We start from the raw sequence: 143,026 nt of genomic DNA, 5'->3' as shown, positions 1-143,026 counted from the left end.
ATTAGCCATAAATAATAATAATAGTTAAAAATTATAACGTATTAAAAAAAAATACTAAGAGTATTAAAAATATATTATATAAAAAAATATAAAAAAGTATAAAAAATTATACATATATAAAAAATAACATTATAATTTAATGTCATATTTTTTTAAGTAATTATTTATCTAAAAGTAATTTTAACTAATATTATCTAAACAATATTTATTTTATCAAAATCAATTTTAGTAAAGAGTTATCAAACATAAATAATATTAACACAAACTTATTTCTATCTAAAATCAATTCTATAAAATTATTTTTATTCAAATTCTAATTTGACAAATCACAATCCAAACGCACTTTATAATTATGTGTACGTTAAATATTAGTCTAGATCAGTTTAGATTATATGGTAACTATCCAAGTCCATTACTTGACGGAAATTATATGATTAGTTTAAATTATGCTCACTATAAACCCCATTAGTTGACGGAAATTATTTGTTGTGGAATTTTGGTAAATAGATTCTGATACCTTTTCAATTTTCATATAAAAAAAATGATCCAATACCCCTACCCCTTGGGCCGTTGCTTCGGCGCATAAAGTAAAAATTATTCGGCTTCGTACACAAGATAATTATTCACATAAAAATAATTTTATCTAAAAATAATAATTAAAAATTATTAGATAATTTAATATATTTTATTAAATTTATTAATATAATATATTTTTATTTGTGTGTGTGAAAACTAAAGTTTTGTATTAATAGGATGAGACTGATTTTTTTAATTTTTTATTTAAGATGATAAAATATAATTTTTTATTACATATTTTATAGATAGAATTAAAAAAAATATATAAAAAATTAAGAATTAAAATTTTTAATTTATATCCACAATTAAAAAAATTAAAAAAATCTATTTTTTCGAAGAAAAAGGGATCAATATTCACATTTTGTATATATATTATTGTTCATGCTGCATGTATTCAATGCTTTACATTATTGGTTGAAAAAGAGGGTGGTAGTACAAGATAAGCTAATAATAAGAACCATAATTATAAGTATGACGCCATTATTTTTCAATCTATATATAATTAAGGAAAAGTCTAAGGACCAACAAGTTTGTTAAATTTTAGTCAGTATGTAATTAACAAACTAAAAATGAATAATCTACACCATTGACATGAAATCTCATGCCATTATTGATGATTATTTAATGATTACAAATCATAAAAATTACTGGCTCTAGCACTTAAATATATGACTAATGGACATTATATATTTCATTGAAACTATATGGTGGCATCATCAACATTGGTGGCATCTACAAACACAATTTGAAAAGGAACATTATTATTAGTCAAAACCAAACGCCTTCCATCTTCATCATCGTACCTTCCAACATCAAAGCAAGTAGCACCACTTATATTGGGACAAAACACAAGCTTGTAACTCAAATCATCATGTCTCTCAATGATAAACCTACCATTGATCAATTTCTTGCCCTCATGATCCCCAACACCAACAATACCAATCCAATCTCTTGGGAATTCGCCATCTCCGGCAACCACCACCCACTTTGAAGATTCCGCACACTCGGGCCTCTCTTCAAATGATATGTCTAGTGACGTGGTGTCTGTGAAGATGATACCAGGATCGTAAATTCCACAGACATGCCATTTATAACTTCAGAATAATCTTGCAAGACAGTGACTGGACACGTGAAGTTTCCGGTCCTTCCAAGCCTAACTCCTCCGCCCGCCGCGCCAAAGATAGCTGGTTTGATATAGAGACTTTGCCCTGGGAAAATAGGGTTTCCATTTGAATCTACCACTTGTTCAACTGCAGCGTAAGAGAAGGATGGTTGAATGTAGGTGATTAGAGCAAAGAGAAAAGAAAGAGTTATGAGTAATGTTGGCTTCATGATTTATATATCAAGAAGAAAGCTTTGTTATATTTATTTGTGTTCATGCACTTAAGGTCTTAACCTCTATTTATAGAGTAACAAGAGTTACATGTTTGAGAGTACCTAGTGTGCGTGTGAATCTAAAACATCGGATGCATGCATGGAAAAATAGTATATATTTCTTTTTCCCAAATTGACACTCAAGTTCAAAATTTTAAAAGATTTTTTATTATGTTAAAATAAATATGTACACATTGGTCACTATTTGAATCTTTTGTATTAGCATCAAACTTTTGGGATGGATTTTTATGGGTTAATAATATATGAATATTGATGTTACTGACGAGATTAACGACAAATAATATTCGACAATAAAAATAGAAAAAATCTAGAAAATCAGTAACTTTATTAAATTTTGGTCAACATATAATCATTAAAAGAAAAATGAGTAATTCTATATCATTAAATAAAATTTTACACCATTAAAAATATTATTAATGACTATTTAATAACTATAAATTACAAAAGTTACTGGCTCCTAGCACTTCTCGTATTATCACTAATGCAAAAAATTCTAGTACGAAGGATAATTTTGTCTCATTTGTTTTAGCTCATTTAGGATTGAAATAGTATACTTTTAAATTTTGATATAAGACTTGGTTAAAACACTTCTTCATACAAAATTATTATTATTATTATTATTATTATTATTATTATTATTATTATTATTATTAGTAGTAGTAGTAGTACTAGTAGGAGTAGTAGTAGTAGTAGGTATTTCATTTGATATATATTGTGTTTTTATGTAAGAAAATAATACTTGTAAATAGAAATACTATATGATGATAAATAGAAAGGGTGATGATAGGTAACCAAAAATAATTATAATATAGAAATGTCACATAAAAATTTTTATTCTCTTGATAAGCAAGTAATATATACTTTTTTATTAAGTATCTTCTTTATCACCTACTATTTTACTACATGTTTGGAGTCATTAATGTTCTTTCTAAAATTAATTTCAGTTTTTCCCAAATCAAATCTCTAACATCTCTCAATCACATTATTATCCATTAAAATATAATAATTTTCTGCAAAAATTATAAAAATTAAATTAAAAATTTTAAACAACTTCTACTATACAACTTATATTTTACATATAGACTACAAGAAAAAAGGCCTATGGCCACGCTTTTTTTTGCTACGCTTTAAAAGCGTGGCCAAAAGTGGTCAATGGCCACGCTTTTATGTGGGTGGCGATTGATTAGAGATTTGGCCACGTTTTTTCTTGCTACACTTAAAAAGCGTGGCGAAAAGGGTCTATAGCTATGATTTTTTGAGGGTGGCAATTGATTCGAGATTTGGCCACGCTTTTTGTTGTTACGCTTAAAAAGCGTAGCCATAGAGAGAAACAGATACACTTTTAAAGCGTGGCGACAACATTTTGTTATAGTGACATTTTAAAAGCGTAGCCATTTCCTACAACTCTTTTGGCACGCTTCAAAAGCGTAGCCAAAAAGATTGAAAAAAAAAATTTTGAACAGGATATAATTACTTGATTACATTGCACACCATCTTTCAAAATCTCTTTCTCCTTAGAATCCTGAAACTCTTCAAACCTTTTTTATTCAAGGAAGGCCCTTCCAAAGAAACCTAAACTCTTCCAAAGACCCCAGGGCAGTGCTCGGCAACCCCAGCAATCCGAAGAACATCATCGGGGCTCCCTGTTCCAGAACTCTAACCTTACCCCTTTTTAATTAACAAACCCTAACCTAACACCTACCACACGGGCCCCCTTTCCCCTCACAACAGCGCCGCATCCCCGCTCCCCCTTTTCCCCTCTCCAGCGCACACAACACAATACACACACGCACCACCTCACCCACGTGGAAGAGGAGAGCTCGAGGAAGGAGACGCCGCCTTGCTGCCAGCTCCGTCGCGCCCAGCCCGCCGCCGCTGTCGAGTCAAACCCGAGAGAGAGTGTGCGACGATGAGAGAGGAGGAGCCGTCACCAAACGCGTCGCCGCCGCTGGAGGAGCTTCACGCTTTTCCGTCGCCGAGGAGGGGAAAGAGGAGCTGCTCCTGTCGCGTCAGTCACTATCGTGATTCCTGGTTGCTGATAAGGGATCCGCGAGAACCGTTGCCGTCGCGGAGGAGGGGGACACGCGAGAGAGAGCTGTCACGGTGGTAGCCATCGTCGCTGTTGAGTACATGTTCATGCTTTTTCAGTAAATCTTCGATCATCATTTAATCATTTATTTTGAATATTACAATAAATCTGTGCTTTTAATTGTTATTACTCTTCTCCAATTGAAAGGAACCGATGGAAGGAGAGAAAAGCAGGTACCGTCAAGTTCCGGAAGAACAAGGTTACTCGCAAGGTTTGGCTTCTCATCTGAACAAAATTCATTTGTGCTTCTTTGTTTGTGTTGTTTATTCTCTGATTCATTTGTTTATTATTTTCGAGTTTAACTCTATTTATTCAGCTTTTCGGTTTTCGCTGTTTAAATCCACTTGCTTTTTTTGGATTGAGACATATAAATTAACTCCTTTTTGATGTTGCTTGTTGTAGAGTTATCTTCTGCTGCAGCAGATTCCATTCATTCAGTCTTATGCTAGAGATGTCAACCAAGTTATCCACATTTTTTGTCAGTATTTTCGTTGGGTTATGCAACTTATTTGTCTCGTTTTGTTGTTATTGGATTTAATACTTTGTATGGTTTATTGTGGATCTTCCAAATAATACTTTGTTTAGATTAGAAGCTTAGTTGTGCATTATTTCTCACTTGATTTGCTCTTTTTTTGTTGAATCGCCTAATCCTCTTAATGTGTTCTTATGTGCCCTAATCTGACTGTTATTTACTAAAAGAGTACCAGATTCAATTTTTGGGAATATACCTTTCTATTACCTAGCTATTAGTTGCTGCATGTGAAACCAATCAGTGGTTGCAATATCTTTTGGGTTTTACTATTCTGTCACTGAAAAATCAGGGTTTCAAAGAACTTGTTTATTGTGAATGAATGGAATAATAAAATGGTGCAAGAACAATGAAAAGTTCTTTGTTTATTTATAGAAATGGTTGGGACTTGGGAGGGAGTGATATTTCTTATGGCTGATTTTGCCTAGGCACAAATTTAGTCATAGCTTTAATATCATTAACCTTTTAGATTTTCATTTCACTATGTTGCTGCGGCTTATGGATTGTGTTTGTTTTTGTGAGTACATACATATCACATATGCTTGATTATAAACAGGTGCTGGTGGGAAGAATATGCTAGTGCACCCTGTTTAGTTTGAAGTTAGAATTTATAATCCTTTGATATCTCTAGTTCTCTAATGAAAGTCTTGTAACTTGGCTTGATTTGCTTGCAGATTTCCATGTTTGTATGATCATATCTTTGCTGAGAATTTTAAGATTATGGGTAGAGTTAGAGGAAAGGGTAAAAAGCTAAATGTTAATCATGAAGATGCTGGAAGTGGTGAGGATGAAAAGCTTCCCACACAAAAGAGAAGAGGAAGGCCACAAAAACCTCTTAAAGATGAATTTGATGACGAAGAAGTTGAAAAAGTAGAGTGCTTACGTGTTTACGTGTTTTGAAATGTAGCTAATTTCTTTGGCACAATCCGGCCAACCAATAACACAAGATCTTCTTTCTAGTGGTGGTGAGTTTTTGTACTTCTAGATTTGTTTGCCGTTGTTTGGTTTGAATATATATTTTTTTTAGTAGTTGAAGACTTCATAATGGCTATAAGTATTTTCTAACTTTTAGTATTATTGTGGTAATTGATATCTTAATGTTTATTTAGGGAAAGTGCTTACTATTTGGTTTTGTTTATCCAGAAGAAAAGGCATAAAGAAAAAGTTGATTCAAATGGTAATTTATTCCCACTATTACTGAATATGGGCATTTGTATTCCTTTGGTTTCTATATTCCTTCTTTCGTCTTGAAAATCCAGTTTCAGTAGTTAGCAATAATGCAGGTAGTTCTCCATTGCAACCATCACCATCTTCAAGTAGTTAATTCTCTTCGAAGTCAACAAGAAAGGTAACAATATTGTTACTGTTTCATGGAATACTTTTAACCAATTAATTCACACAAAAAGGTTTGAATTTCCTCTGTGCATTAATTAACGTTTGGTTTCTTTTTCAGGGGATGCACAGTTGTATTGTAAGCCTCACTTTAAGGTACAATCAATGTATTTTTCCCTCCTTTTTCAGTTAGAAAGGTAAATCAATTTTCTTTCTGTTTGATGTATGTTCTGTTAATTTCTCTCTCTCTCTCTCTCTCTCTCTCTCTCTCTCTTAAACTATGAGCAGAAAATGTCAAAGTTTTGGTCAGAAGACAGTGAATTTACCTCTGTTCAGGGAGGTCTCCATTTTCTCACTTGTAGTGTTACTATTTTCTGTGGCATTTGCGATTTTCTGGGCTGCTACTACAGCAATCATATTCATGGATTGGCCAAGATATTCTTGTAAGTTCTAGATACTAGTACCTGCAAAATGGGTCTTTCTATTATCATTGCTGTTTCTGAATTCTTTTAAATGGCTAGCAATTCTAATATCTGTCTCGTAAGGGTAACTTATTATATCTTGGAGGCAACAGATGTCTGCCACGTGGCTTAAAAACTAATCTTCACTGTGTGGATGTTAAGGATTCTACAACCAATCTTGAAAGATATTCCCTTATATTCCTTTCTTTAAACTCAACTTAGCCACTATAATAAGTCTTTATAGTGTTCATTATTTCCTCTGTAGTAAGTACAATTACTCTCTGCTGCTACAAGGACAATAACACAGCCATGGCAGCTTCAGTTTCAACCATAGGAGCTGTCAAAGGAACTCTAATCAAGTATGAATATGATCTGTTACCTTTCATGTAGTTAGCTATAGCTTCTTTCCTATTCATAGTGTGCAATTTTTATGTGAAATTCAGATTACTGTTTTTCATTATGATTTGATTTTTGATTTCATGTGTGCAAATCCTTTTTCTCTCTTGTCGTATTTGCTTTGATCATTGTGAACATTTCTAAACTTGTCATATAAGGGAGAGGGCCTACCGAACTAGATATATTTGTTTAGGATGATCTTAACCAGTAACCGGTGGTGAGTGATTCTAATATGAAATATCATTTTGATTGTTTGATCTACTAAATGAATGTAGCAACAATGCAACAATGTGTTTAGGACTTGGGAGTATGACAGTGTTGTAACAAGTTATTAAGTAGGTGAATCATTGATATTTTAGCTTAAAAAATTGAGATGTCTAGTTATGTAATATTCATAAACATCTGTGTGGAAGTCACTAAATCTTGAAGATATCAATGAATCTCTCCGTGATTTGTAATTTCATTTAAACATCTTTATTATATTCATTGAGACATCTCCTTGTGTGGTTGAATGGCAGTCTTGATATTCTTGAATTTCTCTTCATGTATCATTTCTTACTGAGAATGTTCTGATGCAGTGGCCGGTGTATATCTCGCTGAGAGGCTTAACACTGTTCTGAGGATGAACTGGAAAAGCTTCTCTAGTCAAAACTATTTTGATCCAAATGTATTATTCATGTCAGTTCTTTGGTCGGGTCCCCTTCTCGTCATTGCTATGATAATTCTGGTTAGTATTTTTCATCACGTAACTCATTTAAATGATGGTCCTCAATACATTGAACTGAAGTATCTTGTCTCTCTGGCAGATCAACACACTCTTCTCCTTGTGTTACTTGATTGTTAGGTGGAAAAGTAACTCTTAAATAACAAGAGAATAATGTAATTTTACATTGCAGGCAAGTTTGAATGGTTTTGGAGCTGTGGCTTCATCAGTTCCCAGTTCATCAGTTTGCTTTGCAAGCAGCTTGAAGAAGGTTCGTCAAGAATCTCCAGCAGCAGCAAGGTTTCCACTGGAAGCTTTAAGATTGTGGCGATCGATGAGGACAAGCAGACAGATAAGGACAGATGGAAAGGGTTGGCCTATGATATCTCAAATGACCAGCAAGATATCACAAGAGGGAAGGGTATTTTGTAGTTTTTAAAGGAAGTAGATAATGTAATAGTTGTTGGAGTTGTAATACATGTATTACAAATTCATGGGTAGCTATTCTCACTTTGATTTTTTGTTAGAGCTTGTCATGTGATCAACCACTATATTTAGTGTACAAGTTTATGAAGGTTTTATATTGTTAATAGTAATTAAAATTGTTATGAAGGTTTTATATTGTCTAAATTTTACATTATCTATTAATTCGGTTAGATTTTATTATGAAGATTTAAAAAAACCAATTGAACTTGAACAAACCTATCGCCACGCTTTAAAAGCGTCGCTATTCCGTACAGGAGACATTTTTCGCTACGCTTTTAAAGCGTAGCCATATCTCTAGTTATTGGCACGCTTTTAAAGCGTAGCCATATCTCTAGCTACTGGCACGCTTTTAAAGCGTAGCTATATCTCTTGCTATTGTCACGCTTTAAAAGTGTAGCCATATGTCTTGCTATTGGCACGCTTTTAAAGCGTAGCCATATCTTGATATTGGCACGCTTTAAAAGCGTAGCCATATTTCACACATATGGCCACGCTTTTAAAGCGTGACGATCTTCAAAAGCGTGGCAAAAAAAAAAGCGTGGCGATAGGTCACCAAAAGCGTGGCGATAGAGCAACCGGCACCCTTGCAGTTGTGACCCTTTCAAAAGCGTGCCGGTAGCTCAAAAAGCGTGGCGAAAAGCTATCGCTACGCTTTTTTGTACTTTTCGCCACGCTTTAAAAGCGTAGCAAAAAGCTTGTTTTCTTGTAGTCCCAAATCAAATCTCTAACATCTCTCAATCACATTATTATCCATTAAAATATAATAATTTTCTGCAAAAATTATAAAAATTAAATTAAAAATTTTAAACAACTTCTACTATACAACTTATATTTTACATATAGACTATTAAAAAATAAAACATAAAATATAAACAAAAATTAAAAAATAAATTTTTAAAAATAATTATTAATTCGTTATATTAAAATCAATAAATAAGCATACATATGAATATTAAATAAAAATATTAAAATAATTAAAATCATGACCTATTAGTGCACATATATATGAGATAATTTAAAAAATACAATAAGACGTATAATTTAAAAATTGATAATATTAATTATAAAAATTTATTAATCATAGACATCATATAGGTATGAAATTATGAATATTATGAGTACAAATTATGGATGTTATTAACATGAAATAATTGATGTTATGTGTATGAATCTATGGATGTTATGAATAAATTTATCAATTGAATAAATTAATTTAAGAATTTGATATTTTTTTTTAAATTCAATTATGATAAAATTTAAAAACATCTGTGTTAATTTTATAGTTACTTATACAATAACTAGAAAATGATATATGTATGGATATAATATCTAATAAACATGAATTTAATTTATAGATGTTAGTTGTATGTAATTATGGATGTTATATGTATGAACTTAGTTAGTATAATATAATTATAAATGCATATAAAAACACACAAAAAATTAAAATAGTTTATTATCATACCTCATCAAAACTAGTGTAGTTTTTGATATTCTCGAAAATTGATTGACCGATAATAATCTCGTCGGGTGAGTCCATCTGTTATTCAAATTCTTCAACATTTTCTACCATAGGTACCGTATTAAGGTCGAATTCAAATGTCATACTATTTGTAATGATAAAGATGATTTCTTATACAATTTCTTGACCTATTCTAATTGTGCTTGCAATGGTATTAGAGTTGTGAATTTTGAATGAAAATAATTGAATTAATGGAAACAAAATCATACTAAGGTAGCAGATTTTGTATTTTTTCATTGAATGATGATAAATGACTTAACAAAAATAAAAAATTAATTACAATAAAAAACGATAATGATAATAATAATAAAATAAAAAAGCATGTATGATAATAATTAATTACAATTATTGAATTTATGCGATATTATCGTATTTTTATTAGACAAAAGAATAAAGCAAGAATTAATTATAATGATAAGTCATAACCGTTATTAATTATTATTATTAATCTTTATATATAAAATATATATATAAGTAATATTAGAAAAAAAAATTAAAATTACTTTATTTAATTTAAAATATTTATAATTTAATATATATAATATCTAAAATTATATATTTATTATATTTAATATTATGTATTTATTTTAAAAATAATTAATAAATATAAAATAAAATAGCTTTAAAATAATTTCAGCTGATTTTTATTATCTTATATATATATATATATAGGACTTATTAGTAAGAATGTTTAATAGGTTCATCTAATCCGTTTAGTTCCACTCGTTTGAGTTCAACTTATTTAAGAAAAGTTTATCGAATTAAATGAGTTAGTATTTTTTTTTTTTTGTTTAAGTAGATATTTTTAATAAAAAAATAAAAAATAATTTGTAAACAAAAATATAAAATTTGAATCAAATGTTTTGTCTTTTTAATATCTTATTATTATTAGATTAAGTCTTGGAATATTTTAGTAGAATTTGATATATTTAGGTTGAATTGTTATTGAAAATATTAAAAAATAGAAAAAAGATAGAGAAAATTTTAATCAGGTTAAACAAACCAACTCCTTTAATTATAGGTTAACCAGTTCAAGCTTGTTAAGGTCTCGTTTTCACAAGTCTATTTTTGGAGCAAAATATCCACCTAGCTAGTTCAAGTAGTTAAATAGTAGAGTTCGACGAACTTAGCCCATTTGACATCCTACTTATTGGTTCCTATGCATACTTTCACTGTCAAGCTAGCCTAACAAATTAAGGGTTTATTCTTGTCTTATTATACGAATTAAGAAACGCGCTGTTAAGAATGAATATTATTTTTGGTAACTTAAAAGAAAATAAACAAAAGTTAAGAGAGAGAAAAAAACAAGAAACTGCTTAAGAAAGGTAGTTCCGTTAAATATTATTCTCAAATTCCTTTTAAGGCAATGGAAGTTCCACTTGGAGATAAAGGATCTTCATTGTAGTCTTTGCCATATATTTGCATCTCTCAAGATCCACCGAAGATCAGCACGCCATTTCCAAGACATGATATCTCAGATTTTTAACACCAAAGGATCAATAAACCCAGAGCAATCTTGTAAATTATTGACAATAGTAAAAGCCTCCACACAATCTGTCTCACATATAACGTCTCTTTGTCTCGAGTCCCATACTAAAAGAAAGCATCTCCAAATAGCAAACAACTCTCCTTGTAAAATGCTACGACTCTCAATTGTTCCCAGACAGCCTCGTTGCCACCTTCCCTTCCAATCTCTGCTAACACAAGCAAAACCAACTCGAGCACCACTGCCAGGATAGCTAGCATCACAATTAATCTTAAAGGTACCCACTGAGGGGGGAATCCAAGAGTCACTAATAGTTGAGGGGATAGACAGTCGTTGCAACTCAAAAATATTTCGGAGCTCCTTTTTCAAGGACAAAGCCATACCAATCACCTTAAGCTTGTCTGTGGTCCAATGCTCGTGATGATGAAAGATCTCGTTGTTCCTCGAACGCCAAATCCAGTAGAGACCATAAAAGAATCTAAATGAGCACTGTAAGAACCAACTCATCAAATCCACTGGTTGATCGGAGATCCCTAAAGCTTGCCAAACAAGTTGGACTTTTGGAAAATCTCAAATACAATGTAATACCGATTTCTGACTTGAGAAACATTGTGGATAGCTATCCGTGTGCGAAATGCCCCTCCTAAAACAAAATGCAGCAGTAGGAATAGCCTCCCGAAGACATAGCCAGGCCAAAAGTTTGTGCTTTTCTGGAACATGTTGACGCCAAAGCCAAAGCCAATTACCCTTATCCTCCCAACTAAACATCTTCTTACTGAGCCACAAATAACCACTATGAGCATCATAAACCTTTGAAGCTGCACCAGTCCACACCAACCGACCTCTGAACCAGCTTGAACATCTGGGTTGTAAGAGTTAATGTTGCTCTGCAGAGACTGATTCAGAGGAGAATAGATATTTTCAAGGTTCCACTGTCCAGATGACCAAAAGTCTAAGATCCTGAGATCCGAATCAGAAATGTGAACATAATCCATCTCCTGACACAGTCGCCCCTCTCTTCTCCATTTAGAAAACCAAAAGTTCTGTTCCAAATCCCCAATGCACCAAATAAAACCTTCCTTCAGGATATCCCAAACTCGACATATACTCTTCCAAACATAAGATCCCCTTTCTCGAGACTGAATAAGACAATCATCCTTAGAAGAATGGTATTTCTCCGTCAACAGTTGAACCCATAGCTTATCGGGATGGTGAAAAAGTTGCCAAACTAGTTTTCCAAGAAGAGCAATATTGGCACAAAAAGGATCTCTAATTTTCAGACCTCCAAACTTCTTAGGGGTAGCCAACACTTTCCAGTTAACTAGATTCAAGCCTCTACCATCAGCTTGACCCTTCCATAGAAAGTTTCGCATCATGGATTCTATCTTATTAGTTACCCCTTTAGGGAAGAGAGATACTTGCATGCGATAAGTAGGAATCGCAGTCACTACCGAGTTGAGCAAACAGAGTCTACCTGCCTTATTAAGCAATCTCCCTTTCGAGCTGGCTAGCCTTCCCCGAATATTGTCCAGAACATCGTTGAAAGTTGTGCGTGTCACCCGAGAGTGATTAAGATTCACCCCTAAATACTTGCCCAAGTTCTGGACGAATCTGATGGAGGAGACTCCAGTGAAAATCTCTTTCCTTGTCGCTGAAACATTCCTAGAGCATAATGCTTTAGATTTCTCCACATTAACCTTCATCCCAGAGCTTCTGCAGAAATTTTCCAAAGCTACCATTACAGTTTGAACTTGCTGTTTTTTAGCTTTATAGAAAAGAAACAAATCATCGGCAAACATCAAATGAGAAATTCTAGGACCCATCTAGAAACCGCAACCGGCTTCCACAAGCCCTTATCAACTTGCTGATGGATAGAACAAGACAATCTCTCCATACACAACACAAACAGATACGGTGATATAGGATCTCCTTGCCTAAGACCCCTGCTTGGAGTGAAGCTATTTAATCTATCCCCATTCCAGAGGATAGACAGTGAGGAAGTAGTGACACAACGCATAATCAGATTAACTGTTGGAGGAGAAAAGCCAAAACTCACCAGGGTTTGTTTCAAAAATCCCCAATCCACTCTATCGTACGCTTTCTCCAGATTAATCTTAAAGGCCAGGGTGCCTTTCTTTGACTTTGTCTTCTTCATGAAATGGAGAACCTCTTGTGCTACAATGATGTTGTCTGGGGTTCCTCTTCCCGGGATAAACCCTCCTTGAAAGGGCCCAATAATCTATTTGAGATGGGGACGAAGTCTATTGACCAGGACCTTCGTTATAACTTTGTAAACCACATTACAGAGACTAATTAGTCGAAAATCCTTCATGGAAACTGGGTTTTCTACCTTCGGAATAAGAACCACAAGAGTTTCCATCATCCTTGGATCCATATCCAAACCAGAGAATGCATGACGAATCATAGTCCAAACATCAAAACCAACAATCTCCCAGTATTCTTTAAAGAATAAAGCTTGAAACCCATCAGGGCCCGGCACCTTAAAAAAATGTATACTGAAAACGGCCGACTTAACTTCTTCCAGAGTAACTGGCGCTGTAAGGCTACAACAGGCTTCATCATTTAGGGAAGGTAGCGGCACATCACCAAGACAACCTAAGTCTACATCCTCCGACTGGCAGAATAGGCATTTATAAAAGGATTCAGCTTCCCTTCTAAGGATATCCAGGTTCATTTCTCATACCCCATCTTGAAGAAAAAGACCATGAATCTTATTATGCTTTCTTCGCACAAGAGTCTGGACATGAAAGAATTTGGTATTTCTATCCCCAAATTTTACCCACTACTCTCTGGATTTTTGAAACCATAGAAGTTCCTCCTGCACAAGCGTGTTATTAAATTCCTCAATTAGTTATTTTTCTTTTTGCCGCATAGACAAATCTTCTATTACTTCAAGTTACTTCTGAAGGAAATTAATCTGTCTCTCCAATTTGCATTTCCTAACGAAAATGTTGCCGAACACTTTAGAATTAAACTCCAAAGAGTTCTTCTACACTTCGGAAAGCTTGCCATGCATCTCTTTGTAGCCAGTCTGCCATGACTGATTCACAATATCTCTGTACTCCGGATGAGTTGCCCAAGCCGCAATAAACCGAAAAGGTCTATTCTTTTTCGATTGGGGACGACCTGCACAGCACACTAGGATAGGACAATGATCAGACTGAAGCCTATTTAAAATTTCTGCGTAAGTCTCTGGAAAGAGAGATAGCCAGCCACTATTGATACAAACCCGGTCAAGTTTTTTTGCCACCTCAACACTATTTTAACCCTTCTGTACCAAGAAAACCATCTTCCAATAGTCTTCAAGTCAAACAGATTATTATCCCCTAGAGATGCAGCAAGCCGATCTGCATGACGACTCGAGAAGAGGCAACCCTTAGATTCATGAGAGAATAGTACTTCATTAAAATCACCAAGAACAATCCATAGCCCGCAGAAAGACGAAGACTGAGTAAAAAGATAATCCCATAGCAGAACTCTAGTATTAAATTGAGGACTGCCATAGATACCACTGCACCTCCAAATCACATTATTTACCTGAACCTCAACTGTAACACACTGATCGAAAGCATCAACCCATTTGTAGTGAACACCCTGCATTGCAGAAAGGAACCAGATACCCCCCTTATGTCCTGACGACTCCACTATACCAATAGGGTGATAACCAAGTCTTTTCAGAACAGTTTCAAGTGTTGAAAAGGACAATGAGTTTCAACCACAATAAAAATTACAGGTTTAAATTTTCTAACCAGCTCTTTACAATTCACCCGAGCTAACTTATTAGAAGCACCCCTAATATTCCAAGCTATTATATTTAAACTATACATAATATAAAATATAAAATTATAAAACAAGCAAATCAAAGTGCTTCACCAACCTCAAACCGAGGCTTGCCCAGTAGAAGTGACTCCCGTGACCTTCAGGTTTTCCGGATCTCCATGGAATATCTCCTTATTCCCGCCTACCGACGCAATAACAGCCGGCAACGCGCCTTCCTTCTCCAATGGAACCGCCACGGCAACATCCTCCTTCACAGTTGCAGGAAGACATGACGATGCTTCCACCACCGTGCCTCCATTCTTCTCAACTGGCGAGCTCTATAGGGAACCCGGCCTTGGTCGTTTCCGGAGAGAGGACCCGCAAGGCACTTGCGTGTGTCGGGTTGAGGAGATCAACGTCTCACCAACACGAGAAGCGCTGTGTCCAACCTTGACTCGTGACCCGACCCTGGCGCGATAAGAGCTGGATCCATTCGTGTGAGAGAAGTGGATGGTGGGCCTGATTACCTACCCGAATCGGTTCTATATTGAGTGCCTCTTTGGACCTTGTTAGATTGCTTCTGGCCCAGCTTGGTTTTACCTTTCCTCACAACTTGCTCCCAGCCTGGTTCATCATGCATGCAAGCCTCCTCAACATTATTTCCTTCCAAATTATTAGCCTCTAAATGCTCTTGCAAACTCGGTGTAGGATTCTCGCCAGTAACGCCACCTACCACATCAGGTTTTACTTCATTTGAATTGTGAATTTTGGTCTCAGGATGTGGCATTGCCTCTGTACCGTCCCGTGGCTTGGTGGCATCGGAATCAGCACTCTTTCCTTCCCTAGAGTCTCTACCCAAGCATTGTGTCATATCGTGACCATAACGTGCACAAGAGTTACAAATTAAATTTAAACTTTCATACTCTACTATATGAGTTACGCCTTCCACAATGATATGCTTGATCACTGGCAGTCCTAAATTTATTTGAACACATACTCGGGCATATCGTCCTCTCTCAGCCAACTTAGTGGCTAAATCCACTTTGATGGGAACTCCTATTGCAGAAGCAATACGCATCATGGCCTGTTCCTCGTAGCACCAGATTGGGAGCCCCGAAATCTGAACCCATACAAGTGTAGACCCGAAGGATTTCTCACATGGCTGAAAATCTATATCCCACAGTTTTACAGCAACATAGTGTCCCTCAATCAACCACGGGCCACCAAGCATGACCTTCTCACGATCTTCACCTGCATCGAATTTTACCATGAAGTACCCAAATCCCACATCAAGCAGATCAAAGCCACCAGATGCGCCAAACCATCCGAAACTTATGTGAAAGAGCTGTGTAACTATAATTTTTATCAAGAACCTTTATCACCAAAGCTTCTCGATAAGGCTCTGCCAAACAAAGCTTGGCTTCTTCAGTTCGCCCTGCTTGCCCACCACTGTCGCTATACTATCGCCAGATAGAGATCCTGCAAGTGCAAAGGCTTTCGATTTCTCTGGTCCAATGACTCTATCTCTAAAGGAGATTTTTGTAGACTTTGAAAAACCCTCCCGTGAAAAACCCTCCTTGGCACCGAATGCACCCTCACCCACACTCTCCCCTTATCTCTTCCGACGGCATGGCCGCCATCCTCACTGTGTTTTGCCCTCAAACACTCGTTCCCACTCTCTTCTTCTCTCTGAGTACGGAGTACGTACTCTTTCTCTGCTAGGGTTTCTTCACAATTATATTTATTATACTGAGAATATTATGCCATAACATACACGTACTCTATGTAGAAAAATGTAGGATTCAGCAACTTTATTAAATTATGGCCAGCATGTAATTAGCAAAAAAAAAGTAAGCAACCTCACACCATTAAAAACATCATTAATAACTATTTAATGACTACAAATTACAAAAATTACTGCGCCTACCACTTTTCTATATATATCATCATAAGAGGAGTTGTTAAAGTTATTAATAAAAAATTATTATAGAAAATTATATAAAATTTATTTTTTAATATAATTATTGTGTATCTATTAAAATAAAATATTTAAAATTTTTTAGGAATAATAATCTTAATTTGTGTTCTAATTAAAGATATATATTTGCTAAACTCTATTTTTGTTTTTGTTGCAAATTAAGTGTCATTTTTAATTTCAAGAAGCTATTAATTAATTTTTACTTACATTTTCCGTTTTAAGATAAGTATCTCTGTTTAATTTTGCATAAGTATTAAGACAATTATTAGATCATATTGAAAGTTTTAAGCAATCAAAACTCAAAAGAGAAAAAACTAAAACTTTCTCTAATACTATCTCTTTCTTCATAAATTATTTTATCTCCTAGAATTCTCTTTCTATTTAGTATCTACATAATTTTTTAATGAACCTAAAAAGCAAAGTGATACTAATATGAAACAGGAGGAGGTACGAGCAAGAGCAAGTGAGCAACTAAGCTCACAATTTAGTAATTAAATAAGTTTATCAATTACATGTCCTAATGTCACATGTTAATGTTACCAAATAAAAAAATATAAATATATAAAATTTAAATTTTTAATATATTTATTGCTTATTTTATTAAAGTAAAAAAGTTTAAAATTTTTACTAATAGTTAAATTTAATGTATTTTAAAGCTCTATGTATTTGAACTTAAAAAATTTAATTATAGAACATTTTAAACTTTTTGAATTTTAAAATATTCTATCAAAACACACAATTTTGTTTTTTTGGTAATACACTTTAATGTTATTTGACTTTATATTTTTGAAAGCTGGGCCGAAGCCCAAAGTTGCTCAGTGTAAGAGAAATATTGAGATTCCTATGGCTTACGAATATTGGGCCAAACATGACTGGACTCATTGAGCCCAATTCTCGGTCCGAGTTGACAGTTGAAACTGAAACTCAACTCACTTGACCCAAAAAAAAAAAAAAAGAAACTGAAACTCAACTCAACTCGCTCTCTCAGTCCCTTACTCTCACTAGTCGCTCCAGAATCCATAGACATTAGACAATGCTGGGTTTACGAAAAACAAATTCCAAGTCTTGTTTGCTACGCCTTCAAAGGCTTGTTGCACTTTTGAATCCCATAATTTCTTATAATTTGGCTTTTTCTTCTTCAAATTATTGTACCCATGATAGTCGCATAGGTGTTCATAAAACGGTGAACAGAACTCAACTCTTGAATTCTATTAGGAACCTCAAAAACGTTGATTCTGCTTTCAATTTGTTTCGCAAAATGGTTTCAATGAATCCTTTACCATCTGAGAAGGACTTCAACTTGCTGTTTGGTTTCATTGTGAGGATGAAGGATTACACAACTGCAATTTCTTTGATTAAGCACATGTGCTCATTAGGTGTTTGTGTTAATGTCTGTACTCTCAATATTGTTATCAATTGTCTATGCCGTTTGGAGAACACGGCATTTGGTTTCTCTGTGATGGGGATGATGTTCAAAATTGGTTTGGAGCCTACAATGGTGACACTTAACACCATTGTTAATGGACTTTGTGTTGAAGGGAATGTGGATAGTGCTATATGGTTGGTCGAGCACATGGAAAGCATTGGTTATCAACCCAATGGTGTCACCTTTGGAGCAATTATTAATGGTTTGTGTAAGATTGGAGACACAAATGCTGCAGTTGAGTGGTTGAAGAAGATGAATGAAAGGGATTGCAAGCCGAATGTTGTTGTTTACAACACAATTTTGGATGGTCTATGCAAGGATAGGTTGCTATCTCATGCTTTGAGATTGTTCTCTGAAATGACCAACAATGGTATTCGGCCTACCGTTATCACTTATAATTGCTTGATTCATGGCTTGTGTAACTTCGGTAGATGGAAAGAGGCTGCTTCTTTACTGAATGAGATGATGCAGGGGGGAATTATGCCGGATGTGCACACTTTTACAATCTTGGTGGATGCTTTTTGCAAGGAGGGCATGATTTTGGGGGCGAAAAGTGTGCTAAGTTTCATGCTGCAGATGGGAGAGGAGCCTAATGTTGTTACCTATAACTCTTTGATTGATGGATATTGTTTGCAAAGTCAAATGGAGGAGGCTATCAAATTATTTGATTTGATGGTTCATAAGAACTGCTTGCCAACCATTGTGACTTATAACTCTTTAATCCATGGATGGTGCAAAGTTAAAGACATCGATAAGGCCATGTGTCTCTTAGGAGAAATGGTTAACAAAGGATTACATCCAGGTGTTGTAACTTGGACCACTCTTATAGGTGGGTTTTGCAAAGCAGGTAAACCACTAGCTGCAAAGGAATTGTTTCTTGCAATGAACAAACATGGACAAGTTCCCAATCTCCAGACCTGTGCTGTTATATTGGATGGCCTATTCAATTGTCATTTCCATTCTGAAGCATTTTTGTTGTTTAAGGCAATGGAGCACAGTAATCTGGATCTTGATATTGCAATTTACAATATCATGCTTGACGGATTGTGCAAAGGTGGAAAATTCAATGATGCACGGAAGCTTCTTTCTTGTGTTCTAGCTAAAGGGATGAAAATTGATGCGTATACTTATAACATAATGATTAGAGGTCTATGCAAAGAAGGATTGTTGGATGATGCTGAAGACTTGCTCATGAAAATGGAAGAGAATGGTTGCCCACCTAATAGATGTTCTTATAATGTATTTGTCCAAGGGTTGCTGCAAAGATATGACATTTCAAGGTCAAGAAAATACCTTCAAAGAATGAAAAACAAGGGCTTTCCCTTAGATGCTACCACTGTAGAATTGCTTATCTGCACCTTCTCAGCTAATAAAGGAGACAATGCATTGCAAGAGTTGCTGCAGAACTGAAGATTGTATTTAATCTCTCTTGTCATTGTTTAATAGGACCAAGGTATTCCTGCTGCCCCAAATGGTTGGAGTCTTCCTTGAACATGTTGTGGGTTCAATATCCGAAAACATTCAAAATCGGATGATTGAAAGTAATGAGTGGAAATTAAAGAGGAAGAGCAAGACTGAATAGTGTGCATCTAAGAAATTCCATCCTGAATTAAGATAAAGGTAGTGGGTTGGTAAATGGTAATGCATCCAAAGAGTTCAGAGAAGCAGGCATGTTTTGCTATGACATTATCAATGGCTACAAGAGGCTGTGTTTCTATAACCTGAAAAATTCCTATATGCAGGTATGTGTCAAAGCACCTAGACTAGAAACATATTCGATTTGATTAAGAATAATTCAATTTAGGTTGTGATTACAGCTTGGCAGATATCTCATTGTTTTCCTAGGCATCATGAGTATGTATTTAATGTGGAACAGAAGCATTGTGATGCCTAAAATATTGATTGATGTGTTGCTGATAGTACAATGGTGGTTTTCCTTGTTTTCAGATTGCCACAACAGAGCAAGAATCTCCTTTTGCAGAAGGCTGGCTGTGTGCTATAGCATTCAACCATTGTTTTTTTTTAGACATAATTTACCGAGCAATATAAACCATATGAACATTGGTTTGAATGGTGAAATTTGACTTCAAATTCCAACATTCTTTTGTCTTATGATCACAGATCACCAGATTAAGAATCTCCCTATACAGAAGGTTGGCTTTGTTCTTGTACGAGCAAAAAATTGACACTGTATATATGTTATATTTAGATTTAATCTGATTCAAGAGTAGAGAGTGAACAAGTGATATTTATCATAGATTCATAGATCATGTTATTCTCAGCAAAATATGTGCAATATTCCAGGTTATGTAAACATGGAATAATTATTTTATTCTAATTCATGCTATTTTATGTCACTTTTAAAATACCCCTCATATTTAAATTAAACTGAATATTTCTAGATATATTTTTATGGGAACTTAATTGACAAATTTTGTAAACATTCAAACTTAGATTTCACATCTATCTATTCTTTTATCTTTTTATCTTTTATTTCTTTTATTATATATAAAGGGGATATGTGCAATTTAGTGTTAAAATTGTTTTCTTAAAATGTTTATTATATAATTCATAAAAAATAATTATTTTTAAGATTTGAACCCAAGATTTTTTAGTTAAATTATAAATTATTTATTATCTCGATTAAAATATAATTATTTATTATCTCAATTAATTTAATCTTTATTATTTTTATACACAAGTAAAAGTAAAATGTTTTTATTCATCTATTTTTTTCATAATATTAATGAATGATAATATATTTAAATTTACATATGCATTTGTTTTTATTTTTACAATATTTAATTTTAATACACTGATAATGTAAAAGAATTTTACATATGCATTCAATTACTTATCGTCATATAAAAAAAGGTTTAATTATTCTTATGGTTCCTATAGTTTTGCGAAATTTTCAATTAGATCCTTATACTTTTTTTTTTTAATTAGATCCTTCTTAGCAATAATTCGCTTAATTTTATAGGAACCTACCTAAAAAAAAATTGGTGTAGGGACCCAAATAAAAGAAAAAAAAAAGTGTAGGGACCCAATTAAAAAAAATTGGTGCAAGGACTCAATTAAAAGGAAAAAAATTACAGAGACCTAATTAAAAATTTTGCGAAACTATGAAGACCAACAGAATAATTAAACCTAAAAAATGATATTTTACCATCATTGTGTAAATGATCATTTAAACAAATGAACGCAATTAAATGACTGAGTATCAAAATTAAATACTATATTTTTAAATCGTGCACTATCAATATATTAAAATTAAATACTATTATCTTTTATTAAACTTTTTATTATCTTGAATGAACAATTAGAAGTTTTGTAATAATAAAAAACAGATATGCAATAATATAATTAAATTTTTATTATTTATACTTTTTTGCTTAGACCCATAACTATATATTTATGAATATTCTATTTTTTAATTTTTTTTCACAATAATAACTTAATTAAATTTGTAATAAAATCATTTTAGCGTGTGTAATTACATATATTATTTTGAATAATTACTTATATAATTTACGGGCCTGCTACACATACAAGCAAAAAAGGTCTACAAGCGTTACAAGTTGGCTCAGTCCGATAACACTACACGCGCACTCATTCCCTTTGAATAGAGCGTCAATGTCACGCGCATCACTCAACCGTTACGCATCGCAAAAAGCGCTCGTTATGATGCACTCTTCCACTTCTCCTTCGAAGAAAACACAAACCGTCAACCTTCGAGCAACATTCCAAACTGAAGAGATAGAACTCGTCGCGAAGATTAGCAGAAATCATCAACAGAAAATAGAACTCTCCATCAACAATTTTCAGAAAAAACGAAGAAATATTACTCAAGGTACGTTACTATTTTAGTCATCTTGTAGATTTTTCACATTTCAAAAATGAAGAACTAGGTTTTACTGTTCTTCTACGTTCTTCTAGGTTTTACTGTTGTTCTTGTTCTATCTCTCATTTTACTGTTTTTAATATTCTTCTTGTTCTACGTTTTACTGTTCTTCTTGGTTCTAGATTTTACTGTTCTTCTTAGTTGTTCTAGGTTTTACTGTTCTTCTTGTTCTAGTTCTTCTCGTAACTGATTTTTAGGAGTATATTGCATAATTTGTTGGGTTTATATGGCATAATTTGTTGAGTGTAAATTTCTGAACTGATATAGTGTAATATAATCAACTGTTGTAACTATTCTATTGCTTGTCCTTGTAATATTGCTTGTCCTTGGGTGTATATGGCATAATTTAGTGGGTATATATGGAGTAATTTGTTAGGTGTATATGGCATAATTTGTTAGGTATAAATTTCTGAACTGATATACTGTAATAGTCAGCAGTTGCAACTGTTCTTATATTTGCTTGTCCATGGGTGTAAATTGCTTGACCTTGTATATTAATGCATGTTTGAGTGATATCTGACTGATATATATGGGTGTATCTGAATCATATCTATGGGTGTATCTTACTAATATCTATGGGTGTATCTGACTCATACCTATGGGTGTATATTACTGATATCTATGAGTGTATTTTTCATTTCAGAAAAAATGGCAGCGAGAAACCAAGCTAGAAAAAATGTAAGAACAAATATATATCTTAGATGAAATCAATTTTATATAATAGAAATATATCTGACTATAATTTTGTTTTGTTTACAGCAAACCAAAGACCTTAAGTGTGCAATACATTTATTAAGTGAGAAATTCAGAAACATGAGTGAGGAGAAGAAAATGATTGTGAGGGATTTGGGATTTGGTGGCTTGATGCACATCCCGCCATTAAGGGTGCATCACCAAGTATTAAGGGAGTTGGCTAACAACTTCAAATTAGGGGAGAACAGACTGGAAACCGGATGCGGTTCTTTTAAAATAAGTCCAAAAAGAATAGGTGATGTGCTTGGCATCAACGCATCATGTAACTCGCTAAAAATTATAGGTGTATATTAACTGATGCTTGGGTGTATTTAAGTTTATGCTTGGGTGTATTTGAACTGATTTTCATACTATGTTGTTTTTCTTTTTGTAGGAGATCTATTTTCTCAGAAAGTCAATTATAAGAAACTTTCTGAGGATGATAAAGAAATTTTTAGAAGATTCCAGGGTAAGACCCTCAAAATCTTACAGATGAGATGATGGATATTGGCGTTGGTAATGAACAGGATCGCCTAATGTTTAAGAGGATTTTCATCCTCTATATACAGATGGCATTCCTTTTACCAACGACAATAAACAAAATCTCACATGTGCACCTGGCCCCAATTTTTGAGATGGACACCATAACAGAGCGAAACTGAGGAGGGCATGTTTTGAGTTTTATCATCAAGGGCATAACCGATTACAAGGAGAAAAAGAAAAAGGCAATTGATAGCTGCCTCTTTACCCTGATGATAATTTACTTTCATCTTTCTAAAAATAAAGACAAGAAGAGGGCAGAAAGACCTCCAAAATCCTGGATTGCGAACTGGAGTAAGGAGCAGTTGGTCGAAAGAATGAGAGCGGAAATAGAGGAAAATATGGTAAGTAAACATAATATGTTGGGTGTATTTTATTTACCTGAATACTGCTAACTAAAATTTCTAATGTTTCAGGGGGTTGTAAAGATGGCGGAAACAAGAGAGAAAATGAAAAAAATAGAGAAAAAAGAAAAAAAACAAGAAATAAAAAAAAAACAAAAAAGGGAAGGCAAGTTCAATATCGTCTTCGGAGACAGAAACAACTGATAGTGACAGTTCTACCTCTGAGTCTGAGACTCAAGAAGACTCAGAGGATTCACCAAGAAAGCAACCCAGCAAAAAAGGAAAAAAGTAAGTACCATACTTGGGTGTATTTTCTTTATCAAGTTGGGTGTATTTGTTGACCCATTTGGGTGTATTTTATTTATCAAGTTGGGTGTATGTTGTTTATTAAGTTGGGTGTATTTTTTTTATTGTGTTAGATGTATATTGTGCATTCATTTGGGTGTATCTTGTGCATTCATTTGGGTGTATTTTATATATTTAATGTTTATTAAATAATAATTGTTTGCCTTCCAGAATGGACTCCAAAAAAAGAAAGAAGAGTCAAGAGGATTCTGATTCAGAATCTGAATCAACTGATGAGTAATGTTCTGAAATTATTATCCTTTCTTTTGGCTTTATTATCAAGATTTCATGTATTAACAGAAGTGTCTCTTATTAACTTATAGAAGCGAAGAATCATCACAGGTGAAGAAACAAAAAAAAAAAGAAAAAGACACAAAGAACACCAAAAAAGTAAGCACTTCTTTGGATAATATTTTGTGATAAAATTAATTTTTTATTTCTAATTCATACTTGTTTTTTCCACCCAGAACACAATCCAAAAATAAAAAGGTTGTTGTTGAGCATTCATCTCCTGAAGAAGATCAATCCTATCATGGATACAGTACTTTGTAAGCTATATTACTGTCTATCATCATGATTATATTTGTTAACATGTTATTTTATGAATGTACTGATAGATCTGAAATAGAAAGTGAAGATCTAGATGAATTGTTAAGGGAAAACAATGAAAATTCTGCTGCACAGGGGTATGTCTTGTTGGGGTGTATATTTCAGATTTTAGCGTGTTTTATTTGCTAATAATTGTTTCTTGTTTCGCAGGGAGAAGGAAGCTGACCTGCGATCGACGGAAGGTCACTATGTCTCCTCTGAAACGTAAGAATATTTATTTGATAAAATCTTGTTATCATGATTTAACTGTATGATATTTTGTCTGAATAACATGAATTCTGTTTAGAATACCGGACGTAAACTTTGAAGTGATGATCCTTCCTCTCAATGACACACAGAACAAAGTAGCGTAAACAGACCGGCAGAGAGCATGTAATTTCTCTTTCAAATAACCGTTACTTTTGTTCTTTTATTACCTTCTACTTCTAATTCTGTATATATTTTTTTTAGAAAAAAGCCATTTATTGTTTTATTCGAGAAAAAAAAGGCAGGAAAAAAAAGCAAAAACTGCAAGTATGCATGTCTTTCTTTTGAATTGTTCGGGTGTATTTTTTACTTTCTTTGGATGTATTTTAGGTTAAGTCTGGTTGAAGAGTCAGCTAGTGAGCCGGCTGATTCGAATATGATGGTTGTGAGGAAAGATACACCGTCCGAAGGGCTTGTAATGTGAGTTTTTCAAGAATATTTTAACCTTATAACCTTTTTATTTTCAAAGGCATTGTTAACCTTTCATTTTTCTTCTTATTTAGAGTTCCGATTCAAGTTTGTCTACCAGTGTCCCAAACAACCACTGTGCCGAAATTTGAAGAAATACCTGAGACAGAATATGAACCAACCACTCTGCTACAAATTAAAGGAACTACAAAAACGTAAGAAATAGCATTGGGTGTATATTTGTTTAAAGTTTGGGTGTATATTGGGTTACAGTTTGGGTGTATATTGGGTTACAGTTTGGGTGTATATTGCCCCTGAATAGTTTTTTTTACGTCATGATTAATTTTATGTGTCGTGCAGCACTTCTGAACCCCCCCAAGAACTTGAAGAAAGCACACCCACACTTCCCCCAGCTCCATCTAAAATGTAAGTTCATTAGAGTAAAATCAATGTTTTGGTTATCATCCGTATATTCTTATTGTTATAATATGTTATACATGATCACGCAGTAATCCAGCCCCAGAAGACGCTGCTGCGTTGATGATGATGGCACGGACAGCATCGTACGTTCCTAAAAAAGATCTGTTGCCATCATTCAGCCTTGACTTCACTGATTCCAGCCAAGAAGAAACAACAACACAGGAGGGGGCGTCAACGCAAGATGAACACGTGGCAAAAACTCCAGAAACCCCAAAACTGCTAGAACAATTAGAGGATCTGGTACATAAAATTGCAAGTGGTGGGGTGACAAAAGAAGGAAAAAGTCCGCAGATTCCAAAGGATAGTGGGGTAGAGAGTTTCGAGAAGTTTGAAACTCCTGTCAGGCCGAATTTAAATACTACTGACATGAAACAAAAATGCTACCACTGGGCTATACGAGTGAAATCCTACTCAAATGGGCGAACTGATGAGTTTGACGACATCTGCAGACTCCAAGCCCAAGATATATACACTCTATCAAAATTCCACCTTGCATCACTTGCGCCTAAAACGCATATAGAAGCTGAGGTAATATCACAACAACATTAATTTTTTTATCATCAAAATTAACTACAATCCTGATTGATGTAAAATTGATTTTGGTATCTTTTTCTAGATTGTCTCTGCCATGTGCTTCATCGTAAACCAACAAAATATTCAAAGGTTTCAAGAAGAAGTATACTGTCTCTCCCCTGATATTGTGGTAAGGGTTGCTTCAACGAATTTTGGGTGTATTTTCTGCATTCATTAGGATGTATTGTTTTTCTTACATTGCGTGTATTCTGTTTATTCATTTGGGTGTATTTTATGTGTTCAATTGGGTGTGAGTTGTTTATTCGTTTGGGTGTATTTTTTGGATTCATTTGGTTGTTCTCAATTTTTGCAGAATATGGTCCTTGCAAATCATCCAGAGGGGGTATTCTTACAGCCTAAAAACAATAAGCCATTCAGGGTGGAAGACTACCCAATGTTCATACCCTTCTTGGACCTTCAAAAATTAAAATCGCATCGTTATGTGAGTTTTCATTTCTAAAACTACTTATTACCATTTTTTACTTATGTGCCAAATAAACTAAAACAGTGTTCAATCTGAACATATTTCAGATATTTACACCTATTTACCATTCACATCATTGGTGGTTATGGATCGCTGATACAAGAAAGAAGAAATTTTATATAGTCGACCCATTACACAACAAATCTCCTTCTGATGCGAGAACTGTGCTGAATACATTTGTCGTAAGTTAGTTCTGTGTTCTGTATATATATATATATATATATATATATATAGTTGGGTGTATTTCTGTTTAATATAAGGGGTAACTATTAACTCCTTTGGGTGTATCCTTTTATTGAAATGATTCATTTATTACTGATTTGTTTTGTGTTTTAAGGGATACATAATATCACGAATTAAAGTATATGCTGGGGGGCACCTCTGAAATCAAAGGACAAGGACAGGGAAATTGTAGCATCATACCTTCACATCTCGGGCCAAAAGACAAAGTATATATCTTTCACTCTGAAAATTAAACTTTCCTATATGTAATTTATAATTTATTTTTCTGTTTTCAGCTATGACTGTGCTATCTACATAATGAAGTGGCTTGAGATATTTGAGCCCGCAAACATTAAGAGGCAAAAGTATGAGTGGGACAATTGGACTCAGGTAAATATGTTTAAAACTAAATAACTCTGTATTACATTACTCAATTAACATGGTTGATTAAACAGAATATTCTTTTTTACTGTAGGATGAGGTGGACCACTTTAGAGTAGAATATGCTTCCCAGATTCTATTTCATGACATGAATCTAGACAAACATGAAGCCATTAGGGGAAGTAATGCAATCAGACTGTCCAAGCCATCCTCGTTGTTATTGAGTCCATATTATCAGATAGATTCTCAGGATGTTGACACAGCTTAATGTAAATGTTATATAGTCTTGTAACAAATAGAAGACATGTTGTAAATATTTGACAATTATAATGCAGTTTATTGTGAAATTTCTTTCAATAATTAAACTCTGTGTGCTGTATTCAAAATGTATGAATTACAGGTACTATAATATGAAGGAAAACATCAAATCAAATATACACCCATAACCTGCCATTTTTTACACCCAAAGAAAGTTGAATATACACCCTGAAATCTATCCCCCCTGATGCTTTGTGCCTAAAACCCTGAACCCTAAACACTTAAAACCTAAACCCTTACCCCCTAACCTGTAAACCCTAAAACCCTAAACCCTAATACCTAAAACCCTTAAACCATTGTAAAAAAAAACAAACAGTATTTTATAAGAAAAAAACAAGATTCTGAAGTATATATATGTATCTCTATGTAAAATGTGAATCACAATAAAATTCACAAAAATACACCCAAAAGAACAGTAATTTTACACCCATATTCTGTAACTATACATCCAAAGAGTTGTCCCCTGCTGTTGGTACCCTGAACTGATAATTCATAACATGTCCTTGATATTGGCTGGAATTTGAATGCACCATTGATGCAACATCAAACAGGTTTATCTGAATATAACAAACTCACATATTAGCTAAACTATTAACGAGAAAAATAAACTCAATCACCACAAATTTAAAGAACATCACTTTTACCTCGCTTAAAACTTTTATTTTCTTCTTCTTTGTGGCATTTGCAATCTGTTTGTCCAACTTTGAACCTAACCTATTTTTTGGACGTCCTTTTGTTCGAATCCTTGGGGGGATTTAAAGCTCGTTAACGGATTCCAAGTTGGCGTCTTCGTGAGATAAAGAAGATGTGCCCTTTCTTTTGGCTTTCAATGATTCCATCTCAGCCATGACGTTATCGTACGCACGATGCAGAATTGCAGTCAGCTCCTCCGATTCGGATGCAAATTCGCAAATATTTTGCAAACGAAAAACCAATTGGTCAAACCTCTTGCTTCTTGGCTCCAACAGTGGCTCGTCGTGGCTGCTCTTGATGTGTGTGTGTCGCATCTTTACCTTCTTGCTCCATCGTTCCAGTATATATCTAGGTGACACTTGGCTTACTTGTTCAAAGCTTAACACGCTTAGTGCGTGGCGACATAGTATCCCTCTCGACTCGAATAATAAGCATTGGCATTTAACTCGGCTGCAACTGAGTCGTAAGTAACCATAAACTTGTTGAATATTGAGCTGGAAACTTCTCCAACCTCATATATTGAATAGCCTAGAGCAGAATTTGTTAATCTAGTGATGCAATTCACCTTTCCTCTGAATTGCGCTTGGACTTCCCTAAACTTTTGATGAGTGTACATATCTTGAAACTGAGCTTCAATGGAGGATTTGGTTGCACACAGTATGATCGTATGAAAATCTGCAACATCTGATTCTCTCTCTGCTTGCTCCCTACTTCGAGGCAATTATCGTATTATTTGACGAATTGAATAAGCGAGCTGTTTTGGGTAATAAACTTGTTAAAAAATGAATGCATGCTCTCGCTCATTTGTGTGCTTCTCATCCCTACCCAGAAGTGGTGATCCAAATAGATTGGAACCCATATATGACGGTCTGCATAGAGATCTGCATAATACACCCAAACACACACTATAAATACACCCGATAAAAATTAAATTTACACCTCTGCTGCAGATTTTAACCCAACACTACCTGAAAGCCACTTGTTATCCACAAGACCAAAATTTAGCAGAAAATCATTCCAATTCCTATCAAATAAGTCTTTGCTATGAGAGTTCCAAACAACTTGGCTCATTTGTTGTTCAATATCTGCATGTCCCTTGTACCCGTTTAATTTGCTTGGAATCTTCTTCATGATGTGCCAAATACACCAACGGTGAATTGTTGTTGGCATAGAGGCCTCTAAAGCCCTTTTCATTGATGCGCATTGATTAGTGAAAAACCCTTTCGGAGCATTTTCTCCCATGCAACGAAGCCAACATTGAAATAACCATTTGAATGATTCAATTTCTTCGTTTTTCATCAAAGAGCATCCGAGAAGTGTTGACTCTCCGTGGTGATTCACCCCAACAAAAAAACCACAAACCAAATTATATCTGAAACAAATTACCATAGTGCAGAATGAAAAATCATTAGGTACACCTAACAAAATGCTTTGTATACACCCAAAAAACAGCCAATATACACCTCTCCTGCGGATTCATAAAAATACATTAATTTAGCATCATAAAACAGGGACAGTTTGTTACCTGTTTGTATTGTAGGTGGTGTCAAATGAAATAACATCTTCGAAATACTCAAAGGCAGCTCTACTTCTTGCATCGGCCCAAAAAGCAAACTTAATCGATTGATCCTCCTCGAGTTCAAGCTCAAAAAAGAAATTCTGATTCTTCTCTTTCATTCTTAACAAATATTTTCCGAATTCCTTTGCATCTTCTTGTTCGGAAACATTCCGCACTTCCCTGGTAATGTAATTCCTCACATCCTTTTCAATAAAATTTAACTCGCGGTGACCCCCGGCAGCCACAACAAATGATTGGTAAGTTTTGCTTGGTCTGATACCAGCCTCCTCGTTATTCTCTATTGTACGACGAATGGACATGCTTAGTTCCCTGTGCTGTTTGAGCATCTTTGCTTTACTTGGACAGCAAGGGTGTGAATGATCTAGTACAACCATTGAAATGATCCAAGCACCAACATCCTTCAATGTGTGTATATAAATTCTTGCAGGACAGTTTAAACCGGCTGTCGGATTCGTCTTCTCGGTCAAAGATATTTTAAATTTTCATTTTTCCTCTCTGCTACATGTAATCAATTGATTCTTAATCTCGTTTCCCTTTCTATTTGTGCTCCGAACTCTTGTAGAAAAACCTGCAACCTTGGCGTAGTTCCTGTAAAAATTTTCAGCATCTTCAAGGGTGGTAAAGGTCATTCCAACCTTCGGAACAAACTGGTCATCAACAACAGAGAGAGGCTGCAGAATACACCATGTCAAAAACTATAAATACACCCAATCATTGCTAATATAATACACCCGAACGGCACCAACTCAACAAAAATGACAATAAAAGCCATAAGCTGTAAATACACAGGCTGCAGAATACACCATGACAAAAACTAAAAACACATCCAATCATGTCTGATATAATACACCCGAACGACAACAACTCAGCTAAAATAACAGAAAAAGCCATAAACTGTAAATACACCCACAATCCCGAAAAAATACACCCAAAAAAGTTTTGATCTACACCCGAGCGTCTGCTATAAATTCCAGATAATCAATTAATACTAATACATTACATTCAATCCACATATTTATGTTGATGCGTTAGTCTCACAGTCAATGTTCACGAATTATTCAGCTACACAATGCTATACAAATTACTGCAACAAAATTCAGAGTAATCGTATGTAAATTAAACCTCAAGAACTTTGTTAGATTCAAATTCATAATCCACTTCGCCCTGATTCAGCTGAGAATCTGAGGTTGAATCATTCATTATTTTCAAAACGAGTTCAAACTTTGATTTCAGAAAACAAAAATCGATAGAAAATGAAGCTGGAGTTACAAAGAGAGAAGAACGAGAAGAAGAAGAACGAGAAGAAGAACGGAGAAAGAAACAAATCTAGAAATAAATAGAATGAAAAAGGAAACAAATCTTTTAAATTTGGTAGTTATATATACGCGGGATCTTTATATAACGTGTATATTGGACGTAGACCTTACAGTACGTTTTGCGAGTTTATTTGTTAATGAACTTGTAAAGCTTGCATGCATAAAAAAATGAATACATGAATATTGAATCGCATGTATAAAAATAATTTCATTCTACACATAATTACACGTTTTTTTTCATTTGTACAAATTTATTAAAAAAATGATGTTTTGATAAATACGACTATACGAGTGGCAATATTTTTTTTGGTTAAAACTCAAGTAAAGTCGACTTCACGTGAAGTTGATACATGAGAGCCATTGTATAAGTTGACTGATTTGACTAAATTTTCATTCAACAACTCTTAAATACCAACTTTTCGTGAAATATCTATTTTTTTTCTATTAATTAAACAAAAGATGTACAGAAGCTAACCGAGTCAACTTAGTGTGTGTTTGGAATGTGGTTGGTCAAACTGGAGTTTGAATAAAAGTGATTTTATAGAATTGATTTTGGATAGAAGTAAGTTTGTGTCAACATGATTTATGTTTGGCAATTCTTTACCAAAATTGATTTTGATAAAATAAATTTTGTTTGGATAATATTAGTTAAAATCACTTTTAGATAAATAATTACTTAAAAGGATATGACATTAAATTATAATATTATTTTTTTATACATGTTTAATTTTTTTTATATTTTTTTATATATTTTTTATATAGTATATTTTTAATACTCTTAGTACTCTTTTTTAGTACATTATAATTTTTAACTATTATTATTATTATCTAATGGGATCAATAAATTCTATTATAAAAAGATAATAATAAATATAATACACAAAAATTATAACTATAAAAATATATAATGTCAAATAAAAAAATTAATAAAATAATAAAAAAGAATTCATATAGAGAAGAATAATAAGAATTCTATAAATAATGCAATAATATGTATAAAGGATAAAGTTGGTAAAAGAAAAATAAATATTGAAGGTATTGGTCAAAAGCACGTTAGTGCAACGGAGAAGTTAGAAATTATTGCTTCTTGTAAACGGTGTTTAGGAACAAAAGCACTTCTGCATTTGTAGAGAAGAAAATTAGCCAAACAAAAAAGTGAAGCTTTCGATAAACTCTAACGTACTTTTTTCCTTCAAACGTGGTTACCAAACACACCCTTAATTTGTTGCCAGTACCCACCACACTCTGGATCACTGCGAAGTTCCGAAGAACAAGTGCTTCATCTTTATCTTTATCAATCATAACTTAGTAGCATTTTTAATCCCAAACATTCAGGATTCTCAATGATGTCAATGCTGTCTTGGATTCATTTTCATTTGAGGTGAGATGTTTCGAGGAAGAACATGTGCTTCTCTGCGTTTCTTACGCTATCACCATCTTCAACAGATTCAAGTTGGTATCTTTAACCCTAAACCCTCCTTTCTTCTTCACTCTCATCCATATTGTTCCACCATTGAGATTGAGGCAATGAAACACAAATCATACCGTGTAAGTTGCATTAGGAATCTGAAAAACGTTGATTCTGCTTTGCGTTTCTTTAACAGAATGGTTTCCATGAACTGTTTGCCATGTATGAGCGACTTTACCTTATTGTTTAGCTCTATTGTTAAGATGAAGCATTACACAGTTACCATTTCTTTAATCAAATACTTGTTCTCCTTAGGAGTCAAATCTGATATCTTTATTCTCAATATTGTTGTCAATTGTTTGTGCCACTTGAACCACACGGCCTTTGGGTTCTCTGTGGTGGGGATGATGTTCAAAATCGGTGTGGAGCCCGATCTGCGCACGTTTAACACCATTGTTAATGGCCTTTGTATTGAAGGCAATGTGGATCATGCTATGTGGTTAGCTGACCACATGGATAACATGGGGTATCAACCCAACAGCCACACGTTTGGACCAATCTTACTTGGATTGTGCAAGAAAGGCAACACGCCTGCTGCTATTGAGATTCTAAGGAAGATGGAAGCAAGAAATTTCATACCACGAGTTTTCGTTTACAACATAGTTTTGGATGCCCTTTGTAAGGATGGGCTAGTAGATGAGGCTTTGAGTCTGTTCTTGGAAATGACGACAAAAGGTATACAACCCGATACTATCACTTACAATTGTTTAATCCAAGGACTTTGTACTTTCAGCAGATGGCAAGAGGCTGCATCTTTTCTGAGTGAGAGGAAGCTAAAGGGCATTATGCCGGATATGCATACTTTTAATATTTTAATGGATGCTCTTTATAAAGAAGGAAAGATTTCAAGTGCTAGAGCTGTACTTGGTCAAATGGTTCGAGTGGGAGAGGAGCCTGATGTTGTCACCTATAACTCAATAATTGCTAGTTATTGTTCCCAAAATCAAATGGAGAAGGCCATGGAAGTATTTGATTTGATGGTTCACAAAGGATGCCAGCTTGACTCTAACACTTACACTTCATTAATACATGGGTGGTGCAAGATCAAAAGCATTAATAAGGCTATTTATCTCTTGAATGAAATGATCAATAAAGGATTAAATCTAGATGTTGCGACTTGGACTGCTCTTATTGATGGATTTTGCAAAGTGGGGAAACCGTTACTTGCTAAAGAATTGTTTCTTACAATGCACGAATTTGGCCAGCATCCTAATCTACAGACATGTGGAACTATATTGGATGGCCTATTTAGATGTCATTTGTTTTCTGATGCAATATCATTATTTAGAGAAATGGAGAACAATTTGGATCTTAATATTGTAATTTACTGTATTGTGCTCGATGGGATGTGCCATGCTGGAAAACTAGATGATGCACGAGAACTCTTCTCTTCTCTGCCAGGAAAAGGCTTAAAACCTAATGACTATGTTTATACAATAATGATCAAAGGTCTATGTAATGAAGGACTTTTGCTTGATGCTGAAGAGTTACTGATGAATATGGAAGAGGTTGGCTGCGTACCAAATTCGTGCACATATAATGTCTTTGTCCAAGGATTACTGCGAAGAAACGATGTTCCGAGGTCAATAAAATATCTTCAGATTATGAGAGACAAAGGTTTTACAGGAGATGCTACCACCACAGAATTGCTTTTAGATTACTTTTCTGCCCACAAAGGAGATAATGCTTTTCAAGAATTTGTGCAGAAAATTGTTTGAATATAACCTCCTGTTTCATTCTTTGAATTGAGGGTTTGATGTTTTAGCTGTTGTGTGGCATATATTCAATATTACTCGGTTGTCGAATTTTGAGGCTTTAGATTGGGATAATTTTGTCTCAACTTGCTGAAGCCTTTGAAATTGATCCTTCCATGCTGTTCTTTGTTTTCAAATTTCCCACAGCAGAGCGAGAATCTCCTACTTGAGAAGGTTATGCTTTGTGTTATTCCAGTCATCTAGTTCCTTTTAAGTTTTATTCATGTGGATTTTTACTGAGCAAGGTAAAACATAGGATATCATGGTTTGTGACCATTGAATTGGAATTGTTTCTTGATTGCTGTTATGTGTTTTATAGTGGACACAGTGGAGCAAGAGCCACCCTTTTGGAGAAGGTTGGCCTATTCTTCATATACCAACCAAAGCTCAATAGTCAATACTGAATACCCCCTTTTTATTTATTTTTTTAAATAAAACCATGTCCCAAAGATCTTGTTATCAAGAAAATTTGTACAATAAAATAATTCTTATACTACAATCAGAATTAGTCTTTTGGAAAGTTCAAATAATCCAATATATATGGTTTCACCAAATTTTGAAACAATAACAAATACCAATCAATAATAACATTTCCGTCTATGTATGTTGAATGACCAAAAGCTTTGTATACAATAATGAATTAAAACTATGAACATAACCTTATATATAACTGAAAATAACCTATTCTATTGTTGTGCACTTTTATAACATTTGTGTCCTATATTTTCCACAGCAACATTGTTTTTTTCCCCTAAAAAAAATTACATTCTTCTTTACCAAATTACTCTCCAATTAATAATATATTTGGCACACCACAGTGAAAGGGATTCACAGCATTATTAGTTTACCAAAACTATTGAAGAAACTCACCCAAACCTATATAGTTGATTTCAGGTTCAAACTTTGGAGAACATTCTTGTATCAGCAATAGGTGAAAATGGATTCAGCACTACACTTGTGATTCATTGGTAGGTTCATCTTCAAATAGCACCCATACCTTGCTTATTTTAGTCTCTAGTGTCCATGAAAAATGAGTAGTAGGTGGTGACAAATTTATCTCAATTTTCTCTTCCTTCTTTTCCCTTTCTGGTGATGATCCTTTGAATTGGTTTGAAATCTGAGGTGGGTTTGAGATTCCCATTCTTCTTGATAAAGAGACATGTGACTGTGAAGCCAAAGGTTGAACTTTTGGACTACCATATTGATCCAATGCAATTATATGATCCATGCTGATTAATTGGACAAACGGATAATCCAAACTTTTGTTTCTAACAATTTTCTTGCAACTTGCATAGAGATCATGGAGCCTTTGGCTCTGCAATGAAGCTTTCTTCAGAATCTCACATGCCAGTCCTCTTGCCGATGGTGTTAGATCAAAGAGCATGTTGACAAGTGCTGCGATCCCCTCAGAGAATGTCACATAAACTTGGAAGCTTTCCCTCAAGGTGTTGCTCATGGCAACTTGAGCAACAAGGCTATGATCTGACCCCAACATATCATTTGATGAGAATTCCAAAACCTTATCAATGAGAACTTGGCATTTTGGCAATGTTCTGAATACCATGTCAATGGATTTCTCATCATAGCTCCTAAACTCTAACCCTTTTGAAACAATTGCTGGTTCAAGCTTCCCCGCTTGGTTGATTAGCCAACTCATCCTTTCTTCAATGTAAGAAGCATATTTTTGTAGGAATCCAAGTGAACGATCATAACCATTCTTTGTGAAACATGGCCTTGTACTGATTTGTAAATGGCCAGAAACATGTGCCTTGCATAATTCCTTTTCAAATGACCTGTTTCCGCCTCGGAGGAGGCGGTGGATCAGGACAAGGGTCTTGAGGGCAACAAGGCTGTCCTTGGTTTTGGCAAGGCGGCAAGAGATCCTCTCGGCAAGAAAGGGGATGGAATTCGGAGAGTTTGAGACAAGGAAGAGGATCTCATGCATGTATTTGTCATCAATGGTGCCATTGTCATGACCGGTGGCACGCAGAACTGCTATATTTATGCTTGTAAAGCCATTATATTGGTGATGGTTCATCAAGGCCTTACCAATAGATGCATGATCTTTCATAGAGCCAATAGCCAATTTGAGCTTGCCTTGTATATCTACTACACCCATATTCTTCTTAGCTTCTCGTTGAATCAAAAAAGAATGAAGAACTTCAATTATGATTAGAAGAAGCTAAGACTAATATGGAATAATTTGGTGTGTGTAGAGGACTAGAGGTAAGAAGTTGAAAGAGTATAAACATATAAAGGTGAGTAGGGAGAAGAGTGAGAAAAATAAAAGTGAGGTCCTTAAAATATTGGGGTGTAATTATAAATCATAGAATCAAATCTTTCATTTTTTATATACTGAGAATTGTAATGTGGACAAGAACATTCATCATGTAGAATAGTAAATTGGATTTATATATATATTCTTGTGATGGATTAGCAGTCTACGCACCCAACAGCACTGCAATATGTCCTATAGGGGAAAAAAGGCAATAACCTACATGCAAAGTCAACGAGTACATAATCAACAAGCTTCCTTTTCTTTTGGTCCTTTTAAAGTGACTGAATTGCAAGATCAATGAAAATGCAAAAGATTTTGTTTTGTATAGTAAGCCTCTTGTTTTAGCCATGATCTAATTACCAGAATGAATGGAGGAGAATGATGTAATTTTAACTAGTATTCATTTTAGACTTATCTTCTTAAATTTTTAAAGAATAAACCACATTCCATCATATGGTAATAAAGTAATTAGTCTTGTGATAAAAATACTTTTCTACCTCTTATCTGCATATCTTCTTATTTAACAAATTTACCACAAAAAGGGTCACATAAATATTTTCTATTAGGAAGATAACATACAACACAATTTACCTGGGGGCTAGGATTTAATTTTCATTTTTATCTTTGATGTTATGCACATGAGAATATTTGTTTTTGTTTTTCAGTTTTTCGGTTTTTCTTTTCCTCTTGAAGTCTTATTGTTCCTTTTCTAGTTATTGCCTAACTTTCCTATTAAAGGTTATTTTATCTTTCACCAGCTTTACCTCACTCTTTTTTAGGAACTTTCTGTTTTCTACTAGAATTGAAGTAGCAAATATTTAGATAAGCTTGAAGTAAACCAAAGGTCAAAAAGCACTAAGGGATAATCAAATTAAAGGATAGTCATCAAGGTTACCATTTATTAAAGGTGTTATTGATTGATACACATCAATATCATAACCAACATGGAATAATAAAGTTTGCCTTAGAAGGCTTTTCAAGGTTAATTAAGACTTTTTATGTCATTCTAAGAGAGTCAACGGTGGGAGGAAAAAAAAGTGGAAGGTGAGAAAGAACCTCATTCCACAAGCATATGATTCTTTGTAGCATCTAACTCTCTTGCCATTCACAAAAATACAAAATAATTTGACTTTGTCTAATCTTTCTTCTCCTCCACAGGTTCTATATATATATAAACTTTGATTTTGGTGGGGAAGTTGAAGCCCCACCCACTGCCACAGAGATCCAAAGACAAAAAAGTGTTGTATGTTGTTGCTATATTCTATTCTACCAATAATAAACCAAGATGTTTCTACACCAAGGTAATGCATATAGAAAATAGATTTTTTTACATAAATTCTTGTATTTCATGTTCACATCCACTTCATTATTTTTAGATTTTAGTATGACTTATATTTTAATACATATGCTTTTTTTTAATATTGGATTGCAATAAGCGTCTATAAATCTTTTTTTTTTAATTCATAGAATAAGAAAAAAGTTGCCTTATACCATTTATATTTGAACACGTCATTTTTGTACATTATGATTTATTCATGCATTTGCTACATGTGTAATACAATAATTCGTGTTAGATTATAAAAAGTTGATGGAATAACTTTTCTTATAGTATGTAAGCATCTAGGATTTTTCACTGTTTGTTATGTTGGGTGGGGGGGATTATAAACAAAATAACAACTTTTTTTTTAGATTATAAAAAATTGATGACTTTTTTATAGTTCCCTGTTGATGAATCCTGTTGGTTGAAGATGACAAATGAAAATAAAGCACTACCAAATTAAAAGTAAGGTTGTAAAGGAGTAGTCTAAACTCTAGACTCTAAACTGGGCATAAAAAGGTAACTTTTTAGTGCAAGAGAACTATAGTTTTTGTTGCAACCTTGCACAAAGAGTATGCCTTGTTATGGTAGTACAAAAGGGGGAAAACAAGGTAGTATAAAGATATACAAAATTAGAATAGCAAAAGAGAAAAAAAAAAGCATAGTTTACTCGAAATAATTTAAATTGAAACTATTTCTTAATTACTTTCCCTTAGGTATCAAACAATTTAAAAATTTATAATTAAGTCCTTATATAAGATAAAAATTTATAATTATATCTTTATTAATGGGTAGTTGTACGGTGACTTTAAGAAACCATGACTTGCACTCTACAAGAATATTAGTTTTAGCTATTAAAGATTGTTGCAATGGGCTAAGTAATCGGAATATCGTTCAAGAAGCGAATGCTTGTATAGATAGATTGGCATGAGAAAGACATGAGTTTCAGTTGGGATGTCTTTTTTTTTTTTTCTATTCTCTCTATATATTTCTTTAAGTTTTCATGCAGACTTCGTTGGAACTGTTTTCTCTAGAATAATATTTGTCTAGTTTTCTTTCTTTTTAGGCTTTATGCCCCAATATGTATAAAAAAATTATTATTTTTCATAAAAAAATATAATAATTTTAAAATATGTTATAACAATATCCTACATCAGACACAAAAAAGAATGTTATTAATAGAAAAGAAATTAAAGCATCCAGTCATATGTGATGTATATGCTGTTGGCGGCTGGGAATATCCTTGGTATTCTGAAGGATGCCTAATCTAAAACAGCACTCACTATAATTGTTTTATTGTGGCATCAATTTCAAAGCTGACTATGGTTATTAGGTACTAATTCTAATGGACAAAGCTAAATAGCAAAGATTTTTCACAATGACTCCAACACAGTTCCATTATCTAATGGTCCATGTTACAATTTGCATACTTTCTTTGTGTATCTCTCTTTGACAAAGTCAAGTCAAGAAAGGAAGAATCTTCATGACCATTAACAGAGGAATTGAAAAGAAAGGATTTTCAGCCATTCAGGATTTCTGTACTCTACATGACTCTTAACATTTTTTTTTCTTTTTAAGAAAAAAAATATATCAGGGCTTAAACCAGAAGAAGAGGTCAGTCATCAGCCACTGTTTCTGGAATTTATAAACCACATGGTGGGAATTTGACCCCTGAGAAAGGTAAAAGATGCTAATTTATGGATAATAAAATAGTGAAGAGATCAAGAGAATCACACATAGAATAAAAAAGTTAAGAAAATTGTCAAATTATGTTAGATAGTTACATGTACTTAATTTAACAAGAGTTTAGATGACAAAACTGAATTTCTACTAATTGATGTCACAAAATTATTTCATGATATCAACATCCATATCATTTTCTAGAATATAAATCCTTAACTAAAAGGCCAAAATAAATAATTAAATGAGGTTTATTTCCGATGAGCTTTAATTCCATATTTGCAACAGTTACACCCTTGTTCTTTTAGAAGTTCCAAAAACCAAAAAGCTAAAAGCATTTTAATCATTTTAATAACAAAACATTATGATTGTCAAAACATAAAAAAAAGTGGTTTAAGATATAAGTGGAGTTCATGACTTCATAAACAGCAAGCACCATAGTAAAATTGGAAGACATAAATCTAGATGAGCATGGATTGTGTTTCATATCCAATGAATTGGTGCTGTATAATCATCCTATGAGTGGATTCCATTGAGTGAAGAACTATGATTATAATCATTAGTTACAAGAATAATTTGATTATTCTGATAATCATGCACTAGAAACAAATAAAAAAATAAAAAAGCAGTAAGCACATACCTTCCAGAAAAATCAAGAAATGAATAGTTAAAAATTATAATCATTGTCTATAAAATCTACAAAGATCTGCATCTTGTATATCAGGTTGCCAACTTGATGTTCACTAGAAACAACTAAAATTAAAATAATCAAATACAACCAGAAAAAAAAAAAAAAACTAAAAAAAGGGGGAAAAAAATTACAAAAGTAGCTGTCAATGTTTTAACAAGGTGTACACAGGAATGCAACATGTATTTGAGGTTGCTGTCTTGATGCTGCTTCAGGGTTCACCTTCAACATATCATACAAAACCAGTTTCATTCAACTCTACACACGGAGTCTGGTGAATAAGGCCTTACTTACAAGCAGAAATTCTGATTCCGCATTCATTTGTAACCTTGATTCTTCACTGGAGAAAAATACCTTGTTATGGGCTCAAAGAATTTCCTTCTGTAGATATATGTATCCATGACACAAACTGAGACATCTGAAAGAAAAATATAGTAAAAATTAAGGAATATATCATAACTAATTTCAATAAAACTATGAATACTATATGTTCTTCAAATTTGGTTTTCATTTGTGGTGGAAATTAAAGAGTAAAGTTCATAAACTGTCCTTTCTTCTGCACCAAGTTTACCAACCAAATTGTTGTAGAAATTAAGTAGTTTGTTTTCTATAAATTCTTGTAGTGAATGATGGGTCGAACTGTTGATCTTCATAACTGTAGTTAAATTTCAGAATAAACTCCTATTGACAATGTCCCATTTTTCTTGTGTCAAGTACCACTTAAAATAACAATGTATAACAACTTATTTTCCATTATTTAACCAAATTCCATGCATATTGGAGGTTTTCTCTATTCAACTGCATATATATACCCAAAATGTTGACTCAAATTGGTGGGTTGTATACTATGAGCAGCAGATAGAATAAATTGTACCTGCATATGGAGTGAAAATTCAGAGATTCTACTTGAGAGGCTTCATACCCTGCTCAAGCACCAAAAAGCAGACTCCAAATTACTATTTGTTAGATAAAACATGAATAAAACATGTCTTATCTGTTCATTCTATTTCTTTTTACGCTATTAACTAATTATACAAAACTTGAAGTGATGGATAAAATACAACTATTTTATTCCAGAGAAAACATAAAAAAGCATACCTTTGATGCCCGCAGTTCATTTACTTCCATTCTAAGTGAATCATCTGATAGAATTAACCGAGACAGTGCCCCAGTACTTAACCTGCAATATGTTTAATAAAAGCCAAAACAATTATAAACTTTTCACATAAATATAAAAGGTAAGTCAGTAGTTACAATAACAATATAGATATTGTCTAATAAATAAATAAATGATATCGGTTATCACAACAGTCCAGCTTAAACGAGAAATTGCTTCATGAGATGAGTGAAACTAGCCTATATTTCCTTCATTAGTTTCATATCAAATTTCAATTAGAATTGTGGGTATTCTATACATCCATCAGCTGGTAAAATATTCCATATCTCATTTGATGAAGTTTCACATGCTCAGAACATGGGAAAACAAAAATCTGACAGAAAACATGAGCCAAGTACCCAAGATATTTTGCAGCATCTGAGACGGAACCCTCAACTGCAAAAATGAGATCCAATAGAGCTTGCATTCCCTGTTGGAAAGGACACAATCAGTTTTTAAATTCTGTAAAATGCCTGGAGATAATGAAGAACAGAATGAAAAGCAAAAGACATTGGCACAAGGAGCAGAGATAAACATACCAGCAAAAACTTGGGGTTATTGGGTCCAATTTGTGGACCACAATCTGAACCTCTAATGGATGACTTGGGAGGAAGTATCTGAAGAAGCTCCCTTGGTGGCGAATAAGCTTCAAGATCCACTGTCTTCCTAACTAGCCCAACAAAAGAAATGCTATCTTATCTATCAGGAGAAAAAAAAATCTGTGTACATTGCTTGCTATTAGTTAATATATATTTTCAATCTCATCTAAGAATGTAATGGAGAAAAAAAAAAAAACCTTCTCTAGAGTCCTAGATCAACTTTGTGAAATTAAATATATTTATCCACTACTTGCTAGTTTATTTACGAAGCTAGTTATCCAGTGCTGATTCTTTTAAGTTGTACTATTAAGCTTGAGGCCAGTTAGGGTTCAATTTTCTTTAAAGAAAAAATGCTCTTGTTTTCACTGTGAAGAACAGATGCTTCCTTGAGTTGCCGTATCCACGTGTATCCATGTGTCAGACACATTTCGATCACCAACACTCCAAACACACACATACAGAGACTCCCTTGGTAAATTCAATCAATTTCATATATTTATCTAAACATGTTTTCCTACCCAATGAAACAAGCAATCAAATTCCAGAGCTTGGAACAGCAAATAAACAATAGAGCTTACGTTTGAGAGCAATACGAGCACGAAGGCGTTTCAAAGCGGAAGCGCGATTCTTGTGCTGAGAGCGATCCTCGGAAGCCTATGCAAAACAAGAACAACACCGAAATTGAGGAATAAACCAAGCAAGACGAGATTTTGATTTTATCAGAAGGGGCAAAAGGGTAAAATGACATACCTGAGCGACGATGCCGGTAGGGAGGTGCTTAAGGCGGACGGCGGTGTCGCGTTTGTTGCGGTGCTGGCCGCCGGGGCCGGAGGTCCTGAAAGTTCCCATTTCGCACTGGCGCATGAGCTCGTCGTCAGTGAGCTCAAGGTAGCGTTTGGAAACATCTTCGGTGGTGGCATCAACGGTGGTGGAGCACCACAGTCGGTTGTTGATTCTGTTTCTAGTTGCTGTTGTTAACGGTGGTAGCGGTGATTTTGATTGAGAAAATGGAAGAGAATAAGGTGTTGTTGTTAACGGCGGTAACAGTGATCGTGATTGAGAAAATGGAAGAGAATAAGAGTGTGAAGCGAAGATTTTAAGAGGAAGATGGAAAATTGGTTTGCATATGAATAATAAGATTCTGTGAGCCATTCTTATTAAGAAGAAGAAGGAGCATTGGTGTCGCTTTATCATTTATATATATGGGGTTACCAACTACCAATGTTTAACTCTTGAACTTAAATATCCTTTGTCAGTTACTGGTCCGAAAGGGCATCCCATTCTTGACATCAAATTGTTATTTAACCAACTTAGTTAGCTCCCATGCTTAAGCAAGTATTATAAATTGGCATGTGACCTATTGGAGAGCGACAAATTTGTAAATAAAAAAAATCGACTTAATAGTCAAAATCGTTTCTGAAAGATATATCAATTTTTATTTTCGTCTTCGAAAGATAAATATAATCAAAATCATCCTCAAAAGATTTAAAATTAATTACGTTAGTCCCTCCGTATATTTTGTCATTAACAATGTTAAGTTTGCTGACGTGGCAGTTAGCTTGACAACCCAATTCAAACCAGATCCAGATCATACCTGTTTCCAATCCAACCCAAACTCAGCAAGAAACAACATTCCTTCTTCCCACATTCGACAGCTTCTTCATCTTCTACCTGAAGCTCCACTACGCAGCTGTCCTGTAAGGTGTTCCATGTCGCCGTCAGTCTCTGTACGTTCCTTTACCACAATTCTGCCAGTCCTTGCCCGCAGTTCTTCTCTTTGTTCCAATTCTAGAATTCCTTTTCTCCTCCTCTACCCTCCCTTTCTATTATTCTTTTCGCCACCAACACTGAAACCCTTCTTATCTATTGAGTCCTGATTTAGATGAACATACACACTTGCTACTTTATACCCATTTCTTGTTTTTCGGAATTTCAATCCCAGAACCCCGCTCAAAGATTGAAACTTTGATATAATATATGGGGGTCTTTGTTCCTAGTCTCCCAAGAGTGGTGATAGGGTGGTTGCCACCACAGATGAAACCAAAGAAAATCATAAGAACTACAAGACCATCGTGCCTTCTAATTTGGTACCTGCGCCTCACACAAAGGAGGACATTAACAAGCAGAAACATGGTGCTGAGAATGCTGTAGGGACTGGTGTTGTTAGTAATTAAAATATTGGTTAGTTTTATGTTAAGCATTTGATTCCGATTGAGAGGTTGGCATTTTGGGAATAGGTAGCTGCCGCTTTGTGGAACACCCTCCACCCAATGATGCAGAGATCGCCGTCGCTGCGCCCTCTAACTCCTCTCTGTTCTCTTCCTCAATCATCATTGCTAGCTTCTGGTGGAATGTGGTCTCTTTCTCCACTGCAACTTGCACCGATATGCTCTGCTTGTGTCGGTCTTCCTCAGTGCTCTTCCATGGACACCGCCAAGTTGGAATAAAGACCATTACTGGAAGAACGACATCGACGAAGAGGTAGCAGCTGTTGGAACTGGCTGAGACGCATAGAAGAGAAGGAAAGTTGTTGGATCTTTGGGTTGGGGCTTTAATTTAATGCCGTTAGTGATAGAATGGACGAAGGGATTAACGTGATTAATTTTAAATCTTTCGAGGACGATTTTGATTAAATTTATCTTTTCGGGATGAAAATAGAGATCGGAGTATTTTTAGGGACGATTTTTACTATTAACTAGATTAAATTCAAGTGCAGTCGACTTCACATGAAGTTAATAACTGAGAGTCGTTAGATGATTTGACTGATTTGACTAAATTTTCATTTAATGATTTTCAACTGTCAACTTCACGTGAAGTCGACTGTACTTGAATTTATATCAAAAAAATCAAGCCATAACCTACTTAATAATTTATTTATTATATTAAGAGTAAATTGACAATTAAATTTTAAAGATTTTGACTTAGACAATAAACATATATATCCTTCTATGGATAATGTCAAACCAGATGGAATTGTCTATAGATACATGGTTATTGTTATCACATGAGTATAGAAAAAAAAATGTATTTATATAACATTTATCAACTACTTTTTATTTATCACAAATTTTATTAAAATTGGTGAAGTTTCACTTTAAAATTTATTATCTACATAACAATTTTTTATAAATAGACACATTAAACATATAAATACTACATTTAAATTTTACGTAATAAATTGATAGAAAAACATAAAATGTCTACTATTTACTATGATGATGACTAAATTGATACTTTTTTTTCAGGACTAATTAATCTAAAATTAAAATTTTCGAAAATTCAAAGATGCATTTAGTTTGCGTTTTTATTTTTTATTTTCATTTTCATTTTTTCTGTTTTTTAAATTTTATAAAAAAAAAGTAAAAATAATAGTAATAAAATCTTATTTTCTGTTGATTTTACTTTTTCTTCATAGAATTCAAGAAATAAAAATTACTAAAAATAAAAACGAAAAATAAAAATACAAACCAAATATAACTTAATTGTCATTTTATACTTGTATTAGTGATATTAAAATATTAATGTTAAAAAGTAAAAAAATTATAAATAAATTACCCCATAGTGGTAGCTGGCGCCTGGCTAGGTTCTTTCAGAGCTCCACTGCAGAACACCTTCTCTCTCTTACTTCAAACCCTTAACACCCCCCCCCCCCCCCCCCCAATTCTTCATCAGACTTTTGTTAAAAAGCTTGCAACTTTCACATAATACAACAAGATTCGTAGTATGTTTTATTCCTTTCAGCTTTTTTCTTTTCTTCTATAGACTATTTTCAGTGTTAATTTTCTATTCCGAACTAAGTTCCAATCAATTCAGTTATTCGAAAAAAAGAAGTAAATTTAGGTCAGCTGATTATGTTAAAAGGAGAGTAGTGCGTTATATCTTCTAGTATGTTCCGTTGATTGCGATGCTTTGCTACATAATGCAATGCAAACTAATGTTTAAAACCCTGATTTTGCAGAATGATGGAAGAGAAAGAGAAATTAGATAGTTACAAAGTTGGATCTTTGCCTACTGTAATATATATACCTGATTTCATCACAGATAGTGAACAAAGCTTTCTTCTTAACAATGTAACACTTCCTATTTCTTTTCTTTTCACTGTTGTGTTCATTTAGTGTTTTGGGTATTCTAAATTGGTTTTTCTGATGGTTATTAGATATATGGAGCCCCTGCATCAAAGTGGAAGTTGTTGAAGAATAGGAGGTTACAGAATTGGGGTACGATGGCCTTTTACTTTTTATATATCCAGTTTCCGTGTGCTAACTGTGTAGATTGTAAGTCAATGCAGAAACCATTTGAGTGTTTGGTTTTGCTTTTGTAGAACTGATTTTAGCTAGAATTACTTCTGACAGAATTGGTTCAGTTTAGATTTGATTTTGATGTAAAGTGATGTATATTTGGTCAGATATTTTCAAGTCTGCATGAATCAATTCTAGAAGCAAGAGTTGGTTTTGCAAACTAGTAACCAAACTTATAGTCAAAATTGTATTCGAAGTGTAGAATTGATTCTGAGTTGCACTATCAAATCCTCAAATTTTCGGAATGTTTGAATTGACAGAAAGTGAAACATGATACAAAAGAATTTAATTGAGGAACTGAACATGTTTTGTGAGTACAGTAAATCTCACTAGATCCCTTTTTTCCTTTGGGTGGGTTAAGGGGAGTCTTGTTTGTTAAGTAATTTCAAATTTTCAACATGCCCATGTCAATGATGTTTCTTTCTTGCTTCGTTCATACAGCCAATCAAATTAATAGTATTTAGAAGAACCGCAGAAATGACACGAAAAATTTCTTTCTCATTAATATTGTTCATTGGCAGGTGGCGTTGTCCATGAGAAGGGCCTTCTACCTCAACCATGTAAGTTGGAAAATCTCTCTCCTTCCACAATCCAAATCTACAGTCTGCATGATTACGCATGATGCTAGCTATTGCAACTGAAAGGTCTCGATGTTATAGAAGTTATTCTTGTCCATCTTCAATTTGATTTTAGGCCGGTTTTCTCTTGAAATAACTAGTATAGTAACTCCTGCAATGCACTTAAAGGTTTTACCACCTTTAAATATTGCTTTAACGGTCGCACACCTGAAACAGTAGGTTTATTCCTGTAGCATTTTTGATTTGATGGCAATTGCTTCAGACATTATGTTATTAGATACCTGCTGCTTCATAAGTGGATGTGGATTGAATTTGAATTCTTATGTTGTTGTCTTGCATACACTGTGAGGTCTGAATTTGTGAGGGTGGCTTTCAAATATGAGGATTGTTGAACCATTGTTATTGTTGATCTATACTGATTGGTTTTGAAACTGACCTAATCATGGAATGAGGAGAATATATCATAATACTTATGGATCTAATTTAATGAATAAAAATGTAACATTGAACTCCTTCTACCAGTCTTTCTTAAGATATTTTTGTTTTTAATATGCTTAACATTTAAGTATATCTGTATCTGTCTTGCAGTGCCTCCATGGTTAACAAATCTTACACAAAAGATATCAGAAGAATCAAGACTATTTCCGTCAGCAATCAATCATGTTCTCATCAATGAGTACTTACCTAACCAAGGCATAATGGTTTGTCCTTCACCTCTGTGCTTTCTTCTAGCCATATTCATTTGCACTTCCTGTTTGTTTCCTTCTAGCATTACTATATAGATATTGGCGGAAATGCTTAACTATGGAATTTGCAATTCCTGTTCATTAATATTTTTCAAATGTACTCCAGTTTTATTATTTTATTTTATTTTTTCAAATTCTACAGCCACATCAAGATGGTCCAGCTTACTTTCCAGTTGTAGCTATTCTTTCACTCGGATCGCCTGTCGTCATGGACTTTACACCTCATTCTAGATTTAAACTAGATCCGCAAGATGTTAATGGCAAAGATTCTGATGGAGGAGAAGATAAAAGGCTTGATGATGATTACCTCCCATTCTCTGTTCTGTTGATGCCTCGCAGTCTACTGATATTCAAGGATAAGGCATACTCAGGTTGTTATTCTCAACTGCTATGAACTATGGTTAACCCTTGAATTTGTGATATCTTCTTTTAATCTTCCTAAAATTTTAGTAACATTCACTAATTGATCATTTCAGATTATTTGCATGGTATTAAAGATTGTGCGGTACAATGCTATGATGGGGTAAGCTACCTTGATTTAACTTTATATGTACTGTTAGTGTAAAAATATTTTACATAGTAACACACACATTCAATCATGTATTGTCAAATAAGTAAAAAATAACTACTTTTCACTTTCGCTGATTGAATAATCGCCCTAAAGAAAAAAGAAAAGATGTGATACTTGTTTCATTGTATCTCATGCTTTAAATTAAACTTCGTCATTTTTAGGCTGTAAATGAAATGGAAGCTTTGAAACACAATGAATCAGATAGACCCTATTTTGGCTCAGAGGAATCAGTGGAAACAATGGGGAAGGAAGAGAGTAAGGATATATCAAGAACATCCACTAGAGTTTCATTAACTTGTAGATTGGTACCAAAAGTTCACAAGAATTTGTTTAGGTTTTGAAAATTATAATTTTAAAATTTCCATCTTTTATCCAATTGTGTTAGTAGGAGTCTCACTCCATTGTGTTACAAAATCAGGACAAGTCTTTATTAATACCCTAATCCCTTTATTAATCTACTGTATGCACATATTTTAGATGCAGATATTGAAATAAAATGACTTAGAGTTTATTAAAAGGATTTTTGCTAATGAATGCCTTTATATCACTTGTTAGGAGGTTATAATTATGAAATTTGATTCAAAATGCATTGAAAATTATAAAATACTTTTTCTATCAAACGTTTGTTGTTCCATAATCCTTAACAAAACCATTATAATGAATGGCCACTTGAAATTTACACATTGAACTTAATTTTAATATGTTGTTAGAATGAAATATCTAACTAAATAAGCTTTTGGTTTCTATGATATACCCCTTTTTTGGTGTTCTGTATAAAATATAGTTTTTATTTTAGTCTAGTAAAATTTAAAGGTGTTTTTTTCCATCATTAATTTGTTCTGTGAAATACTATATTAAATACTGATGTAGTAAGCTGAAATATATATATATTTCTTTTGTCTTTCATGGTGTTTTTTAGTTCGACAGGTTAAGGATTAATATGACAAAGACGTGTCATCAATATTTAATATATTATGTCTGTATTTAATGGTGTAAATTAAGGATTAAAAGAAAAACACTAAATTTTACATACCAAACTCAAGGAAAATTTTATAGGGACCAAAATAGAAATGGATATTTTATAGGCACTAAAAGCTTATTTATCCCTATATATTTTTATATTAGTAATAAGTAACTATAGTGTAAAATAGTTTTCATTTTAATTGTCATTCAATTGTACAATTACATTTTGAAGACTTATGAAAAACTGAAATTTAAATAAAAAGAAAGCACATTTGTTAATACAACAATACATATTGGATATAAGAAAGAAAGTCTTCCTATTAGATGGAGTCGACTAATAATACATTATTAGATATTTTGATAGAAAAATTTACAGTGATAATACATATAAACCAAATCTTCAGTGTTAACATGAAATAATTTTCTTTTTTTTTTGAAAAAAACTTACATATAACTATTTTCTATATTTAAAAATTATTAAATAATTTAATAAACTTAATTAAATCATCATCTAATGGTTGTTTTTTCTCAATCTTTAATTTCACATGAAAATAATTTGAATTTTTTTGTTTTATTTGTTGGGGTTAGGATTGGACTTTGGGGAAAAGCAGAAATTGCCACACGTGTATCAACCAACTGAAACTGACGTGTGATTTTCCGCCGAAAAAAAGACAGAACTGGTGTTTACTTTGACATGAAAGTGACACGTGGTTAGTTCTTCTTTTCACTGTTTTTCCATTCACAAGTCAAAGTCAACGGTATTATTGTTTCTTCAAAATCTACAGTTTTCTGAACAATAAAATATTAAGTATTTACTTATAACAACAAACAGTTTAATTTCTGAGTATTTTATTAAGGTGGCGTTATTCAGGTAAAATTCAAAATTTCCTTTTTTGAAAAATAATTAATACAAAATAACATTAGTGAATAGAAAATATTTAAAAAAAAAATTCTGACGTCAGTTTGAGTTGGTTATAAGCGGCTACCGCCACTATATATACCAAAATTTCTATCGTAATCCGTTTTTCCCATTTCATTGCCTCATTCATTCATTCTCTTCTTCTTACTCCAACTTCGTTTCCAGGTTTGCTTGCTCTCTGTGTTTCTTCTTCAGATTATTATTACAAATGTGACCGATTTGCCCTCTCTCTTTCACTATCTTTGCTCTGTGATTGCGCTTCTTTTGTTCTGCTTTGACGATTTCCCTTTTGTGGATTCTCACTGATTACATTTCGATTTTTTTTTCCATCGCTTGTGTCTTCACTCTTCAATGTAGCCAATTCATTCCGCACAATCTTTGATGAGATTTTGGATTTTTACCGACGTGTGTCTATTTTTTCTTTTTTTAATAATTATAATTTATTCACTGGTTTTCTCACACTAGTGTTTTTGACTTATGAGTCAAAGGTGGAGAGAAATGAAATTTTTCAATTCTTTTCTTTCGCTTCTTTGTTGTTTGATGTGAAGTTTTTTCTGGTGTTTGGAATTGGATTCAGTGGGAATTTTTTGTTTCGAAATTGTATGATTCCGAAATCTTCTTCAATCATTGTAGAAATCCTAGAACTTTGTTTCCTCTTTTATTTTTGTCCTTTTTGTTCTATGCAGACAGAAAGTAATAGAATTGGGGTTTTAAATTTAAAATACCTGCTGTTTATTTATGGATTTGGGAATGATATGCACATTCTAGTTGTTTTCATCATCGTCATCGTCATGATGCTGTAATGAAGTGCATTATTTGGAAATAATCGAAGAATGCTGTTTTGTTAGCAAGAATTTGAAGTATTTAGTAAGAGGAGGACGTATCATTAAACTATTTATTTCAAAAGCTTAAGCTAGTAAGCGGATAAACACATGAATGGTTTATATCTTTAACAGGAGGAACTGTGGGAAGAGAAGTTGGAATTCTTGGAGTCTTAATTAAAGTGGTATTGGTCAGAAGGACTTACACTGAAAGCCGGAAACTTTGTACATTGGGGATTTTCTTCTAGATTAGAATAGATATTTACAGAGAAGTTTTGTTAAGAATTGAGGTTGACAAGATTTCTGAAAGTTGTGGACTTGATCTTTTAAATTTCAGTCGATGTTTGAACTGAACCCTGTTATGTGCCAATATCCCATTTATTTTTTACTCCTATCCACATATTTAAATTACATTACTGTCCTCCAGTGCTGACATCTCTAAGTTGTTTCTGCATTCAAAACTGTTAAATGGATGAACAGAATAAAGTGGTTAATAAGAAACAGTCATAATATTTTCAAAATAAGTGAGTTGAAATGGTTGAGATACGTGAGGGCACTGTATGGACTTTATATAAGGTCATTAAAGATTGGATTATTTTTATACCTTTTTTATGGGACAAATTTGGCCTAATTGTGAATTAATTTTTTTTCGTTGACAGTCCAAAGGCAAAGTGTACCATCTGTCCACTAATCAATCAGCCTGTTTGATTTCTGTCTGTCAAATCCAATTGAGCATGTTGATTTTGATTTTATTGATTTCGGAACCTCAATAGAGATATAGGTTTGATGTCTTAAATTTTTTGTCTTATAGTTGACAAATTGTTCATGTGTAGGCAAAGCGTGTTATTGAAGAAATTGAACAAGTTTTATATGAAGAAATTGAACAAGTCTTGTATGTGGATTTTGTGATATTATTTTCAATATTCAATTAGGAGCCTCTATTGAGAATCTGAGATTGGGAGCTATCACATTGAAATATCTAGTCCTTCATCAGATTTCATGCATACGATGAAAAAGGTGGCTTGATGTTATCTTTAGTTTTTAGATTCCTTTGAGATTACATGTTGTGGATGTGGGTGTGTATCTTCGAAATTAATTTTGATGCAATTTTGGAATAGCGTTTGAGCTGCTGAGTGAGTTCCTTGATTTTTCTTTTTAACAGAATTCTGACCTTAGTGAGATTGGATCTGTATTCAACAACTTGGCTAAGCAGCTTGAGGAACCTGTTGACTTTGAGCTTCCAGATTCGTTTACCAAGAATAAACCTGTGCAGTATAGATCCATAAAGCGCAGTATCCTTTATAGATGTTGATCAAATGTTCTCAATAGCAGTGTTTGCGTTGAAAGCGGCATTTTCTGTGGACCCAGCTAACATTAAAATCTTAAGTTGTTCATAAATCACAATTTCCATACTTGTTTTGAAGTATTTTACACTTTTAAATTTGTTTTTCTGTTTATCTTTCTTTTTCTTTTGGCTGTCCTATTGCTTTAGAAAAGCTTCCTTTGTTTGTTCTTATGTATCCAATCTAAGATATATATACTTCAAAGAAGTTTAAGAGACGGTTTGATGATGGCATATTCTGTTCTTGTACTCCTTCACCTGAATCTCCGAATGTGTGTGGTATTGATTGCCACTGTGGGTAAGTATTCTTATATGGCGCCTGGGGTATGCTGTCTTTTATCATTTAATTGTAGATGCTATTACATTATGTGCAGCCATGCTCATTGTTCCTTTTGTTTTCTATCCCTATAGGGTGCTTTTATCTTGCTGTTCTTCAGCCTGTAAATGTGGGAGCTCCTGTCTCAACAAACCATTTCAGCATCGTCGGGTGAAAAAGATGAAATTAGTTCAGGTACAACTTTTGGCTCAGGATGAGAGTAAACCACGAAAGCAATACTAGAAAGATTTTGCTGTTGGAAAATAGTCTCCAAAAGATTATGGACGTTTGACAAAATGGTCCAACCATGAATTTACTCCTCAACATATGCCTTGAATTTACTCATGGTTGGATCAAAATTTGTCAAACATATGTAATGTTTTGGAGGCCATAGGAGACTTATTCTCAGATTCTTTTTTGTTTGCTAAGTCTTTTAGATACCGTTTTGATGGTTTACTCCTCAAGATTATTTTGTTGGTAATTTGCAATTTATAATTTCAGTTTCTTGCATCATTTTATCTGTTTTATTATTTTTATCGATTCTTCGTCCTCCTAATGTTTGAAATGAGTTCTGTGTTTCTTACAAATTATTCCAGGATTTTCTTTTGCTTTGGAAAATCAATTTTCTCCCCTTTATTTATCTGTGCCACTTCTCTATCATTCAATTACCTCTGCCTTATTAACTTTTTGTTCATGGATATCCCCCATATTTTTCGCACTTAACATTCTGTGTAAATATGTTGCTTGTAGACTGAGAAATGTGGCTCTGGTATTGTAGCTGCTGAAGATATTAAGCTTGGGGAGTTTGTTATAGAATATGTTGGAGAAGGTGATAAGCAATTAGTTTCGCTTGTATGCATTATAAAATTTTGAGAAAAGGTTATTGATAGTTTATTTGTTTTTTAAAAGCCACTTATAGATTACCTGTCTTATCAGTAATTGATGACAAAACATGTGAAGAAAGACTTTGGAACATGAAGCATCGTGGGGATTCAAACTTTTACTTATGTGAAATCAATCGAGATACTGTGATTGATGCCACATATAAGGGAAACAAATCTAGATATATCAATCATAGTTGCTGTCCCAATACAGAGATGCAGAAATGGTTGGCTATGAATTGTTTTGTTAGTGTTAGGTATCTGACATTTAGCAGCTAAGTTAATTACTCAGTCTAACACACTTTCTCTTCTTTCTATCTTAAGGATAGCAGATGGTGAAACCAGAATAGCCATTTTTGCTACACGAGACATTCAAAAGGGTGAACAACTCACCTACGATTACCGGTATGAGCACTTGCCTATTTATTTGATCACCCCCTTTCATATGCACTATTTCTAATATATTACTAGTAGTATACACTCCTGTGGAAAGTTTGGGTGTCTCCAGAAACCAGAATGATACTCATATCTCTATGTTAGTGATGGTGGATTCTAACAATATAGCAGGTTTGTCCAATTTGGCGCAGACCAAGAATGTCACTGCGGTGCTGTTGCCTGCAGGCGTAAGCTTGGTGTCCAACCTACAAAGCCTAAAATGTCAGTTAAATGTCAGGTGGCTTCATCTTCTCTTTAAGCACAGAACCAAACTTAAATTTCGTCATCTTTATTTTATTGCAAAACAATGCGATCTGAATCAGGGGAATAAACTCTCTCAACTTTTAATTAGCCTTGCAATGTATAGAACGTTGCTACTTCACATTTCATGATTATAGGTTTTTTCTGAAGTCATTCTTTCCTTGGTTTCTTGGTGACGCTGGAGTCATCTGATTTATGTAGCCAACTCCACTTGGTGGAATAAGATCTAGTTCTTGTATATATTTTTTCTGGCAAAGGATATGTAACTTTAGCTTACATATCCATTCAATGACTTATTGAGTATAATGAAGGATGCAAATACATTGAAGATTTCAAGGTACCACTGAAGTAAAGAGAAAAGAAAAATGTGTGTATACCCTTAAATGTATTTTCATGTTTGATGGTTGTATTTGTTATTCTTTAATTAAAATATGAAGATGCTGATTATCTTAAGAGTATAAATGTATTCGTTTAGATCAGTCTAGTTGTCTGTGGATTGTATTCCCAGAGATAGCACGTTGTGGTCAATGGGTTGGTGCTGCCACACCTCACATTTTAGAATTGTACAGCCCAATAGGCACTGGTCCCATAGACTATCGTGATCCTTCTTTTTATTGTAGAAGTACTAATGGATCCCTCATTAGGCACATGATTCCATTTTGATGCTGTGTTTACATTTATTATAGAAGTATAAATACGTTTCCATATACGCAGGTTAGTGATGCATTTACATTCAGAATAAATTTGGCTCCTTTGAAGTGCATGGTGCACTTAGAAGGTAAATACACAATCTCAACAGTTGATGAAAAACTCATCAGTTTGGGATTTCTAAATACAAACACTTACAAGATACACATACCTCACAAGAGAGTAACTACCCTTGAGTGGCTATTTCATTAAATAAAAAATTGGGGTGTGGGGAATATAACATGATAGCCACTCTTCTCAGTAAAATTGAGACGTGGTTGTTCCAAGGGAAGTTAGAAAAATGGTGCTTAAAATCAAGACCAAGGTGGACTACTTGAGAATAGATGCCTTTTCGAGCAAGAAAAAGAGTTGAGCTCTGATCCATTCCTTGTTAAACAGCTCAGATATAGGAATAAAAATAAGAAACACTAACCCACAATAGCTGAGGTGTTAAACTTTTAATGGATTAGAGAACCATTTTAGTCCTATTTGCTATTTTCTTTTAATTCTTTTCCCACTTTGAGAGCATCTAAGAATTTCTTGAAATACCTTACCTGATGTGGACCTTGTCAACATGTTTTTTTAATTTCTACTTTTTAGCTAAAATTGGTCTAAATGGATGGACTGTTCCAAAATGTTTGGAACATTAGTGAAAGGATTTTAAATTCTTGAATTTGGTTCTGAATTTCCTCAAAACTGGCTAAAATGTGTTTAGAATATATAAATCGATCAAATCTCAAAAATCTATATGAATATTGTTTTTAGAGGTCGAATGTATAGCGTTAAGGTTGATGCTCGTGCCATGGCGGTCATGGGTTCTAGTGATGAAAACAACCACCTCATCATGAGGAGTTTGTTCATTGGCACTTCCTATACCCCACCTTGTGTGTGTAAATTAGTTTAAAGGGGCTTTTATTTGCCTGCCTGAGATAAAATGACATACACATCAATTGAGTGCTTTCATCTATATTTATTTACTTCTTGATTCTATTTGGATTCTTAATATTGACAACTGATATTTAATGCTTAATGCTTTTGTTCATTTACCTTTATGTTAGCTTACTCATTTATTCTGCATCTTTGGTAATTCTTTTTGGAATGTGGGAAAGGAATGTCCATAATCCTTGTCTTGTAAAAGAGGAGTGAATTTGACAAAAGATAAAAGCTTGGAACACTTTGTTTAAATAAAACATAATGAATTAATTTAACAATCTTAGATATTTATAATCTGTATCTTTCAAATTAAATACGGTAAATGTAGATTTCACGCAGCCATAGGCTTAAAATGTAGCTGGGACAGTGGATTGATTATACCACATTTATTTATCTACATTTAGGAATATCACAAAGCTGAAATTCTTGATGAAAACATGAGCATTGCTAAATCATACAAAAAGCTTTTCATGAAATTGTTCCACAAATGATGTGGCATAACTGTAATCCAGAGAAAAATAGTTGCCAACTATCGCATGGGAACCAAGTCACACACCTGCATTAAATTTCAATTTATGCATCGATTCACGAAATCAATTTCGTGCAAACTAGCATCAGCATAAAAAATTTATGCGTTGGGAACTAATAGTGGTCAAGATGTCCACATAGTGTTTATTAACTACTTATGAGTTAATCATTGTTTAATAATCCTTTTTGGTAAATTTTCCCTGTTTCCTTTTGTCATCTTCTTCTGAACCAAACCCGATGTATCATCAAGTTTTCACTTTTCAGAGGAGTGTGTTTCTGTAGGGTGCCATCATTTCTTAAAAAGCTTCCAATATTTAAGTAATTAGTTGCTATATATATATATATATATATATATATATAACTTATTAATTAAGCTTATATCTCACTTTGAAAATAAAAAATAAACAATTGCTAGCTAGGTCAGCCTGTTGTTTATGTACTGTCATGCCCTAGATTTGAATTTTGATTCTCCTGTAGGTGGATCGTATGAAAGTACCTTTATGAGCTCTTGTTGAGTCTAAAGGTATGCCCTAACGTTTGTCGCTAAGGACGAGTTTCTTACCTAAGTTTTACCATACAAAAGTTATTTTATTTATATGTCTAGGATGGAAATTCATATACTGACCGAATCTCCATTTTGAAGAGGTATCTTTTTTTGCCAATTTAGGAAGAATAATTTGGCAATATATATATTTCCGTTATGTAATTTGAGCAACGAAATCATCACAAAATGTGTCCCCCTTACAATTACTAATTTCCCTTATGCTGTGTAATTACTAGCAGATAGGGTCTAACATAAATTAGGAACAACAAAATTAGAGATATATTAAAAATTCTAGGAAATTAAATTCATCAAATACATCACTAATTAAATAAAGATAGAATTATAGTGCAGGGAGGGTACAGCTGCTCGCTGGCGGACTGAAATTGGTGGAGCTTGTCGCCATAGCAGAAAAGGCAGAGGGAGGGCATATTTAATTAGGGAGGGGTAGGGTTTTTTTTTAATAAACATAAATTCACAAATCTTCCCTTCTTTAAAAGAAAAAACGAAAGGAATCCTGTCGCCATTCCTGCGACTGGCAACAGAGAAAGCGGTCGTTACGGCTGTGACCTGAAATCCACAACTCAACAGATTCTCATTGTGTTTTTCAGAAAATCTGCGCTGATATGGCTATTTGATAACACTGAACCGATGGGTATCTAAAATTCCTTCATGCACCAATATTACTTATAGGTAGAAACATATTTATCTAAGGTTTTCCCTTTCTAACCTCCTATAATGATCAGTAGTGTCAAAGTTCAATTTTTCCTGATCAGTAGTGGCAGGGAATAGCAGCCGCCATGGTTGCTACATGAAATCCACAATGCAACAGGATTCTCATTGTTTTAGTAAAGCTGCACTATAGCTCTGTAGTGCTGAATATAGCGCTACAGCATATAGGTAGAAACATAATTTTCTAAGTTTTTCCATTTCTTATCTCGTATAACAAGTTTCAGGGTAAACTCAAATGTAGGGCATTAAGGGAAAGTATGATTGAGTTGGGAGTTTTTATTTCTGATATTAGGTAGATTTCTAGTTCCTCCTACCCAATCCATTTTCTCGGAGAATAATCATTCCTTCATTTTGATGGAATTGTTCCGACTAGAAATGTGCTACCTAACTTTCAAGACTCTAAATTCCTTCTCATTCTTATTCATTCCATCTGATCCTCATTTCATTCAATCATACTATAAGTATAGCCTCAACAACAATCAGGTCTTATCCTATTGGCAAAGTTGGCTACATGGGTCATAATGTCGTAGTATCCTACTATGTTAAACCTTGTGTATTTCTTGAATTGCATTTGTTATGTACTACATGTGTATCAAATAGTAAGATATGCCTGGTTGACTAATGTTAACTCTCTTTTTTCAATTTTTTAAAGGTATATCAGAATGGAGGTTTGCAAATTGGTAAGCTTGTGTCTTTCTTACTCTTTATTACATTTGAGTTATATAGCATGTTTAGTTAAGCTTTTTGGAATGCCTCAAGCCATGGTTTTGTGGTTCCAGAAAACTAAACCAAACATGTTAAAATACTATTTGATTTATGCTTAAAATTAGCTGTCATATCCATTTAGTTTTCCTATTGTGCTTGAATTTCAGGCAGTTCTCAAGTTTTTGCGCAATCAAAAAGCTTAAAAGTTTGCATTGGGGAAGTTATTAGGATAAAACACCTTGAACATGTGAGGTACTAGATACTCTGCCTCTGAATTATATGCTTTTGATATTTGTGTATTTAATCAACAAGTTCACTTTATCCACATTATGTGTAGAATTCAACTTCAACTCTTATGTGTTCTTATTATGTTACAGGTTTGGGCTTATTAAATGGTTTAACAAATATTCCCGAAAACACTTGGTGAGAGAAACTTTGGTTGGGCTTTAAAAGCTTAGATCAACGTGGTGCTCATGTATCAATAAATTTTTGCAGATCCTGTTTGAAGATGGCTGTGTTGAAATTTTTGACATGTCTAAAGAAGATTGGGAACTCACTAGTTTGTGGTGCAATTACTTTTGAGTGCTGCACTACCACTTACTTCCTTGTTAGTATTTTTTCAGTATTTATCTCTGTGACACTAGTAGTGTTTCTTCCTGATTATGTGCTTGTTATGATAGATTGACGCCTTAGGCGTTGATTTTGATTACTATGCTGTTTTTTTTTATTTGTCTCCCTTGGCTACTTTTGAAGGATGTTCTTCGCATTGAGGGTGGGTTTAGTAAAGCTTATTGTGTTTGATAATTCAAAAAGATCATGTGCTTGTTTTTAGTTTTTAAAAGCAATAGGTGCTTTTAAAACACCTATGAAGATATTTTTTTAAATCTAGCTTATTCTTTTCAAGTCTAACATAATCTTATTATATATTAATGATTTTCTAGATTTATGCTTACTCTTTACATTTACTTTTATGTATATTAAAGTCATTTGAAGTTTTAAAAACAATTTTACCGAACATAATTGTTATAGAGTATGCTTACTGAAAGCTAATTTTACCAAACCCACCCTGAATGCATGCTTTGATGAGCAGTATTTTCCATTCTAGATGAGGATTCTAAGCTAACAGAATTGCGATTAATGTCATTGTTCCTGCTGTGATAATTTTCTTGTCATTGTAGGAAACAAGAAACAGGGCTATAGCTAATCCCTCTGTATTTTCATTTATTTTTATATATATAAATAGGAAAAAGCACGTGAAGGCATTGTTGTCAAACTCGCGAGTTAACTCGTAAACTCGTGAGTTTAGGTAGTGGAATCGAGTTAACTCGGACACAAACTTGTTTCTGGGTAGACTCGGGTAAACTCGCATAAACTCGGTCAAACTCACGAGTTTACGGGCGAGTCAGCGAGTTTGATTTGTTTGGTCTTTTTCGCCAAAACGGCGTCGTTTTAGGCCCAACAAAAAAAACAGGAAGAAAGGGAGCAACGTATGAACGTAACCCTAAACAGCTAAATCCCTCACTTTGCTCGCCGCACTCACTCAGTCACTCTCTTCTCCAAGCTCTCTTCGCGTTTCGTTCATCCCTTGCCGTCGTCCGTCCCTCGCCGCCGTTCGTCATTCCCCAAACAGCTCGTCACTGTCTCCCTTTCTGCCGTTCTCTCACTCTCATTCTCTCATTCTGCTCTCTACTGTTGACTCTGTTCTGCATCAAAGCTCATGGACTCGTGGAGCCTCTGCCGTCAACACGCTGCCGTCGTTCGTCGCGTCCTCTGCTGGTTCATCGTGTACTCTGCCACCATTCGTTCTTGTCTGCCTGCACAGCACAACAACGCTTGGTTCCTCAACTGAGCCTACTCCATTCAGCCATTCAGATTCAGGTATGTTTTAAAAAAAAAAATAGTTACTGAATTGCTGCATGTTGTAGATGTTATAGTTGTTACTTGTTAGTTATAGTCAATTGTTGCTTGTTACTGAATTTGAATGTCTAAAACTCTGAAATCTCAAATCTGAATTTATCAACTTTGATAGTGGATAACTTTGTAATTGTTAGTGGATAACTATATAATAACTAACTTTGCAACTATTTAGTTTAGTGGATAACTTTGCAACTGAATATGAAACTCTGTAATTTAGTGGATAATTCTAAAATAATTTCTAATCATTATTTAGAGATGGATAAAAATAAGTGGATAACTTTGCTACATCAATTATTTGGTTTGTTGATTTGTTGATTCAGGGACAAAAATACAAAATGTTTGAGAATGTTGGTTCAGGTAAGATGGTAAAGATGATGATGTTGATGCCATGGAAGATGAAAATATTAGAGGATTTCAGTTTTAGACTTTTAGTTTATTAGAACATTTAATTTTTGCTTTGTTGTTTTTTTCAATTGTATATATGAAGCTTTGATTGTGTGATGTGTTTTGTGTTGAACTAGATGCATACTTGTGAAGGATTTGAATGTGTGTTTTAGAGTATTTGTTATAATTGTAGTATTATGTAAATTTATTATGTGTTTTGATGTTGAAATTGTTGAGTTTGAATGCGTATATTTGAGTAAACATATATATTATACACGATATATATATTTTTTACAAAAAATTTATAACAGGTAAACTCGTACGAGTCTACGAGTCGAGTCTAGGTCAACTCCACGAGTTTACCTAGACTTGCGAGTTTGACAACTTTGCGTGAAGGGAATTAAGTTCATTTCAATTATTCCTTACTTATTTCTGCTAAATTCTGAAAATGAAAAGGAAATGTGTGGTGTTCCTTTGTGTGTTATTCCTTAAGCCAAATTCCTCCTAAGATTGCTATAACTGTGTTTCAGGTGTGTAGGTGAAAACTAGTGAAAATGGAGGCATTATTCTTTCATTTCATGTACATAATTCTTGGAGTTGCTAACGCTCTGAAAATTCATTCGGATAGAAAGCTTAATACCTAGACTAGATCATTGTTTCTGATTGAAGGCATTAATAAGCTGTTTTGGTTTCCATCCGGCATCCGAACAAGATGTATCTCGCCAACCTAGAAGATTGTTGTTACTACTAGAGATATTTTGTGTCTCTGCAAATCTTGATTGTACTATAAAGTGAAAATTCATCTTGTAACCTTACCTTGGATTTGCACAATTGTTGTATCAAGTTTATGATTTTTCTTTCTTTTTTGTATCCATTAGTTCTTTGATTCAAAGATCTTAAAATTTGTGATGAAATATGAGGGGGTTTCCTATAGTGAATGCAAGCAGGCTTATGTCAATAAAGAGAAGGCACATCAGTGTTGTGCTTAGCATGTATTTTTGTATTCATTTTTGTTGAATTTATGGAGATCCATTTTTAGTGTTAAATTTTGTTGTTTCCACTGCGATATTATTTGGCAAAATTTATGGATTATGAGTTGGATGTACAAAACTTGGGATAACATGTAATTTGTTGATCTTGGAATGCAAGAACAAATCCATTGATGCTTTAATAATAGTGTGAAACTAAAACAATAATTGTGACTTTTAGCGCAAATGATTTTTATGATGTTTACACATGATAGAAGTGATAATCTTTTTAAAATTTGTCGTATGTTCTTGGTTTTAAATGCGACATCCATATGTTTGAATGACAATGTCCCTTGACACAATTGTTGGCCAATGATTTGAATATGGGACCATCTTTGAATTTACATTCTAGTTGGATAATGGCACTTAAAGTTCAAATAAATTTTGAGAAATGTTAAGTGATTCATAATTTTTTTTTTTATATTTGCTTTTTACTGGAGTTAATATTAAGCAGTTCCCCATTTTTCTTTTATTACCATCGCAATTTAGACACCTTCAAAAAATGCCAAAAAATTATACCATAAACTTATGAGTATCTATCTAACCCTTGAATCATAATAATATATGGTGAATAATATTTATACCAATTTTTTTTGGAAATAGACATTAATAAGCATGTAATTGTTGTAAAATAAATAAAAGATATAAAATAGAGATGTATAAATAGAAGACTCTATTATTAATATAATTAGCTCAATAATTATTATATATATATAATAATATTATATGTTGTATTGTGTATATATATACAAAGATAAGAAAAAGTATTAAAAATAAAGAGAGAGATATTTGCATTTGATACTATCTCAATATAATAAAGATGGTCAATATTGCTATTAATATTATATGTAAAGAGTAATAGAAAATAGAATTTAAAATACTTATAAAATAAAAGAAGAGGAAGAATTGTAATAGTAATATAAGGAGAAGGGTATTTGATTGCAACATAAAAGATGATTGATTTATTTGTATGAAAAGGAAGGAAGAATAATATTTTGTTATATTGTTATTGTTGTGTACAGATGGATGCAATGCATCCCCTATTTATACACATAAAATATCACCCTTTTTCAACCTTTATTAAATACATTCTCTCTTGAGAATGTGAGCTTCACATGGAGAAATGGGCATCCACGTCCATGCTTATCACAACACTCCCCCTTGGATGACCATTTTAGGATTATTGCCTCGTTAAAACCTTACTAAAGAAAAATCCATTGGGAAAAAACCTTAGTGAAGGAAAAAGAGTACAATATCCTTTAATGATGGGGCTGCCTCATTAAAAACCTTGTCAAGAAAAACCCAATGGGAAAAAACCTGACCAAGGAAAAAAGAGTACAGTCTCCCCCTCTTGTCGACATCAGTTGATGTCTCGAAATCGACGCATCCCAATTTCATGTACCAATCTTTCAAAGGAAGATTTTGGGAGTGACTTTGTGAACAAATCTGCCAGATTGTCACTTGAGCGGATCTGTTGAACATCAATTGTCCCTTGATTTTGAAGATCATGAGTGAAGAAGAATTTGGGAGAAATATGCTTTGTTCTATCGCCTTTAATGTATCCGCCTTTAAGTTGAGCAATGCATGCTGTATTATCTTCAAACAGGACAGTTGGAGCTATCTTATGATCAATCAGTCCACATGATGACATAATATATTGAATCAGACTCCTCAGCCAAAAACACTCGCGACTAGCTTCATGAATCGCCAGTATTTCAGCATGATTAGAGGATGTTGCAGCAATTGTCTGTTTCGTGGATCTCCAAGATATAGCTGTACCACCATATGTGAACAGGTATCCTGTTTGAGATCTCCCTTTATGTGGATCAGACAAGTATCCGGCATCTGCATAGCCAACTAGTTGTGACTTGGATCCATAGGGATAAAACAATCCCATATCAACCGTTCCATGAAGATATCGAAAAATTTGTTTGATTCCACTCCAATGTCTTCTGGTTGGAGAGGAACTATACCTTGCTAATAAATTCACCGCGAATGATATGTCAGGTCGCGTATTATTAGCAAGATACATTAGCGCTCCAATGGCACTAAGATATGGTACTTCAGGACCAAGGATATCTTCATTTTCTTCTTTAGGACGGAATTGATCCTTTTTCACATCCAAAGATCTTACGATCATTGGTGTACTTAATGGATGTGACTTATCCATATAAAATCTTTTCAAGATCCTTTCTGTGTATGTTATTTGATGAATAAAGATCCCACCTTTTATATGCTCAATCTGCAAGCCGAGACAAAACTTAGTTTTTCCAAGATCTTTCATCTCAAACTCTTCTTTTAGAGTTTTTATAATTGTTGGAATCTCTTCAGGAGTCCCAATGATATTTAAATCATCAACGTACACAGCAATTATAATGAACCCAGATGCAGATTTCTTTATGAAAACACATGGGCAGATATCATCATTCTTGAATCCGTTTTTGGCCAGATACTCAGTAAGACGATTATACCACATTCGTCCAGATTGCTTTAGACCATATAAAGATCTTTGCAATTTGACTGAGTACAACCCTTGCGAATATTCATTGGATGGTTTAGATATCTTTAGTCATTCAGGGACTTTCATATAGATATCCCGATCTAATAAGCCGTACAAATAGGCTGTTACCACATCCATTAAATGCATATGCAGTTTATGATATGCAGATAAACTGACCAAATAACGTAATGTTATCGCATCCACTACGGGGGAATACGTTTCTTCGTAATCTATACCAGGCCTTTGTGAAAAACCTTGTGCCACAAGTCGGGCTTTATAGCGCACAACTTCATTTTTCTCATTTCGTTTTCTCACAAATACCCACTTATATCCAACAGGTTTTACATCTTCAGGTGTACGGACTACAGGTCCAAAGACTTCACGTTTTGCAAGTGAGTCTAATTCAGCCTTCATGGCTGCTTCCCATTTTGGCCAATCATTTCTTTGTCGACATTCTTCAACTGATCTTGGCTCAAGATCCTTACTTTTATGCATGATATCTAATGCCACATTATATGCAAATATTTCATTGACAATTGTCTTATTTCGGTCCCATTTTTCTCCTGTAAAGACATAATTTATTGAGATCTCATCATTTTCACAATTTTCAGGTACCTGAACGTCTTCTGGCGTTATATCAGAATTTTGGACAACTGCCGGTGTCTTTACTATGTCTTTTTCAACAGGAATCGTATTTACCTCTTTTCTCTTTCGAGGATTTTTATCTTTGGAACCGATAGGCCTGCCACGCTTCTGGCGTGTATTTGCTTCTGTGGCTATTTGTCCTACTGGGACGTCAATTCGAATTGAGGCATTTTCCGCTGGTATATAAGATTTGGTTATCCTCTTCGTATCAGAAAATGCATCAGGCAATTCATTTGCTATTCTTTGCAAATGTATAATCTTTTGAACTTCTAGTTCACATTGCCCTGATCGAGGATCTAAATGCATCAACGATGATGCATTCCAATTAAGTTCCTTTTCAGGAAGCTTATTCTCTCCCCCTAATGTTGGAAATTTTGATTCATCAAAATGACAATCCGCAAATCGGGCTTTAAACACATCACCAGTTTGTATCTCAAGATACCTCACTATAGATGGAGAATCATATCCAACATATATCCCCAATTTTCTTTGGGGTCCCATTTTGGTACGATTAGGTGGTGCAATGGGAACATATATCGCACACCCAAATATTCTTAAATGGGAAACATTTGGCTGCTGGCCAAAAGCTAATTGTATAGGAGAGAATTGATGATAACTTGTTGGCCTCAAACGAATAAGTGCTGCGGCATGTAAAATAGCATGCCCCCAAACCGAGGTTGGGAGATTTGTTCTCATTAGCAAGGGTCTAGCAATTAATTGGAGGCGCTTAATAAGTGATTCTGCTAACCCATTTTGTGTGTGAACATAAGCTACTGGATGTTCAACACTTATTCCATTAGCCATACAATAAGCATCAAAAGCTTGGGAAGTAAATTCACCAGCATTATCAAGACGAATTGCTTTAATTAGATTTTCTGGAAATTGTGCTTTTAATCGAATAATTTGAGCCAGTAATCTCGCAAACGCCATGTTGCGAGAAGATAATAAGCACACATGTGACCATCTCGAAGATGCATCTATCAGGACCATAAAATATCTAAAAGATCCACATGGTGGATGAATAGGTCCACATATATCACCTTGAATCCTTTCTAGGAATTCAGGAGACTCAAATCCAATCTTTACTGGTGATGGCCTTAAAATTAACTTTCCCTGAGAACATGCAGCACAACAAAATTCACTAGTTTTAAGAATCTTCTGGTTCTTTAGTGAATGTCCATGAGAGTTTTCAATAATTCTCCTCATCATGGTTGTTCCCGGATGACCCAATCGGTCGTGCCAAGTTATGAACTCATTTGAGTTAGTAAACTTCTGGTTTACAATGGCATGTGATTCAATTGCACTAATCTTGGTATAATACAACCCAGATGAAAGAGAGGGTAATTTTTCTAATATAACTTTCTTATTTGAATCATGAGTTGTGATACATAAATACTCATGATTTCCCTCATTCATCGTCTCAACATGATATCCATTTCGGCGAATATCTTTGAAACTCAACAAGTTCCTCAGAGACTTGGTAGATAATAGTGCATTATTTATTATAAATTTTGTTCCTCCAGGAAACAAAATTATAGCTCTTCCGGAGCCTTCTATCACATTGCCTGAGCCAATAATAGTATTAACATATTCCTCTTTTGGCACAAGATGGGTAAAATATATATCACTTTTGAGAATAGTGTGCGAACTTGCACTATCCGCAAGGCATACATCTTCATTACATATCCTTGCCATTCTTCAAAATAAATAATAATAAAATGAGTAGCATGCACAGTTAAATTGAATACTTGATCAGAATTATTTTTCTAAGAAATACTGTACATAAAATAATGTCATATACCAAAATTTTATTTTAAAATTTGACACATTTAATAATTTCAAAATTCATAAACATTAATATTTCATTATTTATGTACATCACATTTGAAATTTAAATACATAGAAAATAAAACTTAACTATAAGTTCTTTACATTATTTATTTACATAGATACTTCACAATCCACATATTAAACTATTCCATCATTAATCAAATGACCAATATTTCCTTCAGGATCCTCAAAGAAATCAGATACATCATAATGAGTGGTGGAGTTCTCAGCATCATTTGAAACAAAATTTGTTTCCTTTCCTTTGTCGTTCTTTTTCAAAGATGCCTGGTAAAGATCGACTAGGTGCCTTGGGGTACGACAGGTACGTGACCAATGGCCCTTTCCACCACAGCGGAAACACTTCTCCTCGGTTGATTTATTCTGCCCGATATTCCTTTCTTTGTCCCACTTCTGGTGAGATCCTCTCTTTTGAACATAATTCTTTTTCCTTCCATAATTTTTCTTGTTATTAAAAGCTTGCCATTTACCTCTTCTGGGGTAATGATTTGCCGCATTTACTTCAGGAAATGGGGCGGCGCCAGCTGGGCGCGCTTCATGATTTTTTAATAACAACTCATTGTTGCGTTCGGCAACAAGAAGGCAAGAAATTAACTCAGAATATTTTTTAAACTCTTTCTCTCGATACTGCTGCTGCAGGAGCACATTCGAGGCATGGAAGGTTGAGAAAGTTTTCTCCAACATATCATGATCAGTTATTTTTTCCCCACACAATTTCATTCGTGAGGTGATTCGAAACATTGCAGAATTATATTCATTTATAGATTTAAAATCTTGTAAACGCAAATGCGTCCATTCATACCGGGCTTGAGGAAGTATCACCGTTTTCTGATGATTGTACCTTTCTTCAAGGTCTTTCCAAAGATTTGCAGGATCTTTTAATGTGAGATATTCATTTTTCAATCCTTCGTCAAGATGACGACGGAGAAAAATCATGGCTTTAGCTTTATCCTTCTGGGATGCATTATTCTCAGCTTTAATGGTATCTCCAAGATCCATTGAATCAAGATGGATTTCAGCATCTAATATCCATGATAAATAATTGTTTCCAGATATATCAAGAGCATTGAATTCAAGATGAGAGAGCTTCGACATAATGAAAATTGTTACCTGAGTCTTCCTAAAAATTTGATCAGAGTCTCGTGCTGATAACGTGTTGTAAAATAAATAAAAGATATAAAATAGAGATGTATAAATAGAAGACTCTATTATTAATATAATTAGCTCAATAATTATTATATATATAATATTTATATGTTGTATTGTGTATATATACAAAGATAAGAAAAGTATTAAAATAAAGAGAGAGATATTTGCATTTGATACTATCTCAATATAATAAAGATGGTCAATATTGCTATTAATATTATGTAAGAGTAATAGAAAATAGAATTTAAAATACTTATAAAATAAAAGAAGAGGAAGAATTGTAATAGTAATATAAGGAGAAGGGTATTTGATTGCAACATAAAAGATGATTGATTTATTTGTATGAAAAGGAAGGAAGAATAATATTTTGTTATATTGTTATTGTTGTGTACAGATGGATGCAATGCATCCCCTATTTATACACATAAAATATCACCCTTTTTCAACCTTTATTAAATACATTCTCTCTTGAGAATGTGAGCTTCACATGGAGAAATGGGCATCCACGTCCATGCTTATCACAACAGTAATTAAAAATTCTTGTTTATTTATATTTTGAATAAATATATTATGTTAATTATCATGTATATATCTTGAATTGATATAAAATTTCCTAATGATTTATGAGGTATAATTTCAAATCCAATGGTTAGTTTTTTAAAAAATTACGTTATTTGATCCTTACTCATATATTATATATAAACTAGATTCTAATTCAAAGTTATGAATAGTATATAATCCTACCTTTACATATACACTTGAATGGAACAAATCTGATTATATAACTATGCATAAATTCAACATATTATTTCATTTCATTTGATACAAATTAAAAAAGTGAGTAGCATGCTGATGCTCATAACATATACATACGGAATAAAAGACCTCTCCCACATGTAACTTAGACGCGTATGAACCACTTTATTAACTCACACAATAACAATAACATGCCACATACATTAACATTACTTTTTCATTACAAGTTTATTTGTACACTCTATACTCTCTATAAATGGCAGCCAGCTATAATGCTCTCTCTCTCTCTCTCTCTCTCTCTCTATATATATATATATATATATATATACGCACAACCACCCCACTTCCCACTTTCTTACAATTCATCCAATTCCAAATAACATGCAAGTCAATTTGCACTGTATTATGGAGGTTTCATAGTCAAAGTACTACTTGATTAAACCCTATTAATTGATTAAATTAATTTGGTTGTCAACCCTTAATTAGTGTTCCACAATTTCATTTTTTATACTGTAAAAATAATTTACAATTATTTTCTGAATTTCAACAATTTTACTTATTTTATGAAATTTTAGTTTCTGACTTATCAGCATTATTCTAAAAATTTTGATAAATTTATACGATTGTATTGAATGCGACCTCTTATATTAGATATGTAATTTCAAAAAATTATAACGAAATAACTAATTTTCAAAATAAATTTATTATAATTAAATAATTATAGAATTATTTACTTACATCAAAACTAAACTCAATAAAATTATGCATACAAGGTAGATTCAAGTGATGGAATGGTGAACACCCTTATTACGTGTCAACTTACATGCAATCACCATGCATCCATATACACATACATATATAGCATTCATATTGACCAATGTGATTACGTAGGATTCAAGAAATTTAGAAAACAAAAGTAAACGATAAACCACTATCCAGATATTTATTGTTTTTATTTACTTTATTTTTATCCTTTTCAATCTCATCTTGATCTAATTGTGTGCTTACTTTATATATTTTCAATCATTATATATATAGCACACAAGCATATTGCAGTTTCCCCACTCTACAATGAATGTATTGTTCTGCCAGCTTTTTCCCACTAAGTAAAGTGTGTTCTTTAATTTAGTGCTACACACACACACACACATATATATAGTAGTTGTGTTGTATCATTGATTAATATGGTGTACAAAAGGCCATTGAAGTGTTTGAGGATAGTGATGGCTAATTTGGTGACAGCGTTTGTTGTGATGGGAATTATAGTGAGTGGTTTCAGAATTGGAGCAGATGGTTTGAACATGAATTACTATTTGTTTAGTTGCCCTTTTGTTGAATCTGTTGTTAAGGACATTGTCAATAGGGCATTGGAAGATGATCCTTCACTTGCTGCTCCTCTTCTTAGAATGCACTTCCATGATTGTTTCATTCAGGTTCTTAATTTCATTTCTATTTTAATTAAGTTTGTGGTAATTAATAATGATCATGTTGTTGTATGGCGAAATTACTTAGTTGAGTTTGTTGTTAAGGTCTCAGTATCATGTTCATATCATGTTCGGAGATTTTGTTTTGGAGTTTCTGTGAGTAATATATTAAGTGAGAGAGAAATACTTGCATGTTCTTAAAACATATTTAATGTGCGTTTTATTTTAAAAATATTTATAATTCTTCATTTTTTTAATGTTGAAGAATAACGTTATTGAGTTGGTAATTATAAATGCTTTTGGAATAAATATCAAATTTGTTATAAAAATTAGAAATATTGACGTATTAATATAAATCATTGTTTTTTGAAGGGTTTTTTACTGCAAAACAAACATGCTTCTTTTTTTGTGAGTGTAAGTGATCAATAAATTATATATTTAAAAAAAATCGAACATATGTTATCATTTTAATTGAGAAACTTAATATACTAACATGTTTTGATTTTCTTTGAGAATTGAATGGAATGAGTGAACAAGAACTTGAATGTTCTAAAACAATGAAAGACAGAGTGCAGAAATAAAAAAAAGTAGTGATAACTGATAAGAATAGATGTAGTTATATACATAAAGCTAAATTTACATACTTTAAAGTGGATAGAGTATCTATATATGAATTGGAATAATGCATAAAAAAAAGTGTCATTCTTATCAATTGGTATAGTAAATAAGTAACTCACTAAAAAAATGTCATGCATGTTGTATCCATTTTTCTGCCATAAAATTGAACATATATTGCAGATTATAAATATTGTAACATATATGTATGGTTGTGTGATCTGCTACTAGGGATGTGATGGATCAATTTTGATTGATTCCACAAAGGGTAACAAAGCAGAAAAGGATTCACCAGCAAATTTGAGTTTGAGAGGCTATGAAATCATAGATGACATCAAAGAAGAGCTTGAAAGACAATGCCCTGGAGTAGTTTCATGTGCTGATATTCTTGCTTTAGCTGCTAGAGATGCAGTTTTCTTTGTAAGATCAACCTATTTATATATTTTTTTATTTACCATTAATTTTATACTAATATATATTATGAATGGCACAATGAGCAGGCAGGGGGGCCAGTTTATGACATACCAAAGGGAAGAAAAGATGGAACAAGGTCCAAAATTGAGGATACCATTAATCTGCCATCTCCCAACTTCAATGCTTCTGATCTCATCAAGATGTTTGCCCAACATGGCTTTTCAGCACAAGAGATGGTGGCTCTCTCTGGTAATTAATATACATATATGTCCCTATGCTTCTATTTCTATCTATACATGCTTCTTCATGAATAATGAATATCATAATTAAGTGAAACTTCACTTTTTGACAAAGGCTTCTAAATTCATAATTTACTAGCTTTCACTATGTCATTCCTTCTGTTACAAAATATCTATATATTAAACTATTAATGCATATAATTTTCAGATAGAATAGTTGATAGAGATTATGCAACAAGGAAACATTTTTAATAATGTTTTGTGGTTTTGAATCTTCAGGGGCTCACACAATAGGAGTAGCTAGGTGTTCTTCTTTCAAGAACAGACTAACAAAAGTGGATCCAAATTTGAACTCAGAATTTGCAAACACACTGTCTAGAACATGCAGTGCCGGTGACAATGCTGAGCAGCCGTTCGATGAAACAAGGGATGATTTCGACAACTTGTACTTCGACGCTTTGGTCTCCGGCAATGGGGTTCTCACATCCGATCAAACATTGTTCACTAGTCCAAGAACTAGGAATTTTGTCAACTCTTATGCACAGAACCAAGCCTTGTTCTTCTTGGATTTCCAACAAGCCATGGTCAAAATGAGCTTGCTTGATATCAAAGAAGGTTCTAAGGGTCAAGTTAGAGATAACTGCCGCAAGATAAATTGAATTGGAGGATCTAGCTATGCCTTATTTAAAACAAATATATGATCTATGTATTTATATATCTATGGTTTGATAAATATTACATTAGCATTGATGAACATAATTGACAATTATTAACAGTTAATATAGAATTGAATAATTTCTCCAGAAATTTTGTAATTTCATTGAAATTGAATATGTTACATACTTTTGAATAGTACATTGTTCCACCGAGATTGGTATCGACTGTATGGATACTCGGCTTATGTAGGTTATGCCTCCTTAAAAAACCCCTATGAACAAAACCCCTGGAGTTTGGGAAAAAATCCAATAGAGGAAAAAGAGTACATCAACCATGCATAATTTAAGAAATAATGAAAAATGAGCTCAACAATTTTTATAACCTCATACAACTAATCTCTAGAATAAAGAACACTCTTGGAGTCGGCAAGAAGAAGGTGAGTGAGTTACGGCGGAGGCCTATTCAGAAGAGAAAATGCAGAACTCGAAGAAGAACCTATTTTTGCCAGAAAATCAGCACAAGAATTTGCTTCTCTCATGACATGGTAGATAGTGACATCCCACTCAAGAAGCATGAACTGATGAATTTCTTCCACAATGTCTGCGAATTCCGGAAAATCTCCGGCATTGTGATGAATAATCTCGAGAGCCACCATGCAATCACTTTCACATTCCACCCTTCTGTACCCAAACTGCCACGCCAACCACAAACCATGGCGAATAGCTACTAGTTCCGCTGCGACGCTGCCGGCGAAACCAATATGACTGACGAATCCGGCAATGCAGTTGCCATCTTGATCTCTAAGCAAGCCACCACATCCGGCTCTTCCTGGGTTTCCTCTTGAACTTCCATCGACGTTGAGTTTGATAGCCCCTTCAGACGGTGGAACCCAGCGAACTAGCATCCTTTGCATACAAACACAGTAAATTGTAAAACCAAACACAACTATATCTGATCTTCATTGTAATATTCAAAGAGATATTTACTTGGCCTAGACTTCGTTAATGTGATGATGCGATATGATGAGACGGTGACGAGACAGAGAGAGACGATTACGACCAGTCCCGGGATCTTCTAAGGCGAGCGAGCGAGATTGAGTGAGAGACCAGAGACCGTGAGAGAGGCCGGAGCCGAGAGAGCGACGACGAGCTTGAGTGCCAGTCCGGAGACAGTGAGGGAGACCGGAGACGAGAGAAGGAGAGAGCTTGGGTGCGAGAGAGATGAGAGAGCTCGAGAGCTTCAGTGAAGACTGACGTTGAGCGAGGAGAAGGTAGAGTTTAGGATTCCTGAACGATGTCGTATAAGTAATTTTTTAAAAAAAATTAAGCATGACCTGGTTCGGTTTATGTAAACTGAGCAGAGTCAAATTGGATTTTAAAATCGAATTTAAAGAATAATTTATTAATCGATTTTTTAAATACAATCAATTAAAATGTAACATATCAACAATTTAAAAAAAGATGTTTAGAGCATTTTTATGGAAATATCCTCTCCATAATATATTCAACTATTAATTTTCAATTTACGAATCTTAACAACCTTCAAGTAATAATGATTTTCATATTTTGAAAGCAAGATTCGGATTAAATTTTTTTCATTTTAAAATTTCTGGTATTTTCAAAATTTGACCTAGATATAATATCTATCCAAATATACTAAAACATTAATATATCAATATTTTTAACTAACATATAGTTTGAATTTCCTACAAAAATAAAATTAACAATAATTTAAGTCAATAGGATAAGTGTCATGAAATATTAAAATAACTTCTTTGGTATACATAAATTCATTAAAAATATTATAATATATTGTTTTAAGCGAATAAAATAGGCTAGAATCTAATAATTATTTATTGGATCCCGCTAGGGAGACAATAAATTATTTGTACAATGTGTATAATGAGCTATTTAGTTACAAAATGAATATTCTCCAAAAATCAAACTCTTGACCTTTTAGATCTAGCGCTCTAATACCATGTCATGATACCACTCATCCCAAAAGTTTTAGCGAATGAAAAAAGGTAACACTAATGATTATATCTCTAAGAACAATGCTAGGGGACCAGCAACATTTGTGATTGGTAGCCATCAATTAGCCATCAATGATGATTTGATGGTGTGAGATTGGTGTGAGATTTTATCCAATGACTCACCTTTCTCTACTGGTTATATGCTGGCCAAAATGCAATAAAATTGCTGCCCCTAGACTTTTTCTATCTCTAAACTCCATAAACCTCTATTGTACACATTGTATAAATATTTCATTGGCTCCTTATACTTTTCCTTATTTAAAATCTTGTTACTTATCATCGTCTACATACAGTCATACATACATAAAATGTCACCTCTTATAAAAACTAAATCTAATTAAAAAAAATTTAATAATAATTCCGTTAGAGACTCCAAAAATATTTCCAGAGAGAATTTAGTCAAGAAAATTTTATTTTATGCTCACTTTAGATTTAATCTATTTTTATTAAGAGTAAGATTTAATTTACCTAGGTAATTCAAACTAACTTTAACCAATTTTTTTATTGAGATCATTTAGTTTTAGGACAATTTACCTAATTAAATAAATTAAGTGAATCTTTTACCTATATACACAAAACAGAAACTTCTTACCTGTACGTGCATTTTTATGTTTATGTAAACCGTTAGAGCCAACTACGATTTCAATTTATTACATAAACCGTGACTACTAGACACGGTTTACTTGTGAATGGAATATATCATAAACCGTGGCAAGCTACCACAGTTCACTAAGGGAGGCAAATGCACATAAAACATGGTAAGAAGCAACGGTTTATGAAGGAATTTGAGTAGGCATAAATCTTTGTTAGCTGCAACGGTTTATGAGAAGAAAAATTCTATATATATGTGAGTGAGATTCAAGCTGGTGAAGAGATTATTGTAACAATAGAAATAACAACAATACTAACAGGAATAACTCTACTAACAATAACAATATATAAAGTGAATAGGAGAATTTGGTGTCCAATTTCTATTTTTCCATCTTAATCTTATTGATAAATAGTGTTTAATATAATTGCCATCTTAAAATTTGGTTAAAAATATAATTATTAGTTAATTTTTTTTGTTTTTTGTAAAGTTACCTTTTTATTCTACACATAACTTCTACTCATGTTGTCTTTTTTTATGTTCTATGGAGTACATGTAGTACTCTCTACTTATTTTTATTTTATTTAATTAAAAAAATAATGATAAATATGTGTATAGAAAATAGTAAAAAATAATGAAACTGAAAATGAAAATTTTTTAAAAAATAATGGAACAAAATATGATTTAACATATTAAATATAAAATTAAAAAAATTAGCAATTAAAATTATGCAAGAAAAATAGCTCTTTAAATTTAAACTTTTATATCTGTTTCAAATTAAATAAGATTAAAAAATAAATAAATTTATAAATATTTATAAATTTTTATCTGAATTGTTATATATAATAACAACATAATAATTCTAGTATCATACTTAAATTAATTTAAATTTTATTATTCTATACATTAAAAAATAAATAACTTATAAAAATTTTATTTTTATTTTTATTTATTAATAATTTATTATTTATTAAAATTTTTATTTTTTATCTCAAATTTATAATTTAAAAAACATAAAAATTAATTTCCTAAAAATATTAAAAAAAAATACAAAATTACAATTTTGTTTTGAAATTAAATAAAATTTTAAGAAAATCTTAATAATTTTATTAGTTAGAGACATAGAAGTTGACATATTAGATCTAGAGAAATATTAAGAATTATTATAAACAAGGGTTAAAAATAGGAAAGATATTCAACAATATAATATTTTTATAATCAATTGTATATGTTAATAGTAGCTAAAATAGTAGTGTCCATGTAATATTACTCTTTTAAGAAGATATAAAATGTTTGATATTATTTTTTTATAATTTTTGACAAATTTTATAATTTGATTAACAAAAAATCTGAATATTTGATATCTTAAATTTTGTCTGAAAGTAATAAAATATGACTTAACAAGTAAGTCTGAAAAATAATAAAGATCTATATAATAAGTATACATCTAGATATCTAAATCAAAGAAGAAAAAACAAATTCCTTTAGCAAATTTTTAATAACTCGAAAATTAACACAATAGTAATTATGAATCAAAGTGCTAAACAAAAATAAGAGTTGGAATAATGGTTTACGTTCAAGACCTCCTCTTCATAAACCGTGAGAAACAACCATGATTTATGCCTAAGTTTTTTTTCTTTCTAATCTGTGGTAGGTAGTTCCGGATTATGCCCAATCTCTTTCAACCATAAACTCTCCTAGCCTTCAACGGTTTATGTTAAAACTAGAAACTGTGGTAAGTTCTCACGGTTTACATAAAAATAAAATTGCACATGTACGTAAGAAGTTTCTGTTTTGTATATACAGATAAATAATTCACACAATTTATTTAATTAGGTAAATTGCTCTTAGTTTTAATTAAGACCGGATTTAATTGAAATACATACATCATAGCTTGCAGTGCTACACCCGTAATGGGTAGGACTGGACATGGGAAGAATATGGAAATCACATTAGGTAGAATGAATTGAAACCAGATCCAAGCGGTTCTTGAGCAGTCCCTAAGTGCATGTAAGGTTGTTTCCTCTACATCCTTACAAAGGAGGCACTTTGAATTTGAGCCAAACACTCTAGCTTTTCTTACTGCTGTGAATAGTCGCCCGTGAGCAGCTCTCCACATGAAAACTTTCGGCCTCTCCTATCCCTTCCATTTCCAAAACAAAGTGAGGGGCTAATTTAGTGCAACTACAATGATGACATAATGCATGACACATGGACAAATATTGTTGCGATATGTGGCACAAACAGACATGTGACACATGGCACAACCATCCACATCAGCATGCCACGTGTCACTGGTCAATACATCATTATACCATTACACGTGGTCAAATCATAGTGACACGTGTCTTTATCAACCCATTTCATCAAACCATGTCATCACGTCGTTAATGGAAAATGGGTCAGGGACTAACGTGGTGCATTTTTGTCAATCTCAAGAATGTAATTGATACAATTGGAATCTCAGAGACGATTTTAGTGTACGACACCAATCTCAAGAACCATTTTAGGATTTTAATTCTATATTCATAGCATGTGATTTCTATAACCATGGTAAAACCTAACAACTTATCTAATCCAACATAAAAGACTGAAAATCTATAGCAATTACCATAAAATAAGCAGAAAATTTTCTTGCAAATAATTCCTAGAATTATAGCTAAACAGATAACCTCATCAGCATTTCTAAACTTGATCCATGTTGCTAAGGACTTTGACATTCAAAGCTCATAATATGCAAATGCTATACTAAAGCATTGTCTAACCTGCTATAAGTTAAAGCAAATCAAGGAGCATAAAAATCAAAGACAGAACCAAGAGAGAGTTACAAAGAGGAATTATCTTTTGTCATTCTTTTTCTTCTTTTGTTTTGGTTAATTCACATCATCTTTAAATCAGTAAATAGTAAGAACAATAGTTAATCCAAAATAAAACGAAACTCTTAATTTACACAATAAACTTCCTTAACCTGCCACGTATCATCACAAACACTTACTTAAAACTAAGAAAATGGAGGAATTTTCACCACATACAAAAGTAGTTTGTAATTAGCGAGCTAATACTTTCAAGTTTCAATTTCAAGTCAAAAGCAGCATATTGGTAAAACTATAACGAACACAGCAAAATTTTCCTTATACCCATAATTCTACTCATATTAACCCATTTCACCCTAGAAGTCTAGATTTTCAGTTATTCTATCTACTACTAACATGAATTGATATGCAATCCAAACTATTGCAGAGACAAAATTTTCAATTTTTTTTTTCTCTCAACTTTAACAATAACAACATTACATCAGTTTATATCCTATGATTTCTCCTACAACTACAAGTACTAAATACTAATACTAGCATGCATGTATTTCCTAATAAATTGTTTGATTGTCATGTTTCAAATTCCCTCCCCAATGTTGAACTCTCAAAAATATGAATTCTCACTAAAAAACAATCATTGCACTAAACAAACTATAAGCCCCTCATTTTCACAATATCAAAAAAAATTGTAGTAATTACCAACACGTTCACATTCACTCTGAAAATTTCAACCCCATCAACCACTCCTCTTCTTCTCCTTCTTCTTCTCCCCTTTATCCTCATTTCCAGCATTCTTCTCATAAAAGATTCTCAATTTGTGACCCATTGGCAAACCCCTTTGGTCCATTTCCTCCAAAACAATCACTGCCTCCTTAATCCTCTTCAACCCTACAAGCTGGCTAGCCAAATACCCAAAAAGTTCAGCATCCAAAGCTTTATCTTTTCCACCAAAACCCTTCACATACCTCAAAGCTTGTTCATAGCATTTCATCTGCAACAAACCCCTAATCACAAACATGTGCTTTGAATACAAAATAGGAACTCCATCATCCACCATCCTTTTCACAAGCATCATACCACCATCCACCTTCTTAACCTTACACGCGCCCAACACAAGCGCGTCGAACGTACGCGCGTCCGCATCAATCCCATCTTCCTCCATCTTCTTCAAAACTCCGGCGGCGGCAGCCACGTCTCCGGCGTATCAGTGCGCAACGAGGAAGTAGTTGTGTCCCGTCAGATCCAGATTCAGGCCAAGCGTGGACATGAAATCTACCACGCGCCGCGCGTGGTCTATGGCTTTCTGGCGCGTTAGGAGGTTCAGGACGGGGTAGAAGGTGGTCGCACTGGGGCGGCAGCCCCCGCCGTCGGTACGTGCCATATATTCGATGACGTGGAGCGCGTCATCGACGCGCTGGAGCTTGCAGAGGCGCGTGATGAGGGAATCGAACGCGTTCTTGCGCGTGACGCCGCGGTTGAGGGCGGATAGAGTTTGAAGGAGGTGGTTGAGGAGGGAAGAGGAGAAGGTTTCGTCGGTGACGAAGTTGAAGGTGGACTTCGTGTTGAAGCAGTTGTCTTGGATGCGCTTGTTGAGGGCATCGCGGAGAGCATGGAAGTCGCCGGAGCTTCCAGCAGCATTGGTGAGTTCGTCGTAAGAGGTGGAGGTTGGGTTAGCGGGAAATTGCTTGGCGGTGGCGGTGGCGATGGTAGTGAATCGACGGAGGGTAAAGAGGGAATAAAAGAGGGTTTTGTTGAGTAGTTTTGAGTGAAACGACATCGTATTGAATGGACTGCGTTACAGACTTACAGTTCAAACTTGAAAGAGAAACTCGCTTGGTGTGTGTTGACTGTTGAGCACATAACATCTTAAAAAATTAGTTAATTTGATAACATATGATTAAATATTTATAAAATATTGTTTTTTTTAATATGAAATTACTGATACATATTTTGTTAGCATTAATTTTTTTTAGAAAGAAATCAAAATTATTATATTTTATAAAATAAAATAGTGTAGAATTTTATTTTTGTATAAAGTTTTTTCTAGTAAAAATTTATAGGTTTATCCTTATTAAAAATAATTTGTTCAACTTGAAAGCATTTTTATGTTAAAAATATGACCTTACATAAGTAGTAATATTCTTCGTGCTGAAAATTGAACTCTAACAAAGTGGTTTATAAATTAATTAAATCAACCATGTTTATTTGTTTTAAAATGTTAAATAAATTTTCATGGCTTTCAAAACATGATAAAATGGGTTCTTTTTAGGGATTTTTTATTTAAATTTTAAATAATTATATAATTTATCGATATACATAAATTATAGAATAATTATCTAAGTAAATAACATTCTACATCTCATATATTATGAGTCTAATAATACTAAGATTTCAAACTATAATATTCTGGACGTACCTGATAAGTCGAAAATAGATACTAAACACTCGAAAACTAAAATACATTTAAAATATGATTTAAGTCTCAACACCTGAGATATAATCAAAATAGAAATTAAGTCACAACATTCGAAATATGATATAGAGAAAAGCTTAGTATACAAGCGATTAGGGCTTGTAACTATTACAAGTTCATTAACGCCTAATCCGCTAAAACACGCTGCAACTCCTACGTCACTTACACGCGCCATACAAAGATCCCGCGTTTGTATAACTACCAAATTTAAAAGATTTGTTTCCTTCTTTGTTTTCTTTCTTTTCAAATTTCATCGTTCTTCTTCTCGCGCGTCTTCCCCTGATTTTTCGATCGTTCTTTTCCTCTCCTTTCTCATTGGTTTGTTCTTCGTCATTGACGTTAGTTTTTCTCTCTGTAACTCCAGCTTCGTTTTGACATGGTGTATTTATAGTTTTTGACATAGTGTATTCTGCAACCTCTCTGTTGTTGATAACCAGTTTGTTCCGAAGGTTGGAATGACCTTTACCACCCTTGAAGATGCTCGAAAGTTTTACAGAAACTATACCAAGGTTGCAGGTTTTTCTACAAGAGTTCGGAGCACAAATAGAAAGGAAAATGAGATTAAGAATCAATTGATTACATGTAGCAGAGAGGGAAAATGAAACTCTCATAGCAAAGACTCATTTGATAGGAATTGGAATGATTTTCTGCTAAACTTTGGTCTTGTGGACAACAAGTGGCTTTCATGTAGTGTTGGGTTAAAATCTGCAGCAGGGGTGTAAATTTAATTTGTTATCGGGTGTATTTATAGTCTGTGTTTGGGTGTATTATGCAGATCTCTATGCAGACTGTCATATTTGGGTTCCAATCTATCTGGATCACCACTTCATATTATAGTGCCTGTAAATCAGACATTTTGAATACACCAGAGAGTTTAATTAATTTTGGTCTTGTGGACAACAAGTGACTTTCAGGTAGTGTTGGGTTAAAATCTGCAGCAGGGGTGTAAATTTAATTTGTTATCGGGTGTATTTATAGTCTGTGTTGGGTGTATTATGCAGATGTCTATGCAGACCGTCATATATGGGTTCCAATCTATCTAGATCACCACTTCATATTATAGTACCTGTAAATCAGACATTTTGAATACACCAGAGAGAGTTTAATTAATTTTGGTCTTGTGGACAACAAGTGGCTTTCAGGTAGTGTTGGGTTAAAATCTGCAGCAGGGGTGTAAATTTAATTTTTTATCGGGTGTATTTATAGTCTGTGTTTGGGTGTATTATGCAGATGTCTATGCAGACCGTCATATATGGGTTCCAATCTATCTGGATCACCACTTCATCTTATAGTACCTGTAAATCAGACATTTTGAATACACCAGAGAGAGTTTAATTAATTTTGGTCTTGTGGACAACAAGTGGCTTTCAGGTAGTGTTGGGTTAAAATCTGCAGCAGGGGTGTAAATTTAATTTGTTATCGGGTGTATTTATAGTCTGTGTTTGGGTGTATTATGCAGATCTCTATGCAGACCGTCATATATGGGTTCCAATCTATCTGGATCACCACTTCATATATAGTACCTGTAGATCAGACATTTTGAATACACCAGAGAGAGTTTAATTAATTTTGGTCTTGTGGACAACAAGTGGCTTTCAGGTAGTGTTGGGTTAAAATCTGCAGCAGGGGTGTAAATTTAATTTGTTATCGGGTGTATTTATAGTCTGTGTTTGGGTGTATTATGCAGATCTCTATGCATACCGTCATATATGGGTTCCAATCTATCTGGATCACCACTTCATATTATAGTACCTGTAAATCATGCATAATTCAGAACTCTTTCTCTTTCTCCTCCTCATCTTCTGCTGCTTCTTCTTCTTCAAAAACGATTTTACCATGAATAATCGAAAAAACGAGAAAACAGAGAGAGAAAAGACGTAAATGAAGAAGAAGAAGAAAAAGAGGAAAACGAGGAAGAAGAACGTGCAGAAACGAAAGAAAAGGAGAAGAAGAAGAGTAAGAGGAAGAAGAACGTGCAGCAAGAAGAATAAGAAAAATTTCAGAAACCATGAAAATCGAAAAAAAAACGAAGAAGAAGAGGAAGAGGAAGAGGAAGAGGAAGAGGAAGAAGAAGACTAAGAAGAGAAGAAGAAGAAGAAGACGAAGAGAACCGTTTGAGTGGGGCGCGTGTAGTTACGCTCCATTCAAAATGAGTTAATGCGCGTGTTAATGAAGTTTGGGCTGATAACTTGTAAAACTTGTACGGCCTTTTTACTTGTATGTGTAGCAGGCCCCTATGATATATTATTTATTTAAGTAATTATTTAATAATTTATATATATTGATAAATTATATAATTATTTAATTTAAATAAAAAATCCGTTCTTTTTAATTTCAATTAAACACATTTAAAAAAATCTTATTTAATTTTTTTTCTAATGGTTTATAAAATTGTAAAACCTATATACATATATAACTTGATGTTTTATTTGTATAAATGATCGCACAATGAATGCAAAATTTCTTATTAACAAAAGATGGAAACTCATGTGTCTTAATACCAAAATATTTGATATTTACACAGAATTTTCACTTTAATAAATAGAATTTAATTTTAATATAATTATTTTATATGTAAATTTAATTATATAATATTTAATTAATAAAAATAATTTATTTTTATATTAATTATATAAATAATTATTAAAAAATAATACAAGATTTTAGATTATGCATCAAAATTAAACCCTATTAACATTGGATTCAACAGTCAAGAGTCAAAAACCAAAAGAGTACACTGGCATCGAGTGTACAAGGGAGTGAAACGAATGCGATTAAACTTAAATGGCGGAGGTTTTGGGGATTCTGTAATCTTCGTCGTTGTCTTCTTCTACGATTTCCATTGTGTTAGGGTTTTCAGCAGTTATTATTGATTTCACCGCTCTTATTCGAATCGCGCTTCTTCCAAACCCCACATTATTCCCACTGTACCGATTTCCTTCACTCAGAAATCGAAAGAACCCCGCGCTCCTTTCGCTCTGTCAAAAGGTACGAAGCTTTTCTTCCTTTCTCATTTGTCAAATAGCATGCCAATCCAATGCAAAAGGTCGATTTTTTCTAAATATTTTGCATGCCGAGGTCGAATAACTTTCTCTTTAGCTATGAAAAAAAAATCTTTTTTGTTCTTTAAAAAAAGAAAAGGAAAGGAAGCAAGTATAACTTCTCTCTTAATAAATTTTCCAAATTTCCTAATAATTGGGGCTACTGAAGAAAACCTTTTCGTTTTTGCCATATTAAAAAAAATGTTGTTGAAAATTGAAATTTTGCTACTATGGAACTGGCTTTTTGAATTTTTTTTTCTGGGTGGGGACGAATTTGAGTTCTGAGATTATTGATGTTTCAGGAGCCTTCCCTTTATTGTGATTTCGAATTTATGTGTATTTTTTTCCTTTCTGCAATGCCATACATTGTGATATAGAGACCTGAGCTGTGTGCATTTTGGTGTTGCAGTGGCCATGACTTATGCGGATGAGGATGGCTCTTCGGGCTCTGGAGACGATGCAATCATGTTGGATGGACACAAACGCCATGCTGGCGTGCCATCTAGTTCCGGTGCCAGCCGGAAGAGAGGAAGGAAAGCTGCTGGTGGTGCTATAGTGGATGCCATGCTGGAGATAGCTGCTGCTTCGAAGATGAGGGCAAGTGCAATTATGAAGAGTGAGGACAGATTCTCCGTAAGCAAGTGCATCAAATTGTTGGATGAGACGCAAGGTGTTGATGATCGGATATACTTTCTTGCTTTGGATTTGTTTGAGGACCACCCCAATGCCCGTGAGGTTTTCATCTCTCTTAAGGATGAGAAAAGGTTGCCATGGTTGCAGGGCAAATGTGGGGTTTCCTCTGCACAAATTGTTTGAGAAAACTTTCTGTTTTTGGTTTAAATGATCAATACTTTTGTACAGTTTAAGTAGATTACAAGGGTAATGCCTGTGTTTCCAAGTTTATCAATTTGAAGTTCTGAGTGCAAACAAAAACAGAGCAGTTTTCTTTCAAACTACTTTTTTACTTGTTTTATGCATGATTAGAATGCTTTATAGAGCTCTGAACTCAATAGATGAGAAAGATATATTATCTTGCACCATTCGAACCCTTGAACTCTATCTTTACAGATGCACCAATAAGCATGGAAGACATTGATCTAGAATTGGATGAGATGGAACTAGTTGCGGCTGCTGCTGGCTACTATTACTACAGCTGTCTAACCAAGCAACCTTCTCGTTGTCTATCTCCTAGGAGATGCGAATTTGTGTCAGAAGTGCTGAATGGTCATGATGACTACTGCCGGGAAATGTTGCGGATGGACAAGCATGTATTTCACAAGTTGTGTGACATTCTCCGTCAACGAGCCATGCTACGTGATACTGCAGGTGTAATGATAGAGGAGCAATTAGCAATATTTTTAAACATCATTGGCCACAACGAACGTAATAGAGTGATTCAAGAGCGGTTTCATCACTCTGGTGAAACCATTAGCCGCCATTTTAATAATGTATTGAAGGCTATTAAATCACTATCTCGTGAAGTCTTGCAGCCTCCTCAGCTCACTACACCTCCAGAAGTTATCAACTGCGCTAGGTTTTTCCCGTATTTCAAGGTTTTCTAATGACCTTTTTGCTTCTTCACTTTGGTATCCTCTCTTCAATTCAAATTGACTCCTTTATTTACTACTTGTGATAGTTGACTGACCTTTTCCCCTTACTCCTCTATGATTTCAGGATTGCATAGGAGTAATTGATGGGATGAGCATTCCTGCTCATGTTCCAGCCAAAGATCAATCTCGATTTCGAAATAAGAAAGGTATCCTATCTCAAAATGTACTGGCAGCCTGCACATTTGACCTGCAGTTTATATTCATTTATCCTGGTTGGGAAGGCTCTGTCACAGACTCGCGCGTGTTAAGGGCAGTCCTTGACAACCCAGATCAGAATTTCCCGCAAATACCTGAAGGTTTGACAGTATGTGATCTGTATTTTCAGGTTCAGTATCTGTTAATGCAATGTATTATTACATTTGTAATAACTTGCTGAGTTTATTTATATCCTTTGTATTGGTCTTGTAGGAAAGTACTACCTTGTAGACTCGGGATACCTCAATACAGGAGGGTTTATTGCTCCTTTTGAAGGTGTTCGATACCAGCAATACGAGTTCAGAGGTGCGAATCAGCTACCCAGAAATGCAAAGGAGCTGTTCAACCATAGGCACTGTTTTCTGAGGAATGCTATCCTGAGATCATTCAATGTGTTGAAGGCTAGATTCCCTATCCTTAAACTTGCTCCTCAGTATTCCTTTCAGATTCAGCGGGACATAGTCATTGCTGGATGCGTTCTGCACAACTTCATCCGCCGCGAGGAAAGGAATGAGTGGTTATTTGATAGCGTTGGAGCAGCACCAGTGGATGAACCGTCAGACCCCGATGATCTACCTGATGTCCAGTTTCTCTCTTCAATGCAAGAACAGTTTGCGTACTCGTTAAGGGATTCAATTGCTGCAGCTATGTGGGATGATTTCCTTAATAAATGGGACGAGTGGTGATTCTTAGCCACCCAAATTTCACAACCTTGTGAATGATTCTTTTTTGGACTTTAGGTCAATACTGATGACCACAGACCACTGACAATAGATTTGATAGTTAGGCCAATACTCAACATATTTTATTAACATGAAATTTTGTATAGGCCCTTATATTTTTACTAAATGAGATTATGGAGGTTGCTTGGGTTACTTAAATGCAGATACTGCTATGGGCATAATCACATTGTTAGCTTGCCATGGAGCTTGATCATAGAACCATCCTTAACACATCACATTCCTTAGCTTTCCATTTTAACTAAATTGAAGGCATGCAACGAAAGTGGTGTCAGAATACGGCATTCCCAACAATGGGACATAATCATAGATTCATAGCTACGAAAATAAACAATGCAAAGCATTTTTATTGGAAACAAACATGTTCTAGTTACATGAACTGACTATATCTGTCTTGTTCTTTTTCTTTTTATAACTTAATTACATGCAAGTGTTAGTGTTATGTCGACGTATTACTTCTCCCCACACCCACCAAATAAATTAAAGACTATTCTATCACCCCTCACCATTTTGACACCACTTTTCCACCTGAGGTTAATTAATTCATTGACAAGAAATGGACCCGTGCTAGTGTATACTCCTTTCCAGCAATCCAAACACCAGTTTGCGACCATTGTACGTCTTCCCAGTCTAGGTTCTCCTCCAGTACCTATATTGGAAAATGCAAATTTTCAATTATGGTGAAACTGAAGCAGAGTTTAATTTGATGAAATAAGAGTAAAAGTATAGGCACACTGGCTATACCTCTATATGTTCAGGAGGCAGAGGGATGCCAATGGTGCGCATAACTTTCTGGGGTAAAGGCTTCTTACACCGAGACCAGCGAAACACATCAATCATGATGCTATCAGAATCAGCTTTGTCCCCATTTGCAGAATGATGGTGATTTTGAGATTTTTCTGCATCTGGGTTATGCAACTGACTGCTGGGTGTAGTCTTGACCATTTTCTCTCCGGCAAAACCAAGTTCATATCTGCAAAGAAATTAACAACATAATTATAGCGACTTCCTGACTTAAACATTGAAACGATATTTCGGACTCTAAGATGGCCATGAAAAAAGACAATTCTTTTGAAGGCTGTCATCATGAATCCTTTGAGTTCCATGGATTAAGTGAGCAAACTTTGATTGAAAAACAATGACTACAGAAGGAAATAATACTACGGATATTAAGAAGCAACTACTAAAAGAAGCAGATGGACAAACATGGTTTCATAATTATAATAATATTCCAGTTGCATGCAGCATTTGCTAGCTAGTGCATACTACTTTTCAGACAAAGAAATCATAAATAAAACCTGTTACAATTCACACATAATATGTGTCAAATGTACCTGCATGAGTGCGTCTCTAGATACAAAACTTCCCCCTTCTTCAACCGAGCAGATGTATAAAGTGCCTTTTTGAGACCCTTGTCAGCAACAATGCTTATACTATATTTAATCCTGTGATGATTACAAACAGTAAATACTAAGAACAAGATAAACTGCAGAAAGAAGTATTGCATCTGTCTAAAGGGGTACACTCCAGAAATATCGTAAGCAAAGCTGCAATGCAATTTTAGAAGCTAAGATACGTTAAAAAACTAGAAAAAAAAATGCTGCAAACTATGAATCTATGTTCTTTGGTAACTACAAGTAGCATACCAAGGTTCATTGCATAGGTTGTACTGTATTGTGACTTCCCTAACAAATCTTTGCTGCCGCAATGCATTCTGAAGAAGGGTCCACATAAGTAAGATGGTAACATAAAACATGAGATAACTATCAATTCAACTTACCAAAAAAAAAAAAAAAACTATCAATTCAATTTAGGATGAAAAGGAGTTTGTTTATTAGAAGCTAGACAAACCGAAGCTGCAGCCCTGGTGGTCATTGTCCGCTCAACAGCTGCTGGTGCAAGGGTTGGCTCGATGGTTGATGTATGCGTAAGGCACGGTTCAAGATCAATCGTTCCACCTCCTCTCTGAAGACCATAAATTAGAAAACAGTCAGTACTCAGCACCATTATTAAGTTCTTAATCACAATTTCCATTCAAGATATATGCCCACATTATAGAGTTTTCATGTTATCTAAATATCAAAACTGAAGCATTTATGTGAAAAATAGTCAGCAACTTCTCCAGAAGGACATAAGATCATCAAAAGGAGAGTAGACTACCATTTTGGCTCCCACAAGATTCAATTTATGACAAAATGGTCCCCCAAAAGTTTGAATGCATTTTGTCTTCTTTCCGGAAACTGTATCATTTGGGAGGGGGATAAAATGGTGGTTTACTCTCAAAAGGAAAGAGGACATCTCGTTTAAAAAGCATAATAGTGAAATAAATCATGTGACAAGAATCTATAGTAGATAAGGACTTAGATACTACCTTCACTATGCAACACCGCTCAACTTTATAACTACAACCAATTGTTGCAGCACCCCAGGCACGGGAACGTACATTGTTTCTTAGGGTAGAAATATAGCCTGATATTTATTGCACAAACAATATGTCTTTAGATTTTATCCATGAATGGCTTCAAGGGTAAAAATGATATCAGTAACTGTAAATGAGCAAGGTAAATCAACACAACCGACTAATAAATTTCCAAACCAAGGGATTCACATAGTAAGCATATCTGTTTGTAACAGAAGCAATTAACTTTATACTAGACCTTAATAATATTAAAAACAAAAACTTTAATTCTCTCACTTCTTTTGCATTTGCTTTTGGAAGAAGCAAGTTCTTACGTGCTTTTTCAAAATAAATAAACAGAAAAAACTACTTATTTTTGTTTCTGTCTTTCTTTAAAAGCACAAGCAAAACAAGTCCAATATTTTTTTTTTTTAAAAAAAAAGGAGAAGTACCTTGTTTCTCCGAGAAGCACAACTAAACAAACTTTTTATTTTTATTTCATCATACATGTAAGTTATGAATTATGCTTTAAATTCATTTTCGATTATTACTTTTAAGACTAGTTAAATGCAATTATATGTTATCAAATATAACATTGCAAAGGTGTAATTAAGAAGTCAAGCAAAATTTCATCTTTCTGTCTACATTACATACAATCCTGTCTTGGTAGCACACGAATGGTTGCACGCAACTCTTGTATAGCCGTTGGAGGCAGAGAAGCTGTTGGGCGACAGTAACCTGTATGCATGAGAACTATATAACAAATTGCAAAATCAGTACTAATTTCAAGCATGTCAAATTTGTCACTTAGTAATCAAAACTAGTATCCCCCTTCTTATAATAATACCTACCTGCAACAAGATCTGAGTCATATGTGTAGACATCAGTTCCCCATAGCTGGCCACCTCTGACCTGAACATATTAATATTAACTCTCAAGACTTGGTATAGCATCAGAATTCAGATACTAGAGGCTAAAGGCATATTTTAATTTCATACATTGGGTTCCAAATAAAAAATATAGGTACACTTTTCTAATAGCAAAGTGAACAAATGAAAATTTTCATCTCATCTCATTAAATCATTTTATTAACTGGATTAATGTAAAAAAAAGTTCGTGCCAGCATCAAGGAAGCATTAGTGAAAAGTATGCATTAAAATCACATAAAACATTGGCAAACGGAATGTAAACATTGCATTGACTGCAAGGATAGCAAGCAGCCATAATGAATCAAACTAAAAATCTTAAGGTTCTCTCAATAAATAACAAGTTACACATTACAACATCAGAATAAGCAAGAAGAAATAAACTAACAGAACACAAAATAAATGATTACTTTTACCAGCAACAAGAAGCATATTAAAAGTCATCAATCAAAAATAGGGATGGGAAAGTAAGCCAGCAAACTGCCTCTCAAATAACTAATTAATTTATCAATTACAATATCAAAATGACATCAATAACTTCATCTTACTTGGCGGTTTGTAGCAGTAACATTCTCAGCTGGTATCCGGATCTCAAGAGTAGGGCCACTATTAGAGCATTCACCATTTTTCTCCACTTGAGATTGAGATGATGCATAATCATCCCACAACTTTATCAGCTCTTGCATGCTTTCACCAGCTCTATAAACAACAGAAGTTACTTCTGTTTTACCTGAAATACCAGAAATTACTTAATGCACATGCAACTGAAGGGGGAAAAAAAGAGATATCGGGCTCGAAGTTTCTCCACTTCAATAAAATCTACAAGAAGCCAAATGACTTTGAGCACCAGTGAAACAAATACCACAGAATACCTTGAGACCTGCAAAATAATGAAACAGAAAGTAGTTACCTAAAGAAATAATGTCGTAAAATAAAAAATGGTTAGGTTAAATCAAATATCAAACAGAAGACATTAATTCAATAACCATGGTGCAGTAAAGCACAAAGGATTAATAAAGCATTAGCAAAGGACTGAAATGTTGGTTCAACAAAATAATAAAAACAACACGAAATTAAGTTCGTTACAAGTTCGATAACAACCACATCCTCTAAGAATGAAACTCTTCAGTTGAAAATCGACTATTACATCAACAACTTGAATTTCTATAAAGGTCATATGCATGTTTGATGGCATACTATTGGTCTGTAACTAGATTTCCCCCTCAAAAACGAAATTGAAGATTTTGTTATATAGAAGAATGCACATAACTGTAGATCAAATGGACAACGCTTTTCCTTCGAATGTCCATATATAACAATGACTAGTAACACAACAAAAGAAAAACTGGACAAAAAACCTTTGTAAAATATAACCTTATTGTCATGTAACTCATTCATTTTAAGCTGGTTACCTGCCATAGATTAATTATTGCTGAAATCTACTTGTTATCCCTACAAAATTTAGGCTAGAATTCTATCAAAAATAAAATAAAAGATTAACCGGAAAAGTTCAGCCAGTGAAATAATGATGATCAATTGTTGACTACAACTATGCTACTCCCAAAAAGATACTACTAACTCTTAAAATGGGAGGCATTTGGCATCCTCCCAAATGAAATTAAAAAATTTAACTAAATAAAGGATTGAAAAAATTATCAAATCATTCTAAATTTCTAGTAGGACTCTGAGGCTCCACTTTTTACATCCAGGGAAAACACGTGTGTAGAAACTCTATATTGGAAGAGAAAATATACATAATTCCAAACAATGAGTAACAAGGAAAAATGGAGGAAGAAAAATACTCGTCATCATGTTGGCCATGGGATCTAAAACGAGGCTCGCGATTGACCAACTGAGGGCTTCCCCTTGATCTTTGTATCCTCTTACGATGTTGAACATTATAGTTGTGGACTTCCCTCTCCTTATCTCCTGTCCCTTCCCCATCAGCACTCCCATCTTCTGATTGCTTGTCAAATTTACTGCGCTTTTCAGGCCTATCTCCCTCCACATCACCATCCCTTTCTTTCCTCCTCTCTCTACCTTCTCTGTCAACATTTTTCCAGCCGTCAGCATCTTTTAGTTTCTTCTGTTCTGGTTCTTGCTCTGTGATTTTTGCGGATCCATCACCAAGCTCCTTCTCATTATTTGAAACTTCTTTCTCCATTCCATTCCATGATTCCCTTTTGAGATTATCTTTTTCTCTATCTTTTGAATTATCTCTTTCTTTTGGAAGATCTTTCCTCTCCTTGTCCCACTTTTCTACATCTCTCTCTTCTTTGGAGGGTTCTTTGCTTTCACCACTAGTATTGTTAACCTGCATAATATTTCTGTGATCACTTCTTTCTTTTTCCTTGTCCCCCAACTCGCGTTGCTTTACATCCCTTCTCTTTCTGTCTTTGAATCTATCTTCGCTTTTAGAGTCAATTTTGTTTTCCCCAACAGCCTCATGAGCTTCCAAATAGTCCCTTTCTTCTGCTGTCGAGCTGTCCATCCTCTGCTTCCCAACTTCAATTGGTGTATTCCCCCGTGAAATATGCCAAGGGTCCAAACTTCCACTTGGAACATCAGGATATCTTTTCCCCCTGTATTCTTTTGATTCTTTCCAATTCAAGTGGCTGCTTACCACACCAAAGCCATCCTTGTCTTTTTTAATGTCACTGGTTGAATCATTATAAATATCCTGATCATGTCTAGTATCCTTGTTGTCATCTGATCTACCTTCAACACGCACATCCTTCTCACTCTTAGCAATCTGAGAATCCCTTCTTGCTTCACCAGGCAACTCCTTCTCTGCCTTTATATCACGATTCTCAAACCGGAGATCTCTACTATCCTTTAGATCCTTTGATTCTATCCTATTCTCAGTTCCAGTGGCATGATCTGCATGGGAATCATTGAAAGATGATGGCATCCGATACACTGAGTGAAGAGGTGATCTTCTATCTGCATCACGCGGTTCAGCACGAAGTGTCTTTGCCACACGGGAATCTTGGCCTATATCATAAGGAACATGGTGCTCACCGGAAACTGATGGAATTAACTTTGAATATGCACCAGAATCTTCATGTGGGTGCTTTGAAGATTGATGAACAGTCTCATCATGAGGTCTCTTAGGTACACCACTCATAGTGAAGACTCAACAAAATCATAAACCACAAAAGGAGGTAATTTGACAGCACAAATAAATCCTATCCTCACCGTCTGTCTTACATATGGAAGTCTGTAACTGCAAGCCAACCATAAAAGTTTGTAAACCATACAAGGCCCCAATACTTTTTCATGCTAAAATAAATTCAACTCAAACTCAAACTCATTGCATGAGAAGTACATAAACATTAAACAGATTAAATTGCATGCTATATACTACAAAATGCAAACTACAAGGTATGAAATTAAGAATAAGGTAGAGCAATGATTGATTTCTAGCTAGAACTCTAAACTTTGTTCAGACTAATATCCAAAGTCAGTACACATAATCATAAGTAAGAAATGGTTTAGCTTCCAGTTAAAACTCTAGGTCTTATTCAGACAAGTAATAAGCTGAATAAATGAATATCTTTCTCTTCACCCCTCAACTGAGAACAAAATAAGCTCAATTTAACACTATAATTGATTACCACTACATAACAACATGGTGAGGATGAACCTATAAGACCAAGCTCATGAATGTAGAATCTAGAAGGGGAAAAAGAAACGAACAGCATTAACTAAGACAGTAGAACAAGCTGGCTTCAGTTTACTCAAATAACTGAAAAAGAAAAGCTCGAACCTTTGCTATCCAAACTTAGATTTCCTCTTAAGAAAATTGAAACCAAAGAAAAAAGAAGTCAATATTTTTTTTAAAAAAATGCAAATTGAGGAAATAACATCAAAACTCAAGACAAAAAAAATTCGAGGATAAGGAGGTGGAAATTGGGGTAATCGTAACGTATAAATGAAGTGAAATGAAATGCAAAAATGTGTTTGGGGAAGGGGAAGAAAAAGAGCATTGAAAAGAGTTTTGAAAGAATTGGAAGGAAAACCCTAGAAAGAATGAAGTGAAGAAAAGGGAAGTGAGTGAGGTAAAGGTAACCAACCTTGTTTATTCTGAGTAACTCTTCTCTTCTCTTCTCTTCTCTTCTCCGTTTGTGTCTGAATATGACTCTACCGAAGGATAGATAATTCAGACAAACGCAATTGCAAAATTGAAATTCTCCTCAAACAAATAATAAATTAATAAATTAAATTAACTAAATTAATTAGTATTAACAATTAGGATTATGAAATGACAATTTTGTCCCAACGCGAACACTAACTGTCATTCATATAACAGAGATCGCGATGGCGCTTTTTGGCGGAGGAACGTGGCGGCTTTGTGTTCCGTGAAAGAGAAAACGGTAATTTCGTAGATTTGAATTCCATTTTAAACGGTTTGAATTGAATTCCATAAAGTTCTGTGCGTTTCTTTCATCTTTGCTTTCTTCAGCAATCTCAATTTGGTACTCTTTCTACACTGATTCAAGCCCTTGAATCATGGGATTTTGACATTTTGTGGTGTATATGCTTGTATCTGGGAATATGGTGTGAAGCTCCGTGAAGAAACAACCTTGTGAGTTGTGATTGTAAGTTGTTCACTCTTCATTCCATTATGTATTGATAAATATTCCATTTCTTCCTTAATTTTGTTTCAAGTGTCTTATTTCAATACAATTCTATTCCACATAAAATCTCAGACACTGGTTTGCTGCACTTCGGCGAAGATAATCATGGCGAATTACGTTCCATTTCACGTTGATATAACATATTAACATCGAGTTAAACCCAAAGTAATTTCTGGGATTCACGAAATGCATTATTTATGTCCTCATGATTAAAAAAAATATATCTATTTAGTCTTTTTTCGTTTTTTATTCAAATTACTTCTCGCCGATAGGTGATAGTGTTGTGGCAATAGATTGTCACGTTGGAGTGTCTAACGACTTTTTGCATGAATACAAAAATTATTTAATTCGACCTTGTTTTTCTTCTAATTCATCATCAATCGTCGGTTACTTACTAAAAACAAACTTTAATTTTCAAGTTCTCGTAAATTCTGAGCCATTTCGTTTTTTGGTCCAAATTACTTCTGGACGATAGGTGATAGTGATGTGGCAATAGATTGCCACGCTGGAGTGTTTAACGGTTTTCACTCACTGCATAGATACAAAAACCATTTAATTCGACCTTGTTTTTTTTGTTCATCATCAATCTTCCGTTACTTACTAAAAACAAACTTTAATTTTCAAGTCTTCGTGAATTCTGAACCATCTAAATATTTTTATTTTCTTGAAAAAGATAACCTTTTTTGTTTCAATCTCAAATTCTTTAATGGCACAAGTTGTTGAGGAAAGAGAGAATAGCAGAACTCGCATGAGCAATTTCCTAAGAGATCTGCTAAAAAGGTTCATGTCCGTGAACCATCATCACCATCGTGAGCTACAACAACAACAACATCGCCATGGCAATGGAGATGCAGAACAAGAGATTGAGCTGAGCTTTTGTCTTTCAATGAACGGTCGTTTTGGTATGGACTCAACAACGAAGAAGATCAAGAGAACATCAATACTCGATAATAACAACAGCAATAATAATAATAATCAAGATATTGGGGATTACTCTAATAACATGCCAATGCCTTGCACAATGAATCTAATAAAGACATATTTTCTTCCAATGGAGACAGAGAAGGAGTGGAGGAAGAGGAAGGAGTTACAGTGAGAAGGTTAGAAGCAATAAGAAGAAAACGCTCTAAGAAGCAGCAGAGGAACATGAAGGCCATGAGAAAAAAGAGTATCCGTTCTTCTTTCTCTGAAGATATTGCTGCTTTTGTTGATGAAAACAATAGGTAGAGGCTGCTTTGAATACATTTAGTAGTTTGGGGAAGAACGGCGACGCTGAGTACTAGCGTGGCAATCCATTGCCATATCACTGTAGTTAGGAAGTAGTTTGGATGGAAAAACGGAAAGAAATTAAATAGGTGCATTTTTTCTAATCTTGAGAATATAAACAGTACAATTGAAAAGTCATGGACTAAATTAGTGCATTTCGTAAATTTCAGAAACTATTTTGAGATTTAACTCTATCAACATCTAAAATGCTGAGATTCTTGGTCACTGTAATTATATCATGTTGTATTGTTAACATTATTTCTATTCAACTTTAAAGAATGACTAATACCCCAAATCTCACAAGTTTTAAATTGAATATATTAGTCTCTAAAAATTTAAAATACATAAATTAATTTTTAATTATATCTATGATTAGGGGTGTGTTTGGCAACTACGTTGGAAAGAATAGAAGTGTGTTTGAGCTTTTTGAAAAGTTTGGCAATTTTTGTTTTTTTAAACGCAGAAATGATTTTGCCTTTTGAATGCACGTTCAGGAGAAGTTAAAATTTGTAACTTCTGCGTTTCACGTTCATGGTTGGTGATCACCCTTGAAAAATTAGATGAAAATTTTATTTCATTTTTACCAACCATACCCTCCATTTTCTTTTATAAAAAGGATTAGTTCTTTGTAGTTCGTCCTGCTTCTTCATAATTCTTAGTTACAACTTTTTTTTTTTCATCAAAATAGTTCAGAATTGATTATTTTAATTTTTTTATTATATTTAATACTCATTTTTATATTTTAATTTTTATATTTTTATTGTATTTTTTATTTATTTTTTTTTATATTTTTTATTTATATGATAAATATTTTTATATTATTTGTGTAGTGCTCTTTTATTCATATGACAAATGTTGTTGATTTTTTTATGATATTTTTATTATTTTTTGTTCATATAAATTCTTTTTTTCTATCTTTTCCTGCATTGTATTTATGTTGTGTATAAAATTTTTTATTTTTTTATTTGATTTTATTGTATTTTTTGTTCATATGATATATGTTGTTGGTTTTATAAAATTTTTATGTTTTCTTATCATTTTTTCTATTTTTTGATGTACTCTATTTTTGTTTTGTATTAATTTTATCTATTTATTCTGACTTTGTAATATTTGTAATTGTAATTATTATATACTACGTTTATTATCAAAATTTTGTATAATATAAATGATGATCCTATAAAAAAGGACAAAATAAATAAAAAATTAGTTATAAATAATAATAGAGTCATAAATAATAAAAATTTATAGTCCAAAATAATACTAGATTAAAGAGTACTGACAATACTAAAAAAATTATAGAGTATTTTCTTTTTATTTGACATTATAAAATTTATAATACTCTCTTTCATATTTTTATTTTTTATTGTATTTATTTTATTTATATGATAAACAATTTTTATATTATTTTTGTTAGTTTTTTTATTTTGCATCTATATAAAAAAATTATTTAAATAAATGTCTCTTTTAGTAATTTTTCATCTAAAAGTGATTTTGAGTAGTATAATCCAAATAATATTTATTTTACTATAATCAATTTTGATATAAAAATTGTCAAATATAAATCACGTTAATCCAAATTTATTTTTCATCAAAATTAATTTTATAAAATCAATTTTATACAAATTTTCATTTGTAAACTGAAATCCAAACACACATTAGTTATGTCAATTTTTTATCGTAACGATAACTTTTTACAATTGATTTATATATTTTAAATTTTTAAGAATTAAAGTGTCTGATCACTAGAGAATTTTTGAGAGATCTACTTTTTCCTTGGCTCTAAGTAATCATTAGCTACTCTTGCAGTGTTTTCTTGAAAATATTTTGGGTACAAGGATAATATCTATTTTAAAATAAAACAATGCAATCTTTCCTCTATTTCATATTCTTGGTGAATTTCATTTCATAAATGTTAACATTTCTTTATTAAAATTATAACTTTTCATGAGTCCCATTTTGATGTTGATGTTCCTCAGGCTGTCATGTTTTTTGAATGTCTCTATAAATTAAGATAGAAAGATAATTGGGGATTTTTGAATTGCACTAACTTAAGATTTAAGGATAATAGATTTTTTTTTTAAGAAAATAAAAGAGTGTTGACTAAGAATTAATTTGAACAATTTATTCAAATAAAATAAATGAAGCAAATGTTATGCAAATACATAATTGAAAATTAATTACTTACTTATTCTATTTATATTATATGTAGACAGTAAAATTTTTTTTTATTTTTTAGAAAAAACATATGAACCGTAATATCCCTTCTACAATTTATAAAAAAAAAATATGTAGGCATAAATCGTGGGACTCTTTCACGATTTTAAAAGAAAATGTTATGGACATAAATTGTAGTACCCTTTCTATGGTTTATGAATAGCTATATATATACATAATCCGCGAGAACAAGTGACGAATTACATAGTTGAGGGTTGAAATTGTTGGAGATGAGCATTTGAGAGAGAATTCGGGGACAGCAAGATTCTGAAGTGGTGGAGTCATAAAAGACCAAGAGGTTAGTTTTTTATATGTTAAAATTTTATTAGTAAGGAGTTAATTTTTTTAATTTATATGTTAGAATGTTATGTGTGCTTTGTATAATTCGTAAGTAATTTATAGTGTAGTGATTTAAACGTTAAATTTTTATTAGTATCAAATTAATTTTTTTGTTAATAAACCATATTTTTTTAAAATTTGATTTTTTGCAAATTAATTTTCTATATTACTGAACCAAACTTTTTTTAAATTTGATGTGTGGAATTATTTTTTTTTGTTAAAGAACCATATTTTTTGCGAATTAATTTTTTTGTTAGTGAACCATATTTTGTAATAATTTGATATGTGTTGAATTAATTTTTTTGTTAATGAACCGTACTTTTTTTAAATTTGATGTGTGGAATTAATCTTTTTATTAGTGAATCGTATGTTTTTAAAAGTGGAAGAGTGTCGAAATAATATTGTCTTCTACATATTGCAGCTGACTAGGTGTATTTCTTGTGTTAGGAGACAACAAAATATGTCTCTACATGAATAGATCATACCGTATTTAAAAATTGCAGGTTTGTATCACTTGGCTGGACTGAACAGTCGCTGGTTCTAGGTTGATGAGCCTCTACTTAGTGCATTCATTGAGAGGTGATGTCCTGAGACGCACACCTTCTACATGCTGTTTGGAGAATGCACCATCACTCTGCAGGACCACTAGCCACCTCATATGTTTGCTGCCGAACCAAACAGTTCTCGAATGGAACAAAATCAACTGCCACCGTACGGTCTAAATCAGCCGCAAATGAAGGAGATGCAACATACGAATGAGCTGGTGCAACCGCAGCCATTGAACTAGAAGCACCGCCCATGGCAGTCGAGTGAGGAATCGGAGCTGATGCCCCAAAACTGTCGACACTGACGTCCAACTTAGCGTACAGCTCGCGTTCTGACCTCTGGAAAACTCCTATGACAATGAAACAGAACCCAAAGATCTTCATCGGACGCTATCACAAACATATTATATTTCACACCGGTTGACACAACTGTGATAGGGATCTTATAAAATAACTTCTTTACCCACTTGTTCCTAAACACTCAAAACTTTTGCAATATGCTGTTCTTTAGATCTAACAAGGTATTCGATGAACTGATAAATACACTTAAGAGTTCTCTGTCAGTGAACTTTACGCCATATTTTTTGCTTCTATGAATTTTTCCAGAGCAATGCGCTAGCGCTAGGAAACTCTCTTCCTCACTTGCCATTGTAAAAATGATCCTCTTCTACACAACTGCTTTTACCGTGTATATATATATTTTTTACTCCTCATAAACAATAGTAGGAGAAGAAAGGATTATGTATGCATGGCTACTATTCATAAATCGTGGAAGGGGTACCACAATTTATGTATTTTTTGCCTTGTTCAAAAATCGTAGAGGGGGTAGTACGGTTTATGTGTTTTTTCAAACAAGTGGAAGGGGTTCCACGGTTTACATATAATGTAAATAGCACAAGTAAGTAACCAATTCTCAATTGTTATATTTGGATAAACATTTGCTTCATTTGTTTTATTTAAGCAAATTGTCCGACTAATTTTTTTCGATATGACATAGGTTGGTATAACGCCGCGTTATAGAAGTTAAGAATGTTTTACACTGTTGTGACGACGGATAACTGACGGAATTTCTTGCATTTTTTACAAAAAAAAATTTTAGACAATAAAATTAGACCCACTAATTTTATGCACACAAATAATAATTAATTTATTATCACACCTATAATCTTAATAAAAATTATTACTATGTACAATAAATTTATTAATAACAATTAATAATAATTATTTTATTATCATACTTACATCTTAATATAAATTATTACTACAATCAATTTATTATTAACAATTAATACTAATTAATTAATTTATTTATTATCATACGTACAATCTTAATAAAAATTATTACTACAATAAATTTATTAATAACAATTATAATCTTTAATTTATTATAACATGTATAATCTTAATAAAAATTAGGGTAAAATATATTTTTTGTCCTTGAAATTTGACAAAAATTTTAACAATACTTTTAAATTTTATTTTGTTTCAATTTGGGTTAAGTATGATTTTGGTCCCTAATGTAGGGGCTGAAAATTTCTTTCGTCCCTCGACTTTTTTTCGCTTTAAAATGGTCCCCAAAATTTCAGTTTGTTTTAAAATCGTCCTTTTTTATCAATTATATTTTTTTTATTACCAAATTACCCTTTATTAAAAAATTATAAAATAAAATAAATATAAAATAAATAAATAAATAAAGAAAAAAAGAAAGAAAAGAGAGGGGGGGATACAGAAGCGGGGTGGGTGGGAGAAAAGGGGGGGAGAGAAAAGGGAGGGGAGGGGGAGGGTGGAGGGGGGAGAGAAAGGGGATCCATGCCGCCGCATCGCCGCCGCACCGCCGCGCCCGCCCGCCGCTTCTTCTTCTTCCCGTCGCCGCACCGTCCGACACCCACCGCCGTCCGCCACTTCTTCTTCTTCTTCTCCTCCCGCACCGCACCGCGCCGCCACCACCACCACCACCTTCTTCTTCTTCTTCTTCTTCTTCTTCTTCTTCTTCCACCGCACCATCGCCCCTGCCGCACCACCACCATCCGCCTCACCACCGCACCACCAATTCTTCTTCTTCTTCTTTCTTCTTCTTCTGTGAACTTGATTTGTTTGTGAAATTTTTGGATTTTTTTTAAAATTTGTTGTGGAATATTGTTGTTGTTGAAATTTGTTGTGGAATATTGTTGTGGATTTATGATGATGATGATGATGATGATGATAATGTGGTGGTTGTGGGTTCTGGTGTTAGTGGTAGTTTTATTCTGGTGGTTTAGGTGCTGTTCTTCTTCTTTTGATGATGATGATGATGATGATGATGATGATGTGGTGGTGGTGGTGGGTTCTGATGGTGGTGGTGGGAGAAAACACAGCGCTGCCGAGACGGGGGGAGGGGGTGTTGTTTCGGGAAGAGGGGAAAGGGGGAAGAGGGAAGGTCGCCGTCGCAACAGCTCCACGCCGCCGCCGCTCCACGCCGCCACCGCTCCACGCCGCTGCTCCTCCTCTGCCTGCATTTGGGATTCTGCTTCTGTTTCTGGTTGAGGAAGAAGAGGGGAGAGAGAGAGGGGTATTTTTGTCCGAAGGACCATTTTACAATAAACTGAAACTTTGGGGACCATTTTCGAGCGAAAAAAAGCCGAGGGACGAAATAAATTTTCAGCCCCTACGTTAGGGACCAAAATCATACTTAACCCTTTCAATTTTGTCCCAAAAATTTTCGATTTGCATCAAATATACTCTCGACGACTAAATTTTCAAAAAATTTAAGACCATATCTAACAATAATACAAAAAATTATGCTTGATTTACTTGTGTTGAGGGTTGTTCTTATAAAATTGTTCTTGAATCGGTCTTAAATTTTTTGAAAAATTAGCTGTCAGGAGTATATTTAATGCAAATTGAAAACTTTTGGAACAAAATTGAAACAAAATAAAATTTAAGGATATTTTTAAAATTTTTATCAAACTTCAATGACAAAAATATATTTTACCCTAAAAATTATTACGACAATAAATTTATTAAAAACAATTCATAATAATATTTTATTATCATACCTACATCTTAATAAAAATTATTACTACAATCAATTTATTAATCATAATTAATAATAATTAATTTATTATCATACATCTATAATCTTAATAAAAATTATTACTACACTATCTATTTCTACTGATCTCTAATATTACTATTATTTTAATTAAATCAAAATATTTAAAAATTAAAATTTATAAGATAATCAAGATAATTAATAATGTGAAATTTCAAACAATTGACATCTTTTATTTTTTTTTTCTTGACATTATTAAAAGCTGGTGGTCTAATTTTTTTTTATCTCTCAAGGTCCGATTTCTTCAACAATGGAGAGTAAAATGAGTGGAGTTGAAGGCGAAGTTAGGGACTTGGAAGTGAATGAGAAAAGAGCTAGACGAAAGTGAAAGAGATGGGGTAAGCAGCCATAGTATACAAGCAAGGACTAAAGATACATGTATGTATGATGTGTATGACGTGTGGCATACAGTGTATAAATCAGACGATCTGATTTATGCACCTGTGATATTTCTAATCAAAATGTCCGATTACTCTTTTTTAAATCAGACTGTTGGATTTGTTAATTACAGCCGTTACATCTTGATTAAGCTTCTTACACTCCTATAACGCAGCTATATATCATATTTGTCCCAATATTAAAAACAAATTCCGAAAACAAAAAAGATGGAATGGAACTATCCAAAATTGTTACCTACCACTATGAAGGACATTTGACTCCAACGCACACGTAATCAATGACGCACCCCTAATCCGGGGTCCTCTCCAAACATGGTATATAAAGAAGATTCTATGTTAATTACTTATTTTAGACACCAAAAGTTTTATATTGATAATGTTATCTTAACAATAAAATATAAAAAAAAATTTAAGTATACTATTATACTGATATTTTATTGATTATAAAAAATATATATAATATATATAATTAAGATCAACGATTAAAAATCACTATAATATCAATATGACAATACACTTAAATTTTTTTTAAAATATAATTTGATAGTGAAATATTCAAATTGTCATTTCATCAAAATCTAAAATGCTATTATGAAAAGATAATTTGAATAAATTAACTTAACTGTTAGTTATCAACTTACTTTTTAGTGGTTGAAATAATTATTTTCCCCGCAGAAAAGTTTTAGTAAGAAGAAAAAAGATTTTGGATTTATAATGATGTTAAATTCATTAAAATTTAATTTTTTTACAAATATTTTTTATTTTTATTCAAAAAAATTAGTTATCTTTTAAAATTTTAGTTTTTAGTCAAATTTTTTATTTAAATATTTATTTTTATAAGAAATTATTTATTTTTTATGAAAAGTTATTTATTTTTTTAATTTTCTTTTTTTTTAATTAAATGATAGACCATTTTTAAAGAATATGTAATTGCATTATTTTTATTTATAACAAGTATTTTAAAAAAATTATTAACTAAAAGTTACCGCTATGCCTTCATAGTTATATTTAATAATATTTTAATCTAAAATAATTAATTTCCGTGAACGTGTGTTGAAATTCAACGACGGGGACGGAAAGTGGTTGGAACCTAACGTCATTAACCATAAACGATTTCTGTATATATAAGACACAGTCATCACAAAGTCATATATATTCAAAATCGAACAAAGAAAGATTGATAGAGAAGAATCCAGAAAGAAGAGATATTCATAGTTTTGATTCATTGATTAGAAATTATAAAGAAGGTAATGGCTTTGATGAGTTTGAAGGACACTTTCTACATATCACATGGATCACCAACGTTGGCCATTGACGATTCGATTGAGATAAGGCAGGTTCTCAAATCATGGAAGCGGATTTTCCCTCAGAAACCTTCTGCCATTCTTGTTATCTCCGGTCACTGGGACACAGCAGTTCCCTCCGTCAATGTTGTTCAGAGAAACGAAACCATTTACGACTTTTATGGCTTCCCTAAACCCATGTACCAGGTTTCGCACTCTTTCTTATCTTATTGTTTTTTTAGGGGAATATAGTTGTTTAATTAGTTTATCAACTTACTTAGCTGTATTCAACTTGGATTGGATTGGTTGAATGGTTAGTTTACACGCTTAAGCAAATATCGTGGTTCAAATCCTGCCTTGTGTATGGAGCTTAGATTTGCGGCAGATTAGTTCTTTGGACAAAAACTTACTTAGCTATGAAAAACTCTGTTGGTTATTTGAATCGGATTAGTCAAATTCCTGCGATAGGTCCAAAAATCTTAACCAAGTGCATGAGTTAGTGGTAATTCCTATTTCTTGCATTTGAATTTGTCCGATTCTTTTATGGCGGAGACTCATGTGTAGTTATTTTTATGTGAAGTTGATAACTGAGAATCATTAGATAATTTGATATATTTATGAAAACTCACATGCAATTGTTTAGGATTTAGCACTATAGCTTTAAGATACTAGAAATGATTTCTTCTTGAAGATTTGCCAATGACTTTGTTGACACAATTATGTCTCCGAAGTTCAGCTTTTGGCATTTCATATGATGCCAATGCTTGTCATCATTTGGCATGGTTCTCGGTTATCCATGGATGATGATCTTAATCTCTTCATTGCTTATATGCTTAATTTGCCATACAGCTTAAGTATCCAGCACCTGGGGCTCCAGAGTTGGCAAGGAGGGTGAAGGAACTACTTCAAAAATCCGGTTTTGGCCGTGTCGACGAAGACAGAAGGAGAGGGCTTGATCACGGTGCTTGGGTTCCACTCATGTTGATGTACCCCGAAGCTGATATCCCGGTATGTCAATTGTCTGTTCAATCTGATAAGGATGGGACTCATCACTATAACATGGGAAAGGCATTGACACCTCTTAAAGATGAAGGTGTGCTTATAATTGGTTCTGGAAGTGCTGTTCACAATCTGAGAGAGCTTAGAGTTCATTCCGGCAACACTGCTGTTCCCTGGGCTCTGGAATTCGATAATTGGTTGAAAAGGGCTCTTCTTGAAGGAAGGTAACTTATTTATGCTTTGATGTTCATGTTTGCTAATTGCTTGGTTGATCTTATTAAGGATGTTATCCGCAATAGTCTAATAATCTCTCCATTTCGTAACACCTCTCACTTTGGAAATTTGATATATTCATAACTCAAATATATCTTGAGAGACCAAATTTGACAAAGTGGCAGATATCATGAATGGAGGAAAAACATTTTAAAGCTAGCAAGCATTGAATGTTGGTTCTTGATGGATTGGTTCTGAAGGCTTTTCACTTGCTTTTGTAGATATGAGGATGTAAACAATTGGGATAAGAAAGCACCGCACGCGAAGAAGGCTCATCCATGGCCAGATCACTTTTATCCACTTCATGTTGCCATTGGTGCAGCTGGTGGAAATCCAAAGGCCAAAGTTATCCACAGCAATATCGAATTAGGATCTCTCTCCTATGCCTCTTTCCAGTTTACTGAAGTTTCCGACTCGTGTTCTGCTTAATACTTTGTAAATGCTGTTCAGTTGTTGATAATATAGTGAGAAAAATTGATGTATAACGAACTGTTTTAATAAAAGATATTTAATGATTTCCCTTTTTGAATTGGGATGATGATTGGTTCAGTATTCTTTAAAAGGGTAATTAACTCTATTCTATTTCACATGAGGAATTGCAGTGATGCTTGTTGTAGCATACTCTTAATGGATTAAAATCAGGGTCTGAAAGATTCATCCTTATATTTTAGCTGTGAATTATCTGCTGTCGTATAAAAACCAAATGAAGAAGATCATTGATGTATGCATATGTATCTCTTGGATGAAAATGATAACAATGTTGTTTCCTGTAATAGTCTCTGTTCAAATTAATGTGCAGTGCTGAAAAACTGTGTGATGCACCAGAACTCTTTTCTTCTCTGCTAGAGAATGGCTTGAAACTTGATGCTTTTGCCTATAACAGATCATGCAGAAGTTCATAGCAGGCCACTTCTTTTTTCTTATTTATTTATTTATTTGTTTATTTATGTGGAAACCACATGTATTCCTAGATCAGAGGTAACCACAAAGCTACTTGTACAGATAAAACATTTTTATGCAGAATCTGGCATCTGAAATTAGTATTCATTTTTCATGTTGTTTGGCCTTTGTAAGTTATGTCTCCTATACTGCATGGAATTGAATCCCCAAGAAAGCATCAAATTTGTTAAACCTGAAACTTGATTGTGTAGAGCTGTTATGACTTATGAGGATAAGATGTTTATATTTTGAGTAAATGTGTGATATGCTTTTCTTTTCCTAATAAGTAATTTAGTATCCTTTAGAAAAGACTTGCAAAAATAATTACTAATATATATTGAGGGATATGATATGTATTATCATTTTATCTTTCAGAATCGCAATGTAATTTATCATTTAATTTTTCTTTTTTCTAAAGAAAACTTGACTTTGTTATGTTTTTCCTATTTCACAGTGTTAGATTATAAGAGTTTTAATTTGGTCTAGTCTGTTTTTCAATGTTAAACCAAGCTAGAAAAATATGCTTGAATTTGTAGATTTGATTTTGAGTGGTGTGTCATCAAAATGGGTCTATTTTTTCTTTTGTATTTATCATATGATATATTGACAATTAACTTATTTGTTATTACTTTTATATTTAAATGGTAAAAACTGAAAAATAACAAAGAAGTCAACATTTTTCCTGTTTTGGTGTTCTACACTTTTACTGTTGTTACTAGAATCATATCATGTAGTATTTTAGATACACAGCAAGAGTTTTAAATAAAAGTAGCTAAAAATACATATCTTAATTCTTAAATTTTTTTGATATTATAATTTTAAATGAGTTAATCAACTTTAAAATTTTTATTAGATTAGATAATTTTACGATTCAAATTACTTTTAATTATTTAAATTTTTCTATTTTTTTTTTATAAAATCTTTGTATTCTCTGGAATGGCCTCTGAAGATTCTCTCATCATTATAAGTTGAACCTTGCATCATCTAACCAACCAACCAACAAAGAAGAAAGAAGAAGAGAGCCATCATCAATCATGGCTTTGAGTTTGAAGGAAACTTTCTATATATCTCATGGATCACCCATGTTGGCCATGGATGATTCAATTGAGATAAGAAAGGTGCTCAAATCATGGAAGAACATCTTCCCTCAGACTCCCTCTGCCATTCTCATCATCTCTGCTCATTGGGACACTCGTGTTCCATCTGTCAACATTGTTGAGAGGAATGACACCATTCATGACTTTTATGGATTCCCTAAACCTCTCTACCAGGTTTCTTTCCTTTAGATTCATTCATTTCCTTCTTTGTCATCCTTTTTATGCAAAGTTTCATTGGATTGAACTTGTTCGAATCGGATTAGTCAAAATCTTGGTTATATAGTCTCTGGATGTAGGTGGGAAAGACCAAACAATCTTTTAAGTCTTGAACAGATTTAGAATACTCATTTGTTCTTTTTTCAGAAATGATTGAAAATTTGGTATCTTTTTGTGATGGGGAATCTTAGCTCTTAATCTTAACCATGTTATGTTTTTGGCTCCTTTTGAAAGATACTACAAAGTAGAACAATTTTTGGCCATAGTTCTTGGTTAGTCATGAATTGATCTTAATCTTCTGTTGGCATATAGATTAAGTATCCAGCACCAGGAGCTCCACAACTTGCAAGGAAGGTAAGAGATCTACTTCAAAAATCCGGCTTCAGCGCGGTGGAAGAAGACAGAAGGAGGGGGCTAGATCATGGTGCTTGGGTTCCATTGATGTTGATGTACCCGGAAGCCAGCATTCCGGTATGTCAGTTATCTGTTCAATCTCATAAGGATGGAACTCATCACTATAACATGGGAAAAGCATTGTCCTCTCTTAAAGATGAAGGTGTTCTTATAATTGGTTCTGGAAGTGCAGTTCATAATTTGAGAGAGTTAGTTAGAGATGGAAGCACTGGTGTCTTTCCATGGGCTCAGGAATTTGATGATTGGTTGAAAACAACTCTTCTTCAACGAAGGTACTATTTTCTATACAATTGTTTACACGTGAAGTTGATAGCTTATAATCAGAACATAATTTGACATATTTGACTAAATTATTATCTAAAAGTGTTAACTATCAACTTACTTTTGGAAATTTGTTACATTTATTGTTGAAGGTATCTTGATGCAAATTATGTCTAGATACATTGAATTATGAATTTTCTAAATTTTGATATTTTTAGATATGATGATATAAACCATTGGGATAAGAAAGCACCGCAGCCGAAAAAGGCTCATCCGTCGCCGGAGCACTTTTATCCGCTCCATGTCGCCATTGGTGCCGCCGGTGGGAATCCGACGGCCAAAGTTGTTCACAGTAATATTGAAATGGGATGTCTCTCTTATTCATCTTACCAGTTTAATGAAGTTCCTGGCTCTTGCTCTTCTTAAAATAGTGTGTTGCTTGGGAACTGACTTATGTATGTGTGATTTAATTTTTTAATGTGTAATAAATTGTGTGTATTTTAATCCATGAAATAATCCTACCTAATAGAATAAAATGTTATTGTTGTCGCTAATATTTTTTGTTTTATGTAATTTAATTTATACAGTAATTACGTAGTGGTATAAGATTTCGTTTTTGTTAACGTTATTTCATGCCAGTTTGATAAAGAAATCTTTTTATTTGTTTTCTCCTCCTTGTTAGGTACTGTTGTTGATATTTTGACATGTATTTTTCTTTATGAACAACTAGTACATAAGAGTGAGTATTCAAATTAATTAAATAATAATAAATTAAAAAAAAACGGATCAAAAGCTGAATTTTAAAAGACACATAACATTTTTTTATACATTTTAAATATGTAATTAATATTTTATAAAAAATATTTATTATATTACTATAATATGTTGAATTAATTTAATTAAAAAATATATAAATTAATATATATATATATATATATATATATATATATATATATATATTGATTTTGATAACTGAACTGTGGTGTGCATGTAGATTTTTTTATTATAATTATATGAATTAATTTGTCTATAATGATGGATGGCCGGTCCATATTGAAAATTACTCCCTAGAAAGAGTCGTCACAACATCAATGATGGCCAATAGAATCACTAAGAAAATTATTGGTCAAATGTCAAAAGCAAAAACGCTGAGGATTTAAGCTATAAGTATATAAGATATGAATACAATTACAAAGCGCATATATTTATATATACATATATACATAATTCCTTCATTCTTTTGCTTATTATCTCTTTCTAGATAGCTTGTATTTTCAATGAACAAGATCTTTAGATTGTGTTACACTTCTAGTAATTCTACACCAAAGAAAGAAATTATGAATAAAGAAAGTGGTGATTCCAATGATACAACAATAGAAGAAGTGGAAGAGAATAACGGCAATAATGTTATGGGGTTGATGAGAACGAGAGAAACATTCTACATATCACATGGATCACCAGAACTTGCCATAGATGAGTCAATCCCTGCATGGAAGTTCTTGAAGTCATGGAAGGAGGTTTGTCCCCAAACACCCTCTTCCATCCTCATCATCTCCGGCCACTGGGACACCGATGTCCCCACGGTCAACATCGTTGACCGCCACGAAACCATTTATGACTTCTATGGTTTTCCAAGGGCCATGTACAAGGTTAGTCTCTTCTTCATGTTTTGATGAGTTTGATTTTATTTTCATACTACTTCTCTAATAACTTCAATGATTCATGTTGAAATTAAGTTCCTTATTTCTTATGAAAGATTTTTTTATGATGAGAATGAAAGATGAATGAATATTTTGGTACTAGTGTTATTTTGTATATAATATTTTTAACAATTATATCAACATATTTTTAAATTGATCAAATAAAACGTATATTCTATCTAACAGTAAATAAAATTGTGTGAATGGAATCCCACAAATATTACATGAAATTCTAAAGAATTCAATGAATTTGGTCAAAATGTGCCAGCTACTTCTTGGCACACAGCTTACATAAAGTTGGTCTGCATAAGCATAAGAATATCAATAAGCACATTGTTTTAATTTTTAAAACTATTTACGATTTTACGTTATATAAAGTAATTGGCCAAAAAACAATAAAATAATAAAACACGTTTTGTTCGTGTTGGCATAGTAGCATGTGATGTGAAGCAAAAATTAAGATATAATAAAAAAAACAAATAAAAATAAACATAAACAAAAACATAAAATTAAATGCTTCCTCAGTTCCTTGGCGCTTGTTTTATCGCTTCCATTTCTGACTTTGATATTTTTTGCTAAACTTCATATAATAATCATATGTTCACGACTTCACGCCAACGACTTCCTACTACTGCTGATTAAATATTTGTGGTAGTTTTTTTGAGGTGTTAACGTTTTTGTACCACCACAAATCCACAATACGTAACATTGTATACTACAAGGCTTATACATTGAATATTCTATGCCATAAAAAATGTCCTAGAGATCATCAGTACATGATTATATCGGCAGTTGGCACAAACAATGCAAGGAAGCTGTATGCTAATTTAATTTAAAATCATGATTAGGAGGTTGATTAATTAATACATATTCTCTGCTGCACTTTTAAGTGAGTATCAAGAAATTCTTAAATAATTTTAGAGCATCACTTAAATATGGTTACAACTAATAAGAAGATGACTATTTAAGATATAGTTCATCATTAACTTAAACTCTTATTTTAAATAGAGTTTTTCTTTAGTTGTGAGTATGATATATATAAAAACAAAAAAAATCAGTAAAAACAAAATTTTATTTTCTATTTTACTTTCTATTTACATAATGCAAAGTTTGTTAGAATAACTCAAATAGAGCTGTCATATTGAGTAACTGTTGCAAAGCAGATCAAGTATCCAGCACCAGGGGCACCAGAATTAGCTAAGAGGGTGAAAGAACTACTAACATCAGCCGGGTTCAGCCGTGTGAAGGAGGACCGGAGGCGGGGGCTTGACCATGGTGCTTGGGTGCCTCTCTTTTTGATGTATCCGGAGGCAGACATTCCAGTGTGCCAACTCTCTGTCTCAACAGGCAGAGGTGCAACTTACCACTACAACATGGGGAAGGCATTGGCATCTCTCAAGGATGAAGGTGTTCTTGTCATTGGTTCTGGGAGTGCCACCCATAACCTCAGGGCAATCGCGCCTCGGAATACCCCTCCTGCTCCCTGGGCTTCAGCATTCATGTCCTGGTTGAAAACCTCTCTTCTTGATGGAAGGTATCTAATCCTTTCAACTAGCTCAACACTCTTTTTTTTTCTATCTTATGTCTGTTAATATAATAAGTGCTTGTTTTGCAATTCCATGGCTGTAACACAGATTTGAGGATGTAAATGAGTACGAAGAGAAGGCACCATATGCAAAAATGGCTCATCCATGGCCGGATCATTTCTTCCCATTGCATGTGGCAATGGGGGCTGCTGGTGAAAAAGCAAAGGCCAAGGTTATCCATGACAGTTGGGATGGTGGTTCTATGTCTTATGCTTCTTTTAGTTTTACAGCTGCTGATACCATTTGAAACATTCATATTTGTTGGATCTCCTGGATTTCTAGTCTTATAATAGCAAAAAATATATTCTTTGTTACAATTGTGTATATCAAGTAATCAAACTGTAGTTCATTGTCCATTAATCTTATACTTCTTTAATGGGTATTTTGAATTCTTATAAACATTAAGTAATTACAATTTTATTTAATACTTTGTTTTTAATATTACATTTTTCAAAATTGTAATGTAAAGACAGCTGATCTCTTAATACCATGCAATCAATTGCAGAGAGTTATTATTTAAAATTTAATTTGATTCACTCTAAGCAAAAATAACTACATTAAAATTAATATGAGAAATGTAAAATGACCAATAATATTTTTCCTTTGTATGTCTTATATTTGAATCAACGCTAGCCAATTCTCTATTTTCTTCCTACTAAAAAAATATTGACTTTCTAGTAGTCTCCGAAACATGCATATAAAGAAAAGGTTTGAAATTGTGTAATGCATGCATGAAAATGCAAAACATATATTCAAGATTCTCAAACGTCAGCTATTACGAACAAAATTGTGGTATATGAGGCCTCTAAAATACATCTCCCCTTTTTAACTTTCGAATAAAAGGTTGCATACTGAAACATGGTTTTCCCTCAAGTTCGAACATGAAATTGGGGATAAAACAGTCAGGAGAGGGCAAAGTTGGGATAAACGAAATCTTTGTATTAGCCCATACACAGTACACGACAAATGCACATGATTTTACTTGTTACTTTCAAGTGGAACCTAATCCTCCATGGAGGTGCAAGCAATTCAGAATCACTAATCCATTCATTGTATTTCAGACTCTCAGTTCAGCAGCCAAAATCCCTTTCCTTTGGATAACAAATATATTGAGAGGGGTTCAATGCGATTCATTTGACAAGGCTATTGTGTCTTCAGTGTAAGATCTAAAACTCAGTATCGAAGCATGAAACCATGATTTTAGAAACCATGGATCTAGCAAAAGGGATGTAGCTCAAGCTATACCTGTCAATCAAAATATCAGAAAATAGTCAGTTTTACAAGAGAGTAACAAAGATGAGGCCATAATAGAATCATATTGCATCCAATAAATTGAAATGGCCAAACAAAGGGTGATGCACACGTTAGATTTTTATTCTTTTCCCCCCAGTGTACTTTGGCTGAGTTAAACCATATCACGTTAATTAGAGAGGACCCAAGCCATTTCAAATAAAAACAGGTCTTTTGTTAACTCCATAGATTTTCAGAATCTCTTTTTTGCTTGTGCCAGAAACCAGAAAAGTTGTCACTAGTCCATACAAAATTTTTCTTCAGTTAATGGAATATGTGCCAATTGAACTTATCTAGAATTCTCCCCACAATTGACTCGCACATACAGCACATGTATTTAATGGGCTTAAACAGAAGAAAATATAAAAATAAGTTACATGGAAGGCATTTGGAAACTATAAAATATGACGTACCAAATCAGTGCTCCAAACTCCAAAATAATTGCAAGAAGTGTTAGCAACTTGTTATGAACCTGCTCAGTGCAAAACCAATAAGATGAAATGCCATTTAATAAAAAGAACGTTTTTCCTTTCCTTTTGGTTTTTTCCGCGCTGAAATTAGAAGAATCTAAAGAGATGCACTTTTACTTACATATAGAGCACAGAACAAAGCAATGATCATACTTGCAATGTATATGGCTGTGGCATAGATACGAACAGGATCAAGCATCATTGTGAATTGCCGTTTAGGACCAATCAGGAAGGCTGTGCTGCCATCATAAAAGACTCCAACTTATCATTTGAAGAAATAAAAACAACTATTACACCAAATTTAACAGAACATAAATAAACAAAATTCATCCACACTTTTTTGGCTGTAAATTATTGTCAATGTTAATTTAAAATGTTAAGCACTTATGGATTAAGATGAAAGAATAAGGTGTAACAAGAAAACAATTAATTTAGTAATAAATACAAAGAGGGACATGGGCATCAATTCCTCAAATGATGAGAGAAGGCAGAGTATACATTCAAGGCACGTATGGGGAAACTATCACTAAAAGACCAGCAATCCCTCAACACTGATCAATCTAGCTACTTACAGCAACTATACAAGAACAGCACCAGATTAGATGCACATTATAATGAATGTCAAACCACTACTAAGAGAGGGAAAAAAAAAGGGGGGGGGGGGGGGAGGTGGTCAAGAATCACTGAATCAGTCATTATTCAGCTCCAAAACAGTCGATACCTTCCAAGTGAAAGCAAATTGCCAAGAGTGAATGCTACCGCAAACTTGATTGGTTTGAGAAAAACAAGCATTGACTGTACAATGGTAAGAATAAATGACACTGCATTAGTTTCTAGCCATGTAGTAAAATATAAGTTGGAGATAAAAACCTAAGATTATACAGAAAGTACCGGAAGAATCATAGTTGTATTCTTCTCTTTGTTTTTTTTTTTAATAATAAGATTCTTTTATAGTTCAAAAAGAAAAGGATACAACAAAAGGTTTCATTATGAAGAATAATTTGCACTAAACCAAAAGCTAATATATAGCAGAAGTTCAAATTAGAAAGAAAAATCATGCTTCTAGACTTACCAATAGTGTAAAAGTTAATCCAGCCGAAAAGCATATTGCAAAACCATATAACCTCTGCTCATAAACAGAGAGCTTATTAGTCCAACAGTTCACAGATAGAAAGCTTACCGAGTGAAAACAACAAAGATTTAAGATGACAAAGATTTCCAGTAAGGAAGAAAACTAGAGGAGGTTGACTCGTTGACACATAATGGCATGTTTCATTACAAAATTAAAACAATACAGAAACAATAGCAACAGATTAGGATAAGTCAAACATCAGCTTAAACCATAGAGTTAATAGATCCACTACTCCTGTGGTTCTAATGGGAAAAATCAACAAAATTGGTGCTACATTCCATAGAGTCCTAACAAACCAATCTCCCACAATAAAAGTAATCTGAATGGGAAACAAATTCATTATTCAAAAGTCCTGTATATGTAATTCTTGACCCAAACAATAATATTCATCACCTTAGAAACACAATCCGTCAAAATTATCTCTGCTTAGTAACAAAATCACATCTTACAACACAAACAAGCCTCAAAGTTATACTATACCACTCTTATATAACCTGTATAACTCATAAGTATTCATACCAATAACAAAAGTAATGCATTCATGACTCATCCAGTTCATAGATTTCCTAAGAAATATTTCCCAAAGCATTTTGGTGAAGATATTCATAATTTCTCTACAAACGACCCGCCAACAATTTTCACGCATCACCAAAACTCCAGCATAAATTATCTTCTAACAACACAAAATTCAACACATAACATTTCTAGAACAAAAAGGATATCTCAAGTACCCAGTCGCCATGTCACTTGATTAATTTCCCAATATGATATCGTCCAAGGACAAAAACACAGCAACATCTTCTTCCTTAAATCATCACTGACCAAGTGACCATGCAATTCTCTACCTCTATATTGCATCCAGCTCATTCATAATTAAAGCATTGAAGACCAACCGAAATCTCACTGAGATTAACTCCCTAAGTAGAGCAACCTTTCTCGTCCAACGACACTCAGATCCACAATTTCCATGCATCTATCTACTAAATCAACACTACACACACATCCAAATATAACAACAGTAAAATTAAGCTAAAATATCAAATCCTTTGAACGTTGAAAATGACACAAATGCATAATCACACGCTACGAGATCGCAATGTCAAAAATGCCACAACTGAAGCACAGATCCAGCTAACACTTCCATTTCGAAAATCGAATAATCAAATTTCACTCGATTTTTTTCCCTTCTATTTTCCATTCTCAGCTCATAATACGTTGTTTTATCTCAGACACAAAAAACGGTTGAATCGAAACTCGAAAGGAATACCTGTTTGGTGGACAAGGTGCAGTTGCGGTTGAATTCGTCCATGAATGCGTAAGAGCTGCTGTCGTCCAATGCAGTAGCTCGCTGCTCTTCGTCTTCGACTTCCATTCCTACCATGATCTTCACTTTCTCGAAGGCTCTGTTCATCGTTTCCATCGTGTTCTCTTCCTCTATCTAACACACTTTCTCGAGAAACAAAAGGAAAATACACCACACGGTTGCTGAGGCACTTTAAATTGCTTCAATTTTCAGAAATTCGTTTCGGAAGTTCGTTCGATGGAGACATCGCAACCACACCACTTCACTGAAACTAAGCTCATGTGGACGAAGACCTTTTTCTCCTCATCGTTTTTTTTTCCTTTGAGAAAACTTTGGAGTTTGGAGTAATCTGAGATACCCGAGTTCAAAGCCTATAACTAAGCCCAAAACATTTGTTTCGAGAAGAAGTATGATTTTAAAAAAAAAAACCAAATAAGTGCAGGCTTTTTAATTGAAAGACAAATAAATTTTTGATAAATTAAAAATATAAAAATATCTTTTATATTTTAAAATATGACATTTAAATTTTTTCAAAAAAGTTATTTATTAGACAAAAAGATTTAGGTATCTCGTATTTTAGAATATGAGAGATGTGTTTATATTTTCAATTGGTCAATGACTTGTTTGTTTTTAAATTAAAAAAAAATTAAGAATGGATTGTTTTGAATTAAAAAAATTAAGAATGGGTTGTTTTTTTTTTTTAATGTTAAAATGTAATCTAATCCATAACTGAAACAATAAAAATTTCAATTAAACCCAGTCTTAATTAAAACTAAATGATCTCAATAAAAAAATTGGTTAAAGTTAGTTTGAATTACCTGATTAAATTAAATCTTACTCTTAATAAAAATACATTAAATCTAAAGTGAGCATAAAATAAAATTTTCTTGACGAGATTCTCTCTGAAAATATTTTTGGAGTCTCTAACAGAATCATTATTAAATTTTTCTTTAATTAGATTTAATTTTTATAAGAGGTGATGTTTTATGCATATGTAGACGATGATAAGTAACAATATTTTAAATAATTATTAAATTTTAGCCTATTTTATTCACTTAAAATAATATATTATAATATTTTTAATGAATTTACGTATACCAAAGAAGTTATTTTAATGTTTTATGACACTTATATTATAGACTTAAATTATTGTTAATTTTATTTTTGTAGCAAATTCAAAATATATGTTAGTTAAAAATATTGATATATTAATGTTTTAGTATATTTGGATTTGGATAGATATTATATGTAGGTCAAATTTTGAAAATACCAGAAATTTTAAAATGAAAAATATTTTATCCGAATCTTGCTTTCAAAATATGAAAATCATTATTACTTGCAGGTTGTTAGGATTCGTAAATTAAAAATCAATAGTTCAATAAATTATTAGAAACCTTTTCTTGAAAAAAAATTAGTCACATTCTATTTTTATATACAAAAACTGAACAGAGCTTTCATTCGCATACGTTACATACACTATCAACCGACTGAGGTCTAGTTCAAGCTTTGTTCATCATATCGCATCATCACATTAACGAAGTAAATATCTGTTGACAGCATCTTTGAATATTGCAATGAACATCAGATATAGTTGTGTTTGGTTTTACAATTTACTGTGTTTGTATGCAAAGGATGCTAGTTCGCTGGGTTCCACCGTCTGAAGGGGCTATCAAACTCAACGTCGATAGAAGTTCAAGAGAAAATCCAGGAAGAGCCGGATGTAGTGGCTTGCTTAGAGATCAATATGGCAACTGCATTGCTGGATTCGTCAGTCATCTTGGTTTCGCCGGCAGCGGAACTAGTAGCTATCCGCCATGATTTGTGGTTGGCGAGGCAGTTTGGGTACAGAAGGGTGGAATGTGAAAGTGATTGCATGGTGGCTCTTGAGATTATTCATCACAATGCCGGAGATTTCCAGAATTCACAGACATTGTGGAAGAAATTCATCGGTTCATGCTTCTTGAGTGGGATGTCACTATCTACCATGTCATGAGAGAAGCAAATTGGTGTGCTGATTTTCTGGCAAAAGTAGGTTCTTCTTCGAGTTCTGCGTTTTCTCTTTTGAATAGGCCTCCGCCGGAACTCAGTCACCTTCTTCTTGCCGACTCCAAGGGTATTCTTTATTCTAGAGCTTAGTCGTATGAGGTTATAAAAATTGTTGAGCTCTTTTTTCATTATTCCTTAAATTATGCATGGTTGATGTACTCTTTTTCCTCTATTGGATTTTTTCCCAAGCTCCAGGGGTTTTGTCCATAGAGGTATTTTAAGGAGGCATAACCTACATAACCAAGTATCGATATAGTCGATACCAATCTTGGTGGAACAATGTACTATTCAGAACTATGTAACATATTCAATTTCAATGAAATTACAAAATTTCTGGAGAAATTATTGAATTCTATATTAACTGTTAATAATTGTCAATTATGTTCATTAGTGCTAATGTAATATTTATCAAACCATAGATATATAAATACATAGATCATATATTTGTTTTAAATAAGGCATAGCTAGATCCTCCAATTCAATTTATTTTGCGGCCGTTATCTCTAACTTGACCCTTGGAACCTTCTTTGATATCAAGCAAGCTCATTTTGACCATGGCTTGTTGGAAATCCAAGAGGAACAAGGCTTGGTTCTGTGCATAAGAGTTGACAAAATTTCTAGTTCTTGGACTAGTGAACAATGTTTGATCGAATGTGAGAACCCCATTGCCGGAGACCAAAGCGTCGAAGTACAAGTTGTTGAAATCATGCCTTGTTTCATCAAAGGGCTGCTCAGCATTGTCACCAGTACTGCATGTTCTGGACAGTGTCTTTGCAAATTCTGAGTTCAAATTTGGATCCACTTTTGTTAGCCTGTTCTTGAAAGAAGAACACCTAGCTACTCCTATTGTGTGAGCCCCTGAAGATTCAAAACCGTAAAACATTATTAAAAATGCTTCCTTGTTGCGTAATCTCTATCAACTATTGTATTTGAAAATTATATGCATTTATAGTTTAATATATAGATATTCTGTAACAGAAGGAATGACATGGTGAAAGCTAGTAAATTATGAATTTAGAAGCCTTTGTCAAAAAGTGAAGTTTCACTTAATTATGATATTCATTATTCATGAAGAAGCATGTATAGATAGAAATAGAAGCATAGGGACATATATGTATATTAATTACCAGAGAGAGCCACCATCTCTTGTGCTGAAAAGCCATGTTGGGCAAACATCTTGATGAGATCAGAAGCATTGAAGTTGGGAGATGGCAGATTAATGGTATCCTCAATTTTGGACCTTGTTCCATCTTTTCTTCCCTTTGGTATGTCATAAACTGGCCCCCCTGCCTGCTCATTGTGCCATTCATAATATATATTAGTATAAAATTAATGGTAAGTAGAAAAATATATAAGTAGGTTGATCTTACAAAGAAAACTGCATCTCTAGCAGCTAAAGCAAGAATATCAGCACATGAAACTACTCCAGGGCATTGTCTTTCAAGCTCTTCTTTGATGTCATCTATGATTTCATAGCCTCTCAAAAGGAAAATTAAATGGATTTGACAGGTAATTTTAAGCATAAATCAAATAGTATTTTAACATGTTTGGTTTAGTTTTCTGGAACCACAAAACCATGGCTTGAGGCATTCCCAAAAGCATAACAAAAAAGAGAGTAAGAAAGAGTAAGAAAGACACAAGCTTACCAATTTGCAAACCTCCATTCTGATATACCTTTAAAAAATTGAAAAAAGAGAGTTAACATTAGTCAACCAGGCATATCTTACTATTTGATACACATGTAGTACATAACAAATGCAATTCAAGAAATACACAAGGTTTAACATAGTAGGATACTACGGCATTATGACCCATGTAGCCAACTTTGCGTATAGGATAAGACCTGATTGTTGTTCAGGCTATACTTTTAGTATGATTGAATGAAATGAGGATAAGAAGGAATAAGAATGAGAAGGAATTTAGAGTATTGAAAGTTAGGTAGCACATTTCTACCTATATGCTGTAGCGCTATATTCAGCACTACAGAGCTATAGTGCAGCTTTCCTAAAACAATGAGAATCGTGTTGCATTGTGGATTTCATGTAGCAACCATGGCGGCTGCTATTCTCTGCCTCTACTGATCAGGGAAAATTGAACTTTGACACTACTGATCATTATAGAATTTTTTAATTAGTATATTGCAATGTACTTGAGGGCCATATTTTTGGGATTGATTAGCACAAGTTTTCTTCCAATCTCTCTGCAAATATGCAACAAAGAAACCATTAGCTGAAAACCATATGTAATTATTAGATGCAGTCTCCTGTCAACATCGATGAATGTTAGGGAGATTGTATCCTCCAAAAGTAAGAACCAAAGTTGTCTTCTACAATTTACAACAACACTTCAGAATTTGTCCCATTATTAGTTTGATTTTATTGGTGTTAGGCGTACAAGTTACATGCTAGCAAAATTTCAACTAAGCTTTAGTGTAAATAACTAAATATAATGATAATACCATTTTGTCATTATTTTTTCAAATTACCTTCTATCCTCATCATTTTTTTTTTGTTGACAGAAAATGGTCCATAAAAATTGAGAGAAATTTAAAAAATAATATAATAGAAGATTGATATTATCAGTTAGAGTGTGGGAAAATCCACTCCCATAAGAATGAGTATTGTTGTGTTATATTTAATTTTGTGATCTTAGTTAAATGAAGAACATTGGATGTAATCGTTGGCTTTTTTTTTCTTCCTCCTATATCATCTACCTAATTTGAAATGTAATGATAAACTTTTATGGTCCATAAAGTTTTGTTGTGTTTATTTTTCAGGTTATGTTTATTATTGGAAATAATTAAATAGACCTGTAAAGATTGCAAACAAACAACTGGTTATCAATCATCCTTGACAATAGTTAGTTGGTGAAGTCTCTGGTATGGATATATCAAAATATCTATACCTCTGGATCATACGTGTGTGAGTCCAATAAAAGACGCGTGTGTTCGTTTTTGATAACCTGTAAAATCAGTCATTTAAAAAAGTGCCACTGCAATAGCAGTGGGTCAGAAACTTTGTTCAGAAGTGATCTTGTGAGGACAGAAAGATTATTTGCTAATGTGATATTATTAATAGAATGTTGGGATAAAATTTTTTGGGTCATGGATTTCGTGGGCTTAACAAAATTTTGGCCAGATTATTGGGCGTGAAGAATATAAGAGGAGAATTGTCTATGTTTTGAAACCCATAAGGAAAGGAGAAAAAATATAAAAGAAAAATAAGAGTGGAGTGAAGATCCAATAAGATTGAAAAACAGGCATAGTGCTACATTAAAAATATGTGAACATTAAAAAACTAAAAAAATTATTAATTATAAATTTTATGTTTCTTAAGTATTTCATAATGCATTGGTGTCATATTTAAATTTTAATATTTTTATTTATTTTATTGAAAATTGAATGGACTAGAAAGTCAAAAATCTAATTAAATATTTTTCATCAATTAAGAGAGGTAATATATACCATTATACATAACATTCTTATTCTCAGTTAACAGAATTATTAAAAAATGTTAACATACAAATAAGAAGTATTTTCAGTTTCATATTATCTATTTATTCTCAATATATTATTCTTGTTCCGATAAAATTTATAAAAAAATAATTCTATTAATTATGCCCATTAACATTGTTATTACAATAACAAATATTTTCGTTATATTCAATCATAAAATTCATTAAATTTGTTGGTAACTCTTAAAGCCTATATTTATTTGAGTAATGCTATAAGATTTTTTATGAATTAAGTCTAACTAACCTAACAATAAAATAAAAAAAACGATATATAGCTTATAATATATTTTTGTCGTACTAATTCATATAAATTTATCATCATACCGAAATAAACACCTAATTTCATTATATTACTTCAAAGATTCATTCAAAATGGATGGCATAAATACCATTCAACTATATTTTTTTTACAGCGAATTTTGCTTTCATGTTTCCATAATCATCGCGTTGATTAAAAAATATCTCATTTACAATGAACATTATTTTATTTTAATATTGAATAATGGACCTTAGGAGTTATCAATAAATTTTATTTTATCTTATTATTTAATTTAGTTAGACTTAGTTTATAAAAAGACTTATAACATTACAAAAATAAATATAAATTTTAGGAGTTACCAATAAATTTAATGAACCTTATAATTAAAGAGAACAAAAATATTTGCTACTGTAATAACAATGGTAATGGGCATAATTAATAGAATTATTTTTTTATAAATTTTGTCGGAGCAAGAATAATATATTGAGAATAAATGGATAATGCGAAATTAAAAATATTTCTTATTTTGCATGTTAACAGTTCTTAATAATTTTTAATAAAATAAATAAAAATATTAAAATTTAGATATGGCACCAATGCATTATAAAATACTTAAGAAATGTAAAATTTATAATTATTAAAAAAATTTTATTTTCTTAATGTTTACATATTTTCAATGTAGCACTATGCCACTGTTTTTTAATCTTATTGGATCTTCACGTCACTCTTATTTTTCTTTTTTCTTCCTATTTCATTAAAATATTTTTTCTCCTTTTTTTATGGGTTTTAAAACATAGACAGTTCTCTTCCTATATTCTTCACCCCAACAAACTGGCCAAAATTTTCTTAAGCCCACAAAGTCCATGGCCCAAAAAATTTTATCCCTAAAATTTCATTAATAACAAGTTTAATCACCCGTGCCATGCACGTGATAAGATTAAAATTATAATTTTAAGTTGTTATGTTAAATTTCATTTTAATTATAATAATTTAATTAATAAAAAAATAACTTGTATGCGTTGTTTTTCTTTTTTTAATATAGTATTAATTGTATTAACTATAAAATAGTTATTTAATCTACTTTTTTCAATAAATCAGGCATATATACTCAATATGACCATAAATAATCTAGTAATACTTAAATCTACCAACAAAATTTTATATGTTGGTTTACTGTGAAGTAAGAAAATATCAAAATCAACTCAAAATGAAGAACAAATTAATAGAGAATCCTAATGCAGAAAGTTTTGTAATAAACAATAAATAATTTAAACCTACTGAATAACAATTCAATGCTATCTTTTGATACCTGCAAAATATATACATGAAACAATACCGTATCAATGTTTGTATATAAAATTATACGAATTTTAATGATAATTTTAATATTTTCAAACTATTAATGTATAATAAGAATTCATCTATTAGTTCCTAGAATTTCAAAATTTTTTTAAGTGATAGTAATAAATTTTAATAAATAAATAGATTTAGTAAGACATTTTGTTATTACCTTTTTATTATAGGCTCTCAAAAACTTCTCTATATACCACATTCATCATGCAGTTATCTTCCAAGTGTCCATGATCTTGCAACAGCACTCGCAGGCCATCTTTACTCGTTACCCTTGATAACGTAACATACAATTGACCATGGGTGAAAACTGGCCTTGGAAGTTTCAATAGAGTTTGTCCATGGGACTTATTTATTATCATTGCAAATGACATGATAATTGGGAATTGTCTTCTTTGAAACCTGACCGGCAATGTTTCATTATTTGGAATTAGATTCACTCTTGGGATAAGAACAATACTTCTAACTTTGTTACCAGTTAAAGTCTTGCATTCTATCACATGATTTCCCATTCTTCTAACTTGCATCCTCGTTCCATTGCACAAACCATTAGTTTGGTCTATATTCCGCAGCAACATAACAGGAGCGCCAACCTTCAGAACCAACTTGTGTGGTGGTAGACCTGAACAATTTATTCCATTTAGAATCTCCGGCGAGAAAGCATCTAACTCAAGTTCCATATTTTCCTCTTCAGCACACACAGAGTCTGAACTTAAGTAGACTATTTCTTGTCCAGGTAGCCCTGCAGTCATCTTGTTGTTGACATCAGTGACACAAAAATCCAAAGTTGGTGCAAGAATTGCTCTATCCTTGAAATAAATTTTAACGGATAAATTGGATAACATATTTGGATACACGAAATCAATGAGGTCATCCAAAACTGTCTCAGAGTTCTTAATCAAAATGTCAGATGGTATATGAACGATCGATTCACCATCTGTTGTATCACCAGCCAAACCATCACCAATTTTGAGTAGCCATTCTGCAAAATTTATGAGTTCTTGTATATTGTTGTTTTCACCTAGTGACAACCTCATGTTTTTTGTAAACTTCAAAACCTTACAGTTATGCCACAAATATGAAGAATTAATAGAAGACTGAATTATATCTTGCCTTGAGCCTCTGAGAATTACAGGTAAAATTTGTCTAAAATCTCCTCCGAGAACAACAACTTTACCTCCAAATGGCAAATGAGCATTATACGAATCTGAGCACCTTAAGATGTCTCTGAGACATTTATCTAAAGCTTCGTAACAATACTTACTTATCATTGGAGCTTCATCCCATGTGATTAATTTGGCCTTAGCTTGGATATTAACCTTGCAAGAGGACTTCCCTGTTTAATGCTACACAAAGAATCCTCATTTATGGCAAAAGGAATTTTAAACCTTGAATGTGCAGTTCTTCCATTAGGCAACAAAAGTGCAGCAATCCCACTCGAAACAACATTTAAAACTATACCTCCTTTAGACCTAATTGAGCATGATATAGTTGACCATAAAAATATTTTTCCACAACCACCTTGACCGTATAAGAAGAAAAATCCACCCATATTACCGCTAACAGCACCAATTATTTGATCGTATGCAAATTTCTGCTCATTAGTTAGCCTTTTTAAATACCCACTTAGTTCATTCGCAAGAGCATTAACGTCAAAATAATTGAAACAATTGACTATTACGACTTATATATATATATATATATACACTAATTACAAACGATATGAATTTTTAATGAAAATACTTGATACTAATAAAAAAAATTATATAAATAGAAATTATTTAATTTCAATTTCAATTTCATATAACAAAACAGTGGTTTTCAAAAATTATGGAATCTTTTTTTGACATATGTATTATGCCATACGTATAAATTATACGGGTTATTATATAAATTCATATATATGCATAACAAAACAGTTTAATATTATATATTTTCTACATTAATTATATGTCAATATTTTAAAAAAAGAGATAAAAGAAGAGATATATAAATATGTATAATATTATTGCTATATATGAAGCAGTTTTATATTGCTTTAATTATAGAGACTTACTATAATTATATAAAATTTAATTTGAGAAAATAATTTCCCTTGTCATAAATAATATACTAAAACTGTTAGTATATTATCTTCTTTATGATTAATTGAATTTATCAATGATTTTTCCGTGTAAATCGTTATTACCCAATTTTTAATAATTATTTAATATACAAAATTTGAAATTGAAAATTGTTATTACTAATTCAATTAACTGGTTAATTGAATAATAATTGTCAAATTATTAAGGTACAAAATCATTGATTTACTCAATTGATTTTCATATATTATTTATATTTCAAGTAATAATTTGAAATTATATTATTTACCCAGTTAATAATACTATTATTAAAAATTATATTTTGCATTGATTTTTAAATCAATTATTAAATAATTATTTTTGTTAAGATAATTGTTTATAAATTATTTCAAATTATATTTTGTTAAGATATAATTATTTAGATTATTACTCATGACACGGGTATAATTTCATTTTATACCAATTAATCAATTATAATTATATGACACGGGTGTAATTTCAATTTTATCTACGGATTATTTTTCGTAATAATATATAACATATTATTTACCGTGATAATTTAATTTGATTGATTTCTAATTATTTACGTACATAAATGATTAAAATATATAACATAAATATCGTAATTATTATAATTCTATGATATAATTATAATTAACATATTTTATCATAATTAAATATTGATTTGATATAATTATAATGAAAATACTTTCCCAAAATAATATAATCTACTATTATTCATCCACTAATTATTTGAAAATAAACCTTAATATGATTTTTTACATCTCCACTATGAAAAATAACTACTTAGATATACCAAATAATATGTAACATATTACTACTTGTATAAGTTAAGGCACAAAGACAGGATTTAATTAAGGTGATTAAAACTTTCACCAAATAAAATATGACCTCAATCGAATAAAAAAAGGTACTCGATTTTGCATTAATTAGCTAGTCGAAGAAATAACATACTCATTCATTATTCATGTTTCATTATATTTTTTAAATAATATATAGAAAACATATATCTTGTGTATAAAAATGTGACTATTAGTAATTTTATTAATAAACCTTTTTTTAAACTATTACTAATTTCAATTTTAATAGAAAATATGAGGAAATAATTTCGCTTGCCATAAATAATATACTAAAACTGTTAGTATATTATCTTCTATATGGTTAATTGAATTTATCAATGATTTTCCTGTGTAAATCGTTATTACCCAATTTTTAATAACTACTTAATATACAAAATTTGAAATTGGAAATTGTTATTACTAATTCAATTAACTGGTTAATTAAATAATAATTATCAAATTGTTAAGGTGCAAAATCATTGATTTACTCAATAGATTTTCATATATTATTTATATTTCAAGTAATAATTTAAAATTATATTATTTACCCAGTTAATAATACTATTATTAATAATTATTTTTTGCATTAATTTTTAAATCAATTATTAAATAATTATTTTTGTTAAGATAATTGTTTATAAATTATTTCAAATTATATTTTGTTAAGATATAATTATTTAGATTATTACTCATGGCACGGGTATAATTTTATTTTATACCAATTAATCAATTATAATTATATAACACGGGTGTAATTTCAATTTTATCCACCGATTATTGGTAAATAAATTTTATTCCAATTATAAATAAAATCTGTTTTTATTGACAAATAAATTGTCTTTAGGTTCATTTTTTGTCAAATATAATGAAAATACAAATAAAGAAATAAAGGATAAAAATAAAGTTAATAATATCTTACACTACTTCATTTTATTAAATTATTTAAAAATAGCACATCCACAAAAAATAATCGTAATATATAAATTGAGACAATAATTTAAAATTCTATAATTATAATTTAATCAAATACTAATAGTAAAACCAAATTACCTAAACAATATTGAACCTATTCTAATCCTTATTCACGTATAGTATAGAATCATTCTTGTAACAACAGCCAACTGAAATAACATCGTAAGTTTTAATATTTAGAATTCGTGCAAAATCAGACCATCCTCTTGTTAGATAAGCTTCATCATCCGCTATCCATGCAATGCGGCAAGGTATAGAATTGCCACACCGAGAAACCAAACTAACTCTTATTTCCCTCAATGGCATTGCATACATGCAAAAGAAAGCTGGTAATTTCTGAAAAAAATTAAAATATGTTAAAAAATTATTCTAATAATGAACATCTTAAACTAAGAAAATTTAAATATATTACCAATCGTTGAAATTGCATATCTGAATTTGTCATGAATTTAGCAAAACTGAACGCTTACATCTTTCGGTAAAGTAGAGACTATTGCCTCTTCTTTGAACGCTTACATCCATGTAGTTGGAACCCGAATCAGTGAAGACAACTCGATGAGGTATTTTATGGATGTGATGCATTGTAAATGATTGTGGCAAAAGACAATCGAATTGGAACATTAGACGATAAGAATAACTTAGAGTAACAACAAATAAAAAATTATCAAAAGAATAATATAATAGAATGAGTATATAAAAAAATATTATAAAAAATTATAAATTGAACCTTAAAAGGATCGGATCAACTTCAATAAAAAACGAAGAATACATTCTTATTCTATGAAGTAGTAAAAAAAAAATACTAAATATAAAATTATGAATTGGCTCTCAAATTTAGATTCATGTACCACAGGAAAACACTATATATAGACTTTAGTAAAACAAAAATAAATATGTAAATTATCTATTATTAAGGTAATTTTTTAATAATGCATTAAATTTTGATTTGATACAATTATAATGAAGATATGTTTCTAAATTAGTATAATTATATATTATTCATTAAATATTAATTATAATATAATTATATTAAAGATATTTTTTATAAAATAATTTAAAAAAATTATTTGATATACGTGAATTGGATAACAAATATTTATTATTATTATTATTACTATTATTGATATTATTATTATCATTAAAATTATTAAAAGTATTTTTAATTGATAATTAATAAGTAGTTTAATAGTGCATTAAATATTGATTTGATATAATTATAATGAGAATATGTTGTCAAATTAGTATTATTATATATTATTTATTTAGTATTAATTATAATATAATTACAATAAAATAATTTAGAATAGAAAAAAATTTATTCGTTTTGGAGGGAAAACGGAGGCATGAGAGATCGACACGTCACCTTTAGTAGTTGGGGAAAAATCCAGTTTTAGTATATTAAGTAGATAACACATTAACAAATAATCCTCCTGTCCTCACAAGACCACTTCTGAACAAAGTTTCTGACCCACTGCTATTGCAGTGGCACTCTTTTAAAGGAGTGATTTTGCAGGTTATCGATAGCGAACACGCGTCTCTTATTGGACTCATACACGTATGATACAGAGGTATAGATATTTTGATATATCCATACCAGAAACTTCACCTAGTTACTTACCCAACATAAATCAAGAAAAATGTTTATGTTGAAATGAATCGTGCTAAACACAACTTCCAAATCCACATAACTATAGATAGCATGAATGGTTTAACAAAATTGGCATGAATGGTTTAACAAAATTGGTAGGAACCGCGCGAACGCAGACTCCCGCTACTACAAATTATGACATAGGCTCCACCACTTGGGTAGACCTTAGAGCAGCACCCTCTCCCAAGTGCAATGGAGGTCACTGCCTTAGGCCATGGGCCTTATTGATCGCCCATTGACCCCGTCCAGGTAAGTATATTGCAATTGTCGTCGTACCTTTCATTCTATACTGCATGGCAGCTTTCTCAGAGATATTCCTTCGATGTGGTACTTCAATGTAAATTGTCTTCCTTCCATCAAGTCTTTTACTCAAATCCTCCACTGTCGAATAACAGATTTAGAGTCTCCCAAACAATCAAATACCAATAATCAGCATAGTTTACTGTAACCAAGAAAGTGAAACCATAAACTCTAGGCAGATTTCGAACCTTTTTTATGATTAAAATATCAACATTTGTGTTGCTCTCCGTAGTCCGTACAAAAATAGTTCGTGTACTCTCCAAAAAAATTAATTAGGAGAGAGTCGTTTTTATTTTCTTTCTACGTTTTCTCAACTTTCTAGCATCAGGTATTATCAAATTAGAGGTCCAATAACTTTTGTCAATTAGAATGCATCTATGTTGATATGGATGAAAAAAAGATGTTGTATTAACTCTTGAAGCCTCTGGAACATAAAGAAATAATAAACAATTATTACTAAATTATCGTTGAGTTTAAACTTGGCATTGCTGATGGTAACAATCTCTTGAGATAAAATAAACAGCTCTGAACTGTTAACTCATTCGTACAGGATCAGAAAAAATGGTGCTTCTTGAGAAAAAAATTTATTATATGCAAAAAATTAAAAGACTTTAGGCGAGTTCAATGGAAAAATAAATTGTAATCACTGTAGATAATTATACTAATGAGGCACAAAATCCTAATAAATTTAATATTCGAAAAAATCTTTAGTTACACTAATTTAATGTTTAAAAAAATATTTAAATTACATAAACAAACATTAAACTTCACAGAGACTGCGCAAACGCAAATCCCTATTACTACAAATTATGACCTAGGCTCCACCACTTACGTAGACCTTAGACGGATATCCTTCCAAAGTGCAATGGAAGTCACCAGCCTAGGCCGTAGGCCATAGGTCTTTTTGACCGCCCATTGACCCGTCCAGGTAAGTATCTTGTAATTGTTGTAGTGTCTTCCCTTTCATGTCGTGTTGCAGACTTCTCAGACTCATCTTCACGCTATGTAAGACTTCAATTCCAGACATCTTGCCTCTTGCTTTCAATGTAAGACTTGAATATTTCATTCAATGAAGCCATTGAACAGCCGGTTATTGGTCTCCAGATGTAGTGATTCTCGGCAATAGAACGTGGAAAGGAAAACTTCATATTCCAAAAATGTAGACATTCAGATGTTGGAAGACTATGTTATCTTTACCAAAGCTATTTCAAGGATAGCGAGAAGGATAAGAATTATGATTGCATAATTTAGTTCCACAAACAAACCGATCCAGCAAAAGAAAGAAAGTTGAAGAGACCATAATACACACAACAAGAACCGAAAGTGTGAAAGTAGTTGATAACACATTGTTGATAACAAAGTGGATAGAGGTAAAGAAAAAAAAAATGGACCTATAAGACCATATTTCCCCTGGGAAAGCCTGAACTCCCTATACCAAAATAATGGCTAACATATTAGCATTATGAATTCCCCAGCTCAAATGTATACCTCCAATCTTGACTACCCTCTTTTTCATTATCCTCGTCGTCATCGTTGTCTTTCAGAAGTTGTTGTAGCAGCTCTTGCTCATACATTTCATCCTCTCCGCACCCGGTTTGCTTAATGTTTCTTTCTGGTCATTCCAGTCATCAGCGATCTTTTTCACAACATCTCCTATCAGTTCCTTATCTTCTGATAGGTGCTTTATGTCTGTAACATCTAAAATATTGCTTGCTTCTTTATCAGGGAGGGGAAAAAACAAAAGGCAAAGAATCAAAATCAGATAAACATATCACAAGTTACCAAAATTACAATGTCATAGAGAACATCGACGCAGAAAGAAAAACGGCTAAGAATGAGGTAGCCATGTTACCTTCTTAAACCAAATAGAGTCATAATGTCATATTATAAATAAACAAACACTTGGCTTTTGAATAAGCAATTAACTTCAACCTATAGAAGAGGGAAAAATACCTGCAATGGCTACATTCTTGGCCACAGCATATTCCGATGACATTTTCTGCAGCTTTCCAAGGTCAACTTCCATTCCCTGGCAAGTTGAAAGAAGAAAGGAAGTTAAAAGGATACACTGCAGTCAAATAGCTTTTAAATTCTTTTGAGTGCTTTTACTTCCGCTCGAAGCCTCAACTCAAGTTGGAGGAGTTAGTTGGCACAAAAAGGCATGTTATACAATTTACAGAGCACCATTTCATGTTGGATGAGCATCTAATAGTAAAACAATAACGAGATTGGATAATTTTTGCAAGTCACAAAGCATGCAGATACTTACAAGGTCCATGTGAACATATCTGTCAATTGGTGTGCTGTGAAATAATCTGTCATGAACCGGGAAAACATGAAAGCAGTGAGGGTTGTTATTATAATCACATTATCATGAATAATAACATGAAAAGGAAAGGAGAAAATATAGCATCAGTCCAATATGGTTATTTACTTTTCATATGCGTGTTTGATACGAGCATCCTGCAATTGTTGGAGTTGGTTAACTGTCTCCGTGACAGAATCAGCCATTAAGTCAACAGCACCAAAAAGGAGAATGTTTCTATCCAGCATTCTTTTTACCAAAGAAGGTACGACTTTAATATCATTTGTTTTTGCATCTACCATAAGGGTTCTGAGTTTCTTTATCTCTCCTGTGTAAATGGACACGCTTAAGCATGTTCTTTAAATGTCAACCATTATTAATAGAAAAAATAAAGAGGAAAAACAAAAAGTACAAAGCATCAAGTTGGACAACGCACAACACATAAAAAATTAAAAACGGCTGTTTCAGTATTCAGTAATAGACCAATCTGATAACACTCATGCTTTATTAAAGAAACACTCATCAACATCATTGCAGCAATCATCTAAATAGCCAGCGTAAGCCTTAAAATATGCATGTACCTATGCTGCTAACAACATATAACAATGGTAGAAGCTTTTTTCCTGCTAGAGGGGGGTTTTACATGGATTACATGAGGCATGTATGGTTCCAAACAATAAAAAGACAATGAAGAGGTTGACAACTTCACATAATACCGTCATTAATATTCATCAACACAAATCAAACATGTCATTGGCCATGATAAAAGTTGATGAGGATAAAAAAAGGAAAAAAGGTTTAGGTCTATAACACCATGAAAGCATAAATGCCCTATATTGAATAGCTAAGTTCTTCATTATGCAATTTTTTTCCCTTTTGAGGAAGTAGACAAGATGCTGGAGCAAGAGCATGTGTAATATTCTGAGTTATATGACACATTATGATTATGAGTACTAAATGACAAACTGTAATCCTATGAAATCACACACACATAAACGTAAATACAAAATGACAATCAAAGTGTTTTGGATAAATCAAATTTTCTCAATCACTACATCAATAAAAAAAAAAAAGGAACGATAAGTATAGAAGAAGCTACAAGACTGGAATTTGAATTGTACAAATTACAAATAGATCATTGAAATGTAAAAAATACTGAATCTTTGACCAATCAAATTGCATCAAATCACATAAAAGTATATTAATCATAATCATTTAAGCTTAGAAATTAATATACCAAGGGATAGATAGACCTTAAAAGTAGGTTTAAATGGTTGAGTCTCATACAGACAATAGAGGCAATAAAGGCCACCCAATCTGTGTGATAAAGAAGCAGTACCACACATGTAACCTGCACAGGAACATGAAGAAAGGTTGTATACTGAAATAAAGATATAAAGCTAATAAACTGCAAGTTTCTATGCTTGAAAATATCATAATTATCACACAATAGTGGGAGTTTTATAAATATATAAATTTTACTTTAAGTTTGCATCTCTGCCTTTTTACATTTGTGACCTCCACTTGTGGAATTTCTTTCAGGTTTTGGCACAATTTTTTTTTTTTAATAAAAGTTTTGGCACAAAATAAAACCATTGAAAATAAAAATTACCAACACAATTGATTGAAAATTCTAAATTTAAATAACAAGCTTGTATATCTGTTGAAAACGGTCACCTTAGAATCTAAACACACACCTATACATTGAGCATAGAGTGATTGCATAAAGAAGGCGAGGTTGGTAGAAGGACTAGATTCATAAATGTAGGAGAACTTCTTAGAAAGCCATACTCTCATGTCAGCCAAAGTAGTTGATTCATTCTGCGACTCTTCAAAATCTCTCAGGGAATTGCAGAGTAAAAATTTATGGCTAAAATATCTAATTGAAAAAAAGGATGGGAAGCACCTTGACTTTACAAACAAACCAACACAACTAGTAAACACACAGGTAAGATCTTAATAATACCTGAGTGAATTCAGCAATTAATTCATCAACATCCCGCTTGAAAGAATCAATATTCATAGTTATAGGTATTCAATCTGGGCCTGAAACTTGCACCTGAAGCCATTAAAAGAAGATAAGATGTCATACAGAATCATAAAAGTGATAAACATTGTAATGAAGACACCAAAAGCAATAAGAACATGAATGCAGATTAAACGGGATAATTCAAGATTCTTAATATAAGTCTGGAAAGTAACAAGAACATGAAAGATTTTTGTGGCAACATCATTAACTTGTCAAAGAAATCGTTGTGTGCATGATATGATAGTGCATCGTCCAATTTGATGAGGTTTCCATCCATCACAATCACAATTCACAAAGCAAGGTAATAGATACTCTCAGAAGATCAGTGAAACTGAACAAACCGTTTTTTCAGCTTGTGGTAAAGTGTCGCACTTAAAAGGTGCAATGTAGGTAGACTAACAAGCATCAGTAACCATTGACCTTGAGGTCACACTTACACCTATACAACTTGACTGTTGCTCCAAGACTACTCATCTTTTTCCCCCTTTTCTTTACGAACTAGCTTATAGTTTTTACAGTAATCACAAGAGTAAAACCAAATCAATTACACACCATTCAATTGCACTCGAAAATTCAGTGTGTTTAAATTAGTAAAACCGAATCAATTGCACACGAACCATTCAAAATCAATATATAATCAACGGTAATAGTGAAGGATTTTATCACCTGCAGGAAGTGGCAGAAGACGGCTTCCAAGTTCCAACGGTGACCCCTCAACCGAACCGAGACAGCAACGGAGCTCGGCGAGATGGCGTAAGAGCTTCACAGCGAGAAGAAGGTGAGAGAGTTCACGGCTTCAGGCGACCGGGTTAGTACTATCTGAACCAGGCCAGTTCAGTTTAGTGTCTGTTTGGATTAGAGTTACTCAAACTTAAGTTTGAATTAAAGCAATTTTGTAAAATTGATTTTAGATACAATTTCGTAATTCTATACTAAAATTGATTTTGATAAAATAAAATTATTTAAATAATATTAGTTAAAATCACTTTTAAATAAATAATTAATTAATTACTAAAAAATATAATATTAAATTATAATATTATTTTTTAGTATATTTTTATATAATATTTTTTATAAAATTTTATTTTAATTTGTTATAATTTTTTATTATTATAATAAAAATTAATATTTATTTATTAAATTAAAAATAACATATAAAATAATATATTTTAGTATTTTTATGAGTACTCTCAATAATCTTATTTTATTTATTGTTTTGGGTTCTAATTTTTTATTATATTTTTATTATTATTTATGATTAATTTTTTATTTAATTTATCATTTTCAACAAAAATAATAATACATATTATAACAAATTAGAATAATAAACAGTAAATAAGAATTATAATAACAAATTTTACAATGTCAAACAAAAAAATATTCTATAATTTTTTTAGTATTTTCAGTATTTTTTTATTTAGTATTATTTTGGACTGTAAAATTTTATTACTTATGATTCCATTATTATGTATGGTCAATTTTTTATTTACTTTGTCATTTTTAATAAGATCAATAATTTATATTATAATAGAATTACAATAACAAATTTAATAAAAAAATCAAAATATAAAAGAAAGTACTAAAAATTGAAAAAATATTTAAAATATTTGAAATGACAAAGGCTAACGAATCTAAAAATTCTTTTGCAAAAATACCAATAACGATCATCAAAGGCTAACGCAGGTTAAAATAAACGTAGAAGCAACAATTTTTTGCTTCCAGTAAACACGCTTTTAGATTGCAAAATCACTTCTGCGGTTAGAGGAGAAAGGTTGCCAAACATCAAGAAACAGCGTTCAAAAAATTTCAACGCACTTTTATCCTCTCCAACGTGGTTACCACACACCCTTAATGTTTAGATCCGTAAATTTGGTTCGATTTGATCGGATTCCAACCGGATAGAATCTTGTACACCCTATAATATAAAAATAAATTTTATGCTAAATTTTGAATAATAAATTAATAGTAGGGATAATTAATTTAGTAGTCAATTTTTATTTGTACAGGTAATATTTTTAAAATATAATTATGTTAAAAAAAGTGACTAGTCTTTTTTTTAAAAATAGAGAGACTCGAACCACAATTAAATGAGTAGAGAGGGACTATATCATTTGAATTATAGTTCATTGGCAACTAGTTTGATTCATGGTTTACTCATGAAGGGTTTCTAAGGATGGTCAAGGAAAAATGGAGAGGGTTGAGAGCTCTACAATTCATCGATAAATTAAAGGCTTTGACGGGTCCTTTGGGAAGATGGCGCAGAGACAACTTTGGTGACATGGACAAGAAAATCACGAAGTTTGAAGAAGAAATTAAAAAAAATTGATGACATGGTTGACAATGGGACATATGATGGAACAGTGGAAGCTAGAACGAGGGCCTTAGTTACTTGCTGTGAGAAGTGATATGTGCGGAAAGAAATACACTGGAAGCAGAAGTCGAGGTCTAGGCATGCGATGACACATGGATAAAAACACGAGGTATTTCCATAACTTAGTTTCAGCGAGAATGAGGAATAATAGAATTGATACTCTAGTCATTAATGGGAGGTTGATAAGGAATCAAGTTAGGATTAAGATTGCCATAAGAGATTTTTACAAGGAGTTATATCATCAAGAGGAGTCTCCAATGGTGGGGTTCAGAGACGGACTGGTGGAAAGGATCGACGAGGAGGATGCTATGGCTCTAGAGATATTGCCAACACTTGAGGAGGTTAGAGAGGCAGTGTAGGATTGTGAATCGTCCAAGGCTCCAGCAAGTAACGGTTACAACATGAATTTTATAAAGAATGTTGGGGCGAAATTGGCTCTGAATTTACGACAGCTGTATTAGGTTTCTTCCAATCTTCAAGGTTGCCGACAGATGGTAATGTAACTTGGGTGGCACTGGCCCTTAAGTTTACTGGTGCTAAGGAAATCAAAGATTTGCGCCTGATTAGCATAGTGGGGTGTGTGTATAAGGTTATCTCGAAGATGATAGTGAGGAAGATGAGAGCTGTTATGCCTGGATTAGTGGGTGAGACGCAGAGCGCATTTATCAAGGGTCGGAAGATTCATGATGGGGCGCTTATCGCATGTGAAACGGTTCAGTGGATCAAAATGAGGAAGTCGGAAGCGGCAATGATAAGTTAGACTTCCAGAAAGCATATGACAGAGTAAAGTGAAAATTCGTTGACCTCGTGTTGCAGAAGATGGGATTTGGACAAAGATGAAGGGCGTGGGTTTTGGAGTGTGTGAGTTCGTGCTCAATGTTAGTATTGATAAACGGCTCGCCTTCTAACCCGTTCAAGATGGAAAGGGGCCTGTGACAAGGTGATCCTTTGTCTCCGTTCCTTTTTGTACTTGTTGTGGATGTCTTACATAGAATGCTTGAAAAAGAAGTTAGGAACGGACGCTTATCACCATTGTTGGTTGGAAGAGATTATATTGAGTTGTCGCATCTACAGTTCGCTGATGATACTATTTTGTTCTGCCCTCCTGAAGATGAGACAATCAAGAACTACAAGAGGTTGCTTCGGTGCTTTTAGTTGATGTCAGGCTTAAGTATTAATTTTGAGAAGTCGAGTTTAATTCCTATTAACTGTGATGAGCAATGGGTACGACGTATGTGTAGTGTGTTAGACTGCAAGCAAGACTCCCTTCCAGTTAAATATCTGGGCATCTCATTAGGTGCGAACCCAAGGTTGGTTAAGACATGGAAGCTAATAATAGACAAAGTAGAGGAGAAGCTTAGCCTTTGGAAAGCCAAGGCGCTTAATAATGCTGGTAAGTTGGTGCTTATTAAATCTGTGTTGAATAGTCTTCCGGTTTATTATTTGAACCTATATAAGATGTCAAAGACTGTTGCAGAGAAACTGATTTCTTTACAAAGAAGATTTTTATGGAGTAAGGAGGATGGGAGGTCTGTTATGGCCTTGGTGAAGTGGGAAGTCGTGCAGACTCTTAAAAGGTTAGGCGGGTTAGGAGTTGGAAATGCTATGGTATGCAATACAGCCATTTTGTTTAAGTGGTGGTGGCAGTTTTCTAAGAAAGAGTGTCCGTTGTGGAAGAAGGTGGTTTGCTCTTGTAACAACTTGAATCCAAATGAGCTTCTATCCTCCTGGAGATTACCTGAGCAGGGGGATCCGTCGAAGGACATTTGTCAACTACAGTTCAAGAATCAAGAAGTTAGGCAGAAGATGATTACTGGATTGGCTATGGAGGTGGGTGATGCGAGACGTACTCGGTTTTGGGAGGATGTCTAGATTATTGGAGGGTCTCTGAATGATCGATTTTGAAGGCTCTTCTCTGTTTCAAACCAAAGAGGATCAGTGATAGGAGATTGTGGATTTTGGGATGGGTTAGCTTGGATATGGAACTACCAATGGAGGCGAAAATTGTTCCAATGGGAGTTGGATCTAGTGAACCAGCTTCACAATACTTTTGAGAATAGTCAAACTTGCACTTGGGAGAGAGGATAGAATTGTGTGAAAATATGATAAACAATGTATTTTTTCTACTAACTCATTTGTGCAAGTGTTGCAAGTAGAAATGGCTCCGGAGTATATATCAAGTTACACTTTTACTAGGTCAATTTGAAAAGGACTTGTCTCTCCTAGGTTGGAGTTATTTGTTTGGTTTGGATTGACTGGCAGGGTTACTTAATACGAAGGAGAGATTGCGTCGGTTCAGGGTTATTAACCAAGAAGATTCTCTAGTGTCTTATGTAAAATAGGCGATGAAAATGATTACCACTTGTTTTTTTACTGTAATTTTTTTTAACAGGTTTAGTGTGCTTGGATATCTCATGTTGGTTTACAATGGATATGTTCGGGTACAGTCAATGAGCATTTTCAAAGTTGGACTGAGGTATCAATTAACAAGGAGGAGCACAAGATATGGATGGTGTGCTTTTGTGCTATTATGTGGAATATTTGGTTGGAACGAAACCAGAGAATTTTTCAGAATAAACAAAAATGAGCAAAGGAGATTATAAACTTATTTGTTCAGAACTACACTGAGTAGTTAGATGCTGACCCCTTTAACTGTTGATGGCAATACCGAAAATAACAGAAGAATTTTATGATTAGATCAGTTGATTCGATTATTATTCATTGCTTTGTATTTTTAATACTGTCTTTGTTTCACTTTTTGTGTTGGACTTTTTCTTTAAAAAAAACTAGTTTCTTTCTTTAAGGAAACTAAAGACGATTTCAAGAACAAATTCTAAAAACATTTGAATCCGAATTTTTTATGCGCAATGTCACGGGAATATCGTCATAGTTGATTCTCTACTACTGAGCAACCAACATTAATTCGATTCCGTTATTGTGATCCTTAAATATAGAACATAATGTCTTTCTTCTATTTCTTAAAACTAGAAAGGGGGTTGGTTACTTATGAAATTCATATTTTCAATATATCTTAGAACAATTCCATGTACATCTTTTATTAGTGAGTTTTTTACATCTACTCCAATAGGCCTAATGACATAGAATTCCCATCAAGGCCATTCTAACATCAATCAAACTTTTATGCAGAACATTTACTCTTCCCTCTATAATCTCAATGAAATCCTCCAATTCATTGCACCTTCTCTTTACTCTCTCAACACAAGATTCCACTAACATCTTATTTCCCTTTTTACCCTTCATCAACTCCTTCAATTCTTTTGATGCATCCAACAACTCATTCATCAACAAACACCCATATGCATATTTCCCCATCTTATCAAACTCTTGAACAAATCTCAACCATGACAAAGAACTTGTTCTAGGGTGAGACTTCTTCATCAAATTCAAAGGTATTGACCTAATTTTTGATGAATCAAATGAAAGTCCAAGTTCAAGAAACTTGCACCCCATTAAGGCCATAGCCTTAGAACTAAACAAAACATCATTCAACATTCTTTCATGGTTACGTATTAGTCTTTTCTTCAACACTCTCCTACTCAAGCTAGATCCATGCTTCTCCATTGCTTTGAACCTCTTCTCCATGCCATGGCATGAATCTAAATGCTCCGATGCGCGCGCCGTTGCCGCACAATTCGGCCTTCCGCTCCCAACTTCAATCAAATGTGCAACAATTTTCAATGAGTCCACATAGTTCTTCATGTGGCCTAATTTTTCAACATGATGATTGAATGCATCAAGAATCTCAATGTTGCTATCTAGATAATCTTCGGCAGCTACACGATCCTTGTCATCTTCGAAATTAGAAGTGTTCTTCAAAAGTGAACCCAATGCAATTTTTTGTGTGGTGATGGCTGCATCAAGAAAATGTGCCAAACCAATTTCACCACTACTAGTAGTACTATTGCCTAGTGATAACTCGAGTGTGTCTAACTCCGTCGGGAGTACTTGGTCGAATTGTGTTGGCACCGGTGATGGTGCAACAGCTGCTGTCGCGGGTGCCTTCGGCTGAATCCGGCGAAAGGGGAGGTACCTTAGGATGGATGACGGTGATGCTTTCATGGTTGTGTCTGTTTTATTAACCAAGTGTAGGATACATTACATGACCAAATTTGAGGTGCAACTTTGGGCTATATATAAAGCAATTAAGTAACAATGGTGAGACACGTGTCAATGTTGCATTGAATATATAATAATAATGCAAGGTGAATATGATATGATCATTAAGAAATTAAATTAAATGCCATGGGTGTAACTGGAAAAGGGATCAGGATGGGACCCATTTGATTGAAAGTTGTGCCCTCAAAATTAGTAGTTAAATTAGATAGATAATGGGATTATGGTTGTTCTTCAAATTAATTTAAGTACTAATATTACGTGAGTTAATACTCAATTTAATTCTTAAAAATTAAAGTCGGATCTAATTTAATTATTAAAATTTTATTGAATTTAAATTGAATTACTAAAAAAAAGAACTATTTTAATATATTTTTTTTAATAGTCATAATTAAATATAAAAATTAATATATATTTTTTATAAATATCACATTTTTATGTTTTTTAATGAATAATTTAACTGTAAAAAAATTACTTCTCAATTTTGGTATTCATTTCAGTCATTTGTTTTTAATTTATTTTATTATTTTTTTTATTGAGCTTTGTCAATTTTAGCATCACACTGCTCTCAGTTTAAGATCATACTACTCATTTTTCATCTTTAAAATCCCAGTTTATTCTTCAATTTCAAGATCTTATCTCATGTTGTTAAAAATTTTTGTTGAGAATTTTTTATGATCAATAAATATCAAAATAAATAGTATTTTTGACGGTTAATAAATATTACAAAAAATATATTCTCAATTTTTTCTAATAAATTATTTTTGATGGCTAATATTTATCAAAATAAGATTTAAGATTTTTTTACAATTACTTATATGTTAAAAATATTATTTTTAACAAAACTTTTATTAACATATTTCTATAGTTAAAATAGTGTCAAAATTTATTTTTTTGACAAATTTTAATATTTTTTACACATATAATTCTAAAAAATAATTTATATTATTGTAGTGAATTTTGAAACTTATAATCGTAATTCACATTTATTTTTGAGCTAATTTTCATTAACAACGTATTAATTTAGTACATTAATTTATTACAATTTAGATTAGTCGTCTAAATTGTGATCAAAATTAGTAAATTAATATGTAAAATTTAATACACCATTCACAAAAATCAATTTAAAAACTAATGTGAATTGTTATTATAAATTTTAAAAGTTAAATTAAATCAATCATAATTTTAGAAATTAATTTAAGTCTAATATCAAATTTTAATAATCAAATTGAATATTAATTCAATATTACATGTATAAGATTACATTGTATTGTGATAAGCTTTTTTGTTAAAAATCTTGGCTTTTCAGAGTAAAGAAACCAAGGTGAAAAGTTTTTTTTGATGTAAAAGTAAGATTTTTATGCTTTTGGTAAATTAAAGCTGCATGCTTATATACTATTGATTTTTCAAATAATTATTATTTTAAAATCCTAAAATAATTTATCGTAGTTTAAATTATATATAACTACGTACAGTATTAAAACTATTTAGTCTTACTTTGTTGTTGGTATAAAATGGTTTATTTTAATAATGTATTATAATGAATATTTCTAGCTAATTCTATTGGTGAATGATTAATATCGTAATAAAATTATTTTTTTTAGAAGTAAAAGAGTTCAACACAATAAAGTAGAACAAAATAAAAGAAACAAAAATTCATAGCGCTAAAAATAATAATTCTTAGCCATCTTTAATATTGTCATCAACAACCACAGAATTTACCACCAATCCACTTATCGTAATTTGTAAAGGATCTTTTAATAATATCCACGACAATTGAACCTTAATTTTCGAAAATTCTATCATTTCTTTCTAACCAAATTGTTCAGGTGACCGCAAAAAAGTCAACCAACCACCGCTTCCGTTCCATCTTTCTCACTGATATATCCGTCCAACTTTCATAGTATTGCTTGAGCGTACTTGGAATAGTCTATATCCTTCCAAGAGCGAACAACCACCACACCTACCAAGTGAGCTCACAACTAATGAACAAGTGAAAAGCAGTTTCAATAAACTTGTGACATAAAATACACATGTTATCATTCTGGCCAATAACACCTAATCTACACAGTATTTTCCTTGTATTTACCCTACCAACCAGTACAAACCAAGTAAACAACTCAATCCTTGGTGGGACGAATCCTCTCCAAATAGTACTAGTGAAACTATAACTTGTGATATCTGCCGGAAGTACCTCTACCTGCAATACCTGCACAAAGGAGTTATTAGAATAAACACTTTTTTTTATCAAATTTTTAGACCACTCTATCCTCTCTCTCAGTTGTCAGTTTCACTAATTGTAGAACCGCATGAAACTGGTTTATTAATTCCAACTCCCATTGAAATAACTCTCGTCGCCACTGAAAATTCCAAATCCACTTTAATCCATCACAAAACCCATTCTCCCCTATGATAGATCCTTGAAGATTTGAGACCGAGAAAAGTCTTGGAAAAGTAACTTTCAGAGAACCACAAGGTAACCAGCTATCCTCCCAAAAGCGAATTATCCTGACATCCCCTAGTTCTATAGCCAAGCCTCTCATCATCTTCTCTCTCACTTGTGGCTCCCTAATTTGTAGTTGATAAATATCCTTCCAAGAATCCCCTCTTTTAGGCATAGGCTGATCACAAATCATCTTAGAAAATTTTATGTTATTACAGGAACATACAATTTTCTTTCAAATTGGACAATCCTCTTTCAAAAATCTCCACCACCACTTGAACAGGAGCACTGTATTCCAAATTACTACGTTACCAACTCCCAAACCTCCTGCCTTTTGGAGTCCTGTACAACTTTCCATTTCACTAGAGGCATCCCCTCCCTCCCGTCCTCCTTACTCCACAAAAATTTTTCTGTAAGGATATTATTTTTTCTGCTACTACCTTCGCCATTTTATACAAGTTGAGATAGTAAATAGGCAGGTTATTAAGAACAGATTTAATGAGAACCAACTTAACCACTTTATTCAGAGACTTTGTTTTCCACAAACTTAGGTTTTCTTCTACCTTGTCAATCACTGATTTTCATGTCTTGACCAGCCTTGGATTTGCTCCCAGAGAAATACCAAGATATCTGAAAGGTAAATACGCCTCTTTACATCCCCAACATTCGACATATCTGTCGTGCCCAACTCTGCTCACAATTAACCGGGATCAAGCTGGACTTGTCAAAATTAATACTCATCCCTGACATCATCTCAAAGCAGCACAGTAACCACTTATAGTTTCTGATCGTCTCTTCTTCAGAAGGGCAAACAAGTATAGTATCATCCACAAACTGCAAATGTGACAACTCAATGTTATCCCTTCCAACCAACAACAGAGTAATGCGTTCATTCCGCACTGCTTCTCTAATCATCCTATGTAGAACATCCACAACAAGCATAAATAGATAGAGAGAAGGAGGATCCCCTTGTTGTAAACCCCTTTCCATTTTGAAGGGCTTAGAGGGAGAGCTATTTATTAGGACCGACATAGATGCATAACACACACACTCTTTTATCCACGCCCTCCATCTACGGCCAAACCCCATCTTCTGCAAAACAATATCTACAAAACTCCACTTGACTCGATCATAAGCCTTTTGGAAGTCTAGTTTAATACTTGTCGAGCTTTTTTCTTTAACTTCAACCATTGCACAATTTCACATGCAATCAAAACCCCATCATGTATCTTCCTACCCTGCACAAAAGCACTCCGTGTTTCTCCTACCAATCCTGGCATTATTTTCCGTATCTTCTGAACCAGGATCTTTGATATAACCTTATAAACACAACCCACCATACTAATCAGCCTAAGGTCCTTGATTTCTTTAATGTCGACAAACTTTGGCGCCAAAACCACCTAAGTAACATTCGCATTCCTAGGTAAAACAGCTAACTAAAATTCATATTATACCTATCACTGCCTGGTGTCTTACTTGACTCACAATCCCAAACTGCATCCTTAATTTTCTTATTAGACGGCATCTATTTCAACTCTACTGCCTCCTCCTCAATTATCCGGTTAACCATCCCATCATGGAATCCTATTGCCGGCGAGGTCTCCTGATGAAATAAATTCTTATAAAAGTCTCTGATAGCAACCTTAATCCTTGCTTGATTTCTCACTATCCTCCCATGAATCAGTAAGGACTCAATCCGATTGTTTCTCCTCCGAGCTGAGGCTAGATTGTGAAAATAGCGGGTGTTCTTATCCATCTCCTTGACATGTCTGGATCGCGACATCTGTTTGTAATGTAACTCTTTTCTAATATACCATTTCTTACAAGAACTCACCAACACCCTCCTTCTTGCTTCCACAGTTCCATTAACAATCCCATTGCTAACCATATCATCTACTTTCTTTATCTCTTCTTCAAACTTCATCATTTTCATATCAATGTCCCTAAATTCTCCTTATGCCATTTACTCAGTAGGACTGTCAAAGCCTTCATCTTGTCAATAAATTGTACGTCGCCCAAATTTCTCTACTCCTCCTTTATCATCCTAAAAAAACTCTCATGAGTAAACCAAGCATCCAGACTCCGAAAAAGGTCTCGACCCCCTCCCAATCTTATGATATCCACAAGGTCTGATAAACCTCTCAAACTTCTTCTAAACCTTGTTTTGGGAAACTCTTCCAACCACTCCAAACTAACTAGCATTCTATCAATGTGGCTACACGACTGACCCCTAAACCATGTGAACATACGATCAGTAAGTGCAAGGTCCAAAAGCTCCATATCCTGAATCCAAAATTTAAACTTAGCTGTAGTCACTATCAAAGTGGTAACTTCT

The 143,026-nt window shown here is 33.0% G+C and overlaps 16 protein-coding genes, 1 long non-coding RNA gene, 2 other non-coding genes and 1 pseudogene across 27 annotated transcripts; 10 read left to right on the top strand and 10 right to left on the bottom strand.

Moving 5' to 3' along the window:
- Window positions 1-1,276: 1,276 nt before the first annotated feature.
- On the bottom strand, window positions 1,277-1,908 carry LOC130981102 (kunitz-type trypsin inhibitor-like 1 protein; annotated as a pseudogene).
- Window positions 1,909-17,747: 15,839 nt separating this feature from the next.
- Window positions 17,748-20,369, top strand: LOC130983093 (putative pentatricopeptide repeat-containing protein At1g12700, mitochondrial). The gene is made up of 2 exons (XM_057907275.1): window positions 17,748-19,901; window positions 20,107-20,369. Exon 1 carries the CDS (start codon window positions 17,767-17,769, stop codon window positions 19,567-19,569), a length of 1,803 nt encoding a protein of 600 aa, XP_057763258.1. The 5' UTR covers window positions 17,748-17,766; the 3' UTR covers window positions 19,570-19,901; window positions 20,107-20,369.
- A 12,243-nt stretch (window positions 20,370-32,612) lies between these two features.
- Window positions 32,613-34,831, top strand: LOC130979199 (putative pentatricopeptide repeat-containing protein At1g12700, mitochondrial). Its single transcript, XM_057902576.1, has one exon. It carries the CDS (start codon window positions 32,720-32,722, stop codon window positions 34,517-34,519), a length of 1,800 nt encoding a protein of 599 aa, XP_057758559.1. The 5' UTR covers window positions 32,613-32,719; the 3' UTR covers window positions 34,520-34,831.
- A 250-nt stretch (window positions 34,832-35,081) lies between these two features.
- LOC130979200 (putative clathrin assembly protein At1g33340) lies at window positions 35,082-36,909 on the bottom strand. The gene has a single exon (XM_057902577.1). The coding sequence runs from the start codon at window positions 36,672-36,674 to the stop codon at window positions 35,505-35,507; it is 1,170 nt and encodes a 389-aa protein (XP_057758560.1). The 5' UTR covers window positions 36,675-36,909; the 3' UTR covers window positions 35,082-35,504.
- A 3,604-nt stretch (window positions 36,910-40,513) lies between these two features.
- Window positions 40,514-43,473, bottom strand: LOC130979823 (uncharacterized). Its single transcript, XM_057903370.1, has 7 exons — window positions 43,025-43,473; window positions 42,853-42,928; window positions 42,215-42,345; window positions 42,035-42,105; window positions 41,618-41,699; window positions 41,394-41,442; window positions 40,514-40,937 (listed from the first exon to the last, which is right to left on the bottom strand). Exons 1-6 carry the CDS (start codon window positions 43,466-43,468, stop codon window positions 41,422-41,424), a joined length of 825 nt encoding a protein of 274 aa, XP_057759353.1. The 5' UTR covers window positions 43,469-43,473; the 3' UTR covers window positions 40,514-40,937; window positions 41,394-41,421.
- A 2,438-nt stretch (window positions 43,474-45,911) lies between these two features.
- On the top strand, window positions 45,912-52,187 carry LOC130981765 (uncharacterized). Of its 8 annotated transcripts, none has more exons than XR_009087024.1 (10): window positions 45,912-45,995; window positions 46,233-46,344; window positions 46,431-46,491; window positions 47,094-47,132; window positions 47,739-47,851; window positions 48,039-48,267; window positions 48,373-48,419; window positions 48,629-48,722; window positions 50,019-50,140; window positions 52,103-52,187. XR_009087024.1 is itself a non-coding variant. In XM_057905447.1 (9 exons), exons 2-9 carry the CDS (start codon window positions 46,234-46,236, stop codon window positions 52,018-52,020), a joined length of 711 nt encoding a protein of 236 aa, XP_057761430.1. In that variant the 5' UTR covers window positions 45,912-45,995; window position 46,233; the 3' UTR covers window positions 52,021-52,108. The 8 variants fall into 8 exon arrangements, 5 of the variants coding, with proteins under 5 accessions (XP_057761430.1, XP_057761432.1, XP_057761431.1 ...); XR_009087025.1 differs by lacking the exon at window positions 52,103-52,187 and adding an exon at window positions 52,004-52,095; XR_009087023.1 differs by lacking the exon at window positions 52,103-52,187 and adding an exon at window positions 51,306-51,974.
- LOC130981766 (histone-lysine N-methyltransferase ASHH3-like) lies at window positions 50,458-61,910 on the top strand. The gene is made up of 13 exons (XM_057905450.1): window positions 50,458-50,514; window positions 52,333-52,462; window positions 52,702-52,810; window positions 52,924-53,023; window positions 53,579-53,657; window positions 53,765-53,936; window positions 54,034-54,114; window positions 54,274-54,382; window positions 58,479-58,506; window positions 58,699-58,783; window positions 58,909-58,954; window positions 59,027-60,409; window positions 61,363-61,910. The coding sequence occupies exons 4-12, from the start codon at window positions 53,009-53,011 to the stop codon at window positions 59,111-59,113; spliced, it is 702 nt and encodes a 233-aa protein (XP_057761433.1). The 5' UTR covers window positions 50,458-50,514; window positions 52,333-52,462; window positions 52,702-52,810; window positions 52,924-53,008; the 3' UTR covers window positions 59,114-60,409; window positions 61,363-61,910.
- A 7,938-nt stretch (window positions 61,911-69,848) lies between these two features.
- On the top strand, window positions 69,849-72,246 carry LOC130982394 (peroxidase 47-like). Its single transcript, XM_057906385.1, has 4 exons — window positions 69,849-70,191; window positions 71,029-71,217; window positions 71,298-71,460; window positions 71,730-72,246. The coding sequence occupies exons 1-4, from the start codon at window positions 69,943-69,945 to the stop codon at window positions 72,107-72,109; spliced, it is 981 nt and encodes a 326-aa protein (XP_057762368.1). The 5' UTR covers window positions 69,849-69,942; the 3' UTR covers window positions 72,110-72,246.
- Window positions 72,247-78,277: 6,031 nt separating this feature from the next.
- Window positions 78,278-78,703, bottom strand: LOC130981101 (pentatricopeptide repeat-containing protein At2g40240, mitochondrial-like). The gene has a single exon (XM_057904727.1). The coding sequence runs from the start codon at window positions 78,701-78,703 to the stop codon at window positions 78,278-78,280; it is 426 nt and encodes a 141-aa protein (XP_057760710.1).
- A 42-nt stretch (window positions 78,704-78,745) lies between these two features.
- On the bottom strand, window positions 78,746-79,318 carry LOC130981100 (pentatricopeptide repeat-containing protein At2g40240, mitochondrial-like). Its single transcript, XM_057904726.1, has one exon. It carries the CDS (start codon window positions 79,316-79,318, stop codon window positions 78,746-78,748), a length of 573 nt encoding a protein of 190 aa, XP_057760709.1.
- Window positions 79,319-82,746: 3,428 nt separating this feature from the next.
- LOC130979265 (uncharacterized) lies at window positions 82,747-85,741 on the top strand. Its single transcript, XM_057902672.1, has 5 exons — window positions 82,747-83,002; window positions 83,465-83,725; window positions 84,124-84,608; window positions 84,730-84,961; window positions 85,074-85,741. Exons 2-5 carry the CDS (start codon window positions 83,470-83,472, stop codon window positions 85,544-85,546), a joined length of 1,446 nt encoding a protein of 481 aa, XP_057758655.1. The 5' UTR covers window positions 82,747-83,002; window positions 83,465-83,469; the 3' UTR covers window positions 85,547-85,741.
- A 178-nt stretch (window positions 85,742-85,919) lies between these two features.
- Window positions 85,920-93,246, bottom strand: LOC130979266 (uncharacterized). Its single transcript, XM_057902673.1, has 12 exons — window positions 93,001-93,246; window positions 90,727-92,150; window positions 89,797-89,804; window positions 89,473-89,654; window positions 88,850-88,910; window positions 88,653-88,751; window positions 87,972-88,069; window positions 87,452-87,565; window positions 87,247-87,314; window positions 86,935-87,045; window positions 86,345-86,573; window positions 85,920-86,249 (listed from the first exon to the last, which is right to left on the bottom strand). Exons 2-12 carry the CDS (start codon window positions 92,049-92,051, stop codon window positions 86,139-86,141), a joined length of 2,406 nt encoding a protein of 801 aa, XP_057758656.1. The 5' UTR covers window positions 92,052-92,150; window positions 93,001-93,246; the 3' UTR covers window positions 85,920-86,138.
- Window positions 93,247-93,294: 48 nt separating this feature from the next.
- On the top strand, window positions 93,295-98,747 carry LOC130979267 (uncharacterized). The gene is made up of 3 exons (XR_009086613.1): window positions 93,295-93,525; window positions 97,208-97,342; window positions 97,887-98,747. It is a non-coding gene; the product is annotated as an uncharacterized LOC130979267 (long non-coding RNA).
- Window positions 98,748-102,562: 3,815 nt separating this feature from the next.
- Window positions 102,563-104,501, top strand: LOC130981652 (extradiol ring-cleavage dioxygenase-like). Its single transcript, XM_057905274.1, has 3 exons — window positions 102,563-102,907; window positions 103,550-103,923; window positions 104,194-104,501. Exons 1-3 carry the CDS (start codon window positions 102,668-102,670, stop codon window positions 104,399-104,401), a joined length of 822 nt encoding a protein of 273 aa, XP_057761257.1. The 5' UTR covers window positions 102,563-102,667; the 3' UTR covers window positions 104,402-104,501.
- A 1,337-nt stretch (window positions 104,502-105,838) lies between these two features.
- LOC130981653 (extradiol ring-cleavage dioxygenase-like) lies at window positions 105,839-107,484 on the top strand. The gene is made up of 3 exons (XM_057905275.1): window positions 105,839-106,182; window positions 106,537-106,910; window positions 107,118-107,484. The coding sequence occupies exons 1-3, from the start codon at window positions 105,946-105,948 to the stop codon at window positions 107,323-107,325; spliced, it is 819 nt and encodes a 272-aa protein (XP_057761258.1). The 5' UTR covers window positions 105,839-105,945; the 3' UTR covers window positions 107,326-107,484.
- Window positions 107,485-108,078: 594 nt separating this feature from the next.
- Window positions 108,079-110,502, top strand: LOC130981696 (extradiol ring-cleavage dioxygenase-like). The gene is made up of 3 exons (XM_057905339.1): window positions 108,079-108,548; window positions 109,763-110,133; window positions 110,234-110,502. Exons 1-3 carry the CDS (start codon window positions 108,177-108,179, stop codon window positions 110,430-110,432), a joined length of 942 nt encoding a protein of 313 aa, XP_057761322.1. The 5' UTR covers window positions 108,079-108,176; the 3' UTR covers window positions 110,433-110,502.
- A 399-nt stretch (window positions 110,503-110,901) lies between these two features.
- On the bottom strand, window positions 110,902-114,735 carry LOC130981697 (uncharacterized). Its single transcript, XM_057905340.1, has 6 exons — window positions 114,345-114,735; window positions 113,018-113,071; window positions 112,667-112,740; window positions 112,067-112,184; window positions 111,889-111,947; window positions 110,902-111,430 (listed from the first exon to the last, which is right to left on the bottom strand). The coding sequence occupies exons 1-6, from the start codon at window positions 114,495-114,497 to the stop codon at window positions 111,352-111,354; spliced, it is 537 nt and encodes a 178-aa protein (XP_057761323.1). The 5' UTR covers window positions 114,498-114,735; the 3' UTR covers window positions 110,902-111,351.
- A 12,469-nt stretch (window positions 114,736-127,204) lies between these two features.
- Window positions 127,205-127,366, bottom strand: LOC130984900 (U1 spliceosomal RNA). The gene has a single exon (XR_009088804.1). It is a non-coding gene; the product is annotated as a U1 spliceosomal RNA (small nuclear RNA).
- Window positions 127,367-128,178: 812 nt separating this feature from the next.
- Window positions 128,179-128,345, bottom strand: LOC130932206 (U1 spliceosomal RNA). The gene has a single exon (XR_009067367.1). It is a non-coding gene; the product is annotated as a U1 spliceosomal RNA (small nuclear RNA).
- On the bottom strand, window positions 128,232-132,592 carry LOC130979856 (uncharacterized). Of its 2 annotated transcripts, XR_009086758.1 has the most exons (8): window positions 132,410-132,592; window positions 131,681-131,773; window positions 130,952-131,065; window positions 129,844-130,042; window positions 129,679-129,724; window positions 129,363-129,438; window positions 128,898-129,125; window positions 128,236-128,551 (listed from the first exon to the last, which is right to left on the bottom strand). XR_009086758.1 is itself a non-coding variant. In XM_057903401.1 (7 exons), exons 3-7 carry the CDS (start codon window positions 131,058-131,060, stop codon window positions 128,950-128,952), a joined length of 606 nt encoding a protein of 201 aa, XP_057759384.1. In that variant the 5' UTR covers window positions 131,061-131,065; window positions 131,681-131,773; window positions 132,410-132,592; the 3' UTR covers window positions 128,232-128,949. The 2 variants fall into 2 exon arrangements, 1 of the variants encoding a protein (XP_057759384.1); XM_057903401.1 differs by having other exon boundaries at window positions 128,232-129,125.
- Window positions 132,593-143,026: the final 10,434 nt, after the last annotated feature.

Source organism: Arachis stenosperma, chromosome 5 (assembly GCF_014773155.1).
Source record: "Arachis stenosperma cultivar V10309 chromosome 5, arast.V10309.gnm1.PFL2, whole genome shotgun sequence".
In the NCBI taxonomy this organism is placed as follows: Eukaryota; Viridiplantae; Streptophyta; class Magnoliopsida; order Fabales; family Fabaceae; genus Arachis; species Arachis stenosperma.
Note: the sequence above shows the minus strand (reverse complement) of the source record. Positions and strands in the feature narration are given on the sequence as shown.

Bases quoted from the DNA above. Each gene is read 5' to 3' on its own strand.
- LOC130981696 (XM_057905339.1), top strand. From the start codon at position 108,177: ATGAACAAGATCTTTAGATTGTGTTACACTTCTAGTAATTCTACACCA. The intron at 108,549-109,762 runs GTTAGTCTCTTC...GTTGCAAAGCAG, and splicing joins TTCCAAGGGCCATGTACAAG to ATCAAGTATCCAGCACCAGG. The intron at 110,134-110,233 runs GTATCTAATCCT...GCTGTAACACAG, and splicing joins ACCTCTCTTCTTGATGGAAG to ATTTGAGGATGTAAATGAGT.
- LOC130981101 (XM_057904727.1), bottom strand. From the start codon at position 78,703: ATGGAGGAAGATGGGATTGATGCGGACGCGCGTACGTTCGACGCGCTT.
- LOC130981653 (XM_057905275.1), top strand. From the start codon at position 105,946: ATGGCTTTGAGTTTGAAGGAAACTTTCTATATATCTCATGGATCACCC. The intron at 106,183-106,536 runs GTTTCTTTCCTT...GTTGGCATATAG, and splicing joins TCCCTAAACCTCTCTACCAG to ATTAAGTATCCAGCACCAGG. The intron at 106,911-107,117 runs GTACTATTTTCT...TGATATTTTTAG, and splicing joins ACAACTCTTCTTCAACGAAG to ATATGATGATATAAACCATT.
- LOC130983093 (XM_057907275.1), top strand. From the start codon at position 17,767: ATGCTGGGTTTACGAAAAACAAATTCCAAGTCTTGTTTGCTACGCCTT.
- LOC130979200 (XM_057902577.1), bottom strand. From the start codon at position 36,674: ATGGGTGTAGTAGATATACAAGGCAAGCTCAAATTGGCTATTGGCTCT.
- LOC130981100 (XM_057904726.1), bottom strand. From the start codon at position 79,318: ATGTCGTTTCACTCAAAACTACTCAACAAAACCCTCTTTTATTCCCTC.
- LOC130979266 (XM_057902673.1), bottom strand. From the start codon at position 92,051: ATGAGTGGTGTACCTAAGAGACCTCATGATGAGACTGTTCATCAATCT. The intron at 88,911-89,472 runs GTAAGATGAAGT...TAATATGTTCAG, and splicing joins TTACTGCTACAAACCGCCAA to GTCAGAGGTGGCCAGCTATG. The intron at 87,566-87,971 runs GTAGTATCTAAG...TATGGTCTTCAG, and splicing joins AGCGGTGTTGCATAGTGAAG to AGAGGAGGTGGAACGATTGA.
- LOC130981765 (XM_057905444.1), top strand. From the start codon at position 46,234: ATGATGGAAGAGAAAGAGAAATTAGATAGTTACAAAGTTGGATCTTTG. The intron at 48,268-48,372 runs GTTGTTATTCTC...TGATCATTTCAG, and splicing joins CAAGGATAAGGCATACTCAG to ATTATTTGCATGGTATTAAA. The intron at 48,420-48,628 runs GTAAGCTACCTT...CGTCATTTTTAG, and splicing joins CGGTACAATGCTATGATGGG to GCTGTAAATGAAATGGAAGC.
- LOC130979199 (XM_057902576.1), top strand. From the start codon at position 32,720: ATGTTTCGAGGAAGAACATGTGCTTCTCTGCGTTTCTTACGCTATCAC.
- LOC130981766 (XM_057905450.1), top strand. The intron at 58,784-58,908 runs GTACTAGATACT...ATTATGTTACAG, and splicing joins AAACACCTTGAACATGTGAG to GTTTGGGCTTATTAAATGGT. The intron at 58,955-59,026 runs GTGAGAGAAACT...AAATTTTTGCAG, and splicing joins AATATTCCCGAAAACACTTG to ATCCTGTTTGAAGATGGCTG.
- LOC130981652 (XM_057905274.1), top strand. From the start codon at position 102,668: ATGGCTTTGATGAGTTTGAAGGACACTTTCTACATATCACATGGATCA. The intron at 102,908-103,549 runs GTTTCGCACTCT...TTTGCCATACAG, and splicing joins TCCCTAAACCCATGTACCAG to CTTAAGTATCCAGCACCTGG. The intron at 103,924-104,193 runs GTAACTTATTTA...TTGCTTTTGTAG, and splicing joins AGGGCTCTTCTTGAAGGAAG to ATATGAGGATGTAAACAATT.
- LOC130979823 (XM_057903370.1), bottom strand. From the start codon at position 43,468: ATGATAAAGCGACACCAATGCTCCTTCTTCTTCTTAATAAGAATGGCT. The intron at 42,346-42,852 runs GTAAGCTCTATT...TTGTTGGGCTAG, and splicing joins TGCTCGTATTGCTCTCAAAC to TTAGGAAGACAGTGGATCTT. The intron at 42,106-42,214 runs GTATGTTTATCT...CCTTTCCAACAG, and splicing joins ATAACCCCAAGTTTTTGCTG to GGAATGCAAGCTCTATTGGA.
- LOC130981697 (XM_057905340.1), bottom strand. From the start codon at position 114,497: ATGGAAACGATGAACAGAGCCTTCGAGAAAGTGAAGATCATGGTAGGA. The intron at 112,185-112,666 runs GTATCGACTGTT...TTATGATGGCAG, and splicing joins AATTTGCTTTCACTTGGAAG to CACAGCCTTCCTGATTGGTC. The intron at 111,431-111,888 runs GTACGTCATATT...TTTGATTGACAG, and splicing joins GAGTTTGGAGCACTGATTTG to GTATAGCTTGAGCTACATCC.
- LOC130982394 (XM_057906385.1), top strand. From the start codon at position 69,943: ATGGTGTACAAAAGGCCATTGAAGTGTTTGAGGATAGTGATGGCTAAT. The intron at 70,192-71,028 runs GTTCTTAATTTC...ATCTGCTACTAG, and splicing joins TCCATGATTGTTTCATTCAG to GGATGTGATGGATCAATTTT. The intron at 71,218-71,297 runs GTAAGATCAACC...CACAATGAGCAG, and splicing joins CTAGAGATGCAGTTTTCTTT to GCAGGGGGGCCAGTTTATGA.
- LOC130979856 (XM_057903401.1), bottom strand. From the start codon at position 131,060: ATGTGTGGTACTGCTTCTTTATCACACAGATTGGGTGGCCTTTATTGC. The intron at 129,725-129,843 runs GTAAATAACCAT...GGTTCATGACAG, and splicing joins ATCAAACACGCATATGAAAA to ATTATTTCACAGCACACCAA. The intron at 129,126-129,362 runs GTATTTTTCCCT...TCCCTGATAAAG, and splicing joins CAAGAATGTAGCCATTGCAG to AAGCAAGCAATATTTTAGAT.
- LOC130979265 (XM_057902672.1), top strand. From the start codon at position 83,470: ATGACTTATGCGGATGAGGATGGCTCTTCGGGCTCTGGAGACGATGCA. The intron at 83,726-84,123 runs GTGTTGATGATC...CTATCTTTACAG, and splicing joins ATTGTTGGATGAGACGCAAG to ATGCACCAATAAGCATGGAA. The intron at 84,962-85,073 runs GTTTGACAGTAT...TTGGTCTTGTAG, and splicing joins TTTCCCGCAAATACCTGAAG to GAAAGTACTACCTTGTAGAC.